This window comes from Rhinolophus ferrumequinum, chromosome 11 (assembly GCF_004115265.2).
Source record: "Rhinolophus ferrumequinum isolate MPI-CBG mRhiFer1 chromosome 11, mRhiFer1_v1.p, whole genome shotgun sequence".
Lineage (NCBI taxonomy): Eukaryota > Metazoa > Chordata > Mammalia > Chiroptera > Rhinolophidae > Rhinolophus > Rhinolophus ferrumequinum.
This window is the reverse complement of record NC_046294.1, coordinates 78,668,407-78,812,585: the sequence shown is the minus strand read 5'-3', so window position 1 is coordinate 78,812,585 and position 144,179 is coordinate 78,668,407. Positions and strand designations below refer to the sequence as shown.

The 144,179-nt window shown below is 37.1% G+C and overlaps 1 protein-coding gene across 5 annotated transcripts; it reads left to right on the top strand.

The window, feature by feature from the left end:
* Positions 1 to 42,223: 42,223 nt before the first annotated feature.
* RDX (radixin) lies at positions 42,224 to 127,567 on the top strand. 5 transcript variants are annotated; one of them, XM_033120286.1, is made up of 16 exons: positions 42,227 to 42,375; positions 59,360 to 59,431; positions 66,794 to 66,877; positions 70,870 to 70,965; positions 71,472 to 71,746; positions 76,434 to 76,517; positions 76,721 to 76,867; positions 79,271 to 79,367; positions 80,482 to 80,645; positions 87,866 to 87,996; positions 98,267 to 98,427; positions 99,323 to 99,415; positions 103,131 to 103,373; positions 106,459 to 106,619; positions 124,336 to 124,432; positions 126,956 to 127,567. In XM_033120286.1, the coding sequence occupies exons 2-15, from the start codon at positions 59,420 to 59,422 to the stop codon at positions 124,400 to 124,402; spliced, it is 1,815 nt and encodes a 604-aa protein (XP_032976177.1). In that variant the 5' UTR covers positions 42,227 to 42,375; positions 59,360 to 59,419; the 3' UTR covers positions 124,403 to 124,432; positions 126,956 to 127,567. The 5 variants fall into 5 exon arrangements, with proteins under 5 accessions (XP_032976180.1, XP_032976177.1, XP_032976178.1 ...); XM_033120287.1 differs by lacking the exon at positions 42,227 to 42,375 and adding an exon at positions 43,680 to 43,733; XM_033120289.1 differs by lacking the exon at positions 103,131 to 103,373 and having other exon boundaries at positions 42,224 to 42,375; positions 126,956 to 127,562.
* The last annotated feature ends 16,612 nt before the right edge of the window (positions 127,568 to 144,179 follow it).

Below are 144,179 nucleotides of genomic sequence, written 5' to 3'. Positions count from 1 at the left end.
CTGACATATGAACGATCTCCATATAGTAAAAACAAAACAAAACACTTAAACAAAACCAAAGTGGAGAATAGTGGGTCCAATATACTACCTACTACCTGGTTGGGGGTGGGGGGATAAATATATGTATTACTATATACTATATACACATGTACAAACATTGATCTTTGTATGTAGACAATCTTTGGAAAGATATACAAGAAAATGCTAATAGTGATTGATTTTATGGAAGGAAATTGGTCAGGAGGGCAGGATAAGTGGGACACCTATTTTCACTATATACCATTTTGTCATTTAAATTTTTATGCTATTAAATAAATACCTACTCGAATAATTTTTTAAACAGAGGGGATAAACAATCTGGGAAAGGAAGAAAAAATTTTAAAATATTATCCCTCTTAATATCTCAGCTTAATACCTCAAACATCATCTTAAAATATCATTTCAGAATTTTAGTATTTTTCCCCTAGGTGGCAGCAACTGGTTCTTTTTTGTAATAGCCACCTCACTAACCTTGAGGAGCCATTCAAAAATAGTGTTTGGATGTCATATATTTCCTTTTCATAGGAAAACAGTTCTTAAAATGTTTAAGTATATATTTATAAAATGCATGGCTTAGAAATGTTCCTGAGTATTCTTATGCAAGAAAAAAAAAAGCAAGTTACACATTTGAGGGCATGTAAAACAGACTGGAAATATATTCATCAAAATGTTGACTGATTATCTCTGGGCGGTAGAACAATTAATGGGAGAATTTGTTTTTCTCATTCTGCCTTTTCAAACTTCCTACAACAAATATGGTATTTTTAAAAACCTTGTTTATTCTCCAGTCCTGATTCTTGCCATCAGAGACTTCTCAGGCCATGGATAATTGAAGATAATATGAGCGTAAGTGTTTTCTGGCATCCCCAAATTTCCAATATCACCAAGCCTTTAGTTTCTTAACTGTGGAAAGAAAATAGTGACAGAAACTTCAGGCTTATAATAGAACTACTGAGGGAGAGATTTGAGCGTAAAGGATCTTTTAAATACTCCAAATCCAGAAGCTGGTTTACTATGAGGTTCAAAAAGCTGATGCTTCCGCAGTTGCACTGATCCTTTTCAAAAGATACCTCATTTTAAATTTATAATTTTGTATTCTGTTTCTTACTGGGACCATAAATTGTCCAGTTACAGAACCTATCAAACTGAGATCCACCATTGCCAAAAAAATCTGCTCAAAATATTCTGCGACAACTTTTTAAATATCCTTGTGTGAGACAGTGTAGTTATAATCTATGCTTTGAAGGGGGTGGGGCGGGATAACTATAAACTCCTCACTAAACTGGGAGGCCATGCCTCACACATGCTTACACTCCTGTTGCCTAGCATATGTCTGGCACATTTCGGGCTATTCAATGGAAATGGAAGTGAATGTTCATGGACAGGTACAAGCCTTCCCAACCACTTCCTTATTCATGAAGTAGTTGAGGCGAAGTTCTTGCAGAGCTGTTTCTGTGGCTAACAGAAAGGGAGCTCTTATCTCAAATAAACAAGGCCAGAGAAACAACTCATTCCCAGAGGGCCCCGTGGGACTGATGAGTGGATCCCACTGGGTCATGGTGGTACAACGCAGGTTGACTCTGTGCCAGGCTGAGAACAAGGACTACATCTCCCTTCTTTGACGTGATGCATCAGCATCATGTGAAACAGAGAAGAAGAAGAATCTGGTATATGATTTATAAATCGCTCAAACACAGAAATGCAAATTGGCATGGGACACCAAATAAAAGTGAGAATTTTAAAAACTGGTGCCATATGATGCAGTGATTCCACTTCTGGGTATATACCCAAAAGAAATGAAAGCAGGGACTTGAACAGATATTTGTACATTCACGTTCACAACAGCATTATTCACAATAGTCAAAAAGTGAAAGCAACCCAAGTGTCCATTGACAGATAAACAAATAAGCATAACGTGGTCTACACATACACTGGAATATGATTCACTCTTAAAAAGGAATGAAATTCTGACATATGCTACAACATGGATAAACCCAAAAAACATTATGTTAAGTGAAATAAGCCAGACACAAAAGGACAAATATTGCATGATCCCATTTATATGAGGTATGTACAATAATCAAATTCATAGGGACAGAAAGTAGAATGGTGGTTGCCAGGGGCTAGGATGAGGTGAAAATGGGGAATTACTTTGGGTACAGAGTTTTAATTTTGCGAAATGAAAAGAATACAGGAGATGGGTAGTGCTGATGGCTGCACAAAAATATAAATGTTCGTAATGCCACTAAATTGTATACTTAGAAACGGTTAAAAAGGTAAATTTTATGTTGCATGTTTTTTACTATACTAGGGGGAAAAAAGCCAAAAGATTATCCAGATGGAACAAGGAAATAAAAAATATTTTCCTATATTTTACCAATATTTTAATGAGAAGAGATGGGATGTTTATTTTAGTCCTATTCAGTAAGATAGATGTGAATTATTTGTGTTAACTAATACTGTGTTTCCCCGAAAATAAGCTCTAGCCAGACAATCAGCTCTAATGCATCTTTTGGATCAAAAATTAATATAAGACCCGGTCTTATATTATATTGCAGTAAAATAAGTAAATATAGTAAAATACAGTAAAATAAAACCGGGTCTCATATTAATTTTTGCTCCAAAAGATGTATTAGAGCTGATTGTCTGGCTAGGGCTTATTTTCGAGGAAACACGGTAGTAGTTACCAACATCTAACAAGGCCCTTAATGTGTGTCAGGGACTGTGCTAAGGCATTTATATATATTATTCTCAAAACCATGCCATGAGATAGGCACTTTTTATATGGTCATTTTCAAGTTCAGAAAAGTGAGGCTTAGAAAGTTGAAATCATTTGACCAGGGTGCAGGATTAGTGAATGGTAGAGTCCACATTTAATCTTACATTTACTAACTGTTGAGCATATTGCTCATTGCAAAGCTTGGGTTCTGTTTTTTACAATCAAAAAAATGTTTGGTTGTCTTTGTCTTGAACACCCATTTAAAGAATTTCTAAGGAAAGGAATCTGAACCAGGAGAATCCAAATGACATTGTTATGCCCAGAAGATATAACTGAACAGCACTGCTTACGAAATTGTGCCTAAAACAATGCTTTGGCAAGCGGCCCCTTATATTTACTGTGGAGTTGGGGTACTCAAGTCTAAATCCAGAGGTAAAGGGACTGAAAAAACAAAAATAACTAATTTTTCTTTTTAGGTACAAATAATTCTGTAAAATTATTCTAAAATGTCACTCTAGGACTTTTTTTATTTTCAGACTTTATAACTAATGCTTTACACATTGTTCAGCATTAATGTTTTAAAATAAGGATAAACTGGGCAAAACATTGAAACCAACTAAGAAATTCAGAAATTGTATTCTGTTCATTTATAAGACTCCATCTTTTTTCAAAGGATTAACTGGATGCGGTATTGTATTCGCTTTTCAAATGTGTGTATTTTTCACACACACAGGTGAGTTAAGCACATGCTACCTCTACTTCCTCCTGTATTTTCATCAAAGTGACAAAAAAAGATTCTTAAAGAGAATGAGATCATAACAGCAAAAGGAAACAAGAAAGAGAGTCATCAGCAGACCAGAAATTTTGAGAAATTTCTGAGAGAAAGAAAGCAGATGGATGGACTTATAAGAAAGTGTATCGAAAATTGCAGGCACAAGAAATGAGCATGTGTTTCCCCAAGGGGTCCCCAGAAGGGAGCTCACACTCAGTAATACAATAATGGGCAATCTTCAGTGGCCTCATTAAAGAACTGTATTCAGTGCCTAGGGATAGCTGGGCCCCTTTCCTCTGACCTGCGTAAACAGAGCTTAGCCACTGAGTCTTTTGTCCTCAAGCTAAAGCCAGAGCACTGCCCTCCAGAAAGCAAGCCATCACCTCAGAGAGGGTTCCTGACAAGAATTTTGTGGCTTAAGAGAAGAAGAAATTGAAGAACTTCTGAATCTTTACAATAAATTCAGAGGAAAAATAATTAACTTAAAATGTACCTCCACCCCCTTCACCTGGAAACCTCTGGGTTCCCCTGCCTGCTTGCTTGTTCTTTGCCCACAGGAAACCCTACAGGGAAAGCTTCCTGTCCACAAGCCCTATTTACTTACACAAAAACTACCATCAGTCACTTCATTCACGGGGGGAAAAACTTCTTGGACAAGCAAACCTAAACAATTAAGGAGGAAACCCCCACAAGCTGCCTATACTAAATTAAGGTGTTTGATTAGTTCTTAATTCATTCATATAAATGGACAACAGAGAACACCAAACTTGTGAGAAAAACAATACGAAAAGGAAAGCCTTAGAAAAATAAATTATATAACTGAGGCTGAAAGAAAAAGATAATCCAAGCAGTTAAAGGGATTAAAAAAAAAAAAACTTATCAACACACGCACAAATCAATCACATTCCTAATACCTATATTAGCCAACTAAGAAAATTAGTATTTATAACAATTTCAGTAAGAGCAATAAAAATGCTAGTTAGTATCATCAGAGGAATTTATAACCACCTCTTTCTTAATCACAGTTTATAATGAAGTTACTTTTCATTATAAACTGTGATTAAGAAACTGTGATTAAGAAACTCTTAGTTTCCACGAAAGAGTTCTGGAAACTAAAAATAAAAATTTCAAAGGAATTGCTAAATAATAATATAGACACAATAGAAGATCAAGTTTATTACCTGGCAGATGAAGTAAAGGAAGTAAAATAACAGAAAATATGAGAAAAAATTAAGACAGAGAAGTTAGCACTAGGAAATCTAATATTTATCTAAATGTGATTCTAGAAAGTACTATGGAGAAAAAGAAATAGTTGAGAAAATAATGAAATCTCCTAACATTAAAGAGTTTTTACATTGACAAAGTCCACCAATCACAGAATAGGAAAAACAAACAAAAACACATCTAGATACCCTAGTGAAATTTTAGAATTCAAAGAACAAAAAGAAAATCCTAAAAGCTTCCAAAAGGGTGGGGGTGGAGAGAATTAAAGGGAGCAATAGTCATTGATAAAACTAATATATTTTGAGTGCGTACTGTGTGTTAGACATTGTTATAAGTCCTTGGGTTATATCAATTAAGCAAACAAATCAAAATTCTGCCCTGGTGGAGATGACATTCTATTAGCAGAATATCTTCAAAGTTTTGAGGGAAAAACATGGATCTTGGAATTCTAAACCTGGCCAAACTATCAATCAAATAAATGTGAAGGCTAAAAGAAGACATTTTTAGACATTCAGAAATTCAGTGAGCTTATTCCCTACAAAACAAAAACTAGAAGTAATCCAACAAATTGTAATCCAAGAAAGAAAACAAGAAGCGATGCCATCTGAGTATGACCCAGGGGAAGTGAAGAAAGCAAGAAAAAGAGGAAAGGAAGGAAGGAAGGAAGGCTCTATTAGATCTCTAAGCTTATTTCATTTAAGCAACAAAATTTTAATTAAACAAGATCAAATTTCCTTCTCAAGGGGGGTTCATTCATTTGATTCAGTTGATAACAGTTGGCAGTTATAGATGACCTATGTGGCTGGCTCTGTGCTGTGTGCTTTATATGGATTACCTTTTTTAAACCTCGGAAGGCTTAATTATAATTACAGAGCAGTGTGGGGACAAGAAACTTTCTTCTTCCTTTCAAGATTCTTTTGACTGATCTAATAATGAAATCTACATGAAACAGATTAACAAAAGAAAATAACCAAATTAATTACATATGTATGTATGGGAACCCCACATACATGAGCTAGTCAGAGACCCCTATGTGAGAGGTTCAGAGACAGAAAGGGAAAAGGAGGTGTACATGACAGTCTGAACTAAGGATGAGGTAAGGCATCTCGGACCTTCAGAGGGTTATTGCAGGATGGTTAGAAGAGCAAGTGTTCAGTAATTAGAAGTTTACCCTGTCCTACTGATAGGTCAAAAAATGTTATCTCTGATAATCTCTCATTATGGGCAAGGCCCCTAATTCAAATTCAAATTCGAATAGTTAAGGGGTGAGTGTTGAGGGAGACAGCAGTTTCTTTTTTCTTTTTTTCTTTTTTGAGGAGAGCACAGCTCACAGTGGCCCATGTGGGGATCGAACCAGCAACCTTGGTGTTACTAGTACATGCTCTAACCAACTGAACTAACCGGCCACCCCCACAGCAGTTTCTTTTGAACCCTCAGAGTGTCAGTTGCCTTTAGATCAGAATAATCCACATACCACAGCTGCACATCTTGGGATGAAGTATTTTGAACCCCTACAGCCAAATGTCAATATAGTAGACTGACCATGTATAGACATCTAAAAAAAAAATTGAGAGGTGGACTCTCCCACATAACTGGGAATCAAAAGATTACATATAAATAAATACATCCAGAAATAGAAGATTCATTAGCTAAAGTTATAAAAAATAATTTTAAATGTAATTTTTAGAAAAATTAAAAATATAATTGTATTACAAGTAATATAACTAACACAAATTAGGAGATGGAGAGGAACAGAGAAGTTGGGAGGAAATATAAGCAAAGAAATTCCTCATCTTTCATAGATGGAAGTCAGTAGGTACTTTCTAAAGCTGATAAGTTGAGAAATAGAGCTGGAAGGATATTATTTTAAATTATAACGGTAACGTCTATACAATCTAACAACAGTAACTATTAACAGGGTTTGGTTTCAAAGAGTGGGACTGGGCTGAAATGGAGTGGAAACCATATTCATTTTATACACTTCTGTACTGATAAAAATGTTTCTTACTATGTGTATGTAAAACTGCTATAAAATAATAATGATAAATTACTTCAACAATAATAAATTCATTAATTTTTTAAAGAGTGGAAACATGCTAAATTAATGACCTTTTCCACAAACATAATAAGAGTGTTTAACATAGGTGTATGTAATTGAAAGTTGAGTTACTTAATTATAGTTGCTAAATATCCTCAAAGGCTCATGGTTTTTAGGAAAAGTATCTTAAGTCAAAGAGAATTTGGCATACTATTTACTTGACTTTTTTTTTTTAAAAAAAAAATTTTTATTATTTAAGTGTGTTTTTCCAGGACCCATTAGCTCCAAGTCAAGTAGTAGTTGTTTCAATCTAGTTATAGAGGGCACAACTCACAGTGGCCCATACGGGGATCAAACCAGCAACCTTGTTGTTAAGAGCACCGTGCTCTAACCAACTGAGCTAACCAGCCACCCCTACTTGACTTTTTTTAAGTTAAAAAGAAAAAGTAAGATACACTCCCCAGCTTTTCTGGTTTCAAATTTGGAGGAGTTGCAAAGTTGTGTCCTAACCTTGTTGACCCTACAAATGACTCGAAAACTGATGAACTAAAGACTTTGGACTTTTTGAAATAAGAATTCATCACTGAGGATTACTCATCTGTCAAACCAGAATAAAATGCAGCTTGTATTAAGCAACCTTCTTTCACAGTTAATATTTATTGAGCCAGGGAATGCTGTGGCATAGTGGACAGAGCATGGGTCAGAAAGCCTCTCTGCCCCAGCTCTGTCCCCAACTAGCCTAGTGACCTGAGGCCACCACTTAATCTTGAGTTCCTTCCTTTGTAGAGTATGGATAAAATCACTCTCCTCACTATTTCATATTGTTCCTGTGAGGATCAGAAAGGATAAATCAAATGAAAGTCCTTTGAAATATTACAAAGTGCTATGATTACAATGTAGTATTATTTGGATGATAGAATTTCAAAGTTGGAAAGAACTTAGAAATTATCTAGTCAAATTTCTTTAATTCAGTTTCTTTCTCCTTTCTATTACTTACTTAGAGCCACTCCATATATTAGTAGTAGTAGTCTTACAATAGAAATTGATTTAAAATTATTTACTTCTGAACTATGCCCTCTTCTAGAATTACAAGGAATCATATTGATGCTGCAAGGGGTTTTTCCAATCGTTTCTTCTAATCCCCTTGTTTTAAAAATGAAGCAATAACACCCAATCAGGGTGATTGACCTAAGATAAACACAGGACAATGAACTCAGACCTTGGATTAGAACCCGGGTCCCCAGACTCCCAGTCGCACAATGTTTTTTCATGTCACAGCTGCAGCAAGGAAAGAATGCCCATGTATAGATAATCACAGTTAATAAAAGTATATACTGTCCTGATAAGAATATGTTAATTATTTCTAACCACTTTTGTAATGTTCAAAAGATTTTTCTTTCCTCGAAAAGCAATTATATGACAAAATAAAATGTAAAAATGAAAGAAAAAAATTGTTAATAAAAACAGAAAAAAGTAATTATGCTTGAAAAAATAATGTGCATACACAGACTCAAACCTATTCTCTAAATAGAACTAAGATTTTAAGTATCAAAACAGTTAGACTAAGATTTTTAGTATCAGAACAATTAGGCATTTAATAGTCAAATTAATTACCAACATTTCAGTGAAACTTGATTTCGGTTAGTCCTTCATGCAAACCCTTGGAAGAGAGGTGGAAGAGTGTAAACGGTTAGGAACACAGAGTTTTAAGTCAAGACATGAGTTCAAATTCCATCTCTGCCTTTTACTAGATGTGTAAATTTTGAAAATGTACTCAACCTCTCTAAACCTCAGTTTCCTCATCTGTATTATGGGAGTAGTAATAACAATTATTTCATAAGGTTGCTGTAAGGATTAAAAAATAATTTAGAATACCCAATAAACAGGACTACTCATTATCACTTGGGATTTTTACAGAGAAAACTAGAGCTCATAGCAATTATTTGCTCAAGATTTCTCAGCTTGCAAGTGGTAGAGACAAAATTAAAACCTATTTGTCTCCCGACTCTGTTCTTTCCACCTCTCTGCACAATTTCCCTACCCAGAACTTCACTAACTCATCTTCATGTGAAAAATCCTTCCCTACCTCTCCCCATTGCCCAGCTTTGCTAAAAGCTCCAGCTTTTTCCATGACCAAAATAGAGATTTTCTTCCTAAGTAGGACAGCTCTTTCAGCCAATTTCGAATGATCTGGCTTCTAAGAGGTTGCATCTCTTTTGGCCTGCCAAAGGGAGTCACTTGAGTCTTTCAAATTCAGAGCCCCCATGTGGTGGGGAGGGATATGGGGAATAGCCACCTATCTGTGTCACACAACACTCTATTGTACTCTTATCCCTCTTTATTGGCCCTGATCTTGTGTCCCATGAGGAAGGCACATGCTCTTCACTCCCTTCCCACATCTCAGGCTTCTCCTGCCAGGATTAGGAAGGACTTTATCCTTATTTCATCCTGGTATCTGAGTACTGGCCCTTCAGCATTCAAATTCCCCTCAAGTCCTCTTGATTTTTCTCTAAGGGGCCTCATGCGTATTTGACTTCCCCTAGCCTAGAGGTTAGGGGACCTTATCTGCTTATTTTTGTACTTCTCAGAGCCCAGTATGAGCTGACACATTATTAACACTCCATAAATGTTTTCCGGAAGGAAGAAAGAAGAAAAGAGTGATGAGAGGGAGAAAAAGGGAGAGCGGGAGGAACTAATGGTCGTACTTGTCGTTCTAGAGTACCAGAAATGTATAACAATGAGATCACCTCCTTAGCTCCCAAATCATTTAACAATATTTATACATTTATTTATCTATTTATCTACCTATATATATATCTGAAAATATTGATAATAAAAAAAATGACTTTAATTTTAGTCTCAGAAAGCACATTTAAAATTAGGAGATTTTGTGTGTATGTGTGTGTGTATTTCTGAGTTGGACGGGGGCTGTGAAAGTTGAACTGCAAATAGGAATGGAGTCCAATAGGAGGTCATGGAGATTAAAAGCCCTAAATTCTTTTTACAGGCGTGCCTCCAAGCTGCTATGTAACCTAGGGTAAGTTACACTCTCAGAACTGTTAAAATGGAAGTAATTTTTAAGGGTGTCACTCTTACTGAACTGTCATAGACAATAGTGATAATGCATTTTAAATAGTCAATTTTGAAAGGACCCATGAAAGTGATTATTGCAGTATCTGAATTTTCATAATGCCTATTGATCATTTGAGTTTTTCTATTTGTACTTTCTTCCCTGCCTCAATTAATAGTGCTAGAATTCATGACTTTTGGCTAGACAGCCATTCGTTCCCACAGAAATAATTCTCTTTCTGAAATGGCTTTAGAATCTGTTTTTGGCCTCTCTAGAGTTCCCACTGTGACTCTCCGGGTCTTTTAATAATTCTTGCTTAGATGCAATAGCCTCCTAACACTCTTTAATAATCATTCTCCATTATGTCTGTTCCATTCTAGGACATTTAAATACATTCAGACCGCCCATTCTATGAATCTCTGAGAGTACATAAAAGCTCAGCTTTTAGCTGCTGCAATCTTGGGTATATCCTTCCATATTCTCTGGCCCAGTCCCTTGGCTCTCTATTCTAGCTTCTAACACCAGTCACAGAGTCTCCCAGCTTTGATTACCTAGGTGGGCATATTAATACTTCTCTTTTACTCTCCATTTCCTTTGACCTAACATTATGCTTATATATAAGCCCCTCATATTTGCAACTGTTGGTAAAAAGTATTTTCATTGCCCCATCCTGACTATGATTGACTCATTCTAGCCCACCAGGCTAGTCATCATGCAAAGGAGACCAGGAAAAGTCTGCCATTAAAGTGTCGTTCCAAAACTCAAATTGTAACATGGTACTATTCTCTGATTCCAGTGCCAACAACAAAATGTCAGTGTAGTTGTTCAAGGTTTTATGACTTGGCTGAATATGAGGCACGAAGCCTGGTGGGGAGGAAAACAGAAAAGCCAACTTTTTGGGCACACCCATCACTGGAATGATAGTAGACTGACCAAACTTCAAAGGCATGCCCTGTAGAAGGTTATTAGGTGAAGCAAACACATGAGGTCTTAACAGTCTCAGCTACCAATTCAGAAGTGGTTGGTTTTGCCATGGTGGTGGGGGAAGAGGGGTCAGCCAGGCTGGCAGCAAATTACACTTTTCACGTTTTTACCTTAAAAAGCATACACATAAATCCTTATTGAAGACACCATTCATTACTTCAAATAGTAGTTAAGTACCAACTATATACCAGGCATTGTGCTGGGCGCTCCTAGGTACACAATGAAAAAAGAAAGCAGGCATGGCGACTTTCTTGGCAAGCTTTGTTAAATAACTTGGCATGAACCATTCTTCTTTATTGTCTTGTCAATATTAGGATAGCTTTTGGACTAGTAGATGTGGCTTCTAGCCAGTGCATTTAAGCAAACAATTCTCAGATGTGCCACAAATATGTGGCCAAGATAACATTACAGCCTCCATTCCTGCTCTGGAATAATGACACAATTTTTCAATAGAAGACATCCTTCAGACAAATAACAAAAATATACATTGGTAGTCTCTGGATGTTTTGCATTTTCCAAGCTTTTTTTTTCTCCAACTGGCCATTCCTCTATACTCAGTTCAAAAACATCCAAACCTGTAATCTTGAATAGTTAATCAGCACAACACAGTTTTCGAATATACATCCATGTATTTATGCTAACTGTCAAGAGTAATTGGTGATCCAACATGAAATTATTATGTTTTGTTGATCTTGGTTTTCACAGCAGAATTGGCAACCCCCACCGCCCGCAAAAAAAAAAAAGTCTCTTGAGAAGACACTTGTTCATATCACTGAAAATCAGTTTCCAGTGAGAAAGCACACTGAAATAAATAAAGAAATATGTCATATTTTTGGCTTGGAAGGCATACATTATAAAGATGTCAGTCTCTCCTAAAACCAACCTATAAATTTATTACAGTTCAATTAAATTCTAATGGCATTTCTTTTGGGACTTGGAAAAATAATTTTAAAATTTGGAAGAATAAAAATATGCAAGAATAGCCAGGAAGATCCTAATGCAGAAGAATCTTAGAGAGGACTTGGCCAGTTACTTAAACTGCAATATTTACTGCTGACCACTATTGCAGGAATACACAGATGATGAATAAAACAAAACATCGATCCTAATATGAATGGGACTTGATTATATAATAAAGTGGTGAAAAGAAATGAGTTATTCAAACAACTGGCTTGTCCTTTGGAAAAAAGAGAAAGTTGAATTCCTACCTTGAACTTCCAGATGGAATAAAGATTTAAATTTTTTAAAAATCATAAAATACTAAAAACTTTTAGATGACTATAAGTGATGGCTTGAATCCTGCCAAGGGAGAAATTCTCCACTGTGAGTCTGTGAGTGGTCTTGGTGTGACAGAGAACCTTTCCTCTGACTTTGGGACCTAGAGGAGATCAGTCTTCCTCCTGCCCACACATATGGCCTGTGGGAAACACCCTATGGCTAGCAGACTAAAGAAGAAAATGTTCAAGACTGGTTTTCAATGGCTCTTCCATATATATATATATATATATACATATACATATATTAGTACAATTAGGACTACTGTTGCAAGTTCTGCCCACTTAGGGGTGGCCCTGAAGGATTACTGGGAAGGAGCATCTTCCTAGGGTTAGAACTCTAAGTAATACATCTCATTGCCCACCTTTCTGGAAGGTGCAATGGTCTTAGGGTTTACAATCCAAGGAAAAAGGGTTTCAGTCAAAGGACACCTTAAAGATTCCACTGAATTGGAAAAGGAAACTCCTACCTTACCATGTCTTGGCAAACAGGAAAGAAAGTTCAAGTGTAGCCTGGGAGATTAATTCTGACTATAAAAGGAAAGAGAGTTATTGTAGCGTAATAGGGGCAGAGAGGTGACCCCCCAGATACATCTCCTCAAACTCCATGGCCAATGTTAAAAATCTGCAGGGGATGCTAGTAACACCACAACAGCAGGGCTACTAAGGGCTCAGATCCCTTGGAAAAAAAAGCTTAGGTCATCACAACAAGCAAAGAACTCCAAGTAGCTAAAGATCAAGTGGAGGGCCAAACATCAGTTTTGTTGTTTCAAGATACTACCAACATATTTTAGCTTATGAATCCCAGGAAGCAGACTGACTAACTTTAACATGTCAGTATATCCCCATTTGAAGCACAAAGTCTGTTCAAGGTTCAAAGAGGAAGATACATCTTCTTGCTTACCAACAGTTGTACAGAGAAAGTTTATATCATCTACCATTTTTTATCGTGCTCTCTCTTCTACCTCCTGGCCCTTGAAACTCTCTCCAACTCTCTCTCTCTTTCTGCGCCATGATACTTCGCTATCCATAGGCCCTCAATTCACCAGGCTATTTCCCACAGCCATTACTCGCACCTTATGCTCTTTCTCCCCCTCCTTCCATGGCTGCTTACATAATGCCACTTAATTATCCAGCCTAAAAGTCCTCTCTGAAGCCTCACGAGTATATACCCAACAGAACTGACCACTTCCTCCTTACTTCTGTAGGAGTATCTATAATGTTTTATTGGCGTTATAGGTTTACATGTCTGTCTCTGTTTACCAGATTTACTTTTAAAACCCCAAGGCTTGGCACCGAGAACAGCACATAGAAGGTGCACAGTAATGCATGTGGACTAAACTGATGAATCACTAGTCTTAGAAGAAGGTTGAGAATGAACAGACTTTCAGCCATAGACTTTAAATGAAACAAATATTCCGCTAGGTTTACTCCACCTAAATAACTAAAGTGTATATCCACAAGTACTTAGAAAGAGGCAGAATTAATTTTGTCCTGTAGAACATATAAAATAAAACTATTTTTCAGACCCAGTATTTAAGGGGGAAAGGTTAGATAAGCTTCCAGACAGGAAGATCCCAAAAAATCATAACAACTAATCAGCTTTGGCCCTGGTGCTGTGACTCTTCGCTCCGTTTTCCATTCAAAAGTCAAGAGGAAGTTGCCTAAGCATACCACAATAGTCTTTAGTGCATTTTTCAGGTTCGGCAACTCCAGTGTTAAAGTTTGGAGGAGTTTAGTACCATTGCTGTATGTTACAATTTGCATTTTTGTTACAGACCAGTCACTCACTGGCTGAGTTCTTCTTCCTTTCCATAACATTTTCCCTCGGTATGATAATTTTTTTTGGTAAATACACTATATTAATAGCATGTGAAATTCTGGAAAATTTCCATTTCCCTTCTTTTTTTCTCAAAGACACTTGTTCCAAAAGGCCCATTTTTATCCACCGTCATTGTCAGAAGTATATTTAATATGACAGGAGTCTTATCACCTCTCCAAATGGTCCCTGTTTCCTCCTGAGGATATTTCAGTCATCTTTGTATCTGGTTGGCCTGTCTAATTTTAATTATGATTTCTCTGGGCATGAGGCTACTCACACCCAGCTTTCTGCTCTGTGTAGTTACTCATTGAACCAGATCCACACACTCAGAGCAAATTAGGTACCATTGGGAAGCTACATTAAAGCTTTTGGGACAGTAGAGGCTATTTTATGTACTAAAGCAGTAATTTACCAAATGTTCCTTAGTGATCTGGAAAAAAAAAATTTGCTGAGTTTTTCCTGGTATTTAATTTGGTTCCAGGAAGTTAAGCAAAGTGAGGATCTGAGCTAATATGTACACATGGCTAATCTTAGATCTTACCTATCCTAAAATCAGTACCATGGCCTAATTGAGTGAGCATATACAGGAAAGGTGCTTAAAGATACAGGCCTGACTCTCTGGCACCGAAATGCTTTATTTTCCTCTCTCAGAAAAATAACCGTAGGAGAAATTCTGTTTCTCCCTCCCTTTCTTTCTCCCTTAAAGTTAATTCTTTACTTTATACACCAAGTAATAGTTAAAACATACATGCATTTTTAAATCCCAGGTTACTTAATATTAGGCATATCATGTATATGTTTACACTGTAGTCTTGAAACACATGCACATTTTAAACTTAGAAAGTTAATATTTATCCAAATAAAAGAGTAGTTCTTTTATGACTTTACTAATTACCCATTCCCATTCCATTCCCAATCATCACGCTAAATCCCCAAACCTACAACCTCAAGGAAATTCCTGACAGTCAATTTCTTTGAAATAATCTGAGCAGAATGGAACATTCCACAAACATTTATGGAGCATTTACTATGTGCCAGGCACTCGGCTGAACAATGAAAATAAAATAGTGACTGAAAGAATCATCATCCTTGCTTCCATGAAATTTACAATCTAGCTGAGGAGATTGATATAACATGTCTTCAGTAATAAATGTCTAATAACAACTCTGAGTATTTTGATCTTAATACAATACTGAATCCATTCTGATAAGGTCACCACTAACATTCACATGTCTAAATCTAACAGTCAATTTTCAATCTTAGCCTCTCAAAAGCATTTGATATAATTGATCACACCCTCTTTTTCTAAACATTTCTTCAATTGATTTCCAATTCTATGGTCTGACTCCTAAATTTATGACCCCTAAATTTATTTATGACTTGAAAATTCATGTTTTCAGCCCCAGCCATTTTTCTAATTTCTGCATACTCCACATCCCCTCTTAGATATCTAAGCACATCTCAGACTAAACTGTTCCAAACTTAGCTATAAATTCCCTTCTCCATTCCACACAACCACTTCTCCACTAGTGTTCACCTTTTTATTAAATAGAACCTCTGTTCCTTTAGTTGATCAGGCCAAAAGTCTTGGAATTGTCCATAACTTTTCCTTCTTTCACACTCCTCATTCAACTTATCAGAAAATCCTGATGGATTTCAACCTATATCACAATTTTACCACTTCTCACCACCTTTGTAACTATTATTTTAGTTCAAGACACCATTTTCTATCATGTCTATCATTCCAGTAGATTCCCAACTGATCTCTTTAATTCTACTCCTGTTCTATTCTCTATATAGCAGTGAGAGTATTTAAAAACATAAGTCTAATTATGTCATTTCCTTGTGTATATCCTTTCAATGGCTTCCCATCACTTAGAGTAAAATCCTTACCATAACACATAGCGCTCTTACATGATCTAGTCTATGTCTGCCTCTCTGCTCACCTTTCCTCCTGCTCTTCTTGCTATTGCTTGGGTTTGCTCTGCATAGTCCCACTTTGGGGCCTTGGCATTTGTGTCCTTTTGCCTAGAAGGTTGTTCCCCTAGATTTTATGATGGCTCTCTTCTTCCATTCTTACATGTGTCTGTTCAAACGTCAGCTTTTCAGGGAGGACTTCCTTTACGACTAAATTAAACTACTAAACTACTAAAACAGCACTCCCTCTCCACCTCTTTCTCTTTACCTTCTTGGTCTGCTTTATTTTTCTTTCTAGTTCTTATCACCCCCTGACATTTTGTATGGGTGTGTGTCTGTGTGTATGTTTATTTGTTTATTGTGTGTCTCTCCCATTAAAATGTATGACTCAAGAGGATGGAAACTTTTGTCTCATTCACTCTTGTATCCCCAGTGCTGAGAAAAATGAGTGCCTGGTACATTGTAGGTACTCATCAAATATAGGTTGCATAACTGAATGTGAGGAGAGTAATAAAGGGAAATTATAGGGGATGAAAAGATATCATACATGGACACAGCTTAGATTGGGGTATCAGTGAAGATGGTGAAGAAAGCACATATGCATTCTGGTTAGCATCTAGAAATAGAAAAGGCAACCACACACACGTGATCAGCCATTCCCTAACACTCTCAATTCAGCAGCACACCCCTCTGTCTGAGTTGAGCCATTGGTGGCAAGCATAAAAGCTCTATTGAAGAAAAATGTTTTTCATGTATAGTTTGGTTTTACTTGTTCCCAGAGAAATGTGACCGGGAATATCTCATTTATCTGTGTAACAGATCTGTTAGGTAGTTGGACAAGAGAGATGAAAGGAGAAGGGAAAAGAAAGGAATAATACCAGTTTTGTCTTAGTTAAAAGGCAATGAAACAGAGAGAAGTCTTGTGACATAACCAGCATGATAGTGGTAGAACTAAACATGTAATTGATCCTCCTAACTTATTACTAATCTCTGCTTCCAGGACTTGAGATAGGAGGAAAAAAAGAGAAGTTTCTGCATATCTATCCAGAGTGGATATGTTTTCTTTGATATCTTCTCAACCCAAACCACCACCTATAATTCCCATCATGACTCCCTTCAGGTCTGCAGGGTAGGAAATAAGAAAGGGTTAGTGCTCTATAAACATTTGTTGAATGGATAAATTAATTGGTAAGAGAGAAAGTTTTGTTTTGTGTATGCTTTCACATGCACACATACACGAGTACAATTCTTAATGATTTGGGTCTACAAGTTCTGACAATTAAGTTCGTGAACTTGATGCTAACCTGTTTTTGATATCAGAGGGATTATTCATTACAAATTTGTACCAACTGAACAAACAGTTAACCAAGTTTACTATTTGGAAGTGCTGAAAAGTCTGCGTGAAAAAGTTAGATGACCTGAACTTTTCGCCAACAATTCATGGCTCTTGCATCATGATAATGTACCAGCTCACACGGCACTGTCTGGGAGGAAGTTTTTAGCCAGTAAACAAATAACTGTGTTGGAACACCCTTCCTACTCACCTGATCTGGCCCCCAATGACTTCTTTCTTTACCTGAAGACAAAAGAAATATTGAAAGGCAGACATTTTGATGACATTCAGGACATCAAGGGTAATATGACGACAGCTCTGATGGCCATTCCAGAAAAAGAGTTCCGCAATCTCTTTGAAGGGTGGACTAGGCGCTGGCGTCAGTGCCAAGCTTCCCAATGGGAGTACTTCAAAGGTGACTGTAGTGATATTCAACAATGAGGTACGTAGCACTTTTTCTAGGATGAGTTCGCGAACTTAATTGTCCGACCTCGGTATGTGAAGAACAGGACTTTAACTGCTAGCATAAAAAGAATTCTAATTTATGGAATTCAATTAAGAATTTTATCTGCATTTCTCTGGATTCTGTGTTTTTACTCTCAATGACCTCTCAACTACTAGACAGTTTTTATTGATGTCAAAGTAACTTTTCTTCAAAATGATACACCAACTATATCTGTCGAGTACAACTTCATTGCTATATCAGATTTAATTATGTAATTTATGTTTTCCCATTCCAATCCAGGCATATGGTAAAATCGAAACAACAGTAACAAAGAGTATCAATTTGACTCCGCCCTTAGAATTTCTTATTCCCATCCCATTAGGTGTAGGCAGTCCACAGTGTTCTTTGATGTGCTCACAAACGTGATGTCCGTGGCTACAACATAATATCTGACATTTCTTCCCATCTGCTCCTGACATGGGCTTTGTGGGTACTGGACCCTCAGGCTGTTGCTTTCTGTATGCTTCTTGTGTTAAGTTCTCTGTGATTATAGGGGACAATAAGATATAATCCATGGACGAAACTCCCAACTATTTCACTCCCAACTATTCAAACACATGTCCTCTGGCCACTTTTCCACATTTCTGATGCGCAGTGCTCTTTGTTCTTTCTTTTTGTGACCTACTGAAGTACAGTGGTTCTTATCTGTATGTCTGGACATCACATTTACGTAATAACCTACTATGACGCAAGGACCAAGGTACTGTTTTTGAGAAATTAGCTCTCCTTGTTTCCTACTCCTCAGGAAAGAATGAGGGATTATGGAAGATAATGTTAAATGGCTACTAAAAAGCCATTCCCAAACTTCTTTTCCATTTATGCCTTCCACTATAGTATAAGCCCGAAAAGCAGGATATTTGCTTTTCCGTCTTTCCTTGCATTTCGAGATGGCCCTAGGAACCAGTTCTGACCCATGAGACATAACTGGGGCCTGCTGGTTAAGAGACAGGAGGTTCGGAGAAAGAGTCTGTTTTCCTGAGAGAAAGAAAACACATGAGACTGGTATTGCCTTTTCCCTTCTACCTGCTTTTTCCTCTCTTCAATGCGCAGTTGATGGCTGGATCTGCAGTGCCAGATTGTAACCATGAGAAAAAGAGCAAGAGAACCACAGATACATCAACCCTGACATCACCAATTTGGAGAACCGAGGCCAGCACTTAATTTCTTATTAAGTGAGAAATATAAACCTGTATCTGTTTGGGCAACTGTAGGTTTATTATTTGCAGGCGAATGCAAGTCTAACTGATAGACAGGTACTTCCACACCAAGGCCCCCTTTAGAGAGAGAATCCAGAGCTTTATAAGCTGAAGGCTAGGACTTCCTGGTCGCCATGGAAGAGCTAAGATGTTTTTATTTTTTAAAATAATCTAATTGGAGAATAGAGATGAATTCTTCAAGAGAAAGGAGGTATCCAATCTGGGAGAAGAGAGAGAGACTGTGGGGGATGGGAAACTATTAGAGACTACAAACAATGGGGACTCGAGTGGCTCTTACACAGTGCCTCTGAGGAGTAGGACTTCAGATGGGTTCTTCCTGTGTCACCAAGGGCTGCAGCCCTGAAAGCAGAGGTAGGGTCCTGTGTAAAGTGTATTTCTCTTGCCCAAGGCTTGGAGACAACTAAGAAGCTATTGAAAACGGTATCAGGTAGTAATAGAAGGAACAAATGTAGCTCTTTGTAAACAATGGACCAGGCTTTCTGTTTATCCACAGGCTCTGATATTTCTGTGCAATTTAATTGTGAGTAGAGAAGAGATGGCAATAATGCCTGATATTGAACTTTTTGTCTACCTTAATAAATAGAGAATTAAGCTAGATTTAATTTTTATGTCTTCAGATTTAAAGTAAGTTTCTTGTAGATAGTATATTCTTGGGTATTATTTTCTTTACCTGATCTTATCATTTTATCCAAACAACAATTTTGTCATTCAATTGGTGTGTTTAGATTCTTTTCATTTAACGTAATTATCTATATGGTTGGATTAAAACCTACCATCTTGTAACTTTTGTTCATTCCATCTCTTTCTGCCTTCTTTTAAATTGTTTGAATATTTTTTACTTTATTTTATTTCCACTATTGGGTTACTATTTATACTTCATTTTCAAAAAATATTAGTGCTTACACTAGGATTTAAAATATACATCTTTATTTAATCACAGTTCACCTTCGGAAAACATTGTAGTACTTCACATGTTGATAAGGACCTCACAGCAGTATATTTCCAATTCCATTCTTCCATCTTTTGCACTGTGGTTATCATATATTATACTTTTACATGTGCTATAAAAATAAAATATATTGATAGAACTGATTTTTGTTTTAGATAATCAATTATCTTTTAGAGCAGTTAAAAATAAGGAAAAAAAAGAATTTTATATTTACCTTCATTTATGCCAGAGCTCTTCATTTCTTTTTGCAGATCCAAGTACAATTATATTTCTTTCTAAAGTTAATGAACATATTTTCCTACAGCTGTATAAGGGAAACCATTACATCATCCAAGAGACTGTTTGTTGAGGTCCATAAGATAAGAATTGATACCAAAGTTTCTCTTTTTCAATGTGATTCAATTAAATGGCTCAAAGTGTAGTTGACTGTTTTTCTTCTTTGGGTGAACTTTTTTGTATTTTCATACTTCTATATATAATCATGACATTTATATTCAAGTATTTATATAAAGTTCAAACCTTAAAATTCTTTTGGACTGTATGTCATCATTACTACCACTAACTGTATATAAAATTATTCAAAACGTGTATTTTAACTGTATCGATTAGATCTTCATTTGTGGCCTATTTACATGTTGGTACCAAATTCCATAAAAATAGCCTATGTGTTAAACTAAAAGTCAGTTAAACAGGGCAGAAGCATTTTTTTGTAATAAATTTTATCGGGGGATATTGAGGGACAGTGTGTTTCTCCAGGGAGTTGTCCTTCAGTCTAGTTGTGGAGGGCGCAAGCTCAGCTCCAAGTCTAGTGGCCGTTTACAATCTTTGATTGCAGGGGGCACAGCCCACCAACCCATGCTCAGCGGCAGCTCGTTGTCTTCAATCTAGTGGAGGGCACAGCTCACTGGCCCATGTGGGAATCGAACCGGAAACCTCGTTGTTCAGAGTTCGTGCTCTAACCAACTGAGCCACTGAGCCATCCAGCTACCCTGGAGAAGAGTTTTAAGTGTCCTGAAAGCCTGGGATCTACTATTAGACATATTTCCATATAATTTCCAAATTTATGGCTCTTCTTTTTTGAACAGCTACCAGAAAATAAAATACGAAAAAAATGCAGCAGTGCTTCGAAAGGAAACCCAAAGGTATATCACAATCAGCCTCTGTGTTCCTCAATTCTGTGACAGATGTCAAATTCATTTCCTTGGAATATATTTGAAATGGAAAGTAAACAGTTCCTTACAGACTTTATTTATAATGGTGTAATATTTGTAAATACATAATTCACATTCTTTGGCATTTGTTTCTTTGTTTTTCTGTTGCTTTTGTTATGTCTCCATATAGCTCATGAGTTTTACTTCAAAGATAAAATATATCGGAAAATGTATTTATGTGGTTTTAAATATTCATTCAGAATTAATGGCCCTATAAGCTGCCAAGATTGAAGTGAGTTTCTTTTTGTTGTGTCATTTCCATTTAGGGGGATGTGTGTCAATGAGGCCAAACTCATACATGTAATTCTCATAAATCCATGTTCCAAGTTTTACCTCTGAGCCTAGTCACCAGTCTTATTCAATCTTACTTCTAAAAATGTCTTAGTCAGTTCAGGCTGCTGTAACAGAAAACCATAGAGTGGATGGCTTATAAATAACAGAAATTTACTTCTCCCAGTTCTATAGGCTAGAAGTCTAAGATCAGGGTGCCAGCATGGTTGGGTTCTGGTGAGAGCCCTCTTTTGGGTTATAGACAGCTCGCTGCCTGTTCACTGCGTCATCAGAGAACAGAGACAAGAAGCAAGCTCTCCCGTGACACTTGTCAGGCCCTAATCCCATTCAAGAGGGCTCTACCCTCCTGACCTTACCTAATTCTGGCTACTTCCCCAAGGCCCTACGCCTCCTAATACCATCACCTCAGGGGATAGTGTCTCAATGTATGAATTCTGGGCCACACAAACATTCAGTCCATAACAACAAAAATTGAAAACCTACAGGTAGGAGCTCAGGAGGCAAGTAACCTGTTTCTGTGTAACAAAGATAAACAGCGCCATAACACTGTCCAAAGAATAGCTATGACCTATACAAATAACCGGGGTACATGTCTACTGTAGCCCAATGCATGGGAAAATTTCCAGTTGGTTCTTTTCATCCCACCTTGGGAGGGGGATACACCACCTCTACCATGGGTGTCCGAATGAGGAGGCTCACTCATGTATGAGAATGCTACCGGACAAGCTGACCACAGGCAGGGAGCAGGCAGGGGGAGGACCGGGGAGGATGTTAGAGCACTGTGTGGTTAGTGGCAAGCAGTTCTGGATTCATTCTTCTTTCACAGGCTGAAAGTGTTCTCGTTCCTCATTTTTCCAAACATACTTTGTATGCTCTTTCCCCTGCTTTCCCCAGCCATGATGTCCTATGTAGGCCCCAGGAGATAAAGCTTCCACAGCTTCCTTCTTTGAGCTTTGATTTCTGCTCACAAAGTGGGTAACTCATGGCTATCATAGTGCTCTGGGGAAGAGAAACAGTGTCCTCACAGTACCACTGAGAGAATGGAAGGAAAGGGGAAGAAAAACCAGAAAGCCACAGGTTAATTCCTGGAGGTATTACTCTGCCATGTTTGCACACAATAAAGCCACAAGTTCATTCCTGGAGGTATTACTCTGCCATGTTCGCCTCTTTAACATACTTAACTCTGTTTGGGTTAGAGGAACAACAACAAAACTCTCTTGACTTTGTATCCTTCTTGAGTTACTATCTTATTTCTTCCCTTTAGTGCCAAGTCTCTTGAAATACTCTCTATATCAGTGGTCTTCAACTGGGGTACAGGTACCTCTGGAAGTGTGCCAATACTTATAAGGTACTGTAGTTGAAGGTTAAGTGTTCAAGTCACACATAATAAATCCACTCCAACCTTCCTACCTCCCTTTGGGTTCCACCCTCCACATCATGCCAGGGAAACTCTGGAGTCTCAATATCACTGTCATAGGCCACTGTCAGTCCAAGTGAATCCATCAAGTAAGCTACTGGAGGCACCTACAGGTGCATGAGCTAACACATTAAATATGGACTCTTAAGTAAGTAAGTCCACTCATATCAATTCATTCGCCCATTTTTATATTCTACCCTCCTTCGTCCAACACCTCTAAAATCCATTTCCATACATATTCCCCAGTTTTGGATGATATATAGTCACAAAATCTTGCGATGCTTTTGGTGTGTAATCTGTTACTTTCCATAGTTGTTTTGGCCCTCTGAAGTATGGTGAGATTTGATCATAGTCATGGCCTAATGAAAATAGAGGCTGAGTGTGGTGGGTCTTGACAAGAAAGAACCTCCCCTTGCAAGGCATATATATATACCTGAAGTGAGATTATTATATCAAGGCTAGTCATCTCAGACATAAGCAGGAAAGCTAATTGTACTGGAAAGGAGAGCTTAGAGTGTCTCAGGGATCTGAGTCCAACTAAATGTTCTCATCCCAAGTTTCAGGGTGCCATAATGTCCCAATCAATGCCCTAACTTTCACAAGATTAAATTAGGGGCTTCAGCCATCTGAATGCTTGATGGGGACTTCAAGGTGACTGACCCTCATGGTTAGCAAGTTGGTGTTAGTTGGTGTCTGGAGGCAACATCTCACTCGTAAGCCCTTAACATTAATTCTGGGACTTAGTTTCTTGATGTGCAGTGGGAGAGGAATGGCAGTCTCTAGAGGAGAGTAGAAAAGAAGGGAAGAAAGCGGTATCTGTTCCTGAGAGAGGGAAGCATCAAGGTTTGTCTATAGCATTGTCTGGAGAGTGAGTGGCTCTAAACTATAATAATTTCCCAGAGATATCAGCTGCCTGGACATTGACTCTTTTTTTTTTTCTGAAGATCCTGAATGTCACCAGCCCAGGCCCCCCCCAGTCTGGCTCACTGTGGCAACATTATTTTCTAACAGCCTTTATTATTTTCCCTCTCCTGATTTTATCCTAGGTCAAAAATTCCGCATAGACCATATTGACCCTTAGCTACTTGAATGCAAATCTCCATCACTATCTCCTGCCTCCACTGGTCATTGTAAATACATATGTATATATGCCTGTTTAATATATAAACTTGATTTGTATTCCCAACTTTAAAAGTTTCATTTTCAAGAGGAGGACTAGGTGACCCTGTTCTGTATGCCCCAGCCGAGACTAACTCATGTATAAGAAGGATTAGGATTGGAGTTAACTAGTTATTCTGGGGTCAGAAAATGGTGGTTGCACACGTGAGTGTGGGTTATTGGCACAATGTATGGCATGATGCAGAGAATACGTTCTGAAGAGTTGGAGTCTTGGATGATTGTACAACAAGACTGTGTCTGGCTAGACCTGGTTCACTTCCATTCACGAAGGAATTGGTCAGTGACACAGAGAAAAGAATGTCAAGGTATTAGAGAATGTGGAGGAAGCCAGCCTCTTCTGAACCTGTAGCCCCTGCTCAGAGTCTTTACCCCCATCAACAGTCTTTGTAGTTATCTTTATGCCTACCCCCAAGTGCCCAGCAATTCCAATTACACCCATGGGAGTTCATAATGAGGAACTGCCCTTCATAGGAGCCAGGAAAGGGCATTCAAAGGCTGGAGCTCTGATGTTGAGGTCCTCTATAGATCTGTGGTTCTTGTTTCTAGCAAATAGTTTCTAGTTCCCGCTCATTTTCTAATTTCCAGTTCCTGTTTATTTTCTAGTTTCCCTGGGTCGCAGAAGAGGCCATTCACACATAAACACCTTAAAGGTGACCAGACTATTTACATTGAAGTTTGTGAAGAGCCCAGTTGACAACTTACAGCCACGAGACACAGCTATGCCTGCAGTGGCCTTTCTTTCTACTTGCAGCTATGTTCCCCTTGGGATATAAGGGAAAGATCTCATTGTTTATTGTGAAAATTTTATCTCGTATCTCCAGTTCCTCTGGTCACGGCAACTTTGTCATCATCTCCTCCTTATCAACAGCTGCTGCCTTTCCTATCACCAATAAGGCCTGTTGTCTTTGGGATACAGCCACCTTGGCTGCTGTTGCCATTGGGTTTACCATGAGGAGATACCATATCACCACGTGACCTAAGCTGCTGCTGTCTCTACCACTCTTGCCTCAGAATACTGTGATTACATCTGCTACTATCTCCTCAGTTGTCATTTCCTTGGCCACCATCTTTTCTGCTACCATCTCCTCAGCCCCTGCCTTTTGCTGGCCTGTCATCAGCCTATACTGTCATCTCCATGGCCTTCACTATCTGTTGCCTGTTTTTCCTCCCAATAATAGAATGACCTCTATGTCCCTTTTTCAAGAGGAAAATTAAGCTGTTCAAGTTTAAGGATTTTTCTTCTACTGGTTGATTACATTTCCACATAGGGAACAGATTATTTAATACAAGTCAATTATATACTGAGAACTCTTAGATCACAAACAGACATCTTGGAATAATAATTCTGACAAAAATGATCTATACTGCAAAATCAAGTTATCTATTATATTCTTCTGAAGCACTGGCTCTTTTCAGCTAACAAAGTTTCAGCCTGTGTAACGGTGGAAGTATGGATCTGCCAATATTGGGCTGCCATAGACCCATTCTTGGTAAATGATGTTTCTTCACTAAACCATTTCAAATGGGTGATAGAGGCTGAGCAACTCCCCAGGGCCCAGGATTTAGTCATCACTAAAATGAATAATCTTTTGCTTTAAATTTTAAAGACTTAACCTTAGAAGAATCTTAATCTTAGAGGAATAATTTCTAACGCTCAGCTGGAAAAAAAAGAAAGAATGAATGAAAAGAAATAACTCGTTGGAAAACTTTCATGTAGGGGCAAGACCTGTCAGTGGATGGACTTCAAAATGAATTACTTGAGTACAGTGTGACTGTTTCTTTGAGCAACCTCCTCCATATATCAGCATGTAGAAGTCCCTGTCTGGGGCTAGTCAGTTTCACAAGAAAGAAATCCTCCAATTTCTGGCCTAAAGAGTATAATATAAGCTTGCTTCTCAGAATTCCAGGAAATCCCATTAATTATTATTATGACTTGAATTTGACACCCCTCAAATCTGCCTTTTTCAATGTGGTGGTGGCTCATCCCCATTTTCATCTGTGCCTAATGTTTCAGAGTTCAAAGCATCTCTGGTTCAATTTCTCCGGAGTGAATTTTTCTCCAGTTTCTGCAGAGGTAAAGAAAGGGTCCTAAGGTACAGGAGCAGATCTGGGTGTACTAACTGCGCCTTTCAACCAAACCTCCTGTTTCTAGCCCAACCCTATACCCCTGCATTCAAAGGTTGCTGAAGACTACATGCCTGAATCTTTCTGGAACTTAAGGGCAGTAATGATTTTACTTCTTATCTTATCCCCGTAGGCACTTAGGTGATTTTAGTGAGTTTTGAGGAGAAAAGAGAGAAGTCTTTTCTTTTGTTTAGTCTTTCATACTCAACCAAAATCCTTGTTATTTTTTTCCTGTACTTTACTTTTTAAAATTTCATCTTTAGTCTATCAAATATTTATTTTGGTATGTGAAGGGAGATGAGAATATAAGTTGAATCTCACTCTGTACTAAAGCTAGCCAAAGATTCATCATTTATTGAACAGCGTTCCTTCCCTCTTATTTATAACACATAAGGGAATAGAGTATACTTTGCTTTCAGAAATCAGAAATGGTATCAAATTTATTTAAATATTTTATTAAATGTTTTATTAAAAACATTTTCCCCCGTATTTTCCCCATATTAAAAAGTTTCCCCAGATGGGGAAACTAAGGTACAAAGCAGATAAGTTGCCAATAGTTAATTAGCTAGTAAGCAGCAAAGCTAGGATTCAAGTCCAATAACCTGATTCCAGAGCCAAATGTGTGCTTGACGTCTACGTAATCCAGTATCTAGAAACTCAGCTGTTTGATGTAATAGTATAGCCAGAGCTCCAGAATTTATTCAGGGGTTTTAAGCCTTTGCAGAAAAGAAGCTTAGAGTTGGAAAAACTAAAAACTGTCATAAAACATCCCTCTTATTTCATTGATGGTGAGCAGGACTGTATATATATGTGTGTGTTTGTTTTTAAGCTATACAACTATAGCAGTGAGACCCAGCAAGCCTGCTCCCATGAAGGGGGCAGGTCCCTGAATGACGAGTTACCTCAGAGAATCTAGTGAAAATCAGTGTTAACGGTAACTGAACTGTAACGTGTTTGGGATCAAAATATGTCATTCTGTGCACAGAAGCTGAGCTAAGAACTGGAGACCATCCTCAAATAGGAAACTGGATTTTCCAAATGAGGGTGTGTGTTTTCAAACAGGAAAAGAGAAGGTGCCTGCTTCTCATCATTTGAGGAAGACAAGCTTTAGGGGACAGTGGCCACCCAAGCTACATGAGACAAGCCCAGATGTTGGCTTACAGTAAAATGAACAAACTATATTATGTTACACCCAAACAGTAAATCCAGTCCTAATAACACACTTGAGACAAACCAACCAAGCAGAAAGGCAGGCATTAGAGCAAAAGTAGAATCTCCATAGGCCAGAGGCATAAAGACTAACTGGAGTGCCAGTGATGAATATGAATGCCTAAAGGTCAGGAGCAGAATCCTTGTAGATCAAAGAGGGAAATGTTTTTGCTACTTAGAAGAACAGAGAAATAAAACTGAGCCAAAAGAGTCAGGGGACTATATTAAGGAATATCAGTTGAGCTCCAATCTGGAACTAACAATCTGAGGGCTGATCCCAGAGAACAGACACAGAAGCACGTTCCAGAAGGAGTGAAAAATCCAGACTGAGATTCCACCAGAGATCATTTGTTCCAAAATAATGTTGGGCCAGAAATCCGAGGAGCTCAGTCTAACCTACACCCTATCGGGCCAGACAGTGTGGAGGCCAGGAAAAAGAATTGGAGCTGGGTATACTCCACAAACTCTGCCAATCTAACCAGGCTATAGCTGGACCTCAGTGAGATTAGGATAAAAAATCTGGGTTTTGTAAACCTATCAATTTCTCCTCTCTCATATTTGCTTTCTTTTCCTTTTGTTTTTAGGTTTGTTTTTTTTGTTTGTTTGTTTTGTTTTGTTTTTTTAAATTCCAACCAAGTGCCAGCTGAACCAAGAGGAAAGCTGATTTCCCACACCTAATCTGGATAAATAATGGAAATGCTCCAGAGGCGGTGGCAGTAGAGTCAGGCAATCAGGAGAAGAGAAAAGTGAGGAAGTAGAATGGGGAAGAGTTCTGAACAGCAGGACATACCAATACCTTCCTTCCTAGGGAATTTCACCTTTACTTAGTGCTTTACCCTGGTTTCTGCTTGCACAGTGGCCTCGGATGTAAGGTGAAACAGGCCTTGGGACTTCCCATTGTCAGGACAGGAAGAACTAACGAAGGATTGCCTCTGTGGAATTGTGGAATGTTTATTATCCTAAAGAAAAGCATTTGTCTTCTCTCACAGGGAAATCGTCATCTTATCTTAGACTGACCCCTAAAATAAATAGTCTTTAGTGCCTTTATTTAATTTTTTCCAGCTTTATGGAGATGTAATTGACATACAACATTGTGTAAGTTTAAGGTGTGCAATGTGATGATTTGACATATGTATATGTTGCAAAATGATTAACACAATAAGATTAGTGCCTTTAATATAAGGAAAAACCAGAAGCAAAGAAAGATTAAGAGACCTGTCTGTGGGCATCCATCCAGGGGCAGTGGCTAAGTTCAAAAGCAACCTCCACAATTGCGCAGGTTGTTAACATGAACATGAAATTAAATCCTCTTACCTGATTACAACCCAGGTTCCTGCCCTGTCCTTTCCCTCTCCTCCCTTCCCAGGGAATGGGATTTTGGAGGCTATATTCTTGAATAGAGTATCAGGGCTCAATCTCAGAGATGGGAAATGGGACTCAGACAAATATTGCTGCGGACTCGTAAGTGTGTTTAAGAGCATTGAGGAAGCCAGAAAAAGTGGATGTAATACCCCTTGCCTTCCAGTTTACTCTGTCTTTCTCACAGAGTACCTGGATACTCTGGTGGGGCACACAGCTGCTTTCACAATTCTGAAATTTCCCAGATATTGAGGGACTTTAAAAAAAGGTCTATTCTTAGTTTTTTAAAAAATACATGCCTCTCCTCTCTCCTTTGTGTGAAGATTTTATACGTTGTTTTTCTTTAATCTCTTCTGTACAATCCAAGCAAATAAAGTATGACATTAACAAAAATTCATTATTTTTCTGTTACTCATACATAAATAGTTTATAATCCTACTTCCTGTCTCTTCTTTATGTTCTATTTTAATACTCACTTTTCAAAATAGCTTTGTTCCAAAGTGAATTTAGGAACTCATGTTTTTGTCTTCTTATTTTTATTGTTCTTCTTTGCAGCCTAGTCTATAATATCCTCATGCACCCAAACCAAAACACCATTATAAGTTTATATAGGGTAGTTTCTGAGCTGATGTTATTATTGTTTTATAAACCTACATTTACAGATGTGTAAAAACGCAGTTTCACAGGTTTAGAGTCTAAGTGATAAAACAGTTCCTATTCCTAAAAAGGGTAGAACTGGAGGATTTTGTGATTAAAATGCAAAAAGAAATTTCAGCAAAAGAATTTTATTATTCTGGTACTATGAAGTTAAATAGCGGAAAGAAGACCAAAGGACAGACACAGTGAAATCTTCATCTTTAGAAGATCAAAGCCAGCATAGGAATTCTATGAGAATTTATTCCTGAGTGAAATCAGGTCCTTTTTTGCTTTAAGTTTACATAATTTTGTAACACTATCACTAATTCTGTGTGGAGTTTGTTATCTCATATTTTGCCAAATATGATTTCTTTTATATAATAAAAAATTCTTATTTTAGTGAAATTAAAAATGATTCATTGCCAAATCAAAGAATGGATAAGATGTCTCTACCCAAGATAAATGTATCTGATTTTATAATTTTTCCTAAGGCAATATGGTTTTACTCAATTCTTCTATTTACAAGTAGTGGAAGTTTACCAATCACATGTGAACTTTGCAAATTTTATCAAATGTATGTTTATTAAACAAATGAATTGTTGTTTTAGACAAGTAGCGAGAGGATTTTTAAGCCTCAGGCTTTTGATAAATGGCAAAAGCCCACATAACTGCTGAGGACCAATCTGACAGGAATTGGCAATGATAACAAACAGAACAATGAAGGTCCATTATCTTAGAGTTCACAGAAGAATGGCTTGGCACCTAGTCAGATGTATAATCAGTCTATTTTAGTGTTTATCACTATCACACAAACCAATGGATTTTTCCAAACAACAGTAAATTAGGTGTGGCTCTTTACTTTTTTTAAAAAAAAGAGGATTTCCTGACAATCTGTCTAGAAGTTATGATAATATCTTTGTATATTTTCATAAAATGGTACATTATGCACCTATGATAAGAAACAATGGGTCTTTGGTATCAGCTTTTTGATTCTGGGTGTTTGAGGAATTTTATTTTCAATGGTTCTCTCTTCACTTTGTTGGTCTGTATATGAAGGCTGACTTTACTGTAGTCCAATTCCCTTAAAATGTGAGCTTTGTCATGCCCCATTACAATAAATAAGGAGAGGCACTTTGCTTATCTGGCAGCCTGGCCGCTACTCAATCAAAGAGTAGAGCAGAGCAGAGACAGCACTGTTGCCCAAAAGTCAACTACAACATATAACTCAAGGGCTGTACACATATATGTCTTTGAAACCCAGTATCTGTATTTATTAGCACACTGCAGTAATTGCTGCTTAAATAACTTTCCTAGTTGTCACAATACCGGGAGTGCCAAAATAATGTATACAAGTGGACACTTTGGTCAACATTGCTCAAGCAGTAGTTTGCCATCATCAGAAGAGTCTGGATGCTGATGGTAACCACTTTGAGCACCTCTTGTAATTGCAGAAGTCAAACGTGACTTGTATTCATCTTTTATTATTGGTATAAAGTATTACAATTTAATACAGTTTTTTCGTTTCTTAAAATGTGCATATATTTTTTTGGCACCCTCTGTATATCAAAACTTAAATTTTAAATTGTCGGTTGTGAAAATAGTCCTCAACCTCAAATCACTTAAGGGTTTGTTTTTTATTGAAGCTACCATAAAAAAGTCAAATATTTGTTTTTTAATATTAATGAGAAAATTCTTCATTTTAATTCACTGGAGATACTATAAATCCACTGAAATTTTTACAAACAAAAATAAAACATGACTTACCCTTGTATGAATTTGGTGGAAATTTTAAAATGATGTTAAAATAATTGCTCAAACTTCAATTAATGCTCAAAATGTTCAAATATCCAAAATCCATTAACAAAAATTCTTAGCAAAATATGAATAAGAAGAAACTCCCTCAATTCCATAAAGGTAACTATGAAAAACTTAGAGCTAGCATCATACTTAATGGTAAAGACTGAATGCTTTCCTCTTAACATTAGGAATGAGGCAAGGATATCTACTTCTGTTTAAGATTGTATCGGAGGTCTTAGGTTGTAAACTAAAACAAGAAAAAGAAATAAAGGGTACACACATTGAAAAGAAAGAAGTAAAGCTGTCTTTATTTGCCGGCAACATGATGCCCAATAGAAAGTCCCATGAAATTACAAAAAAGCTACTAAAACTAATAATTGAGTTTATCAACGTTGCAGGACACAAGATCAATATATAAAAATCAATTATATTTCTACATACTAGTGAAGAACAATCTCAACTTTAAAATAGCAATATCATTTACAATAGCATCAAAAAATATAAAATATTTAGGGATAAATTTGATCAAACATGTTCAGATCTATGCATTGAAAACTATAAAACATTGCTGAGAGAAATTAGAAAAGACAAATTAGTGGAGACATGCAGCATGTTCACAAATTAGAAAACTTGGTGTTGTTAAAATGTCAATTCTTCCAAAATTGATCGATAGTTCAGTGAAATACCCATCAAAATCTTAACATTCTTTTTATCTGTAGTAATTCACAAATTGATTCTAAAATTCATATGAAAATGCAAAGTACCTGGAATAGTCAAACTTTAAAATTATATAAAATATTTTGCAATTTTCTCATTACTAATGCCCTGCAGCATGGCAGCATGCAAGCTATGGATGATTTCCTGAGTGTAAATTCTGGTCTTACTGATGATCAGTTTTGTTAATGTGTCCATTTGTTTCCTCATATAATTAAATTCCTCATAAAATTAAAAACAAACCAAAAAAATAGTACCTCCCATCTGGCTTTGTTGTAAAGATTCAATGAAAGAGTTCCTGTAAAGTTCTTAGCAGACTATCAGCCTAGAGCAGGTAGTTGCTATATGCTATTGTTTTTGTCGCTACAGATTCAGTTGTACAAGTATCTCATTATTGGACATAGAGTAACCAGGGGCTCACTGGCTTTGTCACTGAAAGGTTAATCCAAATTTAGAGTAATATGGCAGAGACTGCTGGATGTTCATTGTAGCAGACATCTCTTAGGTGCCACTTGAGATCTTTCAGACTCATCTGTCTCCAAGGCTTCAGACTCTTGTTTGGGCCCAGCTGCTGCTGCAGTCCCAGCTCTGCATATACTCTGACTTCATGCAAATGCCATGTGATGGTGACTCCCCTCGTGCCCATGTCACATGCCTATTGATGCTGAAGCAAGAGATGTCATGGGACCTGTTCAGTGCCCATGCAAATACCTGGAATTGCAAGGAAGTTAATGCCAGATATAGTGAATCTCAACCGATAGGAATCAGTGGTTGAATTTTTCCTCCTGTCTTGCCTGGACATACTGTTCTGAGATGCAGTCATTCACATTCCTCTTTGAGAACTGTCCTATAAAATCAAGCAGTCAGCTGTGCTTGATACCAAGTGATGGCCAGCTCAGTAAAGATCCTTTTATTTGTTCTCCTTGCTTCCCTACCACTCTTCTCACTCCTGCTTCCCTGGCTTTTTTATTTCCTGGTAAAGAAGCACATAAACTTTTGCCTCAGGCTCTGCTTTCTTGGGAACCTAGATTGTCTAAGACAGTGGCAGGTGGCAGAGTTAGAGAGAAGGGTGTGGGCTGGAAGACTCTCTAAGAGATAATATTAGTAGGATTTGGTCACTGATGGAAAGTGGAGGCTGAATGAGTTCAGGATTATTCTCAAGTTTGTAGGATGGATGTCTGGTTAGAAGATGGTTTCACAAATTGAGATGGAACGTATACAGTAGGAGGAAGTGGAGGAGGAAGGGGAAGGAAAAAAAGGAGGAGGTTTAGTGGAGGAGATAATGGGTTCAGTTGTGGGGATGCTGAGTTTGAGATATTCCTGGGCACCAAGTAGAGATGCTACGCAGGAGATGAATATATGAGCCTGGAGCTCGGGAAAGAGGCCTTAGCTAGAGCACTTTTCAAATGATTTTGTAATTTTCTGTTTGTGACATTGGTCCTCTCAGTAGACTGAGTTTGTTGGAGGACTCATTAATCTTGTGTTCCCAGCACCTAAATCAGGGACTGCAACACAGTCAGTGCTCAATAAATTTTGTTTGGTGATTGAGTGACAGATTAAATGAATGAATGAATGAATGAATGAATGAATGAACTGCAATCAGTCAAAAAAGGAACATATTCTTGTCATCTCAAATTGAAATCTCAATATATATTCCAGTGGAAACAGGATCACGAACAGTTTGGTTGCACGGTATCGTTGGTCTAGCTATATGATGTTCCAATAAACTCCTGCAGGCTAACCTCAGAATTGAACCACTCCTCAAAATCATTTCCACAGGAAATAAATAAAAAACACCTTTCACATTCCAAAGTAGTATGTACCATAGCTTTAGACCAAAAAGCCCTTCACTGATTGGGAATGTCATTCTTTTCTTTTTGCCCTGTAGAACTTACTGTAGTACCCTGCACATGCATCTTGGCAGCCATCATGTCTGCCATACAACTGAAAGCAGGTCAGAACATTGGGAGGTCACGACCTCAATGCTTCAGTGCCACCCTAGTCACTCACTTTTGGCATCAGGTCACAATGTCTAAAGGAGGAGTCTTGAGGAAAGGAACAGAGGCACAGCCCAATGACTTGAGAAAGACTCCAGAGACTAATAATAAGACTAGATCAAGGAGCCAAGTGAATTTGCAAAGGGCCTAGAGTTTGCCTCCTTGCTTCACAAATGGTTATCAGTTACAGCCAAGTTTTTCTCACTAACAGCCAACTGTGATTCACACAGTCCCTCCAACTTTTCTTATAACGTACAATCATTATACTTATATGCTAACTTCTTGAGTAAAAAAGCATTCATACATTCAGTTACTAACTTATTAAATCTCATATTTTGTAAGACAATTTATAACTCAAGTTGCTTTTGAATTGTTTTCCGTAATGATTGTTGTATCAGTCCGGGTTCTCTAGAGAAACAGAACCAAAAGGGTGTATATATATATATATATATATATATATATATATATATATATACACACACACACACACACACAGACACATATATATATGTATGAATATATATATGTATGTATGTATGTGTATATATATATACATATATGTATATGTGTATATATATATGGAGATTTATTATAGCAATTGGCTTATACAGTTATGGAAGCCCAGAAGTCCCACAGTCTGCACAGTATCATTGTGCAGATGGAAGCTGGAGAACCTGGAAGCTGGTGGTATAATTCAGTGTGAGTCTAAAGGCCTGAGAACCAGGGGGGCTGATGGTGTAACTCCCATTTTAAGGTCAAAAGCCTGAAAACCAGGGCACTGCAGTATATGTCCCAGAGTCTGAAAGCCCAAGATCCAGGAGGGCCGATGTCTGAGGGCAGGAGAAGATGGATGTCCCAGCTTAAAAAGAAAGAGAATTTGCCTTTCCCTTCCCTTTGTGTTCCATTTCGGCCCCCAATGGATTGGATGACTCACACACATGGGTGAAGGCAGATCTCTTCACTCAGTCTATTGAATCAAAAGCTAACCTCTTCCAGAAACACCCTCACAGACACACCCAGAAATATTTTTTTACCATCTGGGCATCCCATAAACCAGTCAAGTTGATATATAATATTAGCCATCACAGTTGTATTTTGAGAAATAAGTGGCAAAGTCACAAAATGAATAAGCCCACAACTTTGTCATTTTAATACAGTTGCTACGCCTAGATATTATAAACCATTAGTGTTACCAAAAACAATATTTGAGGAATATCAATGATTTTCTTTGCATTTATTAAATGTATTGAAACTCAGAATTGAGTACACCGAATAGAGAGCAGCATGTGGGTTGTAAATAACATTAAATTTGGAGTCAGGAAACCTAAATTTTAGTCTCACATTAATTTCTTGGGTGACTTCATTAATTCATTCCACAAATATTTATAGAATACCTTATAATGTTCTGGCTACCGTGCTAAGTGCTGAGCATAAGAGTAAAAAGAAATTGACATTGTCTCTACACTTGTAGTCTAATAGAGAGGACAAATGTTAGTAAAAAAAAAATCTAGTTGTTAATAATACAACTGCTATCGGCGCGGCTGGATGGCTCAGTTGGTTAGAGCGCAAGCTCTGAACAACAGGGTTGCCAGTTCCATTCCCACATGGGCCAGTGAACTGCACCCTCCACAACTAGATTGAAGACAACAAGCTGCCACTGAGCTTCCGGAGGGCGGCTGGATGGCTCAGTTGATTAGAGCAGGAGCTCTCAACAACAGGGTTGCTGGTTGAATTCCCTCATGGGATAGTGGGCTGCGCCCCCTGCAACTAAGATTGAAAACGGTGCCTGGACTTGGAGCTGAGCTGCGCCACCCATAACTAGATTGAAGGAAAACTACTTGGAGCTGATGGGCCCTGGAGAAACACACTATCCCCCAATAAAATAATTAAAAAAAAAATAATACAACTGCTGTTAAGTAGGATGCTGAGTATAGGCTTGATTATGATTGAGATTTAAAGAATGGTATTGAAAGGACGGTTAGGTGTCATCTAGGTGGGTAGGACAGAGGGAACTACCTGCGCCAAGTCTCAGTGGCCTGCATGGGCTAGAAGGCCTATTCTAGGAATAACAGACCAGAATGGCTTGAGCTTGAAGAAAAGTACAAACCAATGACCAGCAATAGGAAGGCAACAAATGGGTCTTGGGATTGTGGGGAGGAGATGAAAAGGAGATGAGAGATCATTGTATTTCAACAAATGAACTCTGGATTCAGTGATGAGAACTGATTTTAGGGGTCAGAAACTCACATGAGATGGCTGGCTAGGAGGCTATTGCTTGGAGTCTAGAAGAGATAACTGCTCTGACCTGCCTGGCTGTGAATGGTATGATATAAAAAAGTGGAGAGAAGCAAGAGGAGGTAAAAGTAATAGGATTAAGTAATAGGCTGGATAGGAAGAAGGTGAAGGAAAGCGAAGTGTTAAGAATGGCTCCTACGTTTCTAGCTGAGATAGGAACAATGGAAGCATACCAAATTGGAGCAAGACAGACTGCAGATCTTAATTCTGTTTCAGGAAAATAAGAGGCAACATTTTCTTTGAAGTCTTGTCCAGTTCTAAAATCGCATGTTTGCATATATAATTCAATCATTTTTGAAAATAAGGAGTAGCTTAATTAGAATAGAAATTCTCTATAGATTAATGCATTAGTTATCAATTGTTACATAAAAAGTTACCCCAAACCTTTGTGACTTAAAACAACAAATATTTATTATCTTACAGTTTCTGTGGATAAGGGATTCAGGAGCAGCTTAACTGGGTGGTTCTGGCTCAGGGTCTCTCAGGTGATGGCATTCAGGATGCTGGCAGGGCTACAGTCACCTGAAGGCTTGACTGCAGCTGGAAGGTTCATCTGCTTCCACAGTGGCTCACTCACATGGCGGTTAGCTGAAGGCCTCAGGTCCTCACTAGCTTCCGGCAATAGGCCTCCATTACTCACTATATGGGCCTCTCCATAGGCTGCTTGAGTGTCCTCATGACATGGCATCTGGCTTGCCCCAAAGCATGTGATCCCAGAGAGAATCAACAAGGAGAAAGGGGCTGTGCCTTTTATGATCTGGTCTCAGAAGTCACATAACATCAGTTCAACTTTATTCTATTTGTTAGAAACATGTTACTCTGTCCAGCCCACACTCCCGGGAGGGGAATTCCATCTCTTATAGGAAGGAGTATCAAATAAATTGTGGATATAGTTTAAAATTGCCACAGTAAAGTTTACATCCTCTACATTTGACATTTCATGAAGTGCTGGGCACCATTCCTCTATAGTAAATAACACTGTTGTATAGACTCAACTAAATTAAAATAAAACTAACGTGTTATAAATTAGAAAACAGCTGCCTAGGATGCTCAGCACTAAAGTCCAGGGTGAGTATTTATCATTTATATATACACGAGTATTTATATCTTTGTATTATTGAGTCATAAATGAGTGGATATTTGGGTTAAAAATTATGAAATATCATGGTAAGTGATTATCTATACATACATGCTTTCTGCATGTTATAAAATACATACTGAATTCTAGAAATTGCACATTGTTATGTATATGAATAAAATATTTTATATGTGAATTGGAGTCAGAGTTGAAGTATTTTAGAGCTTGAAGAAAGTTTACCGATCGTCTGTCTAATCCAGTTCTCTTAATAGATGAGAAAACTGAATCCATTAAAAAAAAAAAAGATTTTTCTAGAGCTCTCAGACAGTTAGTGGCAGAAAGCCACTGTTGATGGGATGGCCGTTTCACAATACTCTTGGAGAGGGGATTTAATGCTCTTTGAGGTCCTCTTCTAGTCCTGAAAATCTATGATGTCTGAAAACAATCTCTGGAAAAGGCAGAATAGGTGTAATGTACTGCCTCTTTTAACATTGTTTGCAAGTAAGTTACACACTAGTTCATTGGATCTTTCAAGGTCACTTAAGCAACTTGTTTGTAGAAATTGGGAATAAAGCCAGTTATAGATTCCCTCATTTAGACTCTTTCCACTCTGTTTATTACCTCTGAAATTTTACCTCTGAAATTTTATTGCTGTTTATCACAAACTAAATTGGTTTTATTATATAAACAAGAGAGGATTGGGTAATAACTTTTACCTTGTCTTTGTTGGAGAATAAAATGCTCATATCTGTGAACACATTACGAATTGTGTACTTATGTAATTTGATCTTATATAGGGAGAGAATAAAGGTAGAAATTGATCCGCGGTTCCTTGACTTTTAGTTTAGGTACATTAGCCATCAAACCTCTATTGACTGTACTGAAATTTTATAGCTTATATCAGCAATTACATTTGTATGGCTTACTAGGCATACAAAGCAAATGATAAGATAGTTTTACTTGTTTATTTTTACTAAGGGCTTTTATATTGGAGAACAAATTGTGAATATGTACTTAAATATGCAAGATAGTGTGAATAGTATGATATATCATTGTTTATAATAGAAATTTCTCTTTTGCATTTCTTTCAATGTAAAAGTTTTAAAAATAGTTGTGATTTTTCATTCTTAAAGCTTTTAAAAATAGTAAATCAAAATTTTTAAAGGAAAAATATTTTAGTATATTATGAGGCTTCAGATTAATATCTAACACAATAGTAAAATCCTTGGCTTAAACAAAACTATATTTTCCAAAGAAATAGTTGGAAATGAAAGGCCTATTTTATCATGTTATCTCTGTATATTCATTTATTTAACAATTATTTATTGGATGTCTCACTTGCCATAGTTCTTACAGTCTATATATTTCCAGTTACTGAATACACATTTGTTCCTAGATTGCCCGTAGACATTTAAAAGTTAGTATCTTCCTAACCTGCCTAATTCTCTTGGTCTCTCAGTTCTATTTCTTTTATACTCATTTATCTCGATGGTACTCGTTGGAAACCCTAAAATCATTTTCACATCTTTTGTCTTACTCCTCAAAGCTTTTTAAAGATTCTATGTATTTCCTTTTCTTCATCCATATAAACTCCCAAATTCAGTCCCTCACTCTAGTGCCTGGGCTTTATAGCAAAAGTCTATCCAAGGAATCCTGATGATCTCACCATCCACTTTCACTGTCACTGAACCTCTGTCCCAAGCAATCCACATGGTTACCAGTTACTAACATAAATCATATTATTCCTCTTCTTAACACTTCTTCTGGATTCCTATTTCTCCTCATGGAGGGAGGGCAAATTCTGAACTTCCCAAACAGATCTCAATTTACCTTTCTGAAACCTCTGGTTTTAAACACCTGTCTAAACGTCAACCCCATGTTGCTACTTGGTCTTCAAAGCTGATTGCCTTTTCCCTGGCTGCTCCCACCCCTTACCCCCCACCCCCATCTCTTTACTCTCCCCTCCTCTGTGGCCTTTTCTTTTCTAGGCAGAGTTAATTGCCTTCTTTTCTGTCTGCATCGACACCATGTCTATCTGTATTACAGCTCATATTGCACAGCATTGTTTGCTTTTCTCATTACTGAATTTAGAGGGCAGGGACCAAGTATTATTCAAACTAGCAAAGGGTTGGAATTCAATGTTTTTCCTAGATGGGAAAACTTCCATTTATAAACCATAATTGCAAAAATGAATTTTCATTTTCAAGAAAATCTTTTACATGTACTAGTGAGACAAATGCTTTGTAACAATCACTGGAATTCTAGAATTCAGAATTAGCCATCCTATTATGGTGGAGTAGAGTAAGATTGTAGCATAGAAGACTTCGTAACAGACTATAATAGATTGGTTTTGGACTTTCTTTTTAATGTATATTATGTGCTATATATAAATTTTTTTTTGTAACTACTGATATCATCAGTTTTTTTTCTGAAAAACAGTAGTTTCAGCAAATGTATGCGATTTTTTTTTTCCCCAGTAGAAATCTAAAATGTTGGAATTAAACCAAGACAGAAAATTTTCAATTAAGTGTCTAATTTTATTTAAAGGTACATATATTTGATGTAAGGAACAAGATCAAATAATGGTGTGTTTAGATTACATTTACAATCAATAGTAAATCTGCCCCTCTAACTATAAAATTCTGTCAACTCAGTTCATGATATTCTTCACAGAAGAGCCTCACGCTTAGGAAACAGTGGCTTTGCTTGGTTTTGTAATTGACAACCCATATTGTAGTAAAACTCAACTTAAATAAATAGTTTTATTTTATTTTTTTACACCACAAAATATAGAAAATACTGAAGAACAGAATAAAGGAAAAAATGCCCACAGAAACACTATTCAGAGACAAATCTGGGTTCCAATCTTTTCTTTTTCCTAGCACCTCATAGGTGTTTTTTTTTTTAAAAAAAAAAAAAAAACATAGATGTAATCATACTGCACTGGATAGTTTCATAATTTATTTTTCCACTTAATACTATAAGAAAACACTTGCCATGATACATTTACAATTGTTACCTAAAATGCTACAGGATAGACATAAAGACATTGAGTTTCCATATTTTTATTTTTGCATCCTATAAATAATACTGTGATGTAGAGTTTATGAAGAAAGCTTTTGCTGTTTCAGATTATTTCATTCAGAAAGAATCCCAGATAAAGGATAACGGGTTCCAAGAGTAAGAACATTTTTATTGGTTGAATCACAGGTTTTTTAAAACAGGTTGTTTCAGTTTACACTCCCACTCAAAATGCCTGCAAGTACTCTTTTATCTCATCGTCCTCGAATATTATTTTTTACTTAAATATTTATTAATATGATAGCCAACTAAAATGTTACAATTTTTGTTCTGTTTGCTGTTGCACAGTATGGAATAAAAATCAAGGCTCTGGAGTCAAATACAACTGGATTTGGTTGTAGCGCTGCCACTTCCCAGCTGTGTTACACTGAGCAAATTACTTAACTCCTTTGAGGTTCTCTTCACTCATTGTTGTGTTTTGTGTTTTTTTAGGTCATAATAATATTTGCACCAAGCACAGGTTTGTTGTAATTATTAAAAGAGATAGTCGTGTAAAAGGACGACAAACAACAGTGAATCCTTCATTTCCCCTTGCAAAAGTATGTTATTAACATATATTTTTGTTTAATTAGTGTACTAGCTAGGAATTTACAAAATACTTTGACTGTCTTTATACACGCAACTTGATGTGGAAGGCTGTACAATTACCTGGATAATTCTTCCACCCCAGGGAGGTCAGGGAGTAATCTTTTAGTTAAAAAAAAAAAAAAGCACACACCTAGTTTCCATCCTTGGGGAACTTGCAATCTAAAGGCTTTTGAATTTCACTTTTGGGGCTTTTAATTGCTCATAGAGGTCTCAAAAGGCAATGATGGAAGTTCACTGAAGAGCAAGCCTAGTGAAAGTGACCTGGGGAGAATTCCCGAAAATGCTACGGTCTCGAGGAAGGCAAATGCCAAGGAAGGAAGGATAGAAATTATTGTTCCTTAAAAGTTAAGTACACTCGCGAGGTTTTATTTGAACCAAAGTTTGTTTATAAAAGGTAAACTATATTGAGCATTGCAAACAGGGCAAGCTCGGCTAATCTAATTTTATGCACTTGCTGTTTGCATACTCATACCAAGTTTTGCTCTGTAAATCCCAGCAGAAAATACCGAGGAGAGGGAGCATGGTATAGATGACACAATACTGGCCAGAAGTCTATCTAGTCCCAGCACTAAAGTGAGTAGGCTAGAGTTAGACTATAATCAAATGTCTAACTTTCTCTAAATTTAGAATATTTAGGATTGGTTGCAACTTTTTCTTTTTAATCGACTCCTTCTAACTGACCAAGAATGTCGGTGATAATTAAAAAATGATCAAATATCTTTGCCTGAATAAAAATCTGCACTCTCGATTGGGGCCATATCCATCCAGGTTTTGCAGAAGTCTAAAAAAAATTGCCCCTGAAAAAGCAAGTTTTTCTAGTTGGGTAAAACCTGCCAAAATAATTTAAACGTTCTTCGTTGCAAATATGAATTCCTCTGAGATAAACCCCCTTCTCTCTCCTGATGCAAGATTTTCAAGCTGAACAGCCAAGTAACACGGTCGCTTTGGTTCTGGATTCCCTCTGGGAAGAATTCCTCCTTGGGGGCGATGTGTTTTCTGGCACCAGCGGGAGTTTCAAGTTTCCACTCGCCGGGGAGGCGGCGGGCGCACTCCGGACTTGGGGTTGGGCGGCTGCGCTTCCCCTAGCCCGCTTCATCAAGCCCAGTTCTCCCTGGAAGGACTCCCCCTTCCACGCACTCGCCTCAGTTCCTTCGGGGCTCCGGCGCCCGCAGCCCATTCCTCGCGCTGCGGGGACCCGGACGGCGACCCCCAGCGACGCCCCACGCGGCCGGCGACGGAGAGCCCGAGGGGCGGGGCGGGGCGCGAGCGGCTGTGGCGGCGGCAGCGTTGGCTCTCCGGCGGCCGCGCGAGGCCGGCTGGCCGGCAGGGGAGGCGGGGGGCGCAGGGCAGCCCCGCCTCTCCCCCGAGGAGCCGCCGGGCGGCCATATTGCGGAGCTGTCTGCGGTGGCGGCGGCGCCTCTCCTCTCTAGCGGCCCCGCGCTCCCACTGTCGCCTCTCCCTCGCAGCCGCGCCGCCCGGCGGCGCCGCACAGCGCCCCAGCCACACTCCGGGCGGGAGGACCCGCTAGCCGTTGGGGTAAGCCGCCGGCGCTCTCCCTTCCCCCATTCCCTCTCCCGGCTCTATCGGAGACGCTGAGGTGGCCGCGAGAAGTTGCGGGGCCCCGCGCTGCCCGGCGGCCGCGCTGCTAGGGCCTCCACGCGCTGGTGTTCGCGCCCCGCAGGCCGCGGCGCCGCCACCCTCACGGCCCTCACGGCCCGGCCGCTCCCCCGGGCCGGCGGGAGCCTCCAGGCCCAAACCGAGTCGTGACCCGGCTGAGGCCCGAATATGCCGCGGAGCGATTCTCCTCCCGGCGGGCGTGGGGTCCTCCTGAGGTGTCGGCCCGGGACCCCCCCACCCATCTCCCCGCCCCGGGGGACTGTCGCGTTCCCGCCGCCTGGGCGCGGCCGCGGGTTCGGCCTTGCGCGTTGCTTCAGGGTAGTTTGAAAATACAGATATTAAGCGTAGGTAGAATTATAATTTGCATTGTAGATTAGGAATTTATTAGAACTTGCTCAGCCTCCAGTTTGAAAGTAAGGGTGTTGAATTACTAGAGAGCGAGCGTTCTGCCCTAGTGGCACAGGGATGTTGCATTACGGGGTTTGGGGCGCGGAGCTACTCCTGGCACCCGCGAGCCGAGCTCGGGCCGCGGTTCCTGGCCGCCCGGCTCTACCTGCTGCTGCTGCTGCTGCTGCTGGCGCTGGCGGCGGCGGCGGCTTTGGAGCCTAACTTTTCGGGCCCTTGAGGCTATCCGATTTAGTATCTTAGACCCCACTAGAAAAGTTGGGTACATTACGTCCCCCTTTCCTTTGAAGGGCCCTAAACTTAATTCCCGGACTAACTCTGAAGGGGGCGTGTGGCGGGGGCGCACAACACTAATTCAGTTTAAAAAGAGCACATCACCTATACAGAATAGGTCATGGTTCTTTAACCATCACCAATATTTGTGGGGTTTTTTTATCTTGAGGTTGGAAATGTAAAGTCAGCTTCACCAAGATGTATTTAAAATACAGTTGAAATTTTGTGAAAGGCATTTTAATGAATCTTTGGCACTAAGAGTGGTATGTAAATGCAAAAGCCTAAGATAATAAGGATTTATTTGATAAACGGGTACTGGACGTAGACGTTACAATCTGTTTGTTTGCAGAGCGAATTTTTTTTAGAACACTAAATACTCTTATATTTCTGACGGAGGTCTGAATGAACAATTGCCCTGTTCATTTTGCTGGATAAATAATGGCTTAATCCAATTGCCAAAACAACATTAGTAGATTTGAGAAGAAAGACTAATATTCAGACTTGCATTTTTCTTTTATTTTTAGAATTCCATTGCTTTCACGAGTGTGCTTTATCTTCCTTCAGAGAGACTAATAATAACTTACCTTAAATATGACAAGGTAACACTTCTTTGAAGTTAATAGTATGCTGTAAAAAGGATTTCACTGACTTTGTTTCTTGGTTTAATCACTTTTATATAGGATGGAATTTAGTAAACAGTATATTACTAGTAAGGAATACATAGATGTAAATTGGAATTCTTTACAGTTTTATTTAAGTTAGACCAATTTGATTATGACATTTAGAAATTATTAAATTCTTGCCCTTGTGGATTATACACTGTTTTGTTTAACTCCTTTATTCCCACACATGAAAGAGCACTAGGAGGGCTCAGAAATATTTGTAGAATAAATGTAATTAATTTAGGTGTGGGGAAAGTATGTGCGTCTGCCCTTTGTTTTGGACCTTGTTATTACTTAATAGGAAATCACAAATTCACTGTTTTTCTTGTGGTAAGAAATGACAGACTGCTGTTCTTTCTCATTAACTTGCAGTAGTCTCAGGGAGGGGGAACAAGGATTGTTTATTGCTTCATCATTCGCAGAGCAGAATTGGATTTTATTATTCATTTTTATCTTCTGCAGGCTGTTCAAGTCTTTATGTTTCCATTTCAGTCTCAATCTTTTAATCTACTATGCATAGTCTAATAGAATCTGAAATGTTGGATGATAGTGGGAGTCTAGTTTTTTCATCCATTTTTAACTTACTGCATTTTTAACTTATGCCATTAAAAATGGCAATTTTAAACCAATATCTCCCAAAAACCAAAGCCTAAAAAAACACGTTCTATTAAGGTTTTAAAGCCTGAATTATGCTGGTGGAGCATACCTGATTGGGTATAGCTAATAGAATTTTACGCTTACTGCTGTGACTCTGGCAAGTCAAGGAAGTCACCCTTTGTTGGATGTCTTGGACCTCCTGTGGACCAGGAACTAGTGGGCACTTCTTACCTACCCTGATACTTGGGGTACTGGATCAGTGAACTGGATTGAGTTTGCTGTAGACTCCACCCTTCCTTACAAGGTTATTTTAAACCCCAGAGTGTTACTGTGGGCTAAAGGCTCTTGCGGAACTTCCCTGGCTTCTGTAGCCAGTATATTGCTCACCTCTTACTGTGGTACAAGTGGCCCTATTCTGACCCCTGAGAGCTCCTCAATTTCTAGCCTCTTTCAGAGAAATCCTGCCTTTCCTATTCATTTTAGTTCTTGGTATATTTTTCAATATTAATTTATATTGAACATGTATTTTAAACCATATTTAAAGACTAAAAAATAATACATTTTAGGAGAAAGTGAAAAAACCCGGAAAGATATAAAGGAAAAGGGTCAAAGTCCTCCTCACTTCCTGGAACCTCCCATCCTCTTTTCCCAGTCCTGTTTTTCATAGGTAATTACAATTAGCAATTCTTGTGTATAGGAAATGTCAATATTTATGAAAGGATAAACATATACTTTTTATCTTATTGTGATTTTAAAGTGTTTAAAATAAGGTCATTTTGTAGCAGACATTGAAAGGGTGTTTTATTATTGTGTTAATCACATTACTTGATGTTTCTCAGATTTTCATCATTTGAGTGAAATAACACAGTGGAATTTAATAATTCTCAAGTGTGTTTATGTACGTGTGCAAATTTTCTTTGCTCATGGTTGAAGGCGAGGTTCATTTTTTCTTCCTAGAATATGGTATATAAATCATAGTGAAAATGGTGTGCTTTGATAAAGGGTTTATGATTTGGGATAGTGAAATGTCCATATAGTATGTGTATCTTTGTAATGGGTAACTGTTTGGACAGGAAATATGGTCCATACAATTCACTTCTTTATTCATTCCATTGTGAACTCTCGTTTTAGCTTTCTGGAAGAGGGGGTTCATTCAGGTTAGATATATGGATTTTTTTTTTCTTTGAGTAGTCAATCCTTGCAAATTCACTAATTTTAAATACTTTTATTTCTTCGGTAGATATAAATTTATATATGAGTAAGTTTTATATTTTCTATTGTAATATACTTTACATTTTAATAGTAGAATTCTAAATAACATTTTATGGAAGTTATATATAAATAAAGGTAACAAGACTTTTTACATCAAGTGATGTAACCCTATGAATAGAATGCTCAAGAAATGCTTGTTACTTTTCTACATAATTTATATACATTTTAAATAAACTACTTATAAGTTCTAGTAAAGTTGATTTGTTTGAGAAAGATACTCTCTTTACTGTTAATCATTTAGAGAAGAGGTCCACAAAACTGATCTGCAAGGCCAAATCCAGCCTGTTTGCAAGTTTTTGTAAATAAAGGTTTATTGGAATGCAGGGATGCCCATTTGTTTACATATTGGCTTGCTTTTAAAAGAGCTATTGTGGCAGAGCCTGTACTTTTTGCAACACCTAAAGTACATACTATCTGGCCCTTTACAGAAAAAGTTTGCCAACCCTTGGTTTAGAGAAAAAAATATCCTGTTGAAAGAATGTTTTAGATACAGTATCAAAGAAGGAGGTATCGCATTGTTTTTTCTCCACCATCATAGAATTTATAAAGTTATGAGTTATCTGTATCAGTAACTGATACAGATATTTTTTTCTGAGTTGTAGGTAGTATCTATGGGCTTTCAGGACCTTAAATGTTTCTTTTATTCGTGAAAAGTTGAAATTAAGAGGACTGGCTGCAGGTGCAGTTGTGAAATGAGCAATCTTCAGTTTCAAGCCCTTATATCATTTAAGATGCTTTGGCTACAATAACAGAAAATTCTGAAACTGGCTTCAATAATGAGGAAATTTATTATCTTATATAATAAAGTGCAGAGGCTCAAGAATAACTCAATGATCACATCAAGGACTTATTCTGTTTCCAGTTCTCTGCCCTGTGGTCTTACCATTAGTTTCATAATAAGACTGCTTTCCCGTGGTCCCAGTTTTGGCTATAGCAGGACTAGCATCCCATCAGACATAATAATATCCAAAGGAATGAGAAGGATTGTCTCTTTTCCAGAATCCCCCCCTGCAGATATCGTAGTCTTGTTGGCCAAGATTGGAACACATTCCATACCTAGCCAGTCACTGGCAAGGATAATGGAATTGCCCTTTCTTCTAACTTCATTCCCATTAGATTATTTTCCTTATTCATATACCAGATGTCTTGGGTTCTTTCTTACCCACCCAAAATCAGACCTGACATTGATCTGTCATACATAGTATAGCAGGAAGATGTGAGTTCATATCTTAATGGGTACGAAATTTGTTTAAATTATGGAATGAACAGTGTTGATTTCCTGCTTAAGATACTTAGGGCAAGGGTTGACAAACTGACCCATGAGCCAAATCCAGCCTCCTGCTTGTTTTTGTAAATCATGTTTTATTTGAACACATCATAGCTTGTTTACATATTATCTATGACAACTTTCATGCTACAACAGCAGAGTAATTGCAACAGAGACCATAACACCCACAAAACCTCAAGTTTACTTATCTGGTCCTTTACAGGAAGTTTCGCAACCCCTGTTTTAAGGTTTCTTTCTACATTCAGACATAATCATATGCCAAATTCTTTTTGTATTTGATGTGTAAGATACTGAGGAGGTCACACTTAATGGGAATATAGTTGTACCATATTGTATAATACATCAGAGTGTGTTAAGTGTTCTTGTGTATATAAACTGGAGTTAATATTCAGTGCAACGGCATTGAACCTATCTTTGTTTTTCCGTTTTAAACATTTGTTAGTGAATTCTTTATTTCCATAAATGTAAAATGAAGAAATTGGACTGGATTTAGCTTTCTTACCTTTTAGCATTTAAAATCAATCACTGCAAATGGTAGTGTATTTGTTTTTCTACCCACCTTGGGAACAATACAGATACGGTTGTTTCTTTTAAATTTATAAAATTCTTTTAGAATAGAGTGTAAATTCAATGTAAAATTTTTTAAAAATATGAAGTTCCTGCTTTATATTTAAGTTCTAGCAATTGCTTTGTATTTTCACTGACATGTATATTTTTGCTCAAAATGTTGAATATTTTATTTCCTTGAAAATATCCTTCAACAAAAATCAATTCCTACATTAGCAAGTACTTCATATCTCATTTAGATGTGCATGTCACCCTTATAGGAAATCCATTTACAGAGGTGATTATACCAGTATTAATGTACATCTTTAGAGGTAGTATTTTGACTTGAAAACAACAGAGGAAAGAGCTTTAACTTCTTGAAAAGCTCTAGTAGTTGGTTGGAATAAGCTTATCTAGACCGATGTCAGAAAAGGCAGAGATAACCAAAAGAGCTCAGAACGAGGATATAGGAGGACCTCTGGCTTTGTTAACTAGCCTTATTACTTTGGCAAGTCACTTATCTGATTCGTAATTGCTTATTAGAAGATTGAGGCATTGTGATACCAATCTTGGGCAGGAGGACGAAGGGCAGTTATGAAGATTAGATAATGTAGCTAAAGTGGCTGAAGAGTGAGCAGTCTACAAATGCTCTATTCACTACCCTTGCCCTAGCTTTTGGCCCTACGTCTTTATTAGCAAATGGAGCTAAAATTCTTGTCCTCTTTGTTTCACTTGGGGAATCACTGTTAAATAGGTAAAAGTTCATTATTGCTATTCAGTATTAACACTGAGCTAAACATGTAGTAAGCGTAGTTCTGTGTATATTAGAGGTTTTACAAGCCGGTGGGTGTGTTGAAGTTGGATAGGGGAAAAGTACATCTTTACATATTTTCCTTCCATTGTGAATGTGGGCAGCACTGGCGATTAGTAGCAGAGGACTATGTCTAGTAGAAATTGCAGATATTTTCATAATCCATACTGTTGCAGATATTTTAAAGGGCATTTACATTCATCATTACTTAGAAGTTTAATTATAGATCCACTAGTAAATACTGTTCTTTGAAGATTAATAAAGAAGCACATATCTATAAATTTGTGCTTTTTATATTTTAATGATTGTATTTCAATATAATGGATTTTAATATATTTTATGTATTTGTGCATTTTCAAAACACTTTTCTAGGAAGATGTTCATTGGCTTCACCAGAGGGGCCCGTGCAGGGAGAAAGAAAAGATTGAGAGCTTTTTTGTAGACGCTGTTATTGTGTGCATTTGACTGCCAGAGTTATCTCATTAATTCAGTTTATATTTCTCTTTGTTATATTGCTTCCCAATCCCCCAGTAAATTGGCTGAGGAATTCTTTGTAATTTTTAGTCTGTGGAGAGACCACAATTGTGTTCAGAGATTCATTCGTGTCTCAAAAGATAGAAAAAAATTACAGCCAGGCTTGGGGAAAAGAATTCTTAAGCGTAAAATTAGGGCAGCCTGGTATAAATTATTGAAGCTTCAGTGTAGGCCCAGTATGGACTAGACCTTAACACCTGTTTTATCACCTGACAGGTGGGAAGAGTCTGTTGTGCTGCTGACTTAATAGAGTTCAAGGTGTTAGCATGAGGCTGTTTTTCCATTGTGTGAGGTAGAGAGGAGGCTGTTTTAGGGGGTTACCCTTAGAGGGTAAAGGACAAAGAAGAGAATATTTTATATGAGGTTTTGTCTCTAATATGTGGCACCATGTTTGGATACATATTCATACGTGAAATTTTCTGGAAATGGGAGTTGTGTATGCTGCCAGCATCTCTTAACATTAATTGTTGCGATGTTGTTTGCCATATTGCATTTGTTGCTTCTAGGGGGTAGTATGGAAAAGAGGTCGGATGAGACCACTAAGAAATTTAGGAAAGGTGGAGAGGAGGAAGTAAATTTTTTCTCAATAATTAAGTATTATGAGGGCAGAGAAGAAGAGTTGATTTTTATTATATATCTGTGATACACAGTGGTTTAGATGGTTACATATACCATTTTTAGAGAGGAACAGAAAGGATGACACTGAAAGAAGAAAAGTTAATTTTCAAGCTGAATCAGAGGTAGAACCCAGGACATGTATCTAGGTATGGCTTTTCAGGTAACATTTAATCATCCGCTCTGCTGCTAACATGCCAGTTTCAAGAAAAAATATACAATCATAGAAGGACTAGAAATTATGATTGAGGTTCAATACTGTTATCATGATATAAATATTTTTCAGTAATCGATTGGTAAAAACTTAAGTTTTAATTATTTATACACAGCCTTATCCTAAAAAATTTAAGGCAGAATTCTTATGTATATCATATTATGTAAGCTATAAACTGATATATAAGCACTTCAGTGGAAATGTGTTTTTAAAATTTCATCTGATTTTTAAAATTAGGAACTAACAGAAGTAAGACCCTGATTAGAATTAAGTTCTCAGTTCTGTATATGCAAATATTTGTAAGAATATCTGTGTTTTTACCTGGTATAATGGGTGGTATATTTCTGTCTTTCACTTATCCTCATGTAAATGTTGACATAGTTTGTCATAATACACCAAAAAAACACAAAAACCTGTAGTTTGTCATGTGACATAGTTTCAACGTTATTTTAATTGTGGTTTTAGTCATTCGCTGTTATAACAAGTGCTGCTGAGAATATCTTGGTACAGATTACCTTTTCTGTAGTTGTTTATTTCTTTGAGCTATATTCCAGAAACAGAATTTCTTGTTCAGAAAAGCTTTGTAGCTTTTGTTATATATTAACAACTTACTTTCTAGAAATGTGAAGTCAATTTATGGTACTACCAGCAATATATATCTACTTGCTTACCAACACGGTCTCATCAGTACTGGCTTGTATAATTAATAATTGTTTTGCTAGTTTAGTGAGTATATAATAATCAATAATACCTTAAAGCCGTATTGATTTTTAGTTGTAATCTGCAACACAGTTGTGTGTGTGTGTGTTTTAATTTTTTATTGGAGAATATTGGAGAATAGTGTGTTTCTCCAGGGCCCATCAACTCCACGTCGCTGTCCTTCAGTCTAGCTGTGGAGGGCGCAGCTCAGCTCTAAGTCCAGTGGCCGTTTTCAATGTTTAGTAGCAGGGGGCGCAGCCCACCGTCCCATGTGGGAATTGAACCGGCAAATTTGTTGTTGAGAGCTCCCGCGCTAACCAACTGAGCCACCCGGCAGCGCCGTGTGTGTGTGTGTGTGTGTGTGTGTGTGTGTGTGTGTGTGTGTTTTAACATAGTATTTGTTGATAAAGAGTTTCTTATTTCACCATTTACTGAGTGGGGTTTGAATTGTATCTTTATATATTTAATTATTTTTTACTTTCCATGATCACTTTTTGCTTTGGCTGTTGCATATTTTTCTGTTCTATTACTATAATTTTGGTGTTTATTTTATTCTACCTACGTAGGGATTTTAAATAAAATGTGTTTTCATCGTAACCTATGTGTGTTCCTTAGTCATATTTTTCCTCCAAAGCAAGAATTGGTTTTTTTTAATGTCTCTTTTTGAAAAAAGAATAACCTACTTAGATTTTATTAAATGTTATGGTGAAGTTATAGTTCCAACTTCAGTTTATTAGAATAATTTTGTTCTTTCATTTTAAGGAGTTTGTTTTCCTTATTACAGAAGCCCTACATTTTTATTTTAGAAATTTATAGATTAATTCTAATTCCTTAGAGACCCAGTATTTTGGAATATAATCATTCTGGTCTCTTCTCTTTCATACTTTTTAAAACAAATGTGATGATACTGTATATATGGTTTTATATTCTGCCTTCTTAGTAGTTTGTGAGTATTTTGCCATGTCATTTATTATTTTTCTGTAACATTTTGATTGGCTGTATTGTGGTCTAGCAGAGCCTATAGATATGATTCACTTAACCTTTCAGTATTACCTATACTTTTTTTATTATTAGTTTCAGGTGTATAAAACAAGATAATGGTTAGATATTTACACACCTCACAAAGTGATAACCCTCCCAAGTCTACTACCCCTCTAATACTGTACATAGCTATTACAATACCATTGACTATATTCCCTATGCTGTACTTTATACTCCATGAGTATATATCTTTTTAAAAATTATAGTTGACATTCAGTATTATTTTATATTAGTTTCAGATGTACAGCATAGTGGTTAGGCATTTATACATAGTTTTTACAGTATTATTGACTATTTCCCAGACTGTATTTCACATCTCCATGACTATTTTGTAACTATCAATTTGTACTTCCTAACCTCTTCACCTTTCTCACCCTTCCCCCTGAGCTCCCTCCCATCTAGCAACCATCAGTTTTTTCCTCTGTATCCATGAGTCTATTTCTGTTTTGTTTGTTTATTCTGTTCTTTAGATTCCACATATAAGTGAGATCATAAGGTATTTGTCTTTCTCAGTCTGACTTGTTTTAGCATAATACGCTCTAGGTTCATCCATGTTGTAAATGGTAAGATTTCATTCTTTTTTTATGGTAGAGTAATACTCCATTGTATGTATGGACTGTAATTTCTTTATCTAGTCATCTATTGATGGACATTTTGGTGGTTTCTGTATCTTGGCTATTGTGAATAGCACTGTGGTAAAAATAGGGGTGTATACATACACTTTTGTAAGTAGAACTATATAATCTTTGTAATTATACCATTTGCCCATTTGTTATTTGAGTAAATATCCACAAAATGAAATTATTTCCCACTTTTTTTTAATACCAAAGATGGAAGACAGGTTGGTATATGGTAGAGCTCTGGACTGGGTGTCAAAAGACCATTTGGCCATTTATTACACATGTGACTTAGGTTTTTTCCTAGTATAAAAAACACTTTTATGCAGTAGACCTTGTTTCTTCAACTATAAAGTGTTCATAATGTAACCTGTCTTGTTTGTCTCCTAAGTATTTTGTTAGTAGAAAAATGAAGTGATGTATAAGAATCTGCATCTATGAAGTATTCTATAAATACAAGGTGTTATTGTTAAGTAATCACTTTATGTTCAATTGGTAAATAAGCAGGCAGAGCATTATTATTCTTTTCAGACAATTTATAATTAACTGAGATAAAACAAGATGAAGACTAACTTTATTTGTAAGCGAGAACACTGTTCTGAAAATACATAGTTTTAGAAGCTTCTTTTAGAAGACAACCGTATCTTTATTTGCAAAGGCTTTGGTTAGGTGCTCCTTGTCCCACAGTTCATTTAGCTTCGTTAGGCTTTTGGAGATTTTTAAAACTTAATTAGCTTGTGTAAAAACCTGGTTTGTGTGTACTAATCTATGATATATTCTTTTATGTCAGCAGAGTTCTTTTTTTTTAATTTTTTTATTAGTTTCCCAGAGTTCTCGTATTGAACCTAAAACTTTAATAATGGAGTATTTTGCTCTAAAGGTCCTTTTCTAAAGAGTATAACTTGAAATAATTCTAATATTGAAGACTCGGATAAATTATTTCTGAAAAGAAAAAAATCCTATATTTATTTAGTTTGAGTATTTTATTGATATATAACTTCAGAAATTCTGCAAATCCACATACTTGGTATTTATTTGCCTGCTTAACTGACCCTGTATTGATAAATGCTTTTTCCTATAATTTGAGAGCTTTAACTGGTATATCATTAATTAATACTCTCTTTCCTTTCATCTTCCTTACTGATGAGAGATCGCACATTGTACATGACTCTTAAGTCTCTGCAAACTTCTCCAAGCTGTGGCATTGGGTCTGATATGATAATGAAATGCTAAATGGAATGTAAAAATTGGTCTAGGACTATTAAAATTTCTTGTACTCTGGTAGGAGCAAACCCATTGCTTCTTGGCTTTTTGGCTAAGATCAAGTGTGGTAGGAGTAACCTGAAATACCTTTGTAGGGATACATATGCAACTCAGGGCTTGTAGGACTCCCACATTGGGGAGTGGGTAAGAGACATGAGTCTTCTGTCCACAGTTACAAACTCTATAAAGAAATACTCCATAATGAACTGAATGTAGTAGAATAGTAATGTAGTGACATAAAATAAACATTAGTAGGGATAAAATGATTCAAAACAAATTATAAAATAGTGTAGCATTACTGAAAAACATTTTTTAAAAAGCCAAAAAAGGAATTACTGGAAATAAAAATGTATAGTCGCTGAAATTTTCAACCCATGGACAGGCAAAACATTAAAAATAACTGGAGAGAATTAGTGATTCGGGGACTGTTGCACCAAGAAATAAAGAGATGGAAAATATGAAAAAGCAGGCATGGATTAGAGAATAAGATGTCCAGTATGTATCCAAACACAATTACTGAATGAAAAGAGAGAATGGGAAAGAGACAATGGATAATAACTTTCCAGAGCTTAAGAAAAGCATGAGTCTTCAGAACAAGGAAGCTTACCAAATCTTGCACAAGATAAATACGAGGTCTGACAATTAAGTTTGCTAACTCATCTTAGAAAACTGCTACATACCTCATTGCTGAATATCACTATGGTCACTTTCGAAGCACTCCCCTTGGGAAGCTGTGCACCGAGGCCAGCACCTAGTCCACCCTTTAGAGCAATTTTGGAACTCTTTTTCTGGAATGGTCATTAGAGCTGTTGTATTACCTTCGTGTCCTGAATGTCATCAAAATGTCTTCCTTTCAATATTTTCTTTGTCTTCGGGTAAAGAAAGAAGTCATTGGGGACCGGTTCAGGTGAGTAGGGTGGATATTCCAATATAGTTATTTGTTTACTGGCTAAAAACTCCCTCACAGACAGTGCCCTGTGAGCTGGTGCATTGTCGTGATGCAAGAGCTCCTTCGGGACCATTTTTACACGGTACTCATGCCAAGATTTTCAGTTAAGATTTTCCTGTTTCTCTGTCGGTGTTTATTTGGTCTGCTGTGCTTCTCACAGATGCACAATTCTATGAATTTTTGCAATGTTTTCATCATTTGTGCTCATTACTGGCCACCCTGACCTCTCTTCATCAGTAACGCATTCTCTCCCCTCAGAGAAACGTTTACTCTGATGTTGTACACTGCCGTTTTCTTCATGACATTATCCCCATAAACTTGGACTAACATGTCCTTGATTTCACTTCCACTCTTGCCAAGTTTAAGAAATTTAATGTTTGTTCATTGCTCTAATTCAAGCTCAGACATTCTGGGGATGGCACACAAAAACACGCAACAATAATGAATGCCATTCAGCAAGACACGAACACAGCTGTGAGACACTGATATACCAAGGTTACGAAACCTTACCGAGCTGTTTGTACAGTGCTGCCAAAGTAAGCGCACTGGCAAGTTCTCGAACTTAATTGTTAGACCAAGTAAAAGTAAATCTGAAGACGACTTCCCCCCACCAAAAAACAAAACAAACCTTTAAAGCAGAGAGAAAAGGCATATTACCTACAAGGAATGAGTGAGATTGACAGCCAACTTCTCATCAGCAGTAACAAATCCCAGAAAAATAGTATCTTCCAAATGTTGAGAGGATAACAGTTTAGGATTCTATATGCAATTAAATTATTACTTAATGAAAAAAGGAAGTATTCACTGGAAAGATATAACAATTGTAAAACTATGTTCACCTAATAAAATAGCCTGAAAGAATATAAATTTTAAAATGGCAGTTTAGGGGCGGATGGGTGGCTCAGTTGGTTAGAGTGCGAACTCTGGGGAACGGGGCTGCCGGTTCGATTCCCACATGGGCCAGGGAGCTGTGCCCTCCGCATCTAGAATGAAGTCAGTGAGCTGCCCCTCAGCTCCAGATGGCTCAGTTGGTTGGAGCGCAGGCTCTCAACCACAAGGTTGCCGGTTCAACTCCTCGACTCCCACAAGGGATGGTGGGGTCTGCCTCCCGCAACTAAGATTGAACACTGGCACCTTGAGCTGAGCTGTCACTGAGCTCCCCAATCATCAGTTAGTTGGAGCAAGTCCTCCCAACAACAAAGTTGCCATTTCGACTCCTGCAAGGGATGGTGGGCTGCACCCCGTGCAACTAACAGTGGCAACTGGACCTGGAGCTGATCGTTGCCCTCCGCAACTAAGACTGAAAGTGTAACAACTTGACTTGGAAAAAGTCCTGGAAGTACACACTGTTCCCCAGTGAAGTCCTGTTCCCCTTTCCCAATAAAATCTTAAAAAAAATAAAAATAAAAATGGCAGTTTAGGGGTGGCCGGAAGGCTCAGTTGGTTAGAGTGTGAGCTCTGAACAACAGTGTTGCCAATTCGATTCCCACATGCTCCAGTGAGCTGCGCCCTCCACAACTAGATTGAAGACAATGAGCTGTTAACGAGCTACGGGAGGGGCGGCCAGATGGCTCAGCTGGTTAGAGCGCTAGCTCTCAACAACAAGGTTGCGGGTTCAATTCCTGCTTGGGCTGGTGTGCTGCCCCCCCTGCAACTAAAGATTGAAATCGGCGACTGGACTTGGAGCTGAGCTGGGCCCTCCACAACTAGACTGAAGGACAATGACTTGGAGCTGATGGGCCCTGGAGAAACATTGTTCCCCAATATTCCCCAATCTAAAAGTTCCCCCACATACCATTGCCCAGTTCTCAATAAAAAAAAACCAAAAAAAAAACGAAAAACAAAACATTTACAAGAAGAAATTAGCATCCATGATCATACTTGAGAAAATTTAATACATATTTTTCTCAAATTGATTAAGAAAACTAAAATGAATAATCGTAGAGACTATAAACAAAATATTAAATACTTGGTTTAGCTTGGTCTAACTTATCAAATGCAGAAAATACATTATTTTGATTTATATATGGAACAGTCAAAAAATAAACTGACCAAGTACTAAACATAAATGAATTTTTAATGAATTCTTTGTAGTATAGTAAACTTAGAAATAAATCATAAAAAGCACTGTGCCTCCAGGCCACCAACAATTTCATTTGAAAACTTGGTTTTTCTTCGTAGTGATTAGAAATCATAATTGGAAAATGAAACATTTAGAGCTAAACAACAATGAAAAAACTGCATATAAAAACTTGTGTGGGAAGTCCTAAAGTGATACTCAGCAAAATGCTGTGGTTTCAAATAGAAGGCAAGATATTATCCTCAAAATATATTTCCCAGGAAAGGATATTTATATTTGTGTTGTGAGGAGCTCTCTCATTGCAAATCTCATGTTCTCTTTCTCTTGAGCATGAAAGTACTGTTCAAGATGCACGTTGACCTGAAGTGCCTTTAGTACATGTGAGTTTGGAAAGCTCACAGAGCTCATCTGATAAGCAAATCTAGAACAGATCAGGTGTTTAAAAAATAACTTAAAAAGTAATACAGTGACTACTGTAGATATTAAAATATTTATATTCTAGCAGTTAAATAGGAAAAAAAGTCCTAATGTTTTATGTAAATTGATAGTTGTGGCTTGGGATAAAATTTTAGTGATAATATACTGATTCAAAGAGTTCTTATGTAATTAGGAAAATTTACTGTGATTCAAAAAATTTTCAGAGACTAATTTCTCATGTGTAAGAAATTTGAGGAAGATTGTTTTATTAAATGAGATAAGCAAGCAATATTCTGAATAGTCTATAGATCATGTGTTTTAATTTAAGTATACTAATAAATATAAATACATATTTGATTATTTTACATATTCAAATGATAAAATTATTGTAAAATTTTCTCACTGGCAAAATAGGGGGATCACTTTGTATTTGGATCTGCTTGGACATACTTGGTTTATGACCTTAATGCATGTATTAGAAAAGAAAAAAAGATTAGAAATTACTTAACGTAAACTTTAAATTTTAGGGATTAGAAAATGAGCCATGGAGTAAAGCCAACTAATGAGAAGAAAAATGATGAGAAGAAGGACAGAAGTTAACAAAAGAGGAAAAGACAAGAAACAGATCAAATTGAAAGCTGGCTTTTAGACCAATAAATGAAGCAAACTTCTGGCAAAATTAAACAAAAGGGAAGACAAAAATTAACAATGTTAGGAATGAAAAGAGGCTTATAACTGCAGATGTAGTAGAGATATAAAAAAAAAAATCATGAGTGAATACTATGAATAACTATAAAAAAGCAAATTTAGCTGTGGGGCAGGGATTTGTGTGTTTTGGCCATGTTATGTTTGAGGTAGTCTTTAGATGTTGAGGAAACCAAGTTAGCCACACAATTTCTGGAGATATGTACAGATTTGGGAGTTACCAGCTTATAAGGGATAAGAAAAGCAGGTCAATTTGGAGGCTGTTTTAAGACCTGAGACGATGAGGATCTGAACCAAGATAATGGTAGTGGGACAAAAAGAGGATATAGAATTAGAAGATAGAACTGTACATTTAGGTTCATGAAAGTAGGTGACTGTCAGAATGGAATATATATCATTTCCTAGCTAAGTGTTAAGGAAATGATAAGAGTTAGGAATTGATTTTAATACTTCCAACTGAAATTTGTAGCCTAGCATATAAGATAAATATCTCAGGAGGAAGTTACCTCTGTAGAGAGGTTTATTGGCATGTGAAAAAATTAAATTTAGGGAAATAACCTTTGATGCTTTAATTTTGTTTCAATTGGGAGAACTTTCAGTTTTATTTAAATATAGCATCTTAAAAAGCAATGGATAATAGTTTTAAAACAAAACTGGTTGTATATTAATTCAGTTGAAACTAGAATAATGAATAAAGTTTCTTGGAATAGATATTACCAATATAAGCTGATCTTCAAGTAATAATTTATCTTACATACTTTTCACTATAGGTTTTCAAACTGGAGTTATAATCTTTTTTTTTTCTGGACAGTGATTAAAAATGTTCGGTCTTTTGGTAGATTTGTAGAGGGAAAACCAATTTTGTTGGATGTTTATAAAAACATTTACCCTAAGACAGCATGATGGTTTTCGTGGATTAGGATTCAGTTCTGTTGCCTTAGGTGGGAAGATAGAATTTAACATTGGTTTTAAGGACAATTCTGCACTGTTGTGTAGGCCACTAGCTTGCTGGTGAGTAAGGAGCATGCAAATTGCTAGTGTGCAGACTGTGGCTGTTTTGTACACCTCAGGTGAATAAGCTACTCATAGATATATATATATATACCTTCTACTTGTGTTTTTAAACTTTCAAGAAGAAAAAATAATTTTCATTAAAAAATTACCTTTTATAATTTACATTAATCAATATCCTTTTATCTTTTGGCGATACAGAAAAAAGGTTTGAAAAGTGTTCTGAGTTCATCTCTATAGATTCTGAATTCCATTTATCCTAACCTTTACTATCCCTCCCTCTACCAGGCTAAGTTTAGGGGTGAACCTGACTCAGAGACAGCATTTGGGCCCTTAGCAATCTTGTTTCCTTGCTCCATGTTGTCACCAATTAAAGTTTTAGTTGACAAGTATGCTTTTATTATGTTATTTGCAATATATGCTATTTTAAATCACAGCTATAAATATGTTTAGCTCTTTTGCTGCGATGGTTGGGTATATCCGAATAAATATTTCCATCCGCTAATTGCAGATGGAAACTTCTAGAAAGGAAGTTTAGGAAAGCAGATGTACATTTTTCTATATTTTTGTGTTTTCAAGAATGAATAACAATAGGAAATTTTTATACCATTGAAATGTCATTTATATACAAAGCAGCTCAAATTATTATTAAATGCATAAAATAGTCAAAACATCAACTTTTTGTTTTTTTGTGGATTTCTGACACATTTTAAAGAAAACTTGAAATCAATTAACGCAGTGAAAGGGTTTGAGAAACGATAATAGAAATATTGCAAATTTCGTAAGAGCTGTTACTTTAAATCAACATTTTAAAATGTTTTAATTTTTATTTTATTCTATAAGCATTATGTTAAAAGCATTATATTGTAAAGATAATAGATCGATTATGCTTTTTCTTTAACAGAAGGTGACAACAGAATTCATAAAAGTGAAGTTCTAAGAAGGTAACAAAAAAACAAGGAAAATGCCGAAACCAGTAAGTGTATTTTACTTTTGCCACTACTTACTTAATAAAATACCAATAGCATTAAGTTCCTTTTGTAGCAAGACAAAGTATTATGGTAGTTACCGGGAAGAAAAAGGCACTGATATTACTGTTATTTGTTTTAGATTAATGTGGCTAGAGTGCAGTATTATGTGGGCCAGTGAAGAAGAGGTATAGGAAACGCTGTAATTAAGATTAAAATTCATTGGTTCTGGGGTCAAACTATCTTAGTTCTTATCTTGGCTCTGTCACTTAATTTGAGTGACTTTTGTTAGATTAGTTCAGTCTCTCCAATTCTTAATTTTCTCATATATAAAATGGAGATACAATTAATTACTCAAGGCAATGGTGAGAATTAGAAGAACTTTGTACACATTCAATGCTCAGGAAAAAGTAATGGGAGGTTCATGCATTATTAATTTTCTCATAATTCTGGCTTTGATGCTAGTGATACCAATGCCAACATTATATAGTCTTAGATATTTTTATGTAAGGGTATAGTGTGATCATTTTACTTAGTTTTATAATCATATAGTTCTTGACTGAGTTTTATTTTGTTGTAAGATAAATGTTCATCTAACAGAATTGGGGTCTTTTTTCAATAATTTTCTTTTGGCCAGTTATCTATTTAAGAAAATCATTGGTTATAGTTATTGGAATTTGTGGGATGATTATTACTTTGGAATTACTTTCAAGACTCAATTAACAAAGTATGCATTGTTGGAGGAAGAGAAGAATAAAAAGAAATAAAAGTCATAATCATCAGAAAGGAAGTAAAATTTTCTGCAGAGGACATGAAATGAAAAGGCTTTAAAAGTTGCCTGATTGTTCCTTTTGTTAAAGATATGATAAGTAATATTTATATTGTTCATAATGTTATTTATGTTAACATCTAATACGTTTTTTCTTGTTACATTTAAATGAGTTAGTATCTTAAAATTTTTTCAGTTTAATTTCTAATGTGGTAAATGTTGATAGACAACCGACATAACAGTATTTGGGGATGCTTAGTAATTTAAGAGTGTAAGAGATCCTGACTGAGATCAAGAAGTTTGAGAACTTCTGGTCTAGGGTGTTACTATTGTCTTATTTATAGTTGAAGGTGAGTTACTGCTGAGTTCCAGCCGGCAGGAAGGGAGCAAAAAGCATAGGGAAGCATGTTCACTATTTTATGCTTATAGGCCAGAAGTGGGTGAGAACCGTACTTAATTGCAACAGACATTGAGAAATGTTCTGTAGCTCAGTAGTCATATGTCCAACTATAATTGTATTAAATTTTGGTGGTCAAACAACAAACAGTCTCTGCCACAATTAACATGGTTACTTTAAAGGAGAAAAATCGTATAATTTAGAGGGAGCAGTTGCTAAATTGCACAAGTATTCATGATTAAAAAACAAAAACCAACGCCTCTTAAGCTAGGTGTAGAAGAAAAGCTACAGAAAAAGCTGTTCTTAATGTGTTAACAGTGGAAGCAGTTCTTTTAAAATCAGGGACAAGACAAAAGATATACACTATCATTGCCTCTTTTCATCACTGAACAGAAACCTATATAGAAAAAGGGATCAAAGCTCAAGGACTACAAAGGAAGAAACACTGTTTGAAGAAGTTAAGACTCTTTGTTTATATCAGGGATTGGCAAATTATGGTCCATAGGCCAAATCGAGCCCACCACCTGTTTTTTTTGTACAGCCTATAAACTAAGAATAGTTTACATTTCAATGGTTGAAAAAAATCAAAAGAATGTTGTTTCACATTGAAATGAAAATTGTAAGAAATTCAAATTTTGGTGTCTAAGGTTTTATTGGAACACAGTATGCTCTATTTTCTATAACTGCTTTGTTGATATAGTAGCATAGTTGAGTAGATGCAGCAGACTGTATGGTCTGCTAAGCCTAAAATACTTACTATTTGGCCCTTTACAGAAAAAAAGTTTTCCGGCCCCTGGTTTATATAAGCACAGTTACAGGCTCATTATAACAATTAGCAAGGGACTGATAAAAGGATCGATATAACAGTCAATAGCATTTCTACAGAAGCAAAACCAGAAAAAAATTTGGAAAGAGATTTCATCAGATTCACAATCCTGTATTTGAAACCCTTTAAGCTAGATGAGTTTCAGTATTTGGGATTTTTTTGATTTTAGAAAGGTGAATGACTAGACCATGTATTATATGCACATGTCATCATATCATGAAACTTCTTTCAAGGTATGTTGTATTACCTCAAAAACATTAATACTTCTGTAGATCAATGTGTGAATAGTCATTTGAAGTGGGTGAATTAATTCACAAGTTAGTCTCACATCACTTCGTGTGAAATTTTTGCTAGAAATTAGCTAAAAAACTTCAGTTTTCAATGTTTTTAGGATGTCAAGGGATTGGGGACCTGTATTTATAATAGCTGCAAAACCATAATGACCTAGGGGAAAGATACTTAACAAATGATTAATATGATTTTTATGGAGAAAATTATAAACACTGGAAGATATTCAAAATCTAAATTAATGTACGGAGAGAACCATAGACATGGATAGAAAGAGTCAATATTGAAAAGATGTCATTTTTCACCCCCAAGATAATTTATTTTATTAATAAATTTAATGTTACGGTTTTAATCATAATGGGCTATTGATTATGATTCGTTATGAAAAATTTACAATTTTATATGAAGCCAAGATCAAGAAGAAAGAGCCAACCAAAGCCAAAACAGTTCTGAAGATAAAGAGGGGAGATTTGCTCTGTCAGGTATCAAGACTTATTTAAAGATATAGTAGTTAAGATAATATGGTATTGGCAGAATAGTTAAATTCACCAAAGCAACAGAATTAGCACAGAATCAGACCCATGCTTACAGACATTTGATTTCTGACAGCGTAGTCTTTGGGGAATGAATGAACTAATCAGTTTATATTGTTTGGATATTTTAAATCCCTATATCTTTATTCTTATGGGGATTGAAAAATGAAATTGGACTGCTACCTCAAATCATAAGCAAAAATCATTGAAGATAAATTATGAAGAAAAAGAAAAGCTTTAGTAGGAAATACAAGAATATCTTCATGATTCCAGAATAGGGAAAGATTTCTTAAATATGACACACAAAAAAGGATACCTGTATATAAACATTGATAAATTCAATATTAAAATTAAGGATGTGTTTACCATAAAGAGGGGCACTTCACAAGGTAGAATGACAAACTACGAACTGGGAAATGATTTTTTATAACACAAATAACAAATTTTTAATATCTAGGATATATAAAGATCTCCTACATAGGAGTAAGAAAAAAGCAAATAACCCAATTAGGAAAATAAGCAATAGACATGAACAGACATTTCAAAGATGAGACTGAGTAGTTAGTAAACGTATTCTGTGTTGCTGTGTAACAAATTACTGCAAATTTAGTAGCTTAAAGCAACTTTCATTTATTATCCCACAATTTTATAGGTTAGAAATATGGGATGATGTGACTGGGTTCTCTGTTCAGGGTCTCACTAGCCTGAAATCAAGGTTTAGCTCAACTGCATTCTCTTCATCTGAAGCTTGGGGTTCTCTTCCAAGCTCATTCCTTTTATTGGCACATTGATTTCCTTGCAAAATGATCCATCCTTTTTTTTTACTGGATGATGAAGCTCCCATTTTCTAGCTATTGACTAGGGGTCACTCTTAGCTCCTAGAAGCTGGTGTTACGTCCTTGCCTCATGGCGCCTCCAATTCAGCATTGGAGAACCTCCTTTGTGTCAAATTCATCACCACAATTTGAATCTGACTATTTCTGCATCCACTCAGAGAAAAGGCTTTGCTTTTAAAGGATTCGTGTGATTGGCTTAGGCCCACCCACATAATCTTCCTATTTTAAGATCAACTGATTAACATCCTAGTACACCTGCAAAATCCCTTTTGTCATGTAATATACCGTATTTTGCTGTGTATAATGCGCTTCTGTATATAATGCACACCCACATTTTTGGCCCAAACTTTCAGGGGGAAAAAACCTTTCGTTTTAATTTTTTAATTAAAATTTTTATTTGTTTACATTTAGGTACTTGTTTTTTTGTATTATAAAGGAATTTTAGCATTTATTTTTTAACATATTATGGTACAAGAAATTGTATGTAACAAATAATTACAAAACACAAGAACAGATACAAGGTACAAGAAATTTTATGTACCAGTACAAATTTACCATTTCTACCATCATAGAAGGCCAACGACTCTTCTTTGTTCTTGCAAGTTTGTCATAAGTGCAATAAAACCGATTATATTCTAGGGTATTATTTTGCATATGGATATTGTTATTGAGTTCTAAAGTTATACTTTTAACTCATAAGCATAAATAAAAGAATTAAAAACATTTCTATAGATACGAAATTAGTGCTACCCATGTATAATGCGCATCCTTATTTTTCCCTCACAAATTTGGGCAAAAAAGCGCGTATTATACATGGCAAAATATGGTCATCATGAGAGTGACACGAGATGGAGATCATGGAGACCATCTTAGAATTCTTCATACTACACATAGGAAAATGTTTTCAGCCTCATTAGGATTCAGGGATTTGTCCGTTAAGACCACGTTGAGGTATTTTACATCTACTACATTGTCAGACGTTAAAACATCTGATAATACTCACGGTTGGTGAAAATACAGATCAGCAGGAATTCTTATGCACTACTGATGAGAGTTTAAATTGATACTGTCATGTTGGAAGACAATTTAGCATTAAATGGTAAAGTTGAAGACATGCATGCTTTATCACCCAGGAATTCTTCTGAGTATATATGCTTCCAGAGAAACTCAGACATGTGTACACTTATGCGTAAGAATGTTCATACAGTATTAATCTTAATAGCCAAAAATTGGAAACAATTTAATGCCCACTGACAGGAAATGGGTAAATAAATTGTCTAATGTAGATATTGTATAGCAATAAAAATGAATTGTAACTACTCACAATAATATCAGTGGATCTTAGATATATAATTGTGAAAGAGCAAACTACAGTGTAGTATAACTTGTTTAAACTTATCAAATATATCGTAAGTGTATAGTTAATGAATTTTCATAAAATATACCCATGTAACCATTGCCTACATCAAGAAAGAAGACTTTATTAGTAAGTACTGTACAATTTTAATATAGTTAAAAATCAAGAAAAACTAAATATTTTACGTATAGGTACCTACATTTGTGATAGCACTGTTCTTTTTTTAAAAAAGCAGGGGAATGACAAACACAAAATTCAGGTTAGTGTTTACCTGTGGGAGATTGGGGACAGGGTAATTCGCAAAGAAGAAATACACTGGTATATGCAAAATTATTTGTCGTTTCTAGTTAAGTTGGATTGTAGATTTGTGGATAAATGAAAACTTTTTCTTTACTCACAGAATTTCTGACACAAAATGTGTGGATTTTTAACACCAGTCAATTTTCCGATTCTATGTGGATACCAATTGTGTGTCCTGCAGTTTAATTTATTCTGACATCACCTACCTGGAGTTTAGCACAGACGCCACAGGTTAATGTCTCAGTCCCATAAGGTCCCAAGGTTACCCACACTTCTGTCTAATTTGGCTACAGATTGAGGGTTCCCATGATCCCCTCCTCAGTTTCTATAATTTGTTGAAACAGCTCACAGAGTTCAGGGAAATACTTTCCTTACTATTACTGGTTAATATAAAGGCTACACGTAAGAGGAAGGAGGTACAGAAGGTAGAAGTCCAGAAGCATCCTGAGCACTGTAAGGAGCTTCTGTCCTTACAGAATTTGGGTGCACCATCCTCTTTGCAAGTGGATGCGTTCACCAACTCAGGAGCTCTCTGAAACCCCTTCCTTTAAAGTTTTTATGAAAGTTCCATTATGTAGGCATGATTGATTAGCTCATCAGCAATGGCCAATGAATTAAATTCCCAGCCTCTCTCTCCTCCCTGGAGATTGGGGTGGGTTTCTTTAATCACTTGGTTGGTTTCTCTGGCTACCAGCCCTCATCCTGAAGCTCTCTAGGGGTCCAGCTAGAGTCACTCATTAGCATAAACTCTGGTATGGAAGAAAGAGGCTTATTATGAATAACAAAAGATGCTCCTCATATCTATCATTAGAAAATTCCAAGGGTTTTAGGGGCTCTGATAGGAATCAGGATGAAGACCAAATATATATTTCTTATATCACAGTAGGTTTTATTTTATTATGTTTCGTTGTTTACGTATATTGCATGTATTGTTTTATGTGTATCAATATTTCCTAATAGTAGTTTAAAGAAGGAATAATTTATAAGATTTAGTTGATTAGGAAAGGTATAAGACCTACATGTGTAGTTGTTATTGTAGAATCAATAAAACATGAAAAGAGAAATAAGTCTGATTTAGAGTTCTAAGAGTTGAGTAAAAGTTAAAAATATTTATATCACATCATGGTGAGTACTAGGTAAAGATGCCACTGTGGAATTAAAACTTTGGTTAAGGCATGTTAATTAAGTTTTTGGTGAGATATCCAACTAGAAAGGTATTTACACAAAAAAATTAGAATTTAAATCTGGGGAACGTAATTTAGTGGTTACCAGAGGGTAAGGGGGTTGGGGGTTGGGAGATGAGGGTAAGGGGGATCAAATATATGGTGATGGAAGGAGAACTGACTTTGGGTGGTGACACACAATGTAATTTATAGATGATGTGATACAGAATTGCACACCTGAAATCTATGTAATTTTACTAACAATTGTCACCCCATTAAATAAATAAATAAATAAATAAAATAAAATAAAATAAATAAATAAAAACTATCCTACAAATCAAAAAAAATTAGAATTTAAAATAGAATCTAACAAAGGGCAATGGATGAATGCTTTCTGTAAAGTGAATACATTTGTAGTATGAATACAACAATCTGATTTTGTGTTGAAATATGGGATAATGAATGACATTGAAATAATTCCAAGTTATACCTCAATTTAAATACTTGCTCTGCATTTGATATTGATGTATCATTGGGCAAGTAATGAGAATTCTTTCCATTTTTATAGAAACGAACATATCTCCTAGTATTGTTGTAGGGGATAAATGAAAATAGGAAAACTCATAGCATATTGCCTAATAAATGTGAAATATTCAATGTTTTTAAAAGAGGACTTCATAAGATCTTTGTTTTTCAAATAGTTTTACGATTTCCTGTGATTAAAATCAAACTTTACCACTATCTAATAAAGAAACTATTAGGTATAATTATGAAGTTGCTCTTTACTGCCTGCATGTTATATCACTTTGTTTTAGAAATCAGATAAAAGTGTTTTCTCATGCCTAATACTTAATATGTGTATTCTCTTTCCTATTGATTATCCCTTTTGTTTTTATTGTAGATCAATGTAAGAGTAACCACAATGGATGCCGAGCTGGAATTTGCCATCCAGCCCAATACAACTGGCAAACAACTTTTTGACCAGGTATCATTTAACCACAGAAAGTATGCAACTTCTGACACCACAGTGTGGATGCTATTGTAGCTTCTCTCTGTGTTTTTATATACCTTTATGGATAATGCAGCACTGTAGCACTGAAAATTTTCACAATACCTATTCAGATATCTTGAATAGCTGTAGGAATATTGTTATTCTTTCTCATTCCTAGATTTGAGGGATAGGACTTTTAAAAAATACTACCAGCAGGTATTTATTTAATATTTGCTGTGCAAATCATTGTAATGACTACTAAAAGGAGTTCAGATATTCTGTATAGTGGAATAGGTAGAGATCTAGACAGAGGTGACAGCAGGAGCAAAAGCATAGGGAATTATAGGCTATGAGTAGGCACCTAACAGCAGTTTGGTGTCATAGGCTCATAATACGTTAGCCTGGGGTTAGAACATGGATGTCATGTTAAGAACTTTGACTACTAATCATGTATTTTTTTCTCACTCTTGAGTGAACACTTGAGTCACCTGTGGCACTTAAAGAAAAAAAAGTCAGTGCTTGGAAACCACATCCAGCGATTCCAATTTAATTGTCTGGGACGTACTCTAAACCGTTAGTATTTTTTATTTAAGCTCTTCAGGTGATGCTAAGGAGCTTAATGTTATAAATAATCAAGTTTTATTAATGTTGTAAGTAATCAAGTTTTAATGAGAAAAGGAGGATAGAGGGATTGGTGCCCAGAGGTCAAGTAATTAAGAAGGTGAATTGATGATTGCAAAGAGGAGGAACGTGATATATCTTGCATGATATGAAACTTAGAGGAAGATAACTTTTACATAAACTTTTATGTATGAGCAGGAGTGCAATAGTCTGTGGTCATGCTAACTTGACCTTAGGGAACGGGACAGAGCCTTTCTGGCATTGCAGCACGAAATGACCTATTAGATCTCTTTGTTTTATTAGGTGTCCTTCTATCACATACTGATCCAAATTCTAATGGAATAAAATTTTAAAATTCCTGGAAAGTTATTTCTTTTCTTGACAAAGTGATATACTTAATCCCCCGATTAGGTAATTAATTATCTTGAAAGCCCTGGTAAGTCTTTTTGGAAGCGAAAAGGCTTTTTTGTGTGTGTGAGCAGATTTTTAAAATAAAATTATAAGCAGCTACATGCACCACACATTATAGATATTTTACCTTGTGAACTAATATCCACTTCTGTTGATTCTTCTAGGCTTCCTGCTTATAAATATATACCCTATCTTATATGAATAAAAAAGGTGAATATAATTAGCATTTATTGTACTTTATAGCAAGTTGAAATGTTACTTATAGTGAGTGAAATATTTGTAGTCGTCAAAGACTAATTAGCACGTGGGCCTTTTTAATATTAGATACTGAGAAAATACGTGTTTTTTATTAGGTATAATTGCTTTAGTTTGGATACCAGGGAAAATGAAACCACATTTATTATAGCGCAGTAATGTGTAGAGCCACATTTGCCTGCAGTAGAGTCTCAACTTTAACTGTTTGACTTTGGACGAATTACTCTCTCTGCCTTATTTTTCTCATTTGTACAATTAGGATGATGATAACATTAATCCCTTAGAAGGTTGTTGTGAGAATTGAGAATCCATGTAAAGTACATCAAACAGTATTTGACACATACAACACACATATATGTAGATTTCATATTGTAAATGAAAGTCTAGATTAAGGAGGAGTATTATCTGTTAATGGGCTCTCTCTGCAATTATTTCTAATAGTCACAGTTCTGTTTCTCCACAAATTCTCTTGAGCCTGAATGCAAGGATCGAAAAGCAGGCTTTCCTTTGGGTATAGTGAGTATATGGGGTGAGCTGGCAGGTAGGTAGGTTCAGGGTCAGGCCAAGAACAGACCTAGATAGAGGAGTCCTCTCAAATGAGGGTACATAGCTACACGAGTCCACCTGTATAGCAAAGCCTCACTTCTGATTATGTTGTTAGATTGAGGCCAACTGCTGTGTGTAGGGGGCTCTACTTGAATGGTTGAGGTCCTTTGTTTGCTCTCTGCTGACTCTTCCTTCACTAGCCTCATCTTCTAGCTTCTACCTATGGGACTAAAGAACACAGTATTCATACCTCCAAGGAGAGTGCTTAATAGGATCTGTTAGGATACAAGAAAAAATTTTACAATATTTGTCTACATTTTTGTCTTTTCCTCTTTCAAATTATTTTTAAAATAGGTGCTTTATAATGTATTAATGTGACAACATATGCATAATTTATAAATAAATATATTGTAGTTATGTGCCCAGGCATTTTTTTTAACTTACAGAAGTATGTGATTGAAAGTTTCAAGAACACTTCCAGAAGTTGATAAAGGGCCACTGAGGAGATATAGCCCCTCACGGGAATTTCACAGCTGAGCTCTCTTGCTCTTCCTGGTGTTCGTTGTGACAGCCTGAAGTTAGTTCAGGTGCTGTCCCTTGTGCCCGTGGTGGCAAATCCCCTTTCTATTTGGCCAGAATTGTGTGTCACACGAAGCCTGGAGACAAAAGCTGACCAGCTACACTTCTGTCTGTTGCGGCCCTTGACCTGTGTAAATTTCCTATCCCTGCCACTCTGAGCTGGAATGTTTTCTGTCGCTGTTGGGACAGCCTATCTTTTGCCAAAGTTAAATTATCTGGGACCTTCTTTGTCCACATTAAAGATTTAGTTGTTTGGCATTGATCAGCTTTTGTATCGGTATGAGTTTTTATAGCCCATATGATCCAGAAATTTCTCGGTTTTGGTTATTTTGATGGTAACCTTTCCTAGTACAACTAAATGTTTTTAAAGTTTTTGTGAAATGGTTTTCAGTGAAAGTTTTCAAGAGAGGGAAAGTAAACTGAATGGTTCAGTTTGCTATTTTGAAACTAAAAGCCTGGCATGTTTTTAGATTAAAAAATGTACCAAAAATATTTATCACTTATGAACTAATGTTGGATCTTTCTGTAAAATGTTAAAATCTTTCTTATAAAATGTTAATAAACTTAAACTTTCTCTGGCTCAATTCCTTCGTTTTATTTTAAATAATATAGGATTTTAAATATACTTTAAGTGTTGGTGCAATTCTGAGTGTGTGTCCTAGCTTACCACTTAATTTACTCAAATATTTTTAAGCGCCTATCACAGGCTAATTATTCTTTGAGATGATATGGACATTAAAATGAATAAGGCAAATAATCTGTCCTTAGTTTTAAACAGTCAAGGAGAATAAACAGACTCACTTTTAATATAGTTAATTATGATATGCTAGAGTAAATTTTCTAATAGCAGTACAGATAAAGTACTGTGGGAACATCAAGGAACAAGTGATTAATTTTATCTAGATGATAGGACAGCTTCATTCACAGAATGCATGTTAGTTGAGCTGGGCCTTGACGAATAAATTATTCAACAGGTGGTAAGGTACAGAAGAAACATTCTGGGCACAGGGAAAAAGCATTAGCCAAGCTGTGGAAGGGTGAAATTCATGGCATGTTCTAAGAATAGTTTCTTGCTCAGTTAGGGAAGAACATAGAATATATGATGGTGAGTAAAGGGAAGAAGGAGTGGGGGTGAAATCACCAGCTGGATAACGAAGGGCATGGCATTTAAATGTCCTGTGAGACTCTGATCACCAAAATACTATTTGCCTTGACTAACCAATAGTGTCATTGAAATAGGGGATAAATTGAAATAGGAAAGTGGGATAGTGACAGCTCTGTCTCTGTTTCCCAGACTCTTCATGTTGTCTGTTGGGGTCTTGATGGGAGATGAGAAGGAAAAAGAGGTATAAAAAAAGTGGATCAAATAAGATTGAAATGACACTATAAAATTTAACATACAAAACCTGAATTTAAATTTTCAGCAATGTTCCTTTAATTAATATGTTAAATTTAGGAAAGAGTTTCTCTGTAGCAAAGGAATATATCTATAAAGCTTATGTGGTTTTGTTTTGAAGTATAGTGCCATCTAGTTATAATGTGAATGTTGAACTGAAATTGCCTTTTTTTTTAAGGTGGTGAAAACAGTTGGTTTGCGTGAGGTCTGGTTTTTTGGGCTGCAATATGTGGACAGCAAAGGTTATTCTACGTGGCTTAAACTAAATAAAAAGGTAAAGTATGCATAATAACATTCAGCTAATAAGTTATTTTGAAGTTGTGATCATGAATTTATAGCAGAAAGGCTCAGGGTGTGACTGATTTCAGGCCTCCGTAAGACACCATCAACTTAATCATCTTAGAAAAAGAAATGTTCACTTTTCCTATTTGAAAACTTAACACATAAGAAATATTACTAGCTGTAACTTAGTACTTTGATTTAAACATGTGCAGGATAAGCTTCTCAAGCTTCTCAAGAACCAAGTTTCAGTTTGGTTACTAGATAGGATCCATGAGTTATAGCTCACATTTATAGGTCACATTTGTGAGCATAGAATCTTTTTCTCTCATGTTTTTTACAGGTTTAGAATCTTATACACCTCCAATCTTATTTATAAGTTTAGAATCTTACTGATGTTTCACATCCTACTTTCTTTTAAAAAGAATTTGATGTGACTAGGTTCAGTTATTGTGAACTTAAAAGACTTTTTTTTGATTATACTTGAAATTACTGTTCCAGGTGACACAGCAAGATGTTAAAAAAGAGAATCCTTTACAGTTCAAATTTAGAGCTAAATTCTTTCCTGAAGATGTTTCTGAGGAATTAATTCAAGAAATAACTCAAAGACTTTTCTTCTTGCAAGTTAAAGAAGCTATCTTAAATGATGAGATATATTGCCCACCAGAAACTGCAGTCCTTTTGGCTTCCTATGCTGTCCAAGCCAAGTATGGAGATTATAACAAAGAGATTCACAAACAAGGCTACCTGGCTAATGATAGACTCCTACCCCAGCGGTAAGTGAAACATGCTTTTATGTTACGTTCTCTGAAAAATTATATTTCAGAAGTTTGTAAATAGATTTTTTGTTTGAGATTTTAAGTTGTTAGCTGAATCAGAGAGTATTGTTTTAAAAATCATGACTCAGTAGCTACAAAGATTTGTATAGTCTGTAATTACCTAAAACTTCTGCCTCTTCTCTCCTCATTTCCACAAGATAAACAATAAATGGAGATTGGGCTTGGGGGAGGATGTGACTGTTGCTGCTTGGTAAAAGTTCTCACACAGGCAGCTAGGTGCTTGATAGATGCTTTTGAGAATAATAAGTGCCAGCCTGTTTCCTCCATAGAATTAAAAATTTCAGTTTCTAACTTTTTAAAAGACATTTTAAACTCATTTTCCAGACTACAAGTCTAGTGCTCTGTTCTCGTCTGCAGTATACTGCTGCCTCTGTAAGTTATTTTAAAGTAGCATGACACGAGAAACAATCTTTACAAGACCTGGATTTTGAGTACCAATTCTACCTTTTCTAGTTATGTGACCTTGGGTGCATAAACTAAGATCTCTGAGCCTTGATATCTGAAGCTGCAAAATGGGGATAATAATTCTACTCTGCGTACCTTACAGTTTATGATTACTATTCATGGATGGCATGGTTTACGTTTTTAACTGTAATGTGTGATATAAGTGTTAGTTGGTAGTATTACTTACGAAATTTAGGAAGTACAGCATCGGGGTGGCCGGTTAGCTCAGCTGGTTAGAGCATGGTGCTGGTAGCACCAAGGTTGCCGGTTCGATCCCCGCGTGGGCCACTGTGAGCTGCGCCCTCAAATAAAATAGAAGAAAGGAAAGTACATCATCAAATGTTACTTTTAAGTATCTCAGTTCTTAATTGTAGCACACATGTCCCCAATATTAGAATGTACTTGGAGATCTTTCCTTTAGAACCTGGAGAGAAGTTGTTACTGTCCTTAGTCCAAATTCTCAAATTTTAAAAATGCTATTTAAATGCAAAACTATATATTTTTAACCTAAAATTTCAGTTCTGTACCACTGCCTCATAGTATTTAAGCTCTGAGGTGTAATTTCTTTTTCATAAGTATTAAACACGAAGAAAGACTAAATTACTTCCTGTCCACTTTTAATAATTTCCTATGGTTATAAGCATTAGCATTTATTTTCACCTAACAAACTGTGTTCTGTGGACATACGCTTTATAACATACCAATAATATTTGATTATTAAAGTTACACTGTTTTCCCCTTTAATATTATTGCAGTAATGATTATCTTAGAAGGTAAAATACTGCATGTTCATGGAAAAAAATCAGAATGTAAGATATTTGTTAGTCTGTATGTTTATCTGATTTTGATTATTATTCTAACCCAAAATTCTTTGTCTCAGAATTTTTTAAGCACTGAATTGAGCAATTGATTTTACTGGCACAGTAGAATTTCAGATAAGGATTCGTTTTTATTTTTAGTTGAGGTACAATTTATATATAGTAAAATACACAGCAAATTAAGTTTTAAGTTAACTCATAAAGTATTATGTATGATGAAAATTACCCCTAAAATTTTTTTTTGTTCATTAAAAAAAAAAACAATTTTATCTCAACAACTATAACATAGATAGTTGTTTTTTCAATGTTAGATTGATGTTTGGTTGCATACCAGATGAAGCAATTGGTTTACATTTAATAGTGATGTGATTTTTAAAAAGTCTTTTAAACCCTGGAATCACACTTAAGTACAATTAATTCCTTTATTTTAAATGCATGTGTATTTTAACCTACTCTATTTAAAAAGAAGGAAGATAGCATGTGTTTAAGATTCAGTCTTTAACACTGAAGGTCCAGATAGGTGTTCGTCAAGTTGATATTCTCTGAAGTGCTAATTCCAGCTATCTAAGCTTAAAAGAGACTTACTCATAATGTCAGAGTACTAATTTTTTGGTTTAGAATGAAGAAATACTTTCACAATGATTAACTTATTCCATTTATGGTATATAGCACACTTTTTTCTCACTAAGTACCTGGGGGGTGGGGAATTAGTAATCAGTTTATTTAGTGATCATAAATCAGACACAGTAATTTGATGATTTTGACAGAAGCTTTTAATTCTTGTGTTGAGAAATGCAGAGAAGCATCTGTTCTCCCGTGGTAGAATTTAGTTTTCTGGTGATGATGGACAATCAACTCCACCAGATAGTAACTGTCTCCTTTAAAAATTTAGAGCTTGATACACAAATTTTTACATGCCAGGTTTCTGATTTGGGCATCTGGGTGGGTGGTAATACCTTTTTCCCAAAATGTGGGGGAAAGGAATACGTTTTGCAGAAGGAAGATTTTGGTTTTGAACCTATTGAGTTTGAAATATCTACAATATAACCAAGAGGACTAGTACCCATTTGTAGATGTCGGGTCAGATCTTGAAGAGCAATTTGAGCTCTAGATAGAGTTTTGGGAGTAATTAGCAAATAGATGACAACTCATGAGAGTGAAGGAGATGGACCTGAAAGTACATATATAATGAGAAAAAGTCCTAGGGCAGAACTTAAGTTCCAACTTAAGTTTTAAGTACAGAGAAAGAGGCTCCTGTAAAGTATACTGAGGAAATAAAAATGGCCAGAGAATCAAGAATAATAGCAGAGGAGTGTTACATCATGGAAGCCAAGGTAAAAGCATGCTTTAAGGAGAGACTGGTCAGCAGTGTCAAATAGTACAGCAAGGTCGAGTATGAAGAGAACTAACGTGTCTGTTGGGTTTATCAATGAGATTGTAGTGCCCTTAGAAAGAGCAGCTTCAGTAGAGTGTTGGGGATTGAAGCCAGATTGTGGTGGTTTGGAGGTTGCGCAGTAGATATGCAGTATGGAAATGAAGGATAGTGAATATGGAGAGTTCTTGAATGAAGTTTGCTGTTTAAAAGAAGAAAAAAAACTAGGGATAGGGAAGCATGGGTTTATAGACATGTTCTGTAAAAGATGGGAAAGAATTGATTTAATTCCTTTATTCACTACACATTTTTTAGTACTCTTTGGTGCTGGCACTGGGCATATAGTAGTGAGCAACATTGATGTGATCTTTGCCCTCTGAAACACAAATAAGTATTGATGATAATATATATTGGCAGGGGACAATAAATATGTCCCCGGTGAAAAATGATGGAGTGAAGATCCTGAGAAAGTGGAAGGAGAAGTCATTTAAAGGCCCACATAGACAGATTAAAAGTCAAGTTGGACACATTGACTTTAGGCATGAAAAGGGGCTCCGTTGTTCTGGACAGAAAAAAAAAAGGTTTTGGATACCTGCAAATCAGTCATTCATATTAATAATACAGATACATTAAGTGAAATGCAAATAAATGAGATTTGAAATGCAAGATATAAAAAGCTACAGCATAAATCTTAGTGCCATCAAATGTAATAAACCCATAGCTTCAGATAAAGTTAACATCCTGATACCAGCAATCGGCTGACCTGATTGTGCCCACAGGGCTGATTGCATTCCTCTTGGTGAGCACAGAGACCAGACAGTGATAGAGGGAGTATACAGACAAGAAAAATGTGGAAACTTAAGTGTTCTAAGGAGGAACACAAAACTCCTCTCCCCAAAAGCGAGAGCTTACAAGAGGATACATTGAGAAAGGAGCAGTTTGTAGTAAGAACATTGTGGTCTGTCGGAGACCCCAGTAAAGAATATGCACTCTAAATAGTAGCTTATCCAAGGGAAGATTGCATTCTAAAATTCCTTTATACTGCCAAGAAATTATTGGGTTTTATGTAAAAATTTTTATATAGCAAAACAATATTTTAACACTATAGCTTTTGTTATCAGTAAAGTAGGATCCGAGGATTCACCAATAAAGAAAGATAAATAATTATCATTGTATAACCCAAAGAGAATAGAAACACATAGTCTGTAGTCTACAGAGTAGGTAAATTATATGCATGTTCGACTTGCTGATTTGGTGTTAAAATATAGTAGTAGAAAATAACGTTTGTGTTTGCTTAAGGAACACTAGAAAGATACAGAAGAAACTAATAAGTTACTTGGAGGGCAACGGGTGGTGAAAAAAGTATGACTTACACTTGTATGCTTTTATATAAAGTATTCCCTATAGAAGATAAAATTAAATTTAGCAGCAAACAAATACACAGAGTAAAAGAAGAAATAAGTCTCAAGAATTCTGATTTTCAGTCTGCTCTGTAATTTTTCTATTAATAATGAGAAAGTCATTTTCCTTTTTTGTCCAATATTTTACTCATTTGAAACAATTGAATTCTTCTATCTGTATAATAACTATTTTTTAAACACGTTATTTAAAATAATTTCAGGATCCTAGAAACTTTTTATTTTGAGATAATAATAGATTAATATGCAATTATAAAAAATAATAAATCCTCTGTATCCTTCTCCCAGCCCTCCCTTTTGGTAACATCTTGCATGACTTTAGTACAATATTACATTCAAAATATTGACATTGATGCAATCCACCTACCATGTTCAGATTTCATCAGTTTTACATGCAGTCGTGTGTGTGTGTGTGTGTGTGTGTGTGTGTGTATTTATTAATTCTGTGCAATTTTATCATGTGTAGGTTTGTATGACAACCACCACAGTCAAAGTATCATTGTAGATTTTTTAAAGAATAGTGATTTTCAATCATAGAGGTATTTTCATAGGTTTTTTTTTTTTTTTTATAGTGTTTTGGAACAACACAAACTGACAAAAGAACAGTGGGAAGAAAGAATACAGAACTGGCATGAAGAACATAGAGGAATGCTAAGGTATTTGGATGGCTATTTTCTTAGTGTTTTTCCTCAAAGTATTTTTATTTCATAACATTTATTATTACATCATATCCCAAAAAAATCATTTGACTTGTATGAATAAATATGAAGCACTAAATTTCAGTCCAAAGTATTTTTGTAAATAGTTTGGTATTAGATACTTTTACTTAAATATATTACAATAAGCTTTATTTCAACAGGGAAGATTCTATGATGGAATACCTGAAGATTGCACAGGATCTAGAAATGTATGGAGTCAACTATTTTGAAATAAAAAATAAAAAAGGAACTGAATTGTGGCTAGGTGTTGATGCTTTGGGCCTGAATATTTATGAGCATGATGACAAGTAAGTAAATAGCAAACTAGTCATTAATCAGTGTTCTATATGGCTTTAATCTTACGTTCTGTTTGTAAATAGTTCTTTGTTGGCTTGATTACCCTTACTGGTTTTGTTTGTTTTGTTTTTTTTCAAATTCAAAGATTAGTTAATGCCACATAGGCTTTCGGATATCATATTTTCATTTTCTCAATATCTTGTGGTTTCATAGTTCTATTTCTCAGTGTATTTATCAAATGGGATGATTCACTTTTATTTAAGTATGTGTCTTGATCTCTTGTGAGTTATGTCTAATAATTAAAATTTTTCCCTCAATAGGTGAAAAATAATTCTTTAAATGTTATACCTGGCATATAGGTTGAAATTGCCATACATAAGAAATCAGGAGCAATGAGATAAGTGAAATTAATAGGTGTATGACCTTTTCTGAACATTTCTCATAGGACTTGTTTTGAATATTTTTGGACGTCAATAAGGTAGAATATCCCTGAATTAAGAAATTGACCAGGTATTAACTTTCATATTAATGTAAAATACATCAGACTCTGACCACTTTTCAGGAGTGATAGCTACAGTTGCTTTATACCATTCTTTAATTTATTTACCGTACCACATAAGCATCCAAGGCTGTGCCACTAACATCTTCTCCTAAGGCATTTCTCTTTATTCTGGGTTGGCTCCAGAAGTTTAGTTTCATTATTACAGGTAACTAATAAATACACATTTCTGAGCATATATACTGACTCCAGAAGAGAGCATTTTATTAATTTTACTGATATTTTTTTCCTTTATATTACACAGCAAAGTAAAATGCTATGTATCATTCAGAAGAGAAAATTTTGAAAGCAAAAATGACTTCAAGACTAATTATTATAGAGCAAATCTTGTTTTTTGTTTATTTTAAATTAAAAATTATTGAATTAGTTTTATTATAGTATTCATTATAGCTATGGGTAAATAGCTATAATGATGGGGAATATGGAAAAAAGGGATTTAGTTCAGGGTGGGAAAGACTGGGGTTGAGGATTGTGAACAAATGGGACTTTTATCTGTAATGACCCACTTTCTTTTTATAATGAGAATGTATTCAGCTATTACATTTCCAAATTTTTTTAAAAAGTAAGGTACAACTTAAAAAGGTTAGTTGAGTTCTTTTACCAGCTCTGCTACTAGGTTGGTTCAAAAGTAATTGCAGTGTAAACGGTTAAAATAATTGGAAAAACTGCACTTAACTTTTGCACCAACCTAATATTTACTTTGGTGACCCTGGTCAGGTTATTAACTCTCTGAAATACGTGTAACTGCCAGTCTCACCTCACAAGATTGTTGTGAGAATTATATGAGGAAATTGCTTTAGAATTTTTAAAGTAACATATAAATATAATATTACCTTAAAAAGACTGTGTTCTAACAGCCTCCCTTTTAAGTAGGTAATTTAACTTATCTCCATGGCCATTAGAGGGCAATACAATGCATGCATATAGAGTAAAGAGTATTTTTTTGTAGAAAAAAATTATTTGCTGTGCTGCAGTTCCTAGTCAGCTTAAGAGTTAAAAGGACTATGAATAGGTAGGAATTCATACTCTGTTGTCAGAACACTGATTAAAAGATGCCTTTTGGCCAACCTAGATGTCACAGTCATTTCACACTCTTGTTACTACTGGACAACAGTGACACGTTTGCTGGGTAGTCTGAAACCGTCAAATATGTGAAAAGCAGAAACAAAATTACTTGTTCCAATCTGTTTCCCTAAATCTTTGTTGTCGAGTGATAAATGGAGGCAACTATTGTATAGTGATAGAGTAAGGTTTTCAGCTCTACTGTGTACCCGAACATTTGTGTATGTGAGTGTTTAAATTTGTTTTATTGGGATATAAGTCACATACTATAAAATTAATCCTTTTAAAGTTATTGAAAATTTAGTGTTTTTAGTATAGTCACAAATACTGAAAAGATTTTAAAATTAAACAGAAAAAGGAAATAATTTTTTTTAATATTTAGCAACTTATCTCCGTGATTCACATGAAAAGCTATAAAGGCTATCCTTTTTCCCCTCTTCATTTAAAATGAATAGTTGTAGTAGCTTCAGTCTAAATAGAGCTAGTGCAAACCCCAGGAAGCTCAGTTCGACACTCCAAAACTAGATAGTTTTTTCTAGATATTTTAGGAAAATCAAGATTCCTGACACATTTAAGAACTCTTTGGAGAGTTACTCTTTGTTTTATATGATTTAATTGATCAAATTTCCCCTTAAAAGATAATGTCAACAATATGTTCTGAGTAAGGTAATACATTTTGAAAGTCTAGAACTCTTGAGACTGATCATTCAGTTAAATTGGCCCCAAAAAGTTGATAGGAATTTTGTCCATTGTTTCCTGCTTTTTACTAAAGGAATGCTGTCATTTTTTTAAGGTTAACACCTAAAATTGGTTTTCCCTGGAGTGAAATCAGAAATATTTCATTTAATGATAAAAAATTTGTTATAAAGCCGATCGACAAAAAGGCACCTGTAAGTAAAATTATTTTATATGTTTTATGTATTAACTTTAAATTTCTGCCTTTTTGCTATGATATTACTTGAAGAATGGCATTGTTTATTACTCCTAAGGAACATTCTCTTTTCATAGTTTAATTTTCCTCATGATGAGATAACAAATGTTACTAAAACTACAAAATTTTAATTTTTTTACAACATATATATATATTGGTATATTAGAGTTTTACTTTAACTGAAATTCAACTATAAGGTATTAGGTGGTTGAAAACAGTCACCATTCCTAAGAAGCAAGTAAAAACTTATTTGTTTAAACAAAAACTCATAGACACAGACAACAATTTAGTGGTTACCACAGGGAAAGGGGGGAGGGGAGAAGTAGAAAAGGGTAAAGGGGGTGAAATAAATGGTGACGGAGGAAGATTTGACTTTGTGTGGTGAACACGTAATGCAGTATACAGATGATGTATACTGTATACTTGAACCTATATAATTTTATTAATCAATATCATCCCAGTAAATTAATAAAAAAACTTGTTTGTTTGTGGCTAGAATGTAGCAGAGGTAGCCCTTTTCTACAGTAATTTTGTTTATGGAGTTTTGCATTATGAACTTTGTATTTTCATAACTTGAATCCTTAAACTTAAGACATCTTTATTTAAATAGATTCTTTGATTCCTCTAGTGTCAAGTATACTCTTGCATTCTCTCTATATTAGTTACTGAAAAGACAAAAAGATAAAGAAGAACATTTCTAGGTTAAAAAACTTGACAGCTCTGAACAAAGACCAGTTTTAATATAATTATGATGGAAGGTAAAACAAAAAAACCCTCTTACGGTGAAAGAACAGATGCTCATAGTTACTTTGGAAAAGAAAAAATAAATAAATGACATTTAATGTATTGAGAGGCTAAAGTTAGCCTCCCTACAAAAGTGGTGGGGATGAAAAGATGTGAAACCAGATACATGAAAGTATGGTGTACTCATTAAGAGTTATGAAATTTTATGATTTCTAAACAGTAGGTAATGTGACATTAGAATTCATACCATGTACTGAAATTTAGTACAGATTATTGTGAGAGAGACTATTCTTCAGGAAGATTTTAAATTCAGAATACTTTATGTCTAGGATTTTGTTTTCTATGCACCTCGTCTGAGAATCAATAAGCGGATTTTGGCCTTATGTATGGGAAACCATGAACTATACATGCGAAGAAGGAAGCCTGATACTATTGAAGTACAACAGATGAAGGCCCAGGCTAGGGAGGAGAAGCATCAGAAGCAGTTGGAAAGGTATGGAATTTATAGCCTTTGATTCTTGGTTGATAGGGTAGGCTATCTAAAATTTAAGAGTGTTCATCTGTTCATTAACCTACTCAGCATTTACATTTTTACATTATTTTCATTGTATTAAAAATTGAATGACAGTATTGTCATCATGCTCTTTTAAAATGAGTATGTATAATTTTCAAGTTAGAAATCTTTGACAGATATTTTTGAGAAAATAGCGTTTCATGATTTCATAGACGTGCTTTTTGTGTGTGAGTGCGCGCGCGCACGCGTGCGTGTGTGTGCTTGCTTCTCACTGACAGACATTGGTTTGGATATAGTAGTTTGAAATTTTCATGTTTGTTTTTCTTGTGACTTATATTTCTTAATTTTTCAGGGTGAGAATGTGCTGAATGTTTTTCATTGAAACAATATCATTGACATTGTAGAACTCAAGTGAAAAGTCACTGTGTAGGGTACAACAACACCAGTATTCCCTGCCAACAACACTGATGTTTTAACCATGGTTCACTTAGACTTTTGAGAAAAAAAAATGCTGTTAAATATATTAAATTGAGAGTTTTTTAAATGGAAAGATATTGAACAAAATCCTTATCGACCTTGGAAGCAGATTACTGGGTCTAGCAACAAAATTTCCAAATCTGATTCTACATTAACGTATACTTTATCCTTTATTTGAAAAAATTTAGACACTAAACTAAGTTAACCTTTATTGAGGAAATCTTTGTAAATTAATAGGAGCCGTAAACATAAATTTATATATTTCGAGCGTATTGGAAATTACATGTTGAAAATTACATGATTTGAACTTAATAATTAAATAAGCCTTTTGCTACCTATACTTCTAGTGTTTGTATTTAATGATGTAACTTTTTTCTTAAATGTTTTATGTAAGTCAAATATTTTATTTATTCATATTGCTTCCCTCAACTTGTCTTCCTTAAAGAAGTTCACTATATCACAAAACATTTTTTATGTAGGCATGAAACTTGACAGTAATTCCTGACCCACCGTTAAAGATACTGAGTTGGATTGTTACTTCAACTGGGCTCTGACAGTTTTTACTACTCTGATGTGGCTCAGGATTACATTGTGGTTCTAGTCTTACATGCTTTAAAGTAGCTTTATATTGGGCTTTACTTTCTATATATTCTTACCCATCATAGCCTTTCCCTCTACCTCTCTCGAGGACAAAACTTACTGTCCATCCTTCCCTCCCTTCTTCCCTCTGTGAGTCTTACTTTCATTCTCCCTTCCCTTTCCTTCTCTGCTCTTTCCGCCCCTTTTCTTCCCACCCCATCTCCTATCCTCCCCTCCCTATCCCATCCCATCCCATCCAGTCTCTAAGATCTCCTATTATGAGTTGCAAGGTGTGATCAAACAATATGGTGAATGTTTAAAAAAAATTTAATTTAAAAGACAAAATGCCATTAATCCCCTTCAAAATACTCCCCCTTGGTTCGAACACACTTATCCCATTGTTCTTGCCACTTTCTGAAGCAGCTCTGGAAGTCCTCTTTCATGAGTGTCTTTAGTTGCTCTGTCGTGGCTGCCTCGATGTCCTGAATCATTTTGACTTTGGGGAAGAACCAGAAGTCACACGGTGCCAGATCCAGTGAATAAGGTGGATGAGGATGAGGACACACTGTAATAGATTTTTTTTTTTAAGATTTCATTGGGGAAAGGGAATAGGACTTTATTGGGGAACAGTGTATATTTCCAGGACTTTTTTTTTTGTATTGGGGAACAGTAGTATGTTTTTCCCAGGACTCATCTGCTCTATCCAAGTCAGGTTGTTCTTTCAATCTTAGTTGTGGAGGGCACATCTTCAGGTCCAATCGCCGTTGTTAGTTGCAGGGGCGCAGCCGACCATCCCTTACAGGAGTTGAACCGGCAACCTTGTGGTTGAGAGCCCACACTCCAACCAACTGAGCCATCCGGGAGCTCAGCAGCAGCTCAGCTCAAGGTGCTGTGTGTTCAATCTTAGTTGCAGGGGGCGCAGCCCACCATCTCTTGCGGGAGTCGAATTGGCAACCTTGTGGTTGGGGCACAGCTTGCTGGCCCATGTGGGAATCGAACTGGCAGCCCTGTTGCCCAGAGCTTGGGCTCTAACCAACAGAGCCACCAGTCTGCCCCTGTAATGTTTTTGACAGAAATTGCCATATACCCGAAGCGATGTGACACGGAGCATTGTCATGATGGAACATGATTTACAGCATGCTTTTAAACACACCTCTCAACTGTAGTTCACACCTGACTGACTGCATTGAACAAGTTGAAACTTGTTCAAGGTTCGATGCACTGCTTCCCATATTGAAGATCCTGCCTTTCCGTCGCATGGCACTCGGCAGCAGCATTCACCATGTTTTGTGATCAAAACTGAAAGGCAGGCTCCATGTGACACATCGCTTCTGGCACGGCAATTTCTGTCAAATATAAACATTACGGTGTGTCCTCATCCACCTTGTTCACCGGATCTGGCGTTGTGTGACTTCTGGCTCTTCCCCAAAGTCAGAATGGCCACGATAGGAAAACGTTTTGAATCGATTCAGGACATCAAGGCAGCCACAATAACGCAACAGAAGACGCTCATGAAAGACGCTTTAGAAAGTGGCAAGAACAATGAGATACATGTATTCAAAGCGATTGGGAGTGTTTTGAGGGGGATTAATGGAAATGTGTCTTTTACTGTAATACATTGTTTAAAATTTAAGCATTCACTGTATTGTTTGATCACCTCATAAATGCTCTATAAGTCATTGTTATACTGTATTGTTTAGGGAATAATGACAAAGTCTGTACAGATTCAGTACAGATAGGACCATTGTAGGCTTAACTACATTGTAGGCATAACTACGTCAGCAACAACATAACATTTTTTTCAAATATGTTTGATTCATAGTTGGTTGAATCCAGAAATGAGGAACTGGTGGATACAGAGGGAAAACCATATTATCTCATACTTATCACTCCATAGTATGTCCTAACTGTTCTGCTTGTCTTTAATGTTGATATGTTATTTATATTCTTACCTTAAATATGTTCGTTTACTTGTCCTTTATTTCTCATACACAGGGAAGAGTGTTCTATGGCTTCTAGTATATGTAGTATGATTATAAGCACCATTTGGTGATGGTGCTACTTTTTAGTTAGTCTAAGGCCTAGATGAAGGTGGAAGATTTTAGATTTTTTTTTTTGACACAATAACAACTCTGTAGTTCCTGTCTTGGATAAACGTGACTGCCTTTCGTTAGCAAGCATTATTGATTCCCTTGTACACAGTAGGTATTCATAACTTTTAATTCATTTGAATGACAAGAGGATGTTTTATATTAGTCTAGCCACGTAGGGATTTGGCATGTCTTTCAGAAATGGCATGCCAGGTCTTCATTTATTCCCTGCTTTACAGGTCAGAGAGAGAAAAATGACAACTGTGTATGTGGGATCAATTTTGGTCAAGCCCGTTGGCAAAATAGCCAGCAGACATTCTTGGGGGAATGCTCAGATGTACACTGCCCGTGCTGCTGCAATCTCTGGGGCAAGAACAGTAGTTGAGAGGGGCTGCAAGGAAGCCTCTTTCCAAACTATATTCTTTACCCATAACTCTCATAACTGGGTTTTTCTCAATGAAAATGATGTCATATAGCGTGAATTGTTGATCTCTATAGTCTGTGCTCTGAAGTTATTTACATCCAAATTGAAGGATGATTCATTCTGTAATTCTGAACATTCTTTGTATGGCTAAAATTGTTACCAAATTTAAAACCTGAGAGCCTCGAATTTACAATTTATTGTCAGATATCCACGTGCCAATTATAGGTTAGCAATGGGATGTTCTATGTTATGGCTAGCTGCCTGGCACAGCTGCTGTCAGACAAAGAATACAGGCTTTGGAACTAGGTCAATCTGGGTTTGAATCCTCTTTTAACACTTGTTGAGCAAAATTTCTGAGCCAGTGTCCTCTTAACCTTAAATGTGAAAATAATAGTCCTACTTTTAAGTGTTTTTGTGACATGTAATGACAGTGGTATACAAACATTTAGCAGTGTACCTAGTATTTAATAAATAGTAGCTATTACAATTCTTAATATTATTAATACATAGTTTGAATAGAAGTTGAAAATAAATTAGTTTTTAATCTTCACTTCAGAAAAATGTAGTTGGGCCTCTCTGATGGTCTTTAGAAAGAAGGTATTCTAAAATATTTTATTTTTTGAAGGTTGGTACAGAGAATTGATAGTTTATTAATATGTTATTTATGTTTTTGAAATAGAACAACTTGGTCAAATGAGTGTTTCCAAACCCAAAGTTGAAATAAAAATATTTACATCTATGGTTTACAACAGGGGTGTCCAGACTTTTTTCAACGTTTTTCACCAACGGCCATATGAGGTAAAATACACAAACAGCCGGGCCACTCACTCGAGGTGAAGTACGTATTGCCTCACCTGGTTTATTTAAGTAAACTAAATATATTTTTTGAATTTGCTGCGGGCCAATAAAAAATGGATTGCGGGCCGCAGTTGGCCTGCGGGCCGCAGTTTGGACACCCCTGGTTTAGAGTAATCATTACACAAGAGACTTTATGGGGAAATGGGACTTTACTAAGGCTTGAAAGTTAGAAGTAGGCTTGAGACTTAGAAGACGAAGCCAACATAAGCAAAAGTATAGAGTTAAGAATATGCACAGCTTACCTAGGGGCCAGTGAATAGACAGGTTAGTCCTCCCAATTGAACAGTGCTTAGGAGAGAAGCAAGTTCTTCCAGTTTTCATAAGGGAGACAAGACACGTCTGCAAAAAAGGTCTCACTGAGGATGGGGAGAGCCAAAGGCATTTGTATTAATTGAATGGAGTGTTAGTTGGTGACGGCTGTAGTCAGGGGAGAATTCTTATAGGATGTGAGACACAAGCTTCATAAGAGAGTAGCAGAGTAAACTTTGTAAAATGTTTAAAATATTATAATCAAGTTAAATATCTGCTGTACATTTATTCCATTTTTTCACTACGAAGACTAAATTATTTCCCGCCAACTTGCTTGTGGCCAGGTTACATACCTTCAGTCAGTCTTTTTTTCTGTTTGCAAATCTCCTTACCTCCATCCTTGAGGAAGAACAAAACATCAATAGGGACAAACTAAATAAAATCAGCATGCATCTCCAAAAGGGGCCATATGTGTGCCAGAGCTGGGCCTGCAAAGTTCTGCATTCATGGAATATTACTGTAGGCTTTAGGTCTTGAGATCTGGTTAGTGGTGTGAATGTTAGGGCCTCAGAGAGGAAGGGAGGAAGGTACCTGTCTTTGGGGACTATGGCATCACTGGATGTGATTCAGCAAAGGCTGGGAGACTAATCAACATCTTAGAGCGGCAGGCAGCCTGACATGAAAAAAGAGTAGCGGTTGGCCATATTAGCAATTACTTGAAAAGTACTGTGCCTTTGCTTTCAGGGACAGCCTGTGTTTTCAGCTTTCTAAAGAATACAGAAAGGGCAAGCAGCCTCTGGGGGGGTGGGGGTGGGTGTACCAGGCCCTTCTTTTGCTCAAGGAACTTGGGAAACTCAAACATCCCTTTAAGCCTCTTTCAACTCATGTCTTCTAGAGGGGTGAGGGCTTCCAAGTCCTTAAATCTCTTTGCCTGAATGTACTTGTACACACTCTATAGATCTAAATAGGATAAGAAAAAAGAGGTGAATGTGCTACGAGTGAGACCAAGTTGGGAGAGTGGGGGGCCAGTTGTTGACTCTTCCCCCTGGATGCTGAAAAAGTACCTCATAAGGGGACTTCAGAACAGAGGTGGAGCTCCCCTCGAATGAATGAACTCCAAGCCCTAGAATCTTAAATACTGCGAGGATTCATTAAAGCCCATTGGGGAGGTCTGGTGACCCTTACATTTCATGTTTTGGTTTAGTGCACTAGGAGGTCACCATCAGTTACCTGTCTTAACTTCTTGCTGACTTCCCATGACTCTGTGTGCCCCAAAGCTTTCTTCTCTTTCTATGTTGGGGGCAGATAGGTATCTAGGAGCTGCAAGAATTTTTAAACTTGGTTTTTAGAGAATAAGGAAAAAAAAATTTGGCAAAACTTTGCTGATAAGTTTATCAGAGACTGGAAGTTGAGAAACTACATGGTTTTGTGCCTGACATTCAGAATTGGCACCAGTAGCAGTGATGTTTTGGGGGGGAACAAAATGTATTCAGATAAGTTTCAGAGATGAAAATATAATAAATTTGTTAACTAGAAAATTATTCGCATTAAAGTAGTGGGAATATTGAATATTGATTGAACTTATTAAATAGATATTATCTGATAATCAACATAGTATCCTATCTCTTATTTATCTTTATATTTCTGGCCCTCAGTATAGAGTCAGACCCATGGTAGGCTCTTGGTAGGTGTTTGATGAGTGAATTTGGCTATATTTAAAAGAAACAGTCTCAGTCCATGGCAGTACAGCTAAATGATGGAGGCAGTCTTTCCCACCAAGCTCTCATGATGATCTTTTAAAATAGCATTAGGTGCCTACTGTCATTCTAATGGAATTGTCAGGAGATAAAACTGATTTGCCGTCTTGTATCTTAAGCATAAATTTGTACTACCTTAGAAATTAAATTTGTGTTTATTGTTAATGATTGAAAATTGATGCCCTCCCAGGTTATTTTGCCATTTTAAATAAAACAGCCTTGTGTACTCCTTTCAAGTTTTTGTTATTTCCCCCAATGGAGGGTTCCTGCTAATCTATAGAAGTTATTTTCTTGGGTATGGCAACTCCAAAAGTTAAATCCTTTTGTGCTGACCTATAATTTATTGTCAAAGTTCATTGAGTATGCAAGTGATAAATTTAATTTTTGTCCTCCACACTAGTCTGCATTAAGAAGTCTGCTTTGCACACAAGAGATGTATTTGAGTTTTACTTTCCTAGCAGTTTTGAAAATTTGTCCTTTGAGTAACTTCCTAAAATGACTTTTTAATATTTTTTTTAAATAGTCATTGATTGTATTTGTTATGACTCCAAAATAAGAAACATATTGTAATCCAGTATGTGTGTATATAACAGGGTAGTCCTATATTTTTAACTGTGTGATTTTTATTTTTGAACGCAGCTGAATATAATGAATTGTTGACATATTTATGCTGTAGTTTTTTCTCAGTTGATTCACAGTACTTAGGTTTCATGTGAATATTTCTATTTATTAATTTCTAACAAAGCAATTGAAATTCCTTTTAAGGGCACAATTAGAGAACGAAAAGAAGAAAAGAGAAATAGCAGAAAAGGAAAAGGAAAGAATAGAACGTGAAAAGGAAGAGCTAATGGAACGTCTAAGGCAAATTGAAGAACAGACATTGAAAGCCCAGAAAGGTAAAAGTTTCTTTTTGACACTGGATTCAAAATTGTTGCTCTGTTGTCAGATAGTAGTGTTTCTTTACTACTATTAAATCTCATTTGTCATATAGAGAATAATTAATTTAATTAACCAAGTTAAACTTAGTTGAATCACATCATAACCATGTTTAACTAAGGCATATTCAACTATGCAACGTTCATTTATTCTTTCTTTCATTTACTACATATTTTCATGTGTACTCTTACGTATTGTAAGTGATTAAATATATTAATTTCTTCCTCTTGTTTAGGGTTCCATAAACAAAAACACATTTTTAATACTTTGTATTGAAAATGCGTTAAACAAAAGCATTTATGCAGTGCTTTATGGATAGTTAAGTACTTCAAAGCATCTAAGTAGTTTAAGGCATGTTAAGCTATTCTGACTATGTAAACTGTTTTGGAACTCAGTCTCTAAATTTGATTTCAGTGTGTTAAAAAATACACAACACATACAAGTGTTGTGAAGAACCTAATTCTTAGGCAGTATGAAAATGTTCCAGTGTATGGAAAGGATACATTGGATTTAGAGAGTGTGGTTTATATTAAGTAACTCTAGGATATACTAGTTTCAAACAACAATAGTGGGGAGAAAAAAGGTATTGAGCAAAAGAAGATGTTTTCCTCCTTCCTAAGCAGCAGGATCTCAGGGTTACAATAAAATCTACACTATTTATAAAACTAGAACTAATAACTGCTTTCCTGACAAATACTAGAACCAGTCATGAGTTCTGTTGGAAACAGAATAAGGTTGTTACTGTCTTTAAAGTTTATTAAATAATAACCTTACTTAAGGTTTATTTTTATTCCTTATACCAGCTTGCTGTGGTGGGGCGATGCTCTTGAGCAGTGGGTAGAATAATTTGCAAGTAAGTAGCTAGAGGAGGATGTCACAGAAATTGCTATAAATCCACAAACTGGTTGATCATTCCAATTCCAAGAGGATTGGAAATAATATTTTTAAGGGCAGAAATAGAAAAAAACCTGAATTTTAATCTGTTGGATTCATTAGAAGCCTCACTTCTCAGAGCTAGAAAAGACTTAGAAACTATTTAGTTCAAAACGCAGAGGTAGCAGAGACTTGTTCACAGGCCACAACGTAAGGGCAGACAGAACTTGTTTCCTGACTTCCAGCTTGATGCTCTTTCTACCAGTCTAGTTGCCTTTCATTAATTAAAACAGACATTCATGAAGTGCCTATTTTGTGCTGCATTTTAGGAATACAAGTACATAGCATGCATGAGAGTGATGTCTGTGTGGTTGGCAGAAATACGATATATACATAAAAATATTAATAAAGTGAGGTAATGTGTACTGAGTGCGATGTGAATAGTATAAGCAATAGTTTTAGGGGAAGAATGTGGGAAAAAACAACCCTGAAATGTACTAAAGTATGTTTTAAAAAAAGCTTAAAGAATTTATGATCGTGGTCTGATTTTAAAGAAAAGATTGATTGATAGCACTTTTTCATTTACGTAATACCTTTTCTGAGAGAATAGCTACTTACTAAATTTTCAATCTCATTTATTTAGGATGTATAATAAAAATATTAGTGATTTACACACAGAAAACTACTCAAGTAAAGAAGCGCTAAAGAGTATAAGGAAGATAGAACACAAAAAAGAATATACAACATCCCTATCAAGACAATTTCAAATCAGTCATCTTAAGACAAACAAAGGACATCTAATTGGTTTTTTGTTTTTTTTTTACCCTAACAATAAAGCTTTCCCAGGCTGTCCTAACTGCATGATTGTCTTGTAATTTATGCTAAATTCTCATTCTAATGCAGTAACTCTGACTATATTTAAGTCATGATATTTAGTAAATAAACTTAAATTTTTTCATTTGAGAAGAACTTTTTCTATACTTCCTTATTGTCATTTCTAAAAAATAAATTATTGAAGTAATTATTTAAAATGTCACATCAAATAGAATCATTCTGCTATTTTACATTTCTCTAATTCATCATTTTTAAATTATTTATCGTTTTTTAACCACTATAAGATCTATTAATGACTATATTTGAGATATAATACAGCCAGACGTGCATTCAGTCACTGTTATAACAAGTAACAAAATGAATTCTCACCTTCAAAAAGACAAACCACGAGAAATAGTTGGGGTATAGTGATTTCATTCTGGATACTTATTAAGTACCCAGTGTGTACTAGACACTGTTCTTAACATATAATAAAAATCATTTTACTATGTAGTTTTAAGTGCAGTGAGGGAAGTAAGCATGTTGATGTGATGAAAGTAGTAATGGTAGTTGTGAGTAGGAGGGGGTTGTCCATTTTAGGTATACATTGTTTACAAATAGGAGCCAAGCTCTAATTCTGCATTAGACTAGAATATGACCATCAGCAAGTCATTTTAACTTCTCAGTTTTCTTCCATTCCTAATTGCTAAAATAATAATCTCTAACTTAATTTTCTGAGATTTTTTTTCAAATTTATAGATAGGTTAAAAAAATTTGTTTTTCATTGAAGTATAGCACAGGTCGAGTAACGTGCATACCTTTCAGGTGTAAGGCTCTATGAATTTTTACAAAGCAAATTTATTTCTGTGACTACCCAAAATAAGACACAGAACGTTCTCTGTACTCAGGGAACCTCCCTGTATCCCTTTCCAGTTATATTTTCACCCCAAATGTGTCTTATTTTATTCTGATTTATATCATCATAGAGTTTAGTCTTACCTATTTTTTTTCTAGTATCTTTGTTGAGATATAATTCATGCACCATACAACCATTTAAAGTGTTCAATTTAATGGTTTTTAGTATATTCTTAGAATTGTGTGATCAGCACAATTTTAGAACAATTTCATCACCCCAAAAAGAAATCCCATACCCTTTAGTAGTCGCTCCCATTTCTTCCCAATCCTCTCTCCCCCAGCCCTAGGCCACTACTAATCTACTTTCTATCTCCATAGACTCGCTTGTTCTAGACATTTCATATTAATGGAATCATGCAAAATGTCGTCTTTTGTGATTGTTTTTTCGCTGAACTGAGCATTCTTTCAGGGTTCCTCCATGTTGTAGCAGACCAAGCACAGCATTCTTTTTTGTTGCTGAGTAATATGCTATGGATTTAAATTTTTCTTATTCATCAGTGTTTGATGACATTTGGGTTGTTTCCACTGTTTGTCTATTGTGAATATACTGGTATGTGTACTAGTAATTGTACACATTCATTCGGGTGTCCCATTTCTGTTGGGTGTAAACCAGGGAGTGGTATTGCTGGGTTACATGGTAACTCTACGTTTAACTTTTTGAGGAATTGCCAAATTGGTTTCTAAAGCCACTGTACCATTTTACATTGCCACCAGCAATGTATGATTTCTCCACATCCTTACAAACACTTAGTAATGGTTGTGTTTTGGATTATATAATAGTTATTCTAATGGGTGTGAAGTGGTTTTGATTTGTATACTGGTTAATGATATTTAACATCTTTCCATATGCTTATTGGCCATTTATATATCTTCTTTGGAAAAACTGATTTCAAATTTCCTGCCCATTTTTCAATTATTTATCTTTTTGATGTTGAGGCTTAAGAGTGTTTTATATATGTGGATACAAGTCCCTGATCAGATATCAGATACATGATTTACAAATATTTTATCCCATTCCATGGTTGTCTTTTCACTGTGTTGATGCTGTTCTTTGAAGCCCAATGCTATTAAATTTGGATGGAGTCCAGTTTAGTTTTTTTCTTTTGTTGCTTGTGCTTTTGGTGTCATACCTAAGATTAGTCTTGCCTGTTTTTTGTTTTTTGAGTTTTTTTTTAAATTTTATTGGGGAACAGTGTGTTTCTCCAGGACCCATCAGCTCCAAGTCAAGTCATTGTCCTTCAGTCTAGTTGTGGAGGGCGCAGCTCAACTCCAGGTCCAGTTGCCAGTTGTTAGTTGCAGGGGGCGCAGCCCACCATCCGTTGTGGGAGTCCAACCATCAACCGAGGACATGCTCCAACCAACTGAGCCATCTGGCCACCCGGGAGCTCAGCGGCAGCTCATTGACCTCATTCTACTTGCAGAGGACGCAGCTCTCTGGCCCATGTGGGACTTGAACTGGCAGCCCCGCTGCCCAGAGCTCGTGCTCTAACCAACTGAGCCACCCGTCCACCCCCATAGCACATGTTTTAATTTTGGGGAGGTATACCCTAGGAGTGGGATTGCTAGATAACAGGTACACTCAGCTATAGTAGATAGTGCTGCCATTTTCCCAAAGTAATTGTATCAGTTTTCATTCCTACCAATAGTGAATGAAAGTTCGTTTGCTCTATATCTTCACCATTTCTCCCACCCCTTGTTATTGTCAGAGTTCCTTTTTTGTTTTGTTTGTTTAGTCATCCTAGTGAGTACAGTGACTACAGTACATTGATGATGAGCACAGTACGAAGGTGAGAACCTTTGCAGGTACTTGTAACGATCTGGAAAGTGCCTTTTCACATCTTTTGTCCACTTAAAAATACTGAATTTTCTTCTTTTTCTGATTGATTGGTGGGAGTTCTTTACGTGTGTTGTAAAAAACCTTCTCTCCATGGTTTACCTTTTTACTCTAAATGGTGTCTTTCTTTCTTTTTTTGGGCGGGGGGAAGGGGAACAGGACTTTATTGGGGAACAGTGTGTACTTCCAGGACTTTTTTCCAAGTCAAGTTGTTGTCCTTTCAGTCTTAGTTGTGGAGGGCGCAGCTCAGCTCTAGGTCCAGTTGCCGTTGCTACTTGCAGGGGGCGCAGCCCACCATCCCTTGCGGGAGTCGTGGAATTGAACTGGCAGGCTTGTGGTTGAGAGCCCACTGGCCCATGTGGGAATCGAACTGGCAGCCTTTGGAGTTAGGAGCACAGAGCTCCAACCGCCTGAGCCACCGGGACGGCCCCTCAATGGTGTCTTTTAATGAAGAGAAGTTCTTAATTTTAATTCCATTTATCACACTCTTTTCCTTATCGTTGTGAATGTTATTCTGTACTACCTTCTAGAAACTTTGTTTTACCTTTCACATTTAGATCCACAGTTTATATGTAACATTTTTGTAAAGATCAAGGTTTCTTTTTTCCACGTATATTTCCAATTGACACAGACTCTTTTATTGCAAAGATTGTTCTTTCCCATTGTACTACAGCATCACCTTTGTCACAAATCCAAAAGACTGTATATGTATAGGTCTGTTTGTACACTCTGTTTTGTTCTGTTTACGTTATTTATCCTATTGCCAATGCCATGCTGTTCAGTTACCAGTTGTATCTAGCAAGATTTGTAACTGATAGGTGTACTACAACAAAATACATGGAATCATTACACAGTAGGAAGCACGTTTCAAAGACAAGACAACTCTTGGGCTTACCTATGACTTATATTTTACATTTCCCTTTATGTCACTAATTACTGTTAACACACTATATACTTTTGTAAATTATAAACCTGAAATTGAAGAAAAGGAAATAATTACTTGAAAAACGTATTATAGGAAGCCATTTAGTTTATAACAGGGCATACTAAATCTCCAGAAGAGTTTAATATCTGCCAAGACTGGACTCCTTGGTTTGAGTCAACAGTTGGGATGTTCTGCGTGTTTTACAGCACGTGCCCTCTTCCCCTGTGGTATTGCTGGGTGTAGAAACTACACATCGCTTTTCCTCGCATCTTCTACAGCGCCCCACTCTAGTTATTCATAATCTTTTTCTGAATAGAGAGCTTCTGAAGAGGAACTTCTGGAGCTGAAAAGTCCAAGAGAGGAAGATCAGTTGTTGGGATGACTTTGCCACAAATTTCTGTGGGTTGAAGATTCGTAACTGTTTCTGAATATGGCTTTTCTTCTGGGTCCCCCACCCTCCAAGTCTGGCCTTTTCAGATGTTCTTTCTTAAACCTTTCATTCTCAGCTATAGGAGGAACTTCCCATGCTCTCCACATTTACATTTTTGCTAATTTTTTGGTGGTTATGTATTATCTTTTGGGTGGGGGGGGGTGCTTTTGTTTCAATGCATGGTTCTTGTGGCTCACTGTTTTGCTGAAATAAAATTAATAGTATATCTGGGTCTCTAAGAGCTCCTGAATTTTTAGCAGACATTTCTCTGTGGAGGGGCTTTGGATTGTGGACCTTAAATGTTAAAGGTAAAATGAAAGTTCTAGGGGCCGGCCTGGTGGCTCAGGTGGTTAGAGCTCCATGCTCCTAACTCCGAAGGCTGCCGGTTCGATTCCCACATGGGCCAGTGGGCTCTCTACCACAAGGTTGTCAGTTCAATTCCTCAAGTCCCGCAAGGGATGGTGGGCTCCGCCCCCTGCAACTAAGATTGAACACGGCACCTTGAGCTGAGCTGCTTCCCGGATGGCTCAGTTGGTTGGAGCATGGGCTCTCAACCACAAGGTTGCCAGTTCGATTCCTCGACTCCCTCAAGGGATGGTGGGCTCTGCCCCCTGCAACTAAGATTGAACACGGCACCTTGAGCTGAGCTGCCGCTGAGCTGGATGGCTCAGTTGGTTGGAGCGCGTCCTCTCAACCACAAGGTTGCCGGTTCAACTCCCGTAAGGGATGGTGGGCTGGGCCCCCTGCAACTAGCAACTGCAACTGGACCTGGAGCTGAGCTGTGCCCGACACAACTAAGATTGAAAGGACAACAACTTGACTTGGAAAACAGGCCTGGAAGTACACACTGTTCCCCAATAAAGTCCTGTTCCCCTTCCCCAATTAAAAAAAAAAAATCCTTAAAATGAAAGTTCTAGAAGATAGCAAAAGAGAATAAGTTAATAACCCTTGGGTAAAGACTGATAAATTGAACTTTTTTATTATAAATGGGACTCTGGCCCTTGGCATCTTTGCAGAGGATTTGTATGATGCCTAAAGATTAGTTCCTACACTGATTGTCAGTGTTCCTCTGGACTTTGATTCTTTCCTCATACTTTGCTTTTTTCCCAGCTCTCCTGGATAAGCAGTCGTCATAGTTACTTTAATGACATTGTTTGCCAACTCCAGTATAATCCATTATACTGAATAACCTCTGGACCTATTCTGTAGTCTGCTTTTCTTTTTTGGGGGGCGTGGATTTGGAGGGGGTCATTTGGTCCCATCTCCTGGTATGCCCTGTAATTTTGGTTGAATGCCTAACATTGTATATGAAAAGTTATAGAGGCTTTGAATAATGTTATTTTCCTTTAGAGAGGATTTAATTTTCTTTTGACAGGCAGAATATGTGCAGATCACCTTGATGGTGTTGAACTGGGTCTCGGGCTTTGTTAAGGTTGGTCTCTTTCTGGTTTTTCTCTCACTGCTAGGCTATAGCCCTTTGGGGGTGTCATCTGAAAGACTGCATATTTACGAGGGCCTTTCCATCTCAGAGAGCTCTGAACTCCAACCTTTGACTCCGCAGCTGCAAGAGAGTGTCGACCTCTCTGTACCTCCTTAGCCTCTTATAGCTGTTTTGTGCTTGTTTACTAACCCCATATGTGTACATTTTAGGAGTTGCACATCTTGAGGGGAAATAGCATGCAGATTTTAGGGCTAACTTTTCTATTCACTCCTCTTCAGGATCTTGGCCTCCCAAGCCTTGGATGCCTTGGCATCCCCCACACAGAAAACAAGCAAATACACGATGCACACAGAAAAATACATTCTTGTTTGCGTTTCTTTATTACACAGAAGGCAGCATATTACATATATCCTTTTACACGTTGCTGTTTTCAATTAATGTAATCTTGAAAGCCATTACATATGTAATCATAGAGCCCTTCCTTACTTTTTTTTATGGTGACATAATACTCCATTGCTTAGATGTAGTACAGATGTTTTAAAATTGCTTTTTCAGTGAGTAATTTGTAATCACATTCTTCTGTGATTTCTAATAATTTTGATTATGGAATTTTTATTTGTGTTTTTACAGTAGTATTAGTTCATTTCCCTGGGTAAAAAATGTGGAATTTAATAAACTGTTCTCCTAGACTGGAAAGAGGAAGAAAAATCCATAATCTTTTTGGGATATTTTGTTTTAATACTTTTACTAATACTATTGCAGTTATATAGCTTCTAAAGTTTGCCCTCAGGATAACATATCATTTGGCTTGCAAAATATTAGACCTCTCAAAATCAAGTAATGCCTGATTAAGAAAGAGAACCTTTCACAAATTTTAGTAGCTTGAACTTGGGATAACTTCCCTGATGTACTCCCAATTAAACATCATAACCATCTACATCAATGTAATGCTATTATTGAGAGAAGCAATTTATTCTTGCAACTGTTAACCTTCGTCCTTAAAGAAACGATAACTCTAAAAGAAGCCAGATTCCTTTTCTCACGTGCCATGCCAGACTTCAAAAATTGTAGGTTTAAGATTTTTATGAACCAGATAGGTAAAACATTGATATCATTCACTTTTCTCTTTGAGTCTTTCTCTGCGTGGGTTCTAACTGGATCCAAGGTCTGGAGGGATATTTGTTGCATAGAAATACCCTAATTCATATGTTTACAAACTTTCTGTAAAGGGCCAGATAGTAAATATTTTAGGCTTTGCAGGCCCCACGGTCTGTGTTGCAGCTATCAACTCTGCCATTGCAGCATGAAAGCAGTCATATACAATATCTAAATATATAAGAATATTGTGTACCCTCATTGAATGAGGGTGTATATTACAATAAATTGTTACATACAAAAACAAGTCATTGGGTTGGGTTTGGTCAGTGGGCCATAGTTAGCCAGTCTTTGTTCTAACTCAATTAACTGGAGAGGAAAGAAACAAGAGAAGTCATTTATGGAATATATTGCTATTCAAAACCTTCCTTTCTAGAAGAGACTAGAGTTAGATTTGAAGTATTTAGTTCATTTGCAGCATTTAAAAAAATTTAGACTTTTGTATAATCCTTAATATGTCACAAAACAACTATTGCCTTGTCTATCATTTTTTAAATTGCTATTATTACAGAAAAACTGATAGGAAATAATGAATATTGGGGGATATTTATTTTAAAATTTAACCTTCTAACCCAAATTTATTTTTATTTTTGTCTCATAGTCCAGAAAGAATTTTTATTTAGAGAGAAAATGAAGCATTGTTTTTATTTGCAATGAAGCGTTTTTTTCATGAGTTATTTGTTTGCTTGTTTAGATGAATGAATGATAAAGTCATGTGCTTTGTGGACTTTCATTTTATATATCAGTCAACCAGATGGAAAGAACGATCATAAGAGATGTCCAAGTTTTAGAGGGCAAAGTCTAAAATGAATAATCTTAGAATTTAGCTATGGTAACATTCAGCATTATATATATTTCATCTTTATAGCCAGATAGCCACATAGAATTTTTATATTATTTTGTCAAGAATTTAAAGCCTAACCGAAGTCATTTTTCTTCCCAAACCCCTGAAAACCTCCGAAGTCTTAACTGCAATTACTTAAATTAGTTCTGACCAAAGCAACGAAATTAAGAACAGTAAAGAGAAACGTGTAAACTACAGTACAAATGTCATAACATGGATTTTCAATTTTTCTTTTCTAAAGTGTACAGAATGGAGTGTCATTCATTCTTTGTAGGATATTGCATCCTAATAGGTGGCCTTCTATAGTCTTTTGTCACAAAATGTTTTTGTTATTAACCAAGAATTGTCAATATTTAAAATTAGTACTTTTTAACTCACTAAATATTTTTGGCTTTGTGCTAGTAATATTTTCATTTTCATTCAACACATTGGAATAAGAAAAGAGAAAATTAACTTTATGATCTGTACACTTAACGATTAAAGTTCATGTCATTCATCCCCAAATATTGTCTCCATGCCTGAGGAATGAATATGTAACAATAACTCAGAATTTTCAATAATTCATATAATTCACATCAAAATTCTTGTTTTAAATCAGTAGGTATTATTTTCAATCTTAATGTCTTGGATTTACTTATAATTAGATGAGTAAAAATTTAGGTAAGTTATATAGTGTGTTATAAATTTTTTAAACATGACAAATTGTTTAGGTCAAAGCTTTGTAGAGTTTACTGTTTTAAAATGGATGTGCTTCTAATTTTATGACATAACTTGAATTACAAAGTATTTTCTTTTTTCGCATTTTTAAATTGTGAAATAGATTTTAAAAAAATTATTAGGCTTTCGCCAAGTTAAAAATGAGGTATATATTCGTTTGTAGACGTGCTAAGTTTTAGAAACTATACAGATTAGATTCCTTGCAACTATATTGGCTTCTTTTAATAATGAGAATAATTGAAATTAATCATTGTGTGGGGGTTGACATACATGTATTTGACAGAACTAGAAGAACAGACTCGAAAAGCTCTAGAACTGGACCAGGAACGAAAACGAGCAAAAGAAGAAGCAGAAAGGCTTGAAAAGGAGCGTCAAGCTGCTGAAGAGGCCAGGGCAGCTATAGCAAAACAAGCTGCTGACCAGTTGAAGACTCAGGAACAGCTAGTAAGGCACCTTAGTTCTAAGAGAAAAAAAATGTAGACAAAACCATGGAGTGAACTTTGTAAAACTAAATATATTATACCTCTGGAAAGCAAACCAAAGATACAAGTCACTAAATAACAAAGGTGGAAATACACCTCAAAATTTTATTTCTACCTTAAAAACAAAAAAACACCGGAAAATGACACAATAAAAGATAAATGGAGCCTATTGCTAACAAAAGATTCTGATTCACAAAAACTTTGCATAAGCCATGTTTTGCTTTAGATAAACTGAGAATATATTCTAATTCCTATAAGAAAACCGTAGACCATAATTGATTGGGATTTTTGTTTGTTTAGTGGACTTGTAAATAATGGGTAATCATGTCACTTTGAAGATCCTGGATTTGAATATTGGTTCAGGCATTTCCTTGCTATGTATGTGTCTTTGGGTCTTTCTGAGCCTCAGATGCCTCTCTTTGAAAAAAGAATACCACCTAATAGGATTATTGGGAAATCAAATGAGATTGTTTGAAAAGTGCTCTTTAACTATAAAGCATTATATAAATACAATTTTTTTTCTTTTGTAGGCTTTAGCAAATACTTTACTGATAAAAGTTAAAAAATAGCTCCTGAGTTGCACATTTTCAAGTTCCTGCTACTGAAATATGAATAACTTCTTGTCAATCGAATAATAATCCTTTCACTTTTTCTCCTTAAGTAGCTCATTATTAGCTCATTAGACTGACTGTGAATAAGATATTTATGATCTTACAGAAATACTACCTTTTTTTTAAAATGGAAGAATATCTCAGAAAAGCATAAAACAACCCAAGTATGTACATTAAAACTTTGGTGACTTAATATAAATTATTGAAAATACATTGATTTTTAGTATTGGTAATTATTTATTTTAGGCAGCAGAACTTGCTGAATTCACTGCCAGGATTGCACTTCTAGAAGAAGCCAAGAAGAAAAAGGAAGAGGAAGCTGCTGAGTGGCAACATAAAGTAATCCTTTATTCCTTCGCTATCATTTATTGAATACCTATTTTGTACCCAGCTTTATGTTGAATTTATAGAGGTGAATATAAGATACTGCTACAAATTTAGAAGGGAAAGATACCTGTGTATATGAATGTGTGTATATTATAGTAAGTATTAATATATTGATGTAAACTAAGTACTTTGGGAACACAGGAGAGGTGATTAATTTCTGTGGAAATGAGGCAGGTGTTGGGGAAACCTGTATATGTTTAGCTGGGTCTTAAATAATAAATTCAGTTTGGGGGTAGAGACGATTGGTAGTTGTTAGAGACTAAAGGAAGTCATTCCAGACAGAGGGAACTACATGAGTATAATAAGCATGAAAGTACACGACAGATTTGAGAACAGCCACTAGGCAAGCAAAGCTTAGAGTATAGGTTTAGACATTTTAGGAGATGAGTCTGGAAAGTTAGAGGGGAAATTAAGTTGCGAAAGGCTTTAAAATAAAAGCCCTGCTCAGGCAAGATGATGGGGAGTATCTGTAGACACAGCTCTGAAGATTTCAAAACGGGATTGTAATATGATCGGTATGGTTTTATAAAAATAACAGTCATTGTGAAGGATGGATTGGGATAGTGGGTAAGATTACTTAAAAGCTAAAGACCCAAACTGAAGACGTGGCAGTGAAAATAAAGAGAACATGAATTGTTGAGTGACAGTTTATGGCAGACTCAAAGGGGTATGGCAACCAAATGATTGGATATAAGGTTGAGTTAGAGGGATCCAATGAAGATGATACTGAGATTTCTAATATGAGTTCCTAAGTAGATGAAACCGCTGTTGTCTGGAATAGCAAGCACACAAGTGAAAAATCAGACTTTAGTTGGAGGAGTGGGGAATATTAGATAATGAGAGTTTAATTCAACTTTAAATAACATGAATTCTGAAATGCGAGTATAATTAAACTTTTTACATAAACTTTTTACATGCAACCTTGTTGTTAAGAGCTTGCACTGTAACCACCTGAGCCATCCAGCCACCCCTCCGGCAGCTCATTGTCTTCAATCTAGCTGTGGAGAGTGCAGCTCACTGGCCCATATGGGAATGGAACCAACAACCCTTTTGTTAAGAGCTCACGCTCTAACCAACTGAGCCATCGGCCGCCCCAAGACACATAAACTTTTAAAAATAATGTATCACAGGGGCAAATCCTGTGAATTGTAGAGATTAGGAAATTCACACAAAGAGTCACATTCCCACAAACTAGGATCGCTGTTTTAACACCTTAGTGCATGTCCTCTCAGGATCTTTTCCTGTTTGCATATGTGTTTCGTACACATAAATATGTTACATATTGTACATACTATCTCATTTTAGTCAATTTTCATCTCATCTAACATTAGACTATATTCAAAAATTTTTTAAATTTGTAAATAATTGACATATAACATTAGTTTCAGGTGTACAACATAATTCCGTATTTGTATCTGTTGCAAAATGATCACCATAATTAGTCACCATACATAGCCATAAATTTTTTTCCTTGTGATGAAAACTTTTAAGATTTACTCTCTTAGAAACTTTCAGATAGACAATACCGTATTATTATGTGGTCATCATGCTGTACATTACATCCACATGACTTATTTTATAGCTGAGAGTTTGTACTTACTAACCCATTTTTCGAATTTCACCCACCCCTGCCTGTTCTCTTTCTCCGTAAGCTCAGTGTTTTTGTTTGTTTTTACATTCCACACATATGTGATATCATGGTATTGGTCTTTCTCTGTCTGACTTATTTCACTTAACATAATGTCCTCAAGGTCCATCAATGTTGTTACAAAAGTCAAGATTTCCTTCTTTTTTATGGCTGAATAATATTCCTGTGTGTGTGTGTGTGTGTGTGTGTGTGTGTGTGTGTGTGTGTGTGTAGATCTACACACACAGCATGTTTTCTTTATCCATTCATCAGTGGACATTTAGGTTGCTTTCATATCTTGGCTATTATAAATAATGCTACAGTGCACATAGGATGCATATATCTTTTCAAGTTAGTGTTTTTGTGTCCTTCGGATAAATATCCAGAAGTAGAATTGCTGGATCCTATGATAATTATACTTAATTTTTTGAGGAGTCTCCATACTGCTCTTCATAGTGGCTGCACAAATTTACACACCCACCAACAGTTCATAAGGGTTCTTTCTTCCTCACATCCTCACCAATACTTGTTATTTGTTATCTTTTTGATAATAGCCATTCAGACAGATGTGAGGTGATGTCTCATTGGGTTATGATTTTTCATTTCCCTAATGGTCAGTAATGTTGGGCACCTTTTCATGTACCTGCTGGCCATTCGTATATCTTTGGAAAAATATCTGTTTAGATCCTCTGCCCATTTTTAATTTGATTGTTTATTTATTTTTAACTATTGAATTGTATGAGTGTTTTATATTATTAACCCCTTATCAGATACATGATTTACAAATATTTTCCCCCATTCAGTAGGTTGCCTTTTAATTTTGTTGATGGTTTCCTTTGCTGTGCAGAAGCTTTTTAGTTTGATGTACTCCCACTTGTTTATCTTTGCTTTTGGTGTCAAATCCAAAAAATCATTGCCAAGACCAATGTTAGTGAGCTTACTGCCTATGATTTCTTCTAGGAGTTTTGTGGTTTTGTGTATGGTATAACATAGTGGTCTAGTTTTTTCTTTTGCATATAGCTGTCCAGTTTTTACAACACCATTTGTTAAAGGACTGTTGCTTCTCCATTTGTGTATTCTTGGCAGCTTTGTCATAAATTAATTGAACATATATGTGTGGGTTTATTTCTGGGCAGACTGTATTCAAAGCTGACCCCAAAAGTCTTTTATAGCTAATTTGCTAGGCCAGTGTCCAAAGTAGGACTTTGCTTTGTATGTGTTTGCTCTAAGTCTATTTTAAGGTAGGACAGTTCTTCTTTTTATGATATTGATTTATTGAAAGGACTTGAAGATTTTCCCTCCTCCTGTATTTGTCTAGTTGCTTTTCCATGGTCTTATTCAGCTTGTCTTTTTATCATCAGTATTTCCTGTAAAGTGAAAATTAGACATAAAAGTTTGAAGGATTCAAGTTAGAAGTTTTTGGCTATAGCACCTCATAGGTGAAACTTCCATATAATTTATCATTCAAATTGGAGTATTTTTGAAAGTGAAAGGGGGTGTTAATAATTACACCAGGACAAGAGTGTAAAGCAGAACTTTCCAGGCAAACCAGCACAATGTGATCACCCTAATAATTGGGGATGTTGAATGCTTACTGTTTTAGCATATCAGAAGACACTTAATATCTAGTTAACTCCCCATTAGTGATTTTAATTGACTATTGGATTAGAGTAATTATAGTCTGATTCCTTAATTGTCTGGTTACATTTTTCCTCTTGTGACTAAAATGTAATCTATTAGGTATGGCATCCTTTGGCATTATACTAATATCCATTTCTCATCAACCATTCGCAGAACAGTTTTAGCAGCAATTGATAAACATTGCCAGAATTAATCATTTTATTAGGGTTTCCAGAGTAATGTTTTTCAATTCTATCACTGCTACCTGCTGGCATTCTTCTATAAAAACAGAGCTTTCATCAGTCGGGCTTATTTTCATTACCCTGCAATATAGCTTTTATTAGGAAGGAAGGATAACTTGATTCTTTTAATTACCAGTTTTTGAAGTAAGTTGCTGATAAACTTATTTTTAATGTTCAGGCTTTTGCAGCCCAGGAAGATTTGGAAAAGACCAAAGAAGAGTTAAAAACTGTGATGTCTTCCCCCCCTCCACTTCCACCACCACCAGTAATTCCTCCAACAGAAAATGAGCACGATGAACATGATGAGAATAATGCTGAGGCTAGTGCTGAATTATCAAATGACGGGGTAATGAACCACAGAAGTGAGGAAGAACGTGTAACAGAAACACAGAAAAATGAGCGTGTTAAGAAGCAACTCCAGGTATTTAAAACTTGCAGTTATATGCATATTTAAAATACAGCTTGCATTTTCCCCATTTATCAAGACAGACTTATTAAAAAGGAACATTTGATTTTTGGAAGCTTTAACACTAGCTGGCCTTGTGATTGGTTTGTGAGTGCTTGGCCTACAGGCACATCATTTCATTTCTTCCGTTGTATGTCCCCATTAGCAAATGTTTGGAAGCCTCTTGTAATCAGGCCTTAACCGTAATTTATTCTTTAATGATAGCTTGATTCATGCTAAAAGATTAAAAGTATTTTATTGGAAAGGAAGAAGTAAAACTGTCATTATTTGCGGATGACATGATACTATATAGAGAGAACCCCAAAGATTCTACTAAAAAACCCATTAGAACTGATAAATGAATTTAGTAAAGTAGCAAGATACAAAATTAATATTCAGAAATCAGTTGCATTTTTATGCACCAATACTGAATGGTCAAAAAGAGAAATTAAGAAACCAATCCCATTTACAATTGCATCCACAAAAAAAAATACCTAGGAATAAATTTAACCAAGGAAGTAAAAGACCTGTACTCAGAAAATTATAAGATATTGAAAAAAATTAAAGAAGATACAAATAAATGGAAGTATATACCATGCTCAAAGATGGAATTAATGTAGTTAAAATGTCCATACGACCCAAAGCAATGCATAGATTCAATGTAATACCCATCAAAATACCAATGGCATTTTTCACAAAACTAGAACGAATAGTGCTAAAATTTATATCAAACCATAAAAGACCCCAAATAGCCACGGCAATCCTGAGAAAGAACAAAGCTTGGAGGTATCACACTACCTGATACCAAACTAATACTACAAGGCCATAGTAATCAAAACAGGATGGTACTGGCATAAAAACAGACACATAGATCAATGGAACAGAATAGACAGCCCAGAAATAAATCCATCCGTATATTTAATCTATGACAAAGGATGCAAGAATATACACTCGAGTATCGACAGTCTATTCAATAAATGGTGCTGGTAAAACTGGACAGATACATGTAAAAAAAAAAATGAAACTGGATCACCTTCTTACGCCACATAAAGGAATAAACTCAAAATGGATAAAAGACTGAAATGTAATACCCGAAACCATTAAACTAGAAGAAAATAAAGCAGTAAACTCTCAGACATTAACCATAATATTTTTACTGATATATCTCCTCGGGCAAGGGAAACAAAAGAAAAAATAAATAGGACTACATCAAACTAAAAAACTTTTGCACAGCAAAGGAAACCATCAACAAAACGAAAAGACTTTCTACTGAATGGGAGAAGATATTCGCCAATGATCTGTTAAGGGGTTAATATCCAAAATTTACAAAAAACTCATACAACTCAATAACAAAAAAACCCCCAAATAATCCAATTAACAAATGGACAGAGGACCTGAATAGACATTTCTCCAAGGAGGGTATACAGATGGCCAATAAACATGAAAAGATGCTCAGGGAAATGCAAATCAAAACCTCAATGAGATACCATCTCACTCCTGTCAGAATGGCTATTATCATTAAATCAACAAACAAGAAGTGTTGGTGGGGATGTGGAGTAAAGGGAACTCTGGTGCACTGTTGGTGGGATTGCAAGTTTTTGCAGTCACTGTGGAAAACAGTTTGGAGGTTCCTTAAAAAATTAAAGGTGGAATTACCTCATGACTCAGCAATTATACTCCTGGATATTTATCCAGAAAAATCCTAAACACTAATTCAAAAAGACATATGGACCTCTATGTTCACTACAGCGTTATTTACAGTAGCCTAGATATGGAAGCAATCTAAGTGCCCATCAATAGAAAATTGGATAAAGAAATTGTGATACATATATACCATGGAATGTTACTGTGCCATAAAAAAGAATGAAATCTTACCATTTGCGACAACATGGTGAACCTACAGGGTATGCTAAGTGAAATAAGTCGGACTGATAAAGACAAATAACCATATCATCTCACTTATATGTGGAATCTAAAGAACAAAATAAACTCATAAATACAGAAAATGTTTTGATGGTTGGGAGATGGGAGTGGGATTGGGTGATGGGTGAAGGAAAAGAAGGGATTAAGAGGTATAAATTGGTAGTTACAAAATAGACACAGGGATGTAAAGTACAACATGGGGAATATAGTCAATAATCTTGTAAAAGCTATGTACGATGTCAAATAGGTACTAGACTTACCGGGGATATCACTTCATAAATTATATAAACGTCTAACCACTACTTTATACACCTGAAACTAATATAATATTGAATGTCAAGTATAATTTAAAAAAAAATAGTCACAGGAATACATAGTACAGCATAGGGAATATGGTCAATAATATTGTAATAACTGTAGTGTCAGATGGGTAATAGACTTATTGGGGTTATCACGTGAGGTTTATAAATATCTAATCACTATGTTGTTTTGCACACCTGAAACTAACAAAAATAGAAAATATTTTAATTCTGTGTTTAAAAAAAACAAATGAATTTAGGTTTTAAACAGTAAAGTATACGTTTAAAAAGCAATGATAATTTAATAGACTACCTGTATGACATTACATAATCTGAATTATTTATTGACCTAATTATATAATTATATCAAAATGAGAAATTAATATTCTTAGACTTTTCCAGATAAGTTCCCTAATTTTTTAATTGGTGAAATCTTTAGGTATTAATAAAGACAAGAAAATGAGGTGATAGTTGTAATAAATATAGTAAGACTTTTGGAAAAATCTTCTCTCATGGTATAGATTTTAGATCTTACAGTAACGTTATTCTGTAACAGCTACATTGAATCTTTTGTTAAGTCATTTCAAGTATTGTGAGAAAATTAAGGAAATTTAGAATAATACACAAAATCACCATGATTGGTGGGTGTAGACATGAAAAGCCATGGGTATTCCTCCCTAATCCCTATCCCACCATTAACTAAAAGTAAAACAAACTTACACACTTTAAAAATTCCATTTTGAAATCTTTTTCTTTAATGTACCAAAAAGCAGATTTCTTATATGTGTATTTTTGTAAGAAAAAAATAATTGTCATACTGTTTTATTTTTCAAACATAGGCATTAAGTTCGGAATTAGCCCAGGCCAGAGATGAAAGCAAGAAAACACAAAATGATGTTCTGCATGCTGAGAATGTTAAAGCAGGCCGTGATAAATACAAGACTCTGCGACAGATTCGACAAGGCAACACAAAGCAACGTATTGATGAGTTTGAAGCAATGTGAGAACTGTTATTTTTGCATACATGTTCTTCATAAGCTGAACCACCAACAGAGAAAAGCAGGCCTTTGCAGATGTGATGGAATGCATCCCACCTTGCCAAAGCACTTATACCAGTTTGACTGTCATGGCTGAAAGACATATTTAAGGGGAGCTCTTCAACATAAAGGCAGTGTGATATCATGCTGGTTTTCTTTTGGGCCAGGGAACGGAGAACAGTGTTCCATCACCTCCTTTCACATTTTGCATTTTCCATTTTTTTTTCTGTTGAAGATTAATACTAATGATCATGTCTGACAAATGTGTATGTGTGATTTAAGCACTTTGTACATTTTAAAGGATGATGGTGACTTGAGTGTTTAGTTTGTTTTCCCTTGCCCCTTCCATATTATACCTGCATGTATTTCCACATTCTCTCTCATTATATTTTCTCAGTGTGCCCTTTCCATATCTTGCCATGCCCATAGCCATAATTCAGCCACCAAACAGATCATTGGCAGTGTTCAAGGTGAGGGCAGGTCACACAGGTGGGCAGTCTTTGATTATTATGTAGAAGAAGATAGATGTGAATCATGAAAAGTATAAATCCCAATTTTATTACATTATTGTATGTTTGGTATTTGTTTACTTGATTACAGTCATCTTTGACAGTTGAATTGATTGGTGTTTCATCTTCTGTTTTCCTTTACACAGCAGGTAGTAGCTCCTAGGAGACTTTACTGATGAAACATTACCTGCAGATAACAGTTGTCTCTGAAAGATTTAAAAGGTTTTCTTCTTTCATAGATTAATTTAGACAAGCAGACATTTAATAAAAGGAAATACACATTTGTTGGTAATTGATTATAACCATTAAAAAAAACCCTGGACCTTCCTGGAAGGGTGGCACATACAAACATCAGTCCCATGAGGGGACAGTAATACTACCTCACTACTACACCTGCGATGACTGGTTGTTCAAACACAATGGAGTGTGTAAGCTATATGTTTTATAATACATAGTGATGCTTTCAGTCATGAAGGGATATTTTTGAGATTTCCTTTTCCTTCAGAATATCTTAGAGTGCTAAATTTTTAACTGCCTTTTTGTTGAGTTGAATTGTGGGACTCTTATTTGTATTAAAATTGTAAGCTCTCACTGGTATACTATCTGGAGGGGTGTTGTATGTCTAAGGAAGGGGTGTGTGTGTGTGTGTGTGTGTGTGTGTGTGTGTGTGTGTGTGTGTAAAAGAGAGATGTTGCCCTTGTAGTATATGAAGAATGTCTATACCTTCATTTCTTGATATAATTGTTACATAATCATTTTAGCATATTTGGTTCCTAAATCATTGTGCTTATTGTTTTTTCAGTCTCTAACTAAGAGTACTTAAATTTGGTTTGTTAATCCTATTTTAGAAATTATGATTTTTAGATTATATTAAGTTCAATTATATCTTACAAAGAAATCTTTCCAGTGTGAAAGATGTTCTAATAGTCACATGTTCTAACATTTTCTTTATTGTAAAACATCTGGATTTGGAGATAAGGAAAGCCTTGTTTTCTCTGTGTGGTTCAGCTACTTTCCATTTGGTATTATGCATTCAAATTTACATTTATCTATTAAAATTGCCATTTTGTTAGGACATTTTTCATACACAGTAGGTTCAAGTTGTGTCTGAAAATATCCCTTGTGCTTTTTTTGATTTTGCTGACTTTAAAAGGATTAATCTGGGCAGGCATTATGAAAAGGAAAGGTGGCATTTAATATATATTTGTTGGACTTTGTAGGACAAGAGATAGCTGGTTAAGCCTTGAAGCGACTGTTGTACGGTGGCTGTGCACATCCTTCCGATCCCTGTGGAAGACAAGGTTTCTGTTTGCAGCACATTAGAGGACTAGACAGTGAACCCTACTATTCGTGGTTTAAAGCATGTGTTCACTTTTCCAAAACATTAAAGCAATTGCCACAACAGGTGAAAACTTGGACTCCCATTGGATTTTTATTGATTTTCATCATTTTGAACTGTGTGCACTACCATTGCTACATCAGTTTGATATCAGTGTTGAAAAATTACCAGTTATATTTGCTGTTCATAATCTGTTTGTAGATTAGGATTAAAATGGATTTAATCCATTTTTAAAGCTGTGTGAATTTTTCTAAACAGGAACAACTATTTGCAATATGGGTTTTCATAGTGATTAAACCAATTATAACTTTTATTATTAGCAGTTGAGAGCACATGTTCATATAGCAATGTAAAAATATATTAATGAGTATTTGGTAAATTCCACCAGGCTTTTACCATTAGTATAATTTTGTGTTGTACAATTAAGTTACAATTACATCTATAATTTTGGATAACATTCATTCATTGGTTAACAATAAAGTGACAAAAGCTCATGCCTTTAAGGTCCACTGTTGTTATTTAACATGGATTTTTTGGTATATTTCCTGAAAATTACAATCTCTATTAGACCCATGAATCATCACATGTTAAAAATGATAAGTGGTTAGGAAAAATTTCAAAATCCTCACAGACTTACTCTTTCCCCTCTTTTGAATGGAAGTAATAGTGATTGTTAATTCTGTGGAAAAGTTCAATCATTAAGTTAAATCAACTCTCTTGATAACAGAAATCATTTAGGATTTTCAGCCATTGCCTTTATTGTATATTGTTTAGTATCTTTTTCCTAAGGAAGCTACTTTCATTGTCATTGATTAATTTCACTATTAAAAGGCTAATGTTTTTTAAAGAACTGTATACTAAATGCATTTAGTTAAATACATATTCTTATTTTAAAGCAATATTACAGAACAGTTACCATACATCTAGAAGTTGTCTTTTTAAAAGCTTCCTACTAATTTTTAACATTAAGAGTATTCTTCTTAAATAAACAAGTGATAAATCTAAGAATGGGAAAAGCCAGCTGTCTTCTCAGTTTATAGCAATATTTAACTCACTTTATCATTTCCATTATCAAAGGCGGGTAGTGATTTCTTTATCCTGATCGAGTCAGAAAAGGAAATTTCAGAAGATTTTGCTTTATATCTAATCAGAGTTTTTCTGAAAGAACTAGAATTACTTAAAAAGTTCTCTTAGACTGTATTGGAACTCTCACTCCTGATTATCATTAGAAAGGAGTTTCAGTGTTAGTATTCTGATTAAAAATAAATGCCTACCACTTACTGTCTCAGTTTTGATTACCTTGTGATTGTGATGTTTTTAGAAGTGAAGATAAGATAAAAACTTTTTAGATCCCAAAGCATCCCATTCTATGTATGCATGATAAACCAATTCATTTTTTTTAATCTAAAGCTTAAAATTGAAGTATAAGGAATTAAATTTGCTGAATTGATTAGTAAACCAAAGCTTAGATATCCTAATTAAGAATAAGGGAAAACGTGTAAGTATGGAGTTAAACTGGTAGACAAGTTTCTCTCCTGCGTTTGTTCTAAGTGAACAGAACTTTAGTATTTTCTTATTCTGTACTTTTTAACTAGAAGATTTATATATCAAATATTCTGATGTGGTTTATCATGTAGAATGACAGTATTCTAGGACATTTCAAAAGCTCAGTGAATTCTGCAGATGTTTTGATAGCTTCATAAAATGTCAAGGCAATTGGACTCCTCACAATTCTACACTGGTAACCAGGAAAATCTGGCTAACAATAGTGTGTCATATGTCAAAGCTTATTTATCACCTTTCCATCCTTGACTTTTCCAATTAAACCTTAACTCCCTTTTTTTTCCTGGTAGACCTACTTCTTAATATGCCTATATTTCACAATTTTTAAGAGCTGCCCTTTTACCTCCAGAAAGATCATAACTCTTGGCTTTGTTGCCTCTGTTTTGACAGCTCCCTTAAACTCTATGATAAAGAGTTTTCTGATTTCAGGTTATATACACTGCTTTAGGAGTTGAAGTAGCCATCTTTTCCACAGAATTTTAAGGTTATAGATCATGACTGAGATAATTACCCTATCGCACATCTTTTAAACTCAGTTTTACGTTTGGCTCTGGACTTCCCTAGCTACTAAATGGTTCCAGGTTCTTACTGAATGATCTTCAGATAGCCAATACATTTTTAATAAATACCAGCTATGTTCTGGGATATAGAAATAGGATCAGAATGACTGTGACCCTTTGTTACGGCCTATCTTAACATGTGGAACTTCAAATCTTAATTTATCTTAGCTCTTAGATCATTTGCATTTACCATGTTTCCCTGAAAATAAGACCTAGCCAGCCTATCAGTTGTAATGCGTCTTTTGGAGCAAAAATTAATATAAGACCCGATCTTATTTTACTATAAGACCGGGTCTTATATAATAATATAATATAATACTGGGTATAATACATAATATAATACTAGGTCTTATATAAGACTGGGTCTTATATTAATTTTTGCTCCAAAAGATGCATTAGAGCTGATTGTCTGGCTAGATCTTATTTTCAGGGAAACACGGTATCTGTTACAATACCAGATTTCTTTTGAAATGGAAATACCATTTTGTTGATTCATGTTATTTGTATGCCCAGGTTCCTCCATACTTGTATCTAGTCAGTTGCTTCCATCCATGTAATTTATTATTTTTATTATTCTGTTCTAATTGTTCACATTTAATGATCATTTCAAAAGTTAAATATACTTTGATATTTATGCATGTCATTTAGTTTGCTCCTAAAAATAGTGGTACTGGTTTTAGTTTTTTAAGTTTGTATAGCCTAATGTCCATCTTCCTAGTGGCAATATTATAGGGATCAGAATGTCTGAGATTTATGTGACTATCCTTTGGAAGAGTTCCTTTTCTTAAAACATGGATTTATCATTTGAAATTCTTGCACTGCTATAATATATGCCATAATATCCCTTTTAGTTTTTTACAAGTTAAATTATGATGTTTTATCTTCTGTGTTAGACCTAGAAATGCATGTATGTCTTAGACTCATAAGGCAATACCTCCGTCCTCCCGTTCCTGTTGTTTATACTGAAAAGTCTGCGATTCAAGTCTAGCATTTGAATCCTATATGCCATCATTCCGTTTAAATACTTATGTACTTTAAAATTTTAGCTATTTTGGATAAAATATATACTTGTGTGATGAAGGAAACTACTGCAACATAAAGAAGATCAACAGAGCAAAGTTAGTGATGGAGAGAATTCTTATGCACAGTATAGTTTCTCAAGTATGCTGTTCTCTGATAAATTACTTAATTTTCATTTCTTAAGTCAGATTTTAAACTCTGGTCAGTATTTAAAGATATCCTAAAAAAAGTGCCTAATTTAAAAAATTCTAACTTTATATAGGAAGACAATTTTATACCCAACTGATAAACCATTCAAGTATCATAATTAGTAATAATCTGTATTAAATGTTGAGAAATTTAATGGCGTTAGCTGTTTTCGGTTGAATCTTCATTTTTTTATTGTGTTAAAATGTACATAAAATTTACCATTTTAACCATTTTCAAGTGTACAGTTCACTAATATTAATACATTCATTAATACATTAATACATGTGCAACCATCTACATTATCCATCTCTAGAACTTTTTCGTCATCTTAAACAGAATCTCTGTACGCATTAACTACTACCTAACTCCCCATTCCTCCCTCTTAGTCTCTGCTAACCACTGTCTTACTTCTGTCTCTTTGAATTTGACTGTTCTAGGTACCTCACATAAGTGGACTCATTTGTCCTTTTGTGTCTAACATATTTCACTTAGCATAATGTTTCCAAGGTTCATCCATGTTATAGCATGTATCAGAATTTTATTTTTTAAGGCTGAATAATAATCCATTGTATAGATGTACTACAGTTTATCCTTTCATCAGTTAATGGATATTTGGATTGTTTCCACATTTTGACAATTGTGAACAATGCTCTTATGTACATTGGTGTACAAATACCTGTTCAAGTCCCTGCTTGCAGTTCTTTTGGTTACATACCCACAGATGAAATTGCTGAATCATGTAGTCATTCTATCTTTTAAGTTTTTGAGGAACTGCCATACTGTCTTTCATAGCAGCTGTACCATTTTACATTTCCCACCACCAGTGCATTAGGGTTCCGGTTTCTCCACATCCTCACCAACAATTGCTTTTTGTTTGTTTGTTTGGTTTGGTTTTGATAATAGCAATCCTAATGGATGAAGTGGTATGTCATTGTGGTTTTGATTTGCATTTCCCTATGATACATTTCTCTGTGATGTTGAACATCTTTCTTGTGCTTATTGACCATATGTATATCTCCTTTGCCAAAGTTTTTATTCACGTTTTGTCCATTTTTTAATTGAGTTTGTTTTTTGTTATTGAGTTGTAGTTCTTCATAGTTTCTGAATATTAATTCCATATCAAATAGTATGAATTGCACATAATCCTTTATCAGATGTATGAGTTGCAAATATTCTCCCAGTCTGTTGAATGCCTTTTCACTCATGTTTTTGATGTACAAAAATTTTTAATTGTGATGAAGTCCAATTCATCTATTTTTTTCTTTTATTGCCTGTGCTTTTAGTCTTCATGTGTTTTAAAGAGAAAAAATAATTTTTGATGAAGAAGGTATTACTAAAAAGAGGCAGACCAGGAAGGGTATTGCGTACAGTGGTTAGAGTCAAGAGCTGAAAAGTTAGACTGCCTTGACTGGAATAGAAAATGTGATTCACTGTTCACTGACTCTAGGCTGGTAAAACTAAAGTAGGTTGGGTCAGAAATTTATGGACCTTTAAATCCTGTACTGAGGTGGTTGAGTTTGAGAAGATGTCTGATGCCTGTGGGAATGCAGTTACAGAAGGGAACAATAAACTTTAAAGGAAAATTCATGCTGCTATTTAAGGTATACTAGAGAGTGCAGAGAATAAAGAGAGCTTAGTAGACCTACATATTCTGTAATTAGCTTGAAGAAAGGCTGTGGTCCTGGGAAAGAATTACATTAACTACATTCTGAGAATTGAAAGGAAATATCTATATGCGATTTGCTCTCCTGTTTGCTACGTGTAGGAATGGTTTTTCTTCTGCTTATTTTCAAAATGACCTCTTTTGTGAGTTAAGGCCTGTTTTATATTTTATCTGACCTTCGGTGGATGGGTTCTTCAGTGACACAAAAAGAACTAGAAATTAAAGACATCTAAGAAAATACGCATTGGATACTGAGTTCTAATTCCAGATCTTACGTTCTCTTATATTCTTGTTTTTAAAAGCAATTTCATAGTTCTGTATTAGGTTGTCTGTCTCAGAGCATTTCTCTGGAATCAGATTTAGACTTAGATGCCAGATGTATTATCTTCCCCAAAATGTAATGCCTGACCAAGGGTTAATATCCATGTACTTTGAATTACTAATACTTGTTTATAGTTTAAAAACTGTTACTGCAGAGTGTGCTAACAGCAGTTCTATTAATATCCTTTTGCTCCCAGATGATCCTAACGTTGTGACTGGAAGAAACATGAAGAGTTTTTTGAAAACAGGTTTTTAAGGAGTTAGAAAAATAGTTTTTCAAAGATCATTATGAAGGGATTATATTCACCAAAACACAACTCAGTGAAGATTATCTCAGAATACACACGCACAATTATTCAGTGGCTGTGACAGCCTTGAATAAGTTACTTTGGAAAACCTATAGATTTTAAAAGTTGATCATATTTGATTCTGCTTCATCTACTTAGCTTTCGCTAGAGTTACGACGAATCATACTTCTGCCCAAATGATATGTTAGGGGTTTTTCCCCTCTTCTCTTTATTTCCTCCTTACAATCCCTTAAACAGTATTTTTCTCAGTTTTTAGGCCATAAAAGTTTTTGAATATAGGTAAATACAATCTTTTGGTAATCAAAGTTACAAGTGGATGATTTTCCTTCCTACTAATTTTGTAAAATATAACAACGGCTAATATGTAGATAGTCCTTAATAGTAGCTCATTTTAGTTTCTTAGAACCTTTGCATTGATTATCAGTTTTTTCTCCTAGAAATACTACCATCTTTTAAAAGTAGTTGATCCTAAGTATGAAAAAATATTTTTTGGTAGGTACAAAATAAAGTCATTGTTAGTTTATATGCATTCTTAAAATATCCTGAGAATACCTCTATTTTGTAAAAACTAGAGTACCAAGCAGTATAAAACCTAGAATTAGAACCCAGAACCTAATCATCCATGTAGTTTATATTATAGTTTCATGTACATTACATTCTGGTATAAGCTGATATTTTAGGGATATTTATGATGAGCTGGAGGGACATAGGCTGTATCAAAGGCTTTGCATCAAAATGTATAGACAGTGTACTCATTGGAAAAGTAGTTTTGCATCTTTAGAGGACATTATTGACATTAATATTTTTGGAATGTTCTCAAGCATTAGGAAGACTAGAAGCAAGTGTGTCTTCTAGATTACTAATGTGATGTCTACAGGTAAGAAAATGTTCTCGACCTCCTACTGTTTCTGAGTCATTAGACATTAGAAATTTAAAAGGTTTTCAATTTCATAGTGTTATGAAAGGAATGCTGAATGGGAGGCAAGGAGGCATGGATTTTTTCCCCATTAAGTAATAAGACTAATACATACGTACGTATACATTCATACAGCCTTTCATTCTTCCAGTGATCTACAGTGCAATGGCTATGGATGCAAAAACACCGTTAGAGTTACGAGAAACGGATGAGATCCTATGACTATGGCATGGAAATTGTAGTTAAGTCAGGGAGTTGAAACATGGACCCAAACTAAGATCTAGAAAATAAAGTAGTAAATAACAAGAAAAATTGATATAAAATGTGCAGGAGTTAGGGAAATGAGAAGTCGTTTAGTAGGTGCTAATTAGCATCAAAAGGTATAAATTAATCACTAGATAGGCTAGCTAGTAATTTAGATTTGTTAACTAAGTCCTCTGCCACTAAGGAATTGATACTCTTTAATATCAAGTATAAACGTGTCTGGTTTCCTTGTATAATAGAGTCTATTGAATATAAGAAACCTTATTAATAATGGTTTATAGTATAATAGCCAATATTGAAACATAATTTAATATTAAAGGTTTCTTATGTTCTTTTTTGTTAACTACTGTATTTAACTTACCATTAAGCTAATCATTTGACTACAAATGATTTTTCTACTTCAAGTATACATCAGGATATCCCTTGTCTCAAACAGTATGGGTAGAATTTTCTTCTCAAACAATTGTTAATTGTTGATTTTTGTAAGTTTATAATAGCAATAGCTTGTATCATAGCAAAGCATCAGAAAACTGGCATATTTAAGATTTGGGGGAGTTATTTTTTTCCTTTGGAGATTGTTTTTAAGCAGTAAAATAATTGCCAAATTCCCTCCTTTTTATTAAAAAAAATTGTTCCAGCTGCGCTCAAAGAAAATTGTTTTTTCTTTAAAAGACTTAGAAAAGTAGGTATTAAATTACAAATATTTTTAGGAAAGTATATTTTTCATTGGCTTCTGGTATCATGTGTTGAAGTTACCAAATACTAAAGGTGCTTTAGGTTGTACTTAGCTACTTTATGGCCAAAGCCTTATTTTTAAAAACTTGGTTAAATTATTAAAATTCTTACATAAACATGAAAAAATTCAATCAATTGACTTGTATAACACTGAAGGGAAAAAAAGCCTTTTTTCTCTGTCCTCTAGTCCATAGCTCTCCCCAGAAGTAACTGTTGCTTTCAACTTGTGCCTCCTTCTGGAGATTACCTATATAAGCATGCATATAATACATACTTTTTGTTGTTTACATAAGTTAATAGCATTCTGTAAACACGGTTTTGTACTTCTTTCACTGAACGGTATGTGTTTTGGAATCGTTATATATCAGTACAAAAATACCACAGTATGAAAATATATGAATACTTAATTTCTGATGAACATTTACGTTTTTACCAATCCTTTGCTGTTATGAACAATACTGTGATGTATTCTTGTACAAACACTGCTTGTGTTTTATCCTCTTTAAGAAATTGTGTTATAGTCCAGTGGATGGGGTAAGTTTACATAAGATTACCTATTAGGTTGGTGCAAAAGTAATTGCGGTTTAAAAGGTTAAAAACAATAGCAAAAACCACAATTACTTTTGCACCAACCTAATACATCTTAGGCATTCCTAAAATATAGGAAATTATTTTTTACATAAGTGATGTATGTGTTTTAAAAATTTTTGAAATAGTAATATGTGCTCTTTCAGCTGTCCAGTGAGTGCTGCTGAAGCCTGCCATCTGTTTCTGCATAGTGTTTCTGGATATTTCAGTAGTCAAATGACAGATTCTGTGTCTCATGGTTCTCTTCAGTCTACAGGGATCCTTTCCCAGATTCTCCTGCTGCTTCAGCAAGTGTTTAGTTTTTTTTTTTTTTACAGAAAATGCTAGATCCAGGTTTTATCAGTGCAGGGCGAATTAAATACATTGTCTGATTGGTATTCAAAGAGTGTTTGCGATAGATGTGAAGCAGCATAATGTACAGATAATTGCATGGGTTTTGGAGGTCTAGATTTGGATTAGAATGGCCCAGCCACTTACTAGCTGGGGAAGCCACTCAGTCATTTGGAGCCTAAGTTTCCTTATCGGCTAAATGGGAGTAACACTATTGATCTTGTGAGCATTGATTGCACTAACATACATGGGATACTTTGTTTACAGCCTGGCATATTAAAGGTGTTAATAAGCAGTAACTTCTGTCATTTTGTTTTTCAAAATGATTTTTGGTCATCTGTGAGTATTGTGGGTATGAGTGTACACAAGTCCTTTGGATTTCATTTTTAATGTCTTTTGTTTGCCTTATAAAGATTGTACTTATTCCCTTAGAAGGTCTTACTCAGCATATGTTTATTAGCATGTGTGCCAGGCCCTGTGCTAAGTATGTGGAGATAAAAAGAGACATGGTCTGTCCTGAGCAGTGAATGGTTTACAGTTTACTCCTGGTAGACAAATAATTTATGTTTGTGTGTTATGGATAAGTGAGGTTCTCTTGTGAACCTCTTAATATTGCAGTGTCCCAACGCCCAGGCCTTCTCTCTACACTTGGCTCTCTTAGTGACCTTATCCAGTATTCCATCAGTATGGTGAAAACTTGCAAGTCTCCAGCCAAACCTCTCCTCTGAACTTTGAACTTACATATCCACTACCTACCTGAAATTTCCACTTTGATATCTCATAAGCACCCCAAACTTATTATGTCAAACCAAACTCAGGATCCCAGCCCCATAACTTGGTCCTGCCTCAGTCTTCCTCTCCTCAGCTGATAAATGATTAGTCTACTTTTTTTTTTTAGCGAATCAGACCCAAACCACGGCCTTGGACTGCGGGTTAGGAAAGTACGCGTATAACTTAGGCTAATTCTAGAGACCACAGGATAGGTTAAATGGATTTTGTGTATGTTCTGGAGCTGCTAAGGAACTCTTCTTGGTGGAAGGTGTCTTCATTTATTCATCCAAGTATTTTAGTGCCTGCCAGCTGGTGTGTGCGTCCTAGTCACTGAGCATAGTGAATAAGCATAGATCCTCATCCTAAAGGACTTAGTTTCTATAGAAAGATGAAACATAAGCAAAATAAGAGTTGTGAATTGTATTAGATTGAATCATGTGAAACTGCCAAAATTCAGCCATCTTTGACCTATAAAAAGCAAATTTATATCAAATTGGTACTGTGAAAGAAACAAGGGAGTAAGTTGGGGAAAATATGGGGATGATAATTTAGGACAGGAAGGTCAGAAACATTCTGTGAAGAGGTGGCATATACCATGTTTCCCCGAAAATAAGACCTAGCTGGACAATCAGTTCTAATGCGTCTTTTGGAGCAAAAATTAATATAAGACCCAGTCTTATATAAGAGCTGGTATTTTATTTTATTATTTTATTTTATTTAAGACCGCGGTCTTGTATAAAATAAGACCAGGTCTTATATTAATTTTTGCTCCAAAAGACGCATTAGAGCTGATTGTCCGGCTAGGTCTTATTTTCGGGGAAACACAGTAAGTAGTCACCTGAAAGAAGAGAAGGCTAACTCCTCCTCCTCTTGTATTGAAATCAAGATGGCGGATGCAGCTGCCAGAGGGAGGCAAGTGCCGCGGACCTGGGTCCGGCTGTGTGGGATCTCACACTCTGTCTAGGGAGCCACCAACTTCTCAGAGGTAGTAGGCCCACACTTGTACTTTTCCAAGATAAGTCAGAATGGATTTTTAAAAAGCATCCAAAGAATAATGCTTTAGATACTCAAGTTGAAATGTAATTTTTATGTGAAATCTCCCAATTTTTACATGACAGCTATTATAGTTTTGTTTTTTTTAATTTAGAAAATGTTTTGCAAGCCAAGCAATGTATCTGCTTTCCACAAGTGGCTCACTCAACACCAATTTACAGTCTTTAAAGAATTCCAGGTAAAGGGAACAGCATATGCAAAGAACTTAGGCAAGAAAGGGCTTGACTTGTTCAAGGAACAGAAAGGAGGGCAGTATCTCCAGAGCTGAGTGAACCCAGAGGAGAATGGTGTGTGAGATGAAGTCGGAACAGAGCCAGGTCACAAGCGCTCACAGAAATGTAGGGGCAAAAGTTCAAGGAGAGAAGTACAAATTTAGTGTGTCCTCCACAAGTGTGTATCCTGGGGCTACACAGAGCTGCCTGTCTGGAGAAAGGGGTACCTTTTCCTAATCCACACAAAGATGTCCTAAGTGCTGCAGGTTTCCTTGAGGGCAGGTGCGCTCTTGCACTTGCAGTTCAGTAACGTGGACAAAGGCAACCATAGGGGCAGAGGCCACATTTGGGTTTTGGTTTCCTTTGAACTGGAGGCACATCCACTCTTGATTACAAAACTACCTTCCCAATTGAGATATGTTTACATGACAGTGCCCTGTGGAGGATTTGCTTGTCTGCATAACTCAAAGTGAATGTGCCCATTAATTTAGAAGCCAAACAAGAATGCTTTAAATATTAAGTTGAACGTAGGGTAACAGTGACCTGAAGATCAAAGCCCACCAAATTGAAGACCAGACTTAATTCAACTATTTTGTGTGGGCTAGTATCACCAAACTGTCAAGAGCTTAATTCTCTCATTTTCAAGATAAAGTGAATACAGCTTAAAGATTTTAAGTGGAAATACATGAGTGGAAATACTCTGGTGAGAAAGCATCCTTTTCTTTTTATTGTGTTAAAGCCCTCGAAATCAAAAGAAGGGTCTCTGCTCAACAGATCTTAGAAATTTGGAGGAAGATGAAATTCAAGAGGTAAAGATGGATATGGATAAAAATAGGATTCTTCGGCTACCCAATAGTTGTTGAATAAAATATTTCAGGAACTCAGTGAGCATGTCTTCAGTGATATGAACCGAACTTGATCTGGAAAAAAATTCAAGGTTGAAGGTCAGAGGAAAGAGGCTCTGGCCTGAGGAGTTCCAGCCTGGGGAAGGGAGGAAGGTGGCCACAGTGTGAGGCCTGAGAAATAACGGTCATGTGCAGCATCCCTGACAGGACTACAGCTTAAGCTAACCACCTGAGTAAATGTTACTGGGAGGAGATTGCTAAGTTAGTTTTCAGAACTAAATGTGATATGGTACTGCATTAAAATTTACCGTCAGTTCTTTATCACTTAATTTGAAGAGAGAAAGCAGCATAATAACATTTTCCAGATACTCTGTGTGGGTTATTTACTTTGTAGATAAAAATGGATCTGATTTAACTTCCCTTATGATTCGTGAAACTGCTAGATTTTTGCCTGTAGGATTCAAATGCAAACTATTTTTAAGAGAATATCGCTATGATTGCCTATATTTTGCTTTTAGATTGTTACATTCTAATTACCAAATTAAAGCAGAAGTTGGCAAACTTTTTCTGTAAAGGTGCAGATGTTAAATATTTTTGACTTTGTAGGAGAAATGGTCTGTCACAACTACACAACACTAGTACAAAAGCAGCTGTAGGCATATGTAAATAAATGAGCATGGCTGCCTTCCAATAAAACTTTATTTTTGGACACTGAAATCTGAATTTTATTTCATTTCTACCTTTTATGAAATATTTGACTTCTGATGTAAAAACTTTTAAATCATGGTCTCTACAAAAATGGGGGGTCGGGAGGAGGCTGGATCTGTTCCACAAGCCGTAACTTTGCTGATCTCTGAATTGAAGGATTTGAAAAACAGCCATGTTCTTCCGAAGTCCAGTGGTCTGGTTTTCTCAGCTGTCTATAATTTTGATTTGATCATAGGGGAGATCTTGTTTTCTTTTAATGAAGAGGTTTCCTTATGCATTTGAAAAACTTCCAGCAGTGTTTCTCAAAATCCTACATCAGAATCACCTGGAGAATTCATTAAAATGCAGATTGCAGGGCCCCCTCCTTGAGTTTCTGATTCAGTAAATCTACGTAGGGCCCAAGAACTTGCATTTTCAGCAGGTGAGGCTGATGCTGTTCTGGGACCACACCTGGAGAATCACTATTAGAGATGAGGGTGCCCAACATTGTAGGAATAACAAGGTTGCTTCTTTTCCTCGGTGTCCTTAAGAGTAACTTGACTTTTCTACCTGGATGATTTCTTGGAGACTGTCAAAATTCTAATGGTTCAAAGACCAATGCTAATTGGAACCAAATTTATAATATCCTTGTTTATTGTAGTAGTTTTCCTCCATCAGTTTCTGTTATAAACGCTTGAAAACTAGAGATTGTTTTACAGCAGTGTTAGGGAAAGATGTGTGTGTAGAAATATAAATAAAGGAATATGTATATCATTATATATAGTATATATTATTAAAACATATATATAATAGATACTCATGTATCAGTTTTGAAAATAGTACACTCCCAGTAACTTTGGCTTTTGTATTCCTCCTCTATCACATCATCCTTTTCTTTGACGTTCACTGTTTGTATCCACAAGCAGTACAGTCTGGTTGTGCATGCGAGTGAACTTTGTATAGTTTCATTACCCCCGCGCCACGGTGATGAGTGTAGCAGTGGCTCATTCATTTTCACGGCTGTGAGTAGATTCATTTTGTGAATGCACTGCAGTTCATTTATTCACCTCGTGATGGACATTTGGGTTATTCCAGTTCTTACAAACAATATAGCTGTTTTGTTTTGTTTTTTTCCTATCTGGATGACTAGTTGTCTTGATAGTTTGACAGTTCATCCTTCCCCCACTGATTGCATTGCCACCTCTTACCAATATCAAGTGTGCACATGTATAGTCCCTGCTCTATTCCACCGGTCAATTTGTCTCTGTGTCAACCATCCTGTCTTAATTCCTCTACCCTTAGCTTTATGATGAGTCTTAATATTGGATGGTGCTTTCTTTAAAAGTTTCTCCGCCATGTTTTAATAATAAATTCCTGATTTTGGCCCTTTGTTCTTCTATGTAAATTTTAGAATTCCCTTAAATTGTGTGGGGGAAAAAACACTTTTGGTTGGAGATGTAGTAATAGATTAATTTGGGAAGAAGTTACATCTGTATAACATTAAGTATTCCTGGTCATGAATCTGTTTTCTCTCTCCATTTGTTGATGTCTTCCTTAATACCTTCCAGTAAAGTTGTTTAAATGTTTGCGTTAAGGTAATATATTTCTTTTGTTAGGTTTATTACCAAGCATCTTATTTTTATTTTTACTATCTTCTGAGAGTTAAATTTTAAAACTTTGCGGCTGGTGTATAGAAATGAAATTAATTTTTGTTTGCTGACCTTGCTTGACTCATTGTTTCTGAAATCTGTGACGTCTTTTGGGCTTTCTACATGAATAGTCATCTTCTTAAAATAATGACAGTTCTCAGTCTTTCTCAATCCAAATAAGATTTACTTCTTTTTCTTATCTTACTGACTTGACTGGAACTTCCAGTACAATTTTAAACATAAGTGGCCTCTTATTTCTGATTTAAAAGGAATTCTTCTAACATTTCTCACATTTGCCACCACATGTGTGCTGTAAGGTTTTGGTACATGTCCTTTTTTGGGTTAATGAAACTTCCTTTTGTATACATATGTCTGTTTTGCTAGAGTTTTTTTTTTTTTTTAATAAAAAGGTTTAAATTTTATCAAATGCATTTTCTGTGTATATTGAGATAATATGCATGTGTGCTTTTTGTTTATTTGTTAGCATACTGAATTAGATAGATTTTTCTAATGTTAAACCAAGTTTGCGTTCCTGGGACCACGTGATATATGTCCTAACCAATGGCTGGGCACTCCATGAATCCTGAGCCCCTCTGATTTGTTTATATATTCCCCCTCACAGAGTTGCTGTTTTCAACCAAGTTATTTTAATCTCATGTTGCCACCTGGTGGCACACTTTGGAAATTTCTGACTTGATTTCTTTCTTTTTCTCTTAGGGAAATGTATGCACGTGGTTTCCTCTGTTATCACTGTAACCGCTCATTAATTCTGTTTTCTTTCTTGTGCCTTACATCTATCCACTTTACTCCCCCATCCTCCTTTTTCTTGCTTTTGTATATTTTCTCAGTGTACTCATGGAAACCATTCTTTTCCTTTGCTCCTTCTCCTTTTGTTCCTTTATGAGTATAAATCTACCTCAGTTACAGTTAATCATGGTGAGAATAGTGCTGGTGACTAAGGAAAAATATACAGCAATACATTTTCAAGTGACACTTGATACAATAAAAGTGTCAGCTCTGCTAACTTTGCAGGTCCTGGAAAATACTTTAAATTCCCTTTAAAATCTTAAATTTCAAGTACTACTTACTCATCTAATTGATTCTGCCCAGTTTAACATTAAGCTCAAGCATTAAAGAAAAATTATAAAACTTTTAATAAACTTCATTGTTTCTATGTTCCTTTATTACTAGCTTTGACAAATTTGGATTTCTGCTATATTTTACTGCAAAGATTCAGTTTTTCATTATGGGTAAGCTGCCTGGAAACTGCACTACCATCTATAACATGGTTTCCATGGGAAACTGCGCACAACAGATGCCCTTTTTGTACATAACCGATTTATTAGATAAAGATTGCCAGTAACTGCATTTCTAATTGCTTAACCCACGAGCATAAAAAATACTGTACGCAATATTCTCCCCACTCAGAGAACTGACACATGGATAAGCTTGGCTGGTTTAGCAGTTTCTCTGTAGAGTGAATCGTGACTTTGTTTTCAGTATCTCTAAGGACTGTATCTGAGAGATGCAGATGATTCAGCTGAAGAAAACAGACCAGAGAAAGTAGGGTTGATATTTCTCTTTAACCACAGCAAAGCCAGCATGGTTGCAGGAGAGGTTTTTACTGTTTGTTTGTTTGTTTGTTTGTTTGTTTGTTGGCAGCTATAGTACATTGAGAACTTGCTGATTCAAGGATTGCAACTGTTGATCTCAAAGTAGGCACCACAAAGTATTTTGGGTCCGTAAGTCTGGTTGGTGCCTGAAAGACATTTTAACAGTGCCTAAATTAAAAGAGAACTCAAATAAAATATAAAATGTATCTTAAGTATTGCTCTAATACAAAGCTCTAATACAAAGCTGAGATCCATTATTCTTGTGAAACTATTCAGTTTGTGTTGAGTTGCGGCAGCTATTAGAATTCTAACATCTGTTTAAAGGGAGATTTAAAGGTATTCTTATTTCCATGTTGGAATCATGGAGATTCAAAAGGGGACTGAGAAAAAGTTAACGATTAAGAAGGAGATGATTTTGGCACTGTGGTCACTCAGAGATCCCACACAGCCCAGGTGGCTGTGCTCCTGGCATTCCGTACTATTTGGCTTCCGTCTGTGTTCTTTTGCTAACCGCTTTCTAACCTCTTGATGTCTCTTTTGAAAGGTGGGGACCCAAACTGTATGCATTGTTCCAGATGCGTTCTTGCCAAAACAGCATAAAGCAAATGTAACAGTTAGGAAGGAGGCTCCTACCACATGAGGTAAGTACACCTGGCAGCGGTGGCCAGGCCAGCCCACCTTCCCATGAGACGTGCCATGCCTCTCACTGCCAAGATGCTGGCAGGACCCTGTAAAACCTGAAGTGTTTTACCCATAGCCCAGAGCCTTTATCTAGTCTAGAGGATTCTCAGTCAAAGGAGCTGACCCAGAGTAACCCCTTCCAATACAGCAGCTAATTCCACCCCTCCAGGTTCCTCCTCATTTATTTACATCTCTTTGGCTCTTTGCCAGTCAAAATCATCTTCTTTCAATTTAATAATTTTGAGGTCCGAGTTTATTAAACGGAGATTTTACCTGTAGTCCTGGTGAATATTTGGACATGCTACTCTAGACTGTTCTCTTACCTTTGTGAAAGAACCCTCTGGGTATAGAGTATTACGGGGCAATCTCACACATATGATACTTGTGCTGCCGTGAGGTTCTTTTCTTATTTTTAAAAAAATTCGCATATACTTAAGAATGAAGTTCCATACATATATATTGAATAAAAGAATTCCATTGCATTGGAATTCTTTTATTCAATATGTATGTTGAATAAAATGCATTGATTTTATGCATTTCTATGCCTTGATCTCAGTTTTGAAATATTTGAAAATCATTGATCAACTTAATTCCCATGATAATAGGTTGTTTTAAAATTCCTTAATTTATTTGGCGGAGACTGTTTTGACCCATCCCATTTCTAAATAAAACCACAGCAATGCAGTTTATCCTATAGATCTTGAAGGGTTCACTTGCGTTCCCTCAACCTGCTGATTAAGTCTGTCAAAGTTCTATAAACCTAACTCTAGCTATATGTGAAAATATTTGAGATTATATTTTAAGATGTGGAATAAATGTCCATTCTAACATTTTTTTTAGATGTTTTTCATGTGACATAAAAAAAAAAAAGGTCATGCATGTTCACTTCAGGTGGGGAATTTTTAGAAATGATTTGCTTCTTTGGCCTTGATTTTGGATCACTCTGAAATGGGTTGAAAGTCATGCAAGAATCTCTGACATTCCATGACATCACCAAAATACTTCATTGTTTCAAACCCACATGAAGGGCTTGTGGCATATCCATCACCATTCACTCTCACTCAGTGTGAAAGAGATAGAGCTGATTGTGAATTCGTATAATCCAGTTAGTCTTATTCCTGATATTTGAGCTAAAATCCTTGGTTAAAAGATGTTCTTAGTATTCCATAGATTGTCATGAACAATATTCTTCTTAGCTCTTCATCTTTAAACCATTTCTTCTAATGCAGGAATTAATGTAACATTTTGTTTGCTGATTGGTAAGATCCCCCAAATTAAAATTTGCCTGATGTTTTGCAGTTTTCCATCACTGACTTTTATCTGTTAATGGTTTTGAGAACAAAATCTTTGAGTGAGTTTGACTCTGTGCTATTGTTGTCAGAAGCAGGACAAGAAATTTTCTGCATGACTCACCAGAAAAGTCAAGATCAAATGACAGAGATTTTTAATCATCCAGAGATTAATTTATTAAAGGATCAAGGGAGCTGGCAGTCGCCACATCCTTCAGCTTGAAATGTCACATAGTTGGCAGCCTCAAAAGATCTGCTGGGCCTCTCCATAGTTGATTATAATGTTATTGACCCAAGAAAAAGCACAGGGACTTCTGAGTGGTTTTCCGATCCTTCTCCACTGTCTTTAGGGTTTCTGCTCGTCTTGTCGTCCTGTGGCCTATGGGATTATGGTGGTGAGGAATTAGAGGTAACATCTATAGCCATGGACAAGCTATAGCTGGCTGTTTTGGGGGGTGGGGGGTTGTTTTGTTTTTCAGGGATAGAATGCCCTACAATCTCAGGTACCAGGCTATATCCAAATTACTAATCAGCCCCAAATGCCTCTGGCAGTCTGGTGTATTCAGACCCACAAACTTCTTTCTCCCAGCCTACAGGGCTTGTCCTTTCTCTGAAGGGCTAGGCTGATTTTCACTTAGGAGGCCACGTTAGTCCTGATATGAAGACTCTCTCTCCTGGACCCCTGAGTCAGGAAATGGCCTGAGGTGGGTAAGATGGAGCTGGTATAAATACGGTGAGCTCAGCCTTTGGGCACACATGCCCCACATGCTGCTCAAAGACTTCTCTTGTGATTCACGTCACAAAAGTTTATATGAAGGGGAGTGTGTTTGTACCATGGTCTCCTATCCATATTATAATTCTGGATCTGAGAATTGCAAGATCTACTAGTTTGTTAGATTCCCTTAGGGACCAAACATAATTCTAGCCAGGCAGAGCTCAGAGTGTAGAGTTGGTCGAACTGTATGTCCGTCGAACCGCTTTTGCGTTGGTGCAATCTGTATGTCATGGCATTTCTTCAGCATCCATCTCCCTTCATAATTCAACAGTAAACTCAACCATGGCTAAATGTTATTTATGAAATGTGTGCATCTCAATTAAGGTCGTGTCCATTTCCATCCTATTACGGTAATACTTAAGTTTCATTTTCTTCTTTCTTACCTAAATTTCCTGTTCACTTTCTACGTCTTCATGCAGGTCCCTGGCATATGCCACATGGCGAGCTTTAGGATAAGGTCCTACCAAGATATGCCTGATGTTCTGAATGTGTACATCCCCAAAAGTCCAGAATCTCAGCTGGAACCAGATGGACACGTGGTCCCACATCCAGGCCTCTCGCTGATGGTTCTCTCCACATCTCAGTTGACTGTTCGTTTTCCCTTTCTTGCTCTCCTGTCTCTCTCCAAACCCCTCGCTTGCCTTTCCCAGGGACAGACCTCAGAAAGACGGGCCAGGACTTGGGGATCCTGCAATGCACCCTACAGTCCCAAGCCAGCACCCACTGCGTCCTGTCTTCGAAGCACTGCCCCCAAACAGAGACCTGCAAGCCTCAGCTCCTGAGAGCCCACTTTTGTCTGCATGACTAGCTTGTAAGGAGGGACATATGGAGAGAATTTCTAAGAATTTTCCACTTTTTCAAAGAACGTGTGTGACATTTTTGGCTTTGAACTCAGAGCAGACTCACGGTGTACAGCTGTGTTTACGTGTGCGCCTCTGTGAAATCTGGAGAAATTGATGCAACAGTCCCCTTTCCATCCTGGCTGTTTGTATAATTGTATATAAATGTAGCAATAAATCTATTCTAACATCGTCCTGGGGCATTACTTTCCACTTGATTCTGCATGGCGATGGCAGACAGTGACTATCACATTCTCGAGGAACTGCCCTACTGACCGGTGGGGCTGGCCTGCCCCATCTCAGGTCCTCCTCTTCTCTGATTTCACAAAGTGTTAGTTTAGAGTTGGCCAGTGTTTGGAGAAAGGAGGTTGAGGAGTACGGTGGCAGAGCTGGGAGTGGAGCAGCATTATTAATTCACTAGGTGGCACTATTCCTGGCACTCTAAGGTGGCTTGAATATCCAGGGACTGAAGCTCGGAGGATTGGGTGACGGTTTGCAACATGAGTCAGCTATTTTAGTAATCACTCTATCATCCTTTAAGAATGTATTGTGCTGCGATTATATGGCAGGTACTTACCTGCCAGGCACAAAGGTACCCTTTAACATTTTCAGATAACCACACAAAATATGCCAACATGACACTGAGTTTTCCACCTGTCCCTGATGTTTTTTTTCAGGGGGACTAAGTCTAGTTGTTTTAGAAACAGTGTCCTCCTTAAGCGGACACATCAGCAAATAACCTTTTGTTTGGCAGAAATCATGCTATTTGTCTACTGTCAAAGGAATATTTATTCCCAAAGTGGTCTCAATTTATTTGAAATCTTTGGTCATCAAGCCTTTTTTTAATCCCTAAAAAATAACCACATACTTTATTGTGGTTTCTTATCAAATTGCTGTCTCTCAGGCTTCTCCTTTATAAGCGGAAGTTGTGGAAAACCACTTGGTCGTAAGATCTGGGAAGGCAAAGAAGCGGGAGGTTGGGTGTCCCAGGGCATAGGGTCACAGGTGGCACTTGAAAGCCTACTTTTTATATATTAAAACAAGGTGACTGGAAGCGTTTGCGGAAGTCATCAGGTTGAGCCCTTTGAACCACTGATCAGATAACTATCTGAACAATCATGCCAGGTCTGTTCTTACTTTCACCTTTTAATAGATCCACCAGAGAACCTGAGGCTCAGGGTCAAAAGATAAAGAAGCCATGGTGTAGGCTGCCACCTTCCACGGCAAGTTCCTGCGATACCACTTGACGTGCCTTTTCTCCACATAGATTTGTCTGGCCAGGACTGGTGATACAGGGAGAAATTATTTAAAAAGATACGTGATAAATTATCAGTTGCTTCTGATTATAGTGTGATACAAGATAAGCCCAATTAGATAATGCTATATAAGCAACAGTTTATAAGCTTGTTATAAGCTGGTTTATGGAGCTGTGGAGCTGTTTACTGAGCATTTTCAGCCTGTGCATGTTAAACCTGGATGTGGGTGGTGACTCTGCCAGCGGTTAGGCCTGGGACAACACATCACTTCAACTCTCTGGGCCTATGATCTATCTGCTGGGAAACGAGGTGTTTGGACTAAGTGATTTCTAAGTGATTTCTAAGATTCTTTCTGTTTTCTGAGTCTCTTCCTTTGGGAAAGGGGAGGGAGGATAGCACACTTTTAATGGTAAAAGCAAGGTCATGGAATGGCAAAAATGGGCAATTGAGAGGCAAAAGAGTTAGGAAGATCACTTCTTTTCAGATACTGAGAACTGCATTAAGATAACGACAAGTCAAAGCACCACCTGGTCAAACCCTTCTGAGGAAACAATATACTCAGCTCTCCCTTTTCACATCCTATCGGCTGGATTTCTTCTTGGGGTCTGTTTTGCAGAGGGCAGAAAGACTGCCGTCTACACTTGCTGGGACAGGCGGGTGGGACGCTGAAGCCTCAGAATAAGAAGCCACTTTCCTTCCTGAAACGCCCACCCCACCCACGGGTTGGTGCCAGGAAGAGCGCCCCCTGGCCCTTGTAAACTGGTGGACTTCAGTCCGGTCAGACCTGCAAAGCTGACAGGGGTGCAGCCACACGAAAGGGAGTAAAGCTGATCACTTCCAGTCACTAATAATCCACACACACACTTAAGGAACGCGTCGGTGAGGAACGTTTCCCACCTTCAGCAGGGACACAACATTTTAGCCGACAGTGTTTACCCTCCTGGCCCGCGCTCATCCCTTGCCAGGCAGGTGGGATGAATTGCTTGACGGGTGAGTTTGGAGAGGAGCTTTGGATGGTTCTTCCTCCTCTTTTCCTGCTGGGAGCTGGCTGTCTACAGGAGCAGATTACAGTCTGCTCCTCTACAGCCTAGTTCTACAGAGGCAGGCCCGGGCTCCCACACAGAGGGGTGAGTCTGCCTAATTTGGGCTCCAACATTAGGAAGCCAGTTGTCACCGGTCTAAGCCGCATTCTCCAGTATTGGCTTCATCAGTGATCAAGGTGCTGTCCGACCTTCACCTGCTCCTTCTTTCGCTTTCATTCCCGATTGATTTAGCACAGTGATTCTCTTCATTGTGCGTCAGAATCACCTGGAAGGCTTGTTGAAACACCGAAGTCTGATTCACAAGTCCGGGTGGGGCCCAAGAATTTGCATCTCTAACAAGTTCCCAGCAGAGGCTGTGGGCTGCGCTGCTGCTCTGGGGGCCACACTTACAGACCGGGGGAATGCTTGGCTGAGGTAAGGAGTTCTGTTTATTGGTCCCTCAGACTGTGGGCACTGAGTGTTCTCAAGGCTGTCTGAGTCAGCTGGGCGTCCTTCAGAAACCAGGGCGGCAGACATTCTTTGGCCAGTTATGAGTAAGTAACTCTTACAAATCAATATCCTCTCCTAGCCCACGGCCTTGGGGAGAAACAAATGGTTATGGATTATACTCGTTTCTGTTCTAAGTAGAACAGCAGCAGAATCAATGCCAGCCATAAATCAGCCCTGAAATGCCAATTTAAACACCAAATCCAAGAGATGTGTGCAGTTCTCCTTTGATAAAACCATGTAGAAGAACACTGTGCACAAATAAACATTTAACTGGGGCTTTTCAGTCATGATGAAGCTAGTGCATTTTAAAAGCTTTTAATTGAAATATAAAACACCAACATTTGCAGATTAGTGGACAATGTGAAGAATCCACAGACTGAAAGCACCAGTGGAATCAGCACCAGACCAGAAAGAGAACATTTACCCGCCAAGAGGCTTCCTGTCTTTCCTCAGTTACTGATCCTCCCTCCCAGGGTAAGGACGACCTTGAATTCTAATGGGAGGTATGTTTTACTGTTAGGCACATTATATAAATGCAATCATTCAGCACGTCCTCGCTAGTGTCTGTTTTCTTTTACTCAACAAACTCCTGAATTCTCCAAAATCACTCTCACCCAGTCTGCCTTGTTTCCCACTTCGCTCTGGCCCACCTCTCAGGCCTCCGTTATGAGGCATGCCGTGCCTGCCTGCTGCACCGGCCTTTCCACTGCCCTCCACAGTGTGGCTGTGCCCTAGAGGTAGGTCCCCCTTAACTTTCAACAGCTGGACCTCCCTCCCACCTCCAGGGCTTCCTTCCCACCCCGTCAGATTTCCTTTATTCAGAACAGGCCAGGCTCTAGCTTGGTCCCTGAGAATGCGCACACCTCAGGCTCATCCCCGCTCATGTGCATTGGGATGTTTGCTCCTTACAGTTCCGGGGCACCTGGTTTTCCCTGCACCATGTGGAACATGTGGGCTCTCAGGCACCACGGCAGGGGCACAGAGACTGGAGAACCCTGCAAGGCTTTCCACCACCTCGGCCCAGGAGCTACACTGGTTTCTTCTGCTCATATTTCACTGATCAGTGATCATGGGCCACTGTTACCCACACGGGGCCCCGGAGAGGTAGGGGGATACTTGGTGAGCACCACTGTCTCTGCTGCGCCCACTGTACCTTAAGGTCAGAATATGTCCCCCTTTACCCTTTGAGAAAGAAGGGGACCTGAGAGATATACCCAGCTTCCTCCCCGTCCTCAGAAATAGAGCAGACAGGAAGCCCCGGGGCAGAGCAAAGCTTCTCACCTGGCGGCCCCTCACTGCACACGGGCCAGCACCTCAGGCCCCCTCTGAGAGGCACCGGAGGCCTTGGGAGTGGGTGCACACAGACCTCTTGCACCCTGAACCTCACATATACTTTTGACACTGCTTTTTTTTCTGGTTTGGTGGTTGACCCAAGTGAAGGCAACCCAAGTTAGAGCGAGTGAGACATCATCGCTCTTCCCTGTCCTCACGGTGAACAAGCCTCTGTGGTTTGAAAATGAGACTCATTCTAATTCCAACTCTATCATTTTCTGCTGTGTGACTTTCGGCAAGTTGTTTAACCTCTCTGAACTTGAATTTCTACTCATAAAATAATGAATTGATTTCTGTAACATATATTTTTTTCTCTTCAAATAGATAAAGTCTATGGGTGCTTAGAACCCACTTTCAGTTCCTTGTATCTTAATTTAATGCAGCAATGCTAGTCAGGTGTCCTGTTATCCTGGGGCGGCCTGTTCACTTAGCCCTGGGGGACACATGTCAGGAGATGTCCTAAAGGTAGAAATGTAGAGACTTGGTACAAGTTTAAAGAAATAGGGTTACTCCAGAGAATACCACTCATTCATTCATTCATTCATTCAAAAACTATTTAGGACCATCGACTGTGTCCTGGGCACTGCTCTCAGAATGAGAGGTTGCAAGGGCCTCTTACCCCCTTGAGCTTCCACATCTCCTGCTTCCGCTCGTCCTGGGCACGGCGTTGGCAGTGTTCATTAGTCCTCGCTTGCTGATGATTCAAGGGAGAGTGCAAGGCTGATAATTAATTCATGGTAACATTGGAAGTTGCAACTTTTTCCTCTGAGAAAGCTACTCATACAGTGAGCCAGCTGCTGTGTGTAGACCTTCTCTGTGCTCAGGTCTTGTCCTGAGGCCGCCGGAGAGGTCAAGGCAAGCTTTGAGAGGGACAAGGAGGGCTCTAGGGTATATGAATGGCCACATGACAGAGTGCTTAGACCCAGCTCATCAAGAGTTGACTCGTGGGTGTGTCCTGGGCCTGGGTCTGAGGTGACTAACAGTGTCTGGGGGTAAAAGCTGCTGCTGGGAACAGTGGAGCTGATTAAAAATGGCTATGCCTAGTAAATCTCTCCCTGGTGTATGGTAACTGGGCCTTTCCTTGCTCTGTTGAGAAATAGTAGCTCTGCCCTGGACTGCACAGCCCATTGTCCTCTCTGGGAATACCCTTCAAATCCACACAACATAACTCTAGGGCACAGGGGCCACTGCCCGATTCCCAGCCAAGCCCTGAGGCTCTACCACCTGTAGCCCTGACCTCCTGCCCACCCGGACCTGCAGTGAGAGACACTGGGAAGGCACCAATCCCAAGGGGCCCCGACCTGAGAGGGGACTAGGACCAGTAGGCTGGGGCCCAGCTGCCACCTAAGCTGTGCTCACTCAGGCACAGCTAGACACTCCAAGGTGCTGCCTGAAATGTGGCAACAATTTCTTCTTGTCTATTCATTCATCATATATGAACTGTGCAACCAAGTAAGTCAAGTCCCTGCTTTCGTGGAGTTTACATTTCCAGCTGACAGAGGTGAGCAATAAACTAATTACGTGGTGTGTCGGATGGTGAGAAGGGCTGTGGAGGAGATACAAAATGGGGCACATCGCCGAGGGAGTGCAGGACTAACAATTTGGTAACTAATGATCAGGAAGAAATGGGGTGTGAGCTGGGGTGCTACTGCCTGATGGAAGCTCCGCTCTGAGGTTTCTAAGAACCTGCAACTGGGGGACCAGCATCCCTGGCCAGTGGCCTCCTGCAGCCACTCGTGCCCCTCCCACTGCTCCCCACCTGCTGAGTTCCACACAGTCCGTGAAGGTGAGCTTGAACTAGAACAGGAATTGTGGGGACAGAGTCCCAGATAGCAGTTACCAGGCTCTCAGCCTCACATGGAAAGGTGCTGGCTCGGGTAGTAGATGGCTGTCAGCTGTGGCTAATTGGCCACCAGCTGTAACCAGTTAGCCATTAGCCACTGATATAACTGCCGCGGCTGCGCTGGTTGGTCATTGGGTGGGTTGGCAGGCAGAGAAGCGGACAGCAGGTCGCACGTTGTGTGAACCCAGCCTCCAGTGAGACCATAGTGGTATGACTCCCCTACCTATGGCTCCACGGGTGTTCCTTTTTGGGCCTCACCATGTCCTGCGTTCTTATGTGGGGAGTGGGACCAGAGACCCCGCAGGCCGCCTCGCTCGACACATGGCGGAGCGAGCAGGGTCTCTCGCAAGACAAATGGCTCAGCGAGTAGGGTATGGCGCTGGCCAAAACTCTCCGAAGAATGGTAGAGCAGTTTGTGCGTGTGAAAACTCAGTCTCGGGAAGCCCATGAGGAGCAGCACCAGAGACGGGGAGCGCAGTCTGCCTGGGAGACATGTGATCCTCGGTGAAGTGGTGGTCCTCTCGAGCCTCCGGATGGCACGCGCCCTGTTGGCTATAGCAGGCATCACCAGCTTTTTGGTGATATGCTGCGGCCTTAGGCTCCGAGGGTTGTGGACATCTTACAAGGAGGCCTCCACCCACTGAGACACCTGGCTCGGTGAGCGAGATTCCGACCAGGTAGGAATGGAGTCTGACTCTGGGCAGGAGGGCGGGTGGCCCCCACACAGCGTGTGGTGTCCCGTGGCCACTGTTCTCAGGAGTTGGAACCCCAAGGAGGGGTGGGAGGACGTGGACGGCTCTCCGGCCAGCGTGGAGTGGACCCTGCAGGCTCTGGCGGAGCGGTTGCCGGAGGAGGCGAAGGCTACAGCCGGCCGCGTGGGCTGGATGTTCCTCACGGCCTTGAGTCTCAACACGGAAAATGCGCTTCATGAAATGGCCCAGGTGCCGGACCAGGTGTCCCGGTAGGAAGCGCTGGAAGCTCGGGTCCGTGTGTTGGAAGAGGGGCCCCACAGTGGAGACTCTGAGGTAGGGGCGGAGGAAAGGAGTGGAGACAATGTAGCTCCCAACCGCCCAGCCGGGCCAATCTTGAAGCAAAGGGTAAAACGTGAGCAACGTTTGGGCCCCGGGGGCGTCGCTGCAGGCAACCCAGCTGTGACTGAGTTCACCACCTACACCCCATACACTCCCCCTGATTTGCAGGAGCTGGCGAGGTGGTACCGACAGCGCCCTGGAGAGCCAGTCTCGGCTTGGCTACCACGTTTATGGGATGAGGGAGCAGACAACATTCTCTGCTCCTCAGGCGAGACGGAAAAGCTAGCCTTCGTGATAGTGCATCCCTCCCTGCGACAAAGGTTACAGAACTGCCATAGGTTGGCCCATGACCAGGGCGACCATTCTCTAATGGAGTGGCTCACCGCTGCGGTACGCACAGTCTGGGGACAGTCTGGCGAGCTGCCAGACACTGTGAGTCAATGGCAGTCATACACGGAACTTAGGCAGATCATCCGTGAAATGGGTATGAGACATGCTATTTTCAACCCTAATATTCAAGGAACCTATGTGCTCTCAATATGGCCTATTATGGGGTCCCCTGTTCTGCTATATGTTGAAACTAAGCAAGAGACCCCAAGCACTGCCATAAAAGTCTGGTACCACAAACTGGGAAAGGTGCCAGTGGCAGCAGCCCTCTTTTCCCAAGACAAAAAGCTGGCATGTATCCTCCCAGATGGAAGGGATTTGCCCTTGTTGGTTCCTAAGTCTACTGTTTCTTTCTTTTCGTAGGTGCCTGTGGGCTATTATGGCACAGGGACCCTCACGGAAGATGCTTGTCACGTAGATTGTGAGGCGAGACCCTGTAGGGGTGGAGTGTGGGGACAGAGCCCCAGAGAGCAGTTTCCAGGCTCTCGGCCTCACGTGGAAGGGTGCTGGCTCGGATAGTAGATGGCCGTCAGCTGTGGCCAATTGACCTTCAGCTGTTACAAGTTAGCCAATTAGCCACTGATATAACTGACATGGCTGTGTTGGTTGGTCGGTGGGTTGGCAGGCAGAAAAACGGACAGCAGATTGCAGGTCGTGTGGCTCCAGCCTCCAGTGAGACTATAATGGTATGACTCCCCTACCTATTGCTCTGTGGGTGTTCCTTTTTGGCCTCACCATGTCCTGCGTTCTTATGTTGGGAGAGGGACCAGAGATCCCGCAGGCCGCCTTGCATGACAAATGGTGCAGCGAGCAGGGTCTCCCACACGACAGGCACTTTGTTCACTGCTCACTTTATAATTAGCAGTGTTTAACGGGTGTTGCATTCACAATAGCGCAGTGTGTTTTGTGGTTCACAACAGCGCAGTGTGTTTTGTCCTGGTCTTGATAATTTGGAAACGTACATAACAAACCCCTAAATCTCCTCCTGAGCTTTTCATGTAGTTACAAAATTGCATTTGCCATCTCCTTTATTTTTTTTCATATGCATATTTGAAACAATTAGTCAAATGAATGATAATTACATCTTTGGAAAGCAGAGGGTGAGAGAAGAGCTGTCTAGCCCTCGTGAGGGGCCCCTGAGGGGCTGAAGGGTGACCTCATCAGCGGGTGAGCACTGAGCTCACCAGCACAGCCTCTGGGCAAGAGCAGGGCAGGTCGGAGACTTGGCCAATGGGCAGTGCATTTCAACACTGTATTTCCTATTCTTTCGGTATTCTGTCTCTTGCTGATCTCTCCGGGGAAACTGGGAAGAGAATCTGTTCCACCACCTAATTAAACCTTTCTATTTCTAATCTCAAGCTGCGTTTGTGCAAATAGAAAGCATGGGAAACGCAAATGGCAGCTGCTTCATCTGAGAGGTGTTGTGTTTGCAGTGGGTATTGTCAATAGTCTGCGCGTGGGGCTTCTTGAAAGACACCAGAGAGGGTCTCTGTGCATGGCTGGAAACCTGAGAAAGTGTGCTGCCTTTCTCTCTAGGACTACAAAGGACACTAGGGACTGTAGACATGAGTCCAGACTCTAATTTCCTTTTGGCATAGAACCTACCGACTGGTCTTGCTTATCAGAGAGGCTGCAGGCAGTGGGTTTCCTGAGACCTCGAGCACTGAGCCCTGGTCAGCTGAGGGTCCTGGGCCACCATCACAAGCCTCAGGACAGGTTGATCACTGGGTAATCTTTCTCTCCAAGACAAGTGACATTTTTCTCATGACTATAAACGAAAGCAGAGTGAAGGTGTGTGTGTCTACTGAAGCAGAGAAACGAAGTTCTCATGCATATTTTCCCCTAGTAGTTCCCTGTCCCAGGGTAGTCATAGCACATGTAAGTACGTCCAGTTACAGTATCACTGACGCTCATTCTTCAGACCTAAATTTTTATAGAATAACCCACACAAGGACAATTGTGGGCCCATTCCTAGTACTTGCAGCATAGTGAAAAGGAAAAACAGACTTTTGGAAGCATGTAGAGTGGGATTTGCCTCTACAATAGGGATAATGCCCATTTCAGAGGATTTTAGTTTAACTTATGCACAGTGCTGGACCCTCAAGCATGAGTGGTCTCCCCGTCAGCCCAGTCTCTCCAACTTTGAGAGCAGCAGTTACAAACTAGGAGGAAATGCTCAAAGAGAAAACCAGTTACCTAATTTCATCTGACGTCTCCCCAGAAATGTGCACTGTCACCTGAGACCCCAGAGCACCTACTGCTCTGTTCACATTGGCCCCCAGGTTCCTATACTGCGGGACGTCATTCCCTTTCCCTCAGGTCAGGGAAGGGGTACAGACAGGTTTGCTGAGTGTCATCTTCGGGAATGAAAGTAGAGCTCAGACGGGGTCAGTAATGCAGTCCATGAACTACTGAACTGTGACATTCTGGAAGGATTACCTTTGGTTTTATTATCAGTGTTTTTGTTATTCCATTTATTTCCCTGTTATGACATGTAGAAAATGTTTAAGCCAGGAAGGGCCTGACAACGGGAGTAGCAAGGAGATGGGGTACCAAGATCTTTTTCAAAAAATTATTTTTAATTATAGCTGAGGTACAATATTGTGTTTTGGGTGTACAACATAGTGACTCAGCAATTTTATATGCCTTATAAAATGATCAGTGCAGCAAGTCTAGTACCCGCCTGTCACTACATTGTTATTATGACATTATTGACTATATAAAGTATATATTGCTGTACTTTATATCCTCATGACTTATTTTATAACTGGAAGTTTGAACTTCTTAATCCCCTTCCCCTTTTCTGCCCATCCTCTATCCCTCTCCCCTCTGGCAACCATCAGTTCTCTGTATCAATGAGCTAGTTTCTGTGTTGGTTTTGTTTGTTCATTTGTTTTGTTTTTTAGATTTCACATATAAGTGAAATTATATTTGCCTTTCTCTGTCCAACTTATTTCACTTAGCATTAATACCTTCTAGGTCCATCCATGTTGTTGCAAATGGCAAGCTTTCATTCTTTTTTATGGTGAATAATATTCCATTGTATATATGTATCACATTTTCTTTATGCAATCATCAATCAGTGGACACTTAGGATGCGTCCATATCTTGGCTATTGTAAAAAATGCTGCAGTGAACATAGGAGTGCATATATCTTTTCGAATTATTGTTTCGTTTTCTCCACGTAAATACCCAGAAGTGGGATTGCTGTGTCATATGGTAGTTCTATTTTTAATTTTTTGAGGAAACTCCATACTGTTTTCCCTAGTGGCTGCACCAATTTGCAATCCCACCAATAGTTCCCGATGGTTCCCTTTTCTCCACATCCTCACCAGCACTTGTTTGTTAATTTATTGACGACAGCCATTCTGATAGGTGTGAGGTGGGTATCTCATTGTGGTTTTTATTTGCATTTCTCTGATGATTAGTGATACTGACTGAGCATCTTTTCATATGTCTATTGGCCATCTGTATGTCCTCTTTAGAGAAATGTCTATTTAGGTCTTCTACCCATGTTTCAATCAGATTGTTTATTTTTTTTGGTGTTAAATTGTATGAGTTCTCTATATATTTAGGATATTGACCTCTTACTGGATATATGTTTGGCAAATATTTTCTCACATTCAGTAGGTTGTCTTGTTGATGGTTTCCTTTACTGTGCAAAAGCTTTTTAGTTTGTTGTCGTCCCACTTGTTTATTTTGCTTATGTTGCTTTTGCATGAGAAAATATCCAAAAAATATTGCCAAGACCAATGTCAAAGAGTTTACTGTGTTTTCTTCTAGGAGTTTTATGGTTTCAGGTTTTACATTTAAGTCTTTAATTCATTTTGTTTATTTTTACATATGGTGTAATAAAGTGGTCATTTTTTTTTTTTATGTTTCAGGCCAGTTTTCCCACCATCATTTATTAAAGAGACTGTCTTTCCCCCACTGTACACTCTTGTCTCCTTTGTCGTAGATTAATTGATTATATATGTGAGTTTATATCTAGGCTCCCTATTCTGCTTCATTGAGCTACATGTCTGTTTTTGTGCCAGTACCATACTGTTTTGATTACTATAGCTTTGTAGCATAATTTGAAATCAGGGAGCATGATACCTCCAACTTTGTTCTTCTTTCTCAAGATTGCTTTGGCTATTTGGGGTCTTTTGTGGTTCCATATAAATTTTAGGATTATTTGTTCTAGTTCTGTGAAAAATGCCATTGTTATTTTGACAGAGATTGCATTGAATCCCTAGATTTCTTTGGGTATTATGTACATTTTAATAATATTAAAACTTCCAGTCCATGAGTATGGTATATCCTTCCATTTATTTGTGTATTATTCAATTTATTTCTTTACTATTTTACAGTTTCAGAGTACAGGTCTTTTACCTTTTTGGTTAACTTTATTCCTAGGTATTTTATTCTTTTTTATTTAATTGTAAATGGAATTTTCTTAATTTCTCTTTATAATAATTTATTAGTATATAAAAATACTACAGATTTCTGAATGTTAATTTTTTATCTTGAAACTTTACTGAATTCATTCATTAGTTTGAAAGCTTTTTGGTGGAATCTTTAGGGTTTTCTATACATAGTATCATGTCCTCTGCAATGGTGACAATTTTACTGTTTTCTATATATAGTTTGTCTTCTGTAATAGTGACAGTTTTACTTCTTCTTTTCCAATTTGGATGCGTTTTATTTCCTTTTCTTGTCAGATTTGCTCTGGCTAGGACTTCCAACACTATGTTGAATAAGAGTGGTGAGAGTGGGTGTCCCTGTCCTGTTCCTGATCTTAGAGAAAAAGCTTTCTGCTTTTCACCTTTGAGTGTGATGCTAGCTGTGGGTTTGTCATATACAGCCTTTACTGTGTTGAGGTATGGTCCTTCTTTACCCATTTTGTTGAGAGCAATTTTTTTTTTAAATAAATGGATGTTGATTATTTTTATCATAAATGGATGTTGATTTTATTTCAAATGGTTTTTCTGCATCTATTGACTCAGAAATAGTCAATGATCATATTATTTTTATCCTTCATTTCGGTTGTAATGTGTATCATGTTGATTGATTTGCAAATATAAAATGTGTATCAACATGTGTATCATGTTGATTGATTTGCAAATATAAAAGTCATCCTTGTATCCCTGGGATATTTGATCACAATGTATTATCTTTTTAATTTATTGCTGAGTGTATTGCTAATATTTTGCTGAGGTTTTCTGCATCTATGATCATCAGGGATATTGTCCTGTAATTTTTTTTCTTTTTTTTTTTTTTAGTGTCTTTCTCTGGTTGTCATATCAGGGTAATGCTGGCTTTGTAGAATGAGTTTGGAAGCTTTCCCTTATCTTCAGTTTTTTTAATAGTTTAGAAGGCTAGCTATTAATTCTTCTTTGAATTTCTGGTAGGCTTCACCTGTGAAGCTGTCTGGTCTTAGACTGGGAGTTGTTTGGATACTGATTCAATTTTGTTTCTAGTAATTGGTCTGTTCAGATTTTCTGTTTCTTCCTGATTCTTGGAAGAGTATGTTTCTAGCAATTTATTCATTTCTTCATAGGTTGTCCAATTTGTTGGCATATAATTGTTCATAGTATTTCCTTATAATCTTTTGTATTTCTTCGGTGTCAAGTGTTACTTCGCCTTTTTCATTTCTGATTGTATTTGAGCCATCTCTTTTTTTCTTGAGGAGTCTGGCTATAGTTTTCTCTATTTTGTTTTTCTTATCAAAGAACCACCTCTTAGTTTTTGTTGATCTTTTCTGTTGGTTTTTTAGTCTCTGTTTCATTTATTTCTGCTCTGATCTTTATGATTTCCTTCCTTCTTCTTGCTTTGGGCTTTGTTTGTTCTCTCCTTTTTTTTTTTTTTCCCTAATTCCATTAGGTGTAAAGTTAATTGTTTGAGATTTTTCTTGTTTCTTGAAGTAAACCTGTATTGCTATGAATTTCCCTTGTAGAATTGTTTTTGGTGTGTCTCAATGATTTGGGATAATTGTTTCTGTTTTCATTTATCACAAGATTTTTTTTTCTCCTTGATTTGTTAACCCATTGATTGCTTACTAGCATGTTTTTTGGCTTCCAGTTTTTTCCATTTTTCTCCTTGTAATTGATATCCAATTTTACACCATTGTGAACAGAGAAGATGCTCGATATTATTTCAGTCTTCTTAAATTTACTGGGACTTGTTTTGAGGCCTAACATGAAGTCTATCCTGGAAAATGTTCCATGTGCACTTGCAAAGAATATGTATTCTGTTGCTTTTGGGTGGAATGTTCTCTAAATAATCTATGACGTTCATCTGATATAATGTGTTAAGGCCACTGTTTCCTTGCTGAAATTCTGTCTGGATGAACTATCTATTGATATAAGTGGGGTGTTAAAGATCCCTACTATTACTGTATTACTCTCCATCTCTCTTTTTATGTCTGTAAATATTTGCTTTATGTATTTAGGTGCCAGTATATTGGGTGCATAGATGTTTACGTGCATAGATGGTGCATAGATGTTTACAAGTGTTATATGCTCTTGTTGGGTTGATCCCTTTAACATTATGTAATGTCCTTCTTTGTTTTGTTAGTCTTTGTTTTAAAGTTCATTTTGTCTGATATAAGTATTGCTACCCAAATTTTCTTTCCATTTGCATGAAAAATATCTTTTCTCAGCTCTTCACTTTCAGTGTTTCTGCATCTGAAGTGAATCTCCTATAGGCAGCATTAGAACAAATCTTGTTTTTTTAATCCATTCAGCCACCCTGTCTTTTGATTGCAGCATTTAGTCCATTTACATTTACAGTAATTATGGATAGTTATGTAGTTATTGCCATTTTATTGTTTTCTGGTTGTTTTTGTAGTTCTTCTGTTCCTTTGTTTTTCTGTTGCTCTTGTACACTGATGACTTTCTTTAGTGATTTGTTTAGGTTCCCTTTTATTTTTTGTGCATCTATTATAGGTTTTTGGTTTGTGGTTACTCTGAGATTCATATATAACAAGGTATGTTTATAGTAGTCTGTTTTAAGTTAATGGTCACTTAAGTTTGATCCCATTTTAAAAGCATCACTTAAGTTTGATCCCATTTTTAAAGCATTACATTTTCTGCTCACCCTCAATTGTTTTTGACATTGTGTTTTATATTTTTTTTGTGTGTATGTTTGAATCTCTTAATTCATCACTGTAGTTACACATGCTCTTACTACTTTTGTCTTTTAACCTTCTTGTCTTGTCTTGGTGTTTGCCTCTTTGGGTTCATATTTCTGGGGACTCCTGTGCTTCCTGGACTTGGTTGTCACTTTCACCAGGTAGGGAAGTTTTCAGACATTATTTATTCAAACATGTTTTCTGTTACTTTCTTCTTCTGGGACCCTGTGATCTGAATGCTGGAATGTTTGATATTGTCCCAGAGGTCCCTTAAACTATGCTCATTTGCTTTTTTCTTTTTGCTGTACCAATCAAATGATTTACACAACCTTGTCTTCTAGCTCGCTCACTTATTCTTCTGCATCATCTAATCTGCTGTTGATTCTCTCTAGTGTATTTTTCATTTCAATTATTCTATTCTTCAGTTTTGACTGTTTTTTTTTAATTTTTAAATTTTCTGTCTCTTTGTTGAAATTCTCACTGAGTTCATTTATTTTTCTCCCAAGTTCATTGAACATCTTTATAACCATTGCTTTAGACTCTTTATCTGGTAGATTGCTTGTCTTTTTCTGGAGTGTTATTCTGATTTGTTTGAAATATGTCTCTTCATTTGCGCTATCTCTGTTTCTATGATTAGGTAAAACAGCAACCTCTCTGTCTTGAAGAAGTGGCCTTGTTTAGTAGCTTCCCCTTTGCACACTGTGTATGCTGGGTATATTTGTCAGGCCAGCTAGTGCTGGAGCTGGAGTGGGTGTGGGACACAGAGACCTGGGGGCAAGCCTCACTGGGGCTACTTTGACAGGGTGACTGGGGCTATAGTTGGATCAGGCTTGGGCCAAGGGGAATCCTGGGAGTAAGCTGAGCTCAGGCCTGGGGCGGTAGCTGGAGTGGGCGTAGGCTGTGGGAAGTCCTGGGGGGACCCAGAGTTTTAGCTGGAGCATGTGCAAGCTGTGGAGTTTCAGGGGCAAGCTACTCTGGGATCTTCTTGGCAAGCCAGTTGGAGTTGTAATTGGGGCAAGCTCAGGCCATGGGGAGTCCTGGAAGCAAGCCGTGCTGAAGCCCAGTGTTGCAGCTTAAGTGGGAGTGGTCTGCAGGAAGTCCAGGGGACAAGCTGCACAGGGGCGAGAGCTGTGGCTAGCGTGGGTGTGAGCTGTGGGGAGTCCCAGGGGCAAGCAGCATTGGGGCCATCTTGGCTGGCTAGCTGGGAGCTGGAACTGGAGCAGACCAAGAGGAGACCTAGGGGTAAGCTGAGACAGGGCCCAGAGCTGAGGCTGGAGAGGGTGTAGGCCATGAGAAATCCTGAGGGCAACGCTTGGAACTGCTGCAGGCCTGGGCATACTGGGTAGAGCACCCAGTTAGTGCTCCTGCCCTTACAGTCAAGGGGGAGGGGGAGAACAAATGGTGCTCTCTGGTGCCTCCAAAACCAGGGAGAGTTCCCCCAGTTTGCCTCCCATTTGGCAGATGCTCTAGGGTTAGTAAATGGATTTCTTTCCTGTGTAGTCTGGGTGCCCTTTAAACCACTGATTTCCACTGTGTCCAGGCGAGTCTGTGTGTGGGTCCTTAGTATTGATACCTCCCTACTGCAGGTTGGTGCACTGGGGGTGGGGTTCCTACCATGTCATGTCTCTATCTCATCTACCCATTTCTGTGGTTTTTTTCGTTTGTTGTGCAGAAGCTGTTCAGTTAGCCTTCAGGTCAAGAACTCTTTAATGGTTAAAATGTCACTCCTGAAATAAACCTCACCATTGACTATATCACATTACATCGATGGCCAGAATTGAAATTCTTCCACAGTATACCTGTACAGATAGTAAGGCTCTAATGAGAATGTCTGAAAATGACTATGTCTTTAAATACCTCGATTTACATAACAACGGCTGTCACTTATGGAACACACACTATGGATCTGCCCATTTAAAGGGTGTAACTTATTCAGTCTTAACAACCCTAGGAGATGAGGCGATTATCACCTCCGTTTAGTAACTTGCCCATCTCTACCTATAGGGTGTGCAGAGGGATTTAGCCTCCAGAGGCTGATGATTGCACGTAGAGAGGAATACATTTTTTAGAAGCTTCCTTTAAAATCTTAAAAGAAAACCTTTAAAATGTTGAGATTTTTAAAAATCCTTTTAAAAGCCTTTAAAAATACCAAATGAACATCATTAACTCTAAACCAGCATCTCTGAGGCTGAGGCACAAATGTTAGTAAGTACCTATGTTTAATGAGAAGCCCGACTATAGTTATTTTGTTTTGAACAAACTCACCATTATGTAGTTGCTTTTTACAAGTCTTCCCTTCCCAAACATTA

Bases quoted from the DNA above. Each gene is read 5' to 3' on its own strand.
- RDX (XM_033120286.1), top strand. The intron at 76,868-79,270 runs GTAAGTAAATAG...CATTTTTTTAAG, and splicing joins ATTTATGAGCATGATGACAA to GTTAACACCTAAAATTGGTT. The intron at 98,428-99,322 runs GTAAGGCACCTT...TATTTATTTTAG, and splicing joins TGAAGACTCAGGAACAGCTA to GCAGCAGAACTTGCTGAATT.